Genomic DNA, 126,894 nt, shown 5'->3' with positions numbered 1-126,894 from the left:
TTTTTCCACATCGGAGTCGTCCTGATGAGCGCGCACGCGTGGGTGAAGACATCTCCCAGAAAGCAAGTTTCAAAATTGTTCGTTTGCATGAAAAAAGAAAACTTCCGTTTACTCTGCCTAGGCACAGTGATTGAGAAGTGCCTGAATATAAATTTAGTCATATCTAAATACTTTCAGTATGGAACTGCATGCACTGTTTTAGTAGTAACGCCGAGAGGTTCGATCTAGGACAAGTAAAAAGCCACGAGGTAATCAAACAAAGACAGCTCATGAATAACTCAGGCCCGTCCTATACTTGCACGCCGACCTATGGCTCGAGCAAATGAGCCGACACGGCTGGAAACTGAAAAATCAGGACTGCGTTTTCAAACCTGGAAGCCCTCTCTCAAGGCGTAGTCAGAGCTTTTTCTGTCGTATTGTTTGTCATAAAGGGCGGTGCTCAACCACCCTTTATGTATATTTGTGCGTGTGTTTGTACGCGTGCGTGTATATGTACATATGCAAAATTGAAAATTTTCGGGAAAGTGGCGCTGAACCCACACAACCACTCCTCTCCCGCCCCCTGGCTACGCCAGTGCCTTTCACCAAGATTCGTGGTGTGCAGTCACATTGGCCGGAAGTGGTTTCCGCCGGAAGAAAGTTATTACGTCTGCCCGAGCTCAGTTGCCTGGTGGCCGCCGCTAGCAGGAGAGAAGGGAGATGGTTAAGCGATGACTGATGAGGGTTGGTAAGACTCACTGGCTATGGTCTCCCCGCGCATTACGTCCTGCTGCGCCAAACGGAAGTGCCAGTACTGGTTTAGCTGTTTCAGCTAGGAACCAAAGCTGAGCGTGACATTTCTATTGCTGTTCGGTGGTCAGTTTGTAATAACAGATGAGACAACTTTGAATGTATAATTAGGATGAATGACGGAAGGACGCAAGAAACAAACGGAAAGACGGGGAGGTTAGCCAGTTCTTAGACCGGCTGGCTACACTGTGCGGGTGGAAAAATGCCGAAAGGAGAAGGTGCATGTTCTATACACACGAAGATATTACTTTGTTTGTTGAAAACAAGCGAGAAGATATCAGGCACGAAGCGAACGCAGTACACATAAGAGGTATTGCCTTACGTGTGAAGAACTTAGCTTTTGCCATATAGCTTTAGCGGGAAACGACACACTAACAAAACACAGAGTCAAGGAGGTTTTACCTTCTCAGTGGCGTACTGAAGCTCGTTAGGGTCTGCATTCACTTTATTTGATAACTATTGCAAATTCACTGACTGATAATCACACAAAAATAATAATAAAAAAAGAAACGGGCTCAATATTATCTTGCCACGTCGATAAGCAGTCAACACCGCCATCGCGAAGTCGTGGCCTTGCCTTGGCATTGGCGCAAATACTTATCAATACTTCAATACCATCTTCAGGAACACAGAAATGACTGTGGCATATATTCGTTAACAGAGGTGTACCCCATAACAAGTAAGTAATGGATAGAATATTACGCTTCCATTGTCCGGCATCCTTTTCATTGTCTTTCAAACGGACAGCATGAAGTTCGAAACAAAGGCGAAGTTTTTTATTTTTTTAATATGCTTATTTTTTTTTGCCTTCATCTCCAGCCATTACTTCGTTAAACGTTTCAAGGCAGAACCGCCAATAGTACTTTATTTATTTTATTTAAAGTATTTTATTAAATGAAGAGCGGCCGCAATATTCGAAAGAGTTATAAATATTTTTTTTCCTAAGTAAACATAAAAAAGTTCAAGGTCAGGTCCACGGCGCAAGATGCTGCTTCGGAACGTCGAATTGCAAATTCACGACCACAGCAACAAAACGTTCAGGCTGCACATGCGCACTTAGGGTGCTCGCTTGCGAAATTCTTTTCGACCACGCGCGTGCCCATCTTCTGCTGAGTCATTTCGGTGTTTACGTCTTCCGGCTTCGGCTGCAATCCTTAGCCAAGGAACCACACCCTTTCTGTTCTCTTTTTGTTTTTCTAGCCGAGTTTAAAGATACTTCGTTTCAGGCTAATGCAGACGGACCTGTCGTTAACAAGGCGCTCGTGTTCGTTCTGCAACAATGGCTCGTCCATGTGTTTGAAGACATAGGACAACGCCTCTGTTTCACGTAGCTTCCAACTGCGCACTTCTCCGTGCAAGTTGCGCATTCGCGTGTTGCAGCGCCGACACGCATGTACTTCTTGTTCCGAGTTTTCAATGTCACGGACAAAGTGCTGTTTACACCCGCCGAGAGTACACTTTGTGCGTACACGGCGTAACGCGCCGAGTGGCGGGGCGTGGTTCGAGGCAGCGAGTGATGATCCTCCGAACACCGCTCAACGACCGACGAAATTACCTACTTGCATACACGAACAGCTGGGTATTGACTGCGGCGACTGCGGAATACCGAAATAGGAAGATTTCTGCTCGTTCTCTACGCTTAGTGTCTTGCCGATAGACATCGCACTCAAGGACACTGCAACACTAAAAGAAACTACGGGTGCGGAAATATTCCCAGTTCACAATAACAATCGGACGGTTTGTCATTGAAATGAAGTTAGACGTACATTACATGCACGCAAAAGATGGGAAACAAGCATCATAAGACGATGACTATTATTATATTAGCGTTTATATTATATATTATATTGACTATTATATTAGTATTTCTGAGTATGCACGGATAACACGTGCTTCTATACCTTCTTTTCCGCCACTTGCACAGTGCGACTTTTCAGTTGATAGTCGGTGTTTGCATTGTCTGTTTCATTTATTGGTGTTAACTCAGGCTGTTCAAACAAACGAGTCGATCGCTTTTCTTCTTGGCACTTTCGCAAACGGACCAAAACACCGTCATTAAGGAAATCAAGAAAAAAAAAGAAACACCAGAAATCAAGAAAAAAGAACCACTACAAAATCGGCCAAACTTTTTAAACGCAGAAAGGTTTTGCGATTGAAACACTCCATTTTCAGTTTCCTCATCGTGTCTAAACGTTATTGTTCAGTTAAAACCAAGAAATGCTTCTTTTCTACCAATTGTTTATCTAGTGTATAAGTATTCGAAAATCTGCGACGCACGGTTGCTGCGCGCAAGAACTTGGGGAGACTTGTTTCTTCTTTTTCTAAACAAGTCAACGATTGCACATATAGGCAATAAGATTGCGTCATGTGTCCGAAAGTACTGCTTTTGGCAATGAGTGCGCAATGACCTTTTTATTTCGAACGCTGCAAAAATAAAGCCAGAAAAATACATGTAAGGAGAACAAAAATATTTTACACAAATACAATTACATTGCACTTCAAACCCATCATTGTGTTCTCATGAGCGTTAAATATAAAAAAAGTACCTGAAATAAAATGAAGAGCTAAGTTGTCTGGCAACATAGACCTCGCGGAGGTCAAACATTCATATGCATTGTGGTCATTGCACGGTACGTAGAGAAACCGAGATGCCTGTAAAATGACGGATAGCAATGTCGTCCAGGCACACGTTACTCAGTATCGAAGCTTGGGCGTGTTGGTTAAACATCGGGGGAATACAGCGCAAGACAGGGACAAGTGCATCGCCCTTCCGTGTCCCTGTCTTATCTTGCACTGTATTCCCTCCGATAGGTTACTCACTACGCGCACCTCAGTGGGGGCAGAGGTATTCGATATCTACCACAAGCTTCAACGGCTGCCTCGTAAGGGTCAATGAGTAGTTCTCGAGAACGATACATTTCGCATCTAAGAAGGAACTGAAGCGCAGTGTGGAAAAGTCCCGCTGTCCCTTTCTGCTTTCCTCTCGATTCAATATTTTCCAAAAGAGTTCAGCACATTGAGTGGGTGTGGCAGGACACGGTGTACCGACCCTTGGAAACACGACATGTTAAGACACAACATAACAGTCAAAATACAACGACTAAGGTTCAAAATTTCTTAATAAACCTTGATAAGGACATCAACCATAAGTGAGGTGTATCGCATGATACACAGTCAGAAACAAAAAGCCACAGTCAGCTTGTACGGCGTATACGGCTGGGTTAACACACTTCGAACTTTGTCGTACGTTTAAGTTTGTTATTCTCTCACGCTTTAAAAAAAAACATTAAACGCGGAATGTAATATGATCGAAAGAGATGTACAACGTCTCTTTTCTCACGAAAACTCGGCCAACGCAGCTCCAGGTAAGCGTAGGTCTAGACAAAAGCTACTTAAATCAAAACACTATACACATAGAAACATACTAAGGAGTAGCCATTCTACACTACTCACATGCACAATCCAGGATGAAAGTTTTTAGATAAAGTACACGGCTAGAAAGTTTGTCTTTTGTTGGCTAGACATACGTAGCGTAAACGTAGCTGGACTACTGTGGCGCTCACAATCCAAAGTCCAGTACCAAGCTTGTAGAAAGCAGACTACAAGGTTGGAGCATCACAAAAGAACTTTTTCTTCGTCTCCAGACGCTTCACCTTCGATACGAATGCCTTGAATGTGTTGTAGCTAAGAATTTTACTGAGACTAACAGTGAACACGGCGTTTAAACAGCGCATACCTACGCTAACATGTGTTCTTGACTTTCAGCTGTCGCGGCTTGTGAACATGTGATTCTCCGCCACTTCTACATTAAAATCCCACCTTCTGCTACTTACAGCGAAAATTCTGGTCGACTAATTACAAACGTCACATTATGCTGATTCGCGATGTAGTACTCTAGAAAAAAAATCAGACCTCGACTGAGGTCACCCACTCGAAACACAACACTGAACGGCAACACAGTTTTATCTCTTTCGTTCGCATTTGCCTATCACTGCAGAAAGCACACAACATTCTTGGGGCAAGTAATCTATGTCATCGAAAGTCGCATAACTTGCGCAGTGAAATATGTCGCGCACAATTTCAACGTGATTCGGACAAACATAGTCGACCCTCTCTTAGACCTGCACTGTCATCTTCACAACGCCACTCTCCGCGCAAAGAAACAAACAAGGGAAACATTATAGAACCTGAGTTCATGTCATGCTCGTCGAACTTCAATGAGTGATATGATACATGCCTGCCTAAAACGTTACATACAATGAATGCCATATAGAGCATTTGCTCGAGAGCACAGTGCTCCTCAACCCTACTTACATACACTCTTACTTCTTTTCAATGCGATGACAATGAAGAAATCGTGACTGGCTGTCACACAAAATACATATTAGACGGCGGGGGCCTTGATGCGAGCCTTTTGGTTTTGTTTGGTTTGGTTTGGGCGTATGCACAGAAATAAACGCGGCAAAATGTATAAATGTGAAAAGCCCGAGCATGCATAAGCACGCCCGCACTCTCGTAATCTTCGTTCTTGCTTCACATCTTTGTAAATTTGCATTTGGGTTCGTGTTAACTACAGCCCAAATGTGCCCATTTTGTAAGAACACAGGAATTGAATGTATCCGCGTCACTCTCTTCAGTAAAATATTCAGAGTTGTTCAACGCAATGACGTGAACCAAGGCCCCGCGGGTCAGTAAACGAGAAGAGTCTGCACATACAGTTTTAAGCCCTGCGGCCTAACATACAGTCCTCACGTTATGAACATTACGCTCCCTGCCATAGATGGTGCCTATATATAATGAAAATGATAATTCCCCCATGGAACACAACGCATAGCAAGGATAGAGGTCGTCCTTCCGGACTTGTCCCTCCAGTCCATTGCCTCCGTGGGGACAGGTGTGTTTGCCCGTTCGAAACATGACGACCAAGTCCTCACAAAGTGTCTATAATAGGCACGTGGTGTTCTTCACTCCTTTTGCTTGAGCCTGAGCCTGAGAAGGACGAAGGCGACCGTGCGAAAGACGATCTCGAAGGCGAATAGGGAGAGCACGAGCACGTGGAACTTCTTGTCCGCCGTGCCGGTGAACTGGAGGAACTCTTTGGGGTCCTCGTAGAGGCAGATGAAGTCGTCGCAGCTGAGTGCCGGCCTGTCGTAGCCGTACACCGAGAGCAGCATGCCGTGGTAGGCGTAGTACATGGGCGACAGGTACGTCAGCCATCGTATGTACGGCGACACGAGATGCGACTGCACGAAGAAGCCGCTGAAGAAGAAGAACGGCGACACCACCGGTAGCGCGACGAAAACCGCCGTCTGCAATGAGAAGGATCAAGAGGGGGCATCTCGTGAAAACCTTTTATCTGGAATGTCATGCTGGCCACTGCCATCAGGCTCTATAGACAATTTTATATAAGACAAAAGGGCGCCGCCACCTCGGGCTGCTAAGCGAATGTTTTCCTATTTTTGTATATCACGACGAGAATTCATAACCTCATGAAATGTCGAATGCACCAACCCAACCGTTTTGATGCGTATGCATCTACCGTAGCAATGTTCGATTAGTTGTTGAAGATACGAAACGTCTGGGCTACAGCCCAATATGGCGGCACCGAAACCCATCCGTAAAATAGTCTATAAAGCTACGCTTACACTACAGCCCAACCAATTTTGGTCAACTCGGGTTGGGTCGCGCAAAGTTCTCTTGTAGGCGCCAAAACCCATCCACGAGTTCTTGTCCGCTAGCGGATCGGGCCGAGCAAGCACCGATGTGTGTTTTCTCAAACCGGATGCAAGTGGCGTGTTGAATCACCAGTTTCGCTTTGTGAGCATTTCAAATCTGTCAGAATGTGCCAGCTTGAGTTCTGACTCAACCCGTTCTCGTCAAGTTGATGCAAGGAAGTATGCGCTAGAGGTTCAGAGCTGACACTCATTTAGTGTGAGGGGGATAGAAAAAAGGCTCGTTCATCAAGTACGGATGATGGGGGTTGAAGGCTTCAAATAAATGGGACAATGAGGTTGAGACAAGATAGAAGGAAGGTGTTTGGGGCATTGCCTGAAATGTACGTTTGACGTCTGTTCTGGAATGTTTGTAAAATGTCAGTAGCATAGAATTGTGCACTAGCTTATGCTGGTAGGGGAAGGGTGTCGAGTTTTTACAGTAACATAAGAAACTTGAATTACTCAACCCAGCAGTTGCCCAGCAACTACCTGCTGCGTTATTGAAGTGTTCACTGATAACCAGTAGTGCTATAGGCGGCCATAGAGATGTTGACATCAAAGAATATTTACTTATTTTATGGTATCCTATTTTCCACAGAATGCTCACATAGCAATATAATGGCGAAATCTAATTTTTATAGAGATTCCAGAAGGTGTATATAATTTTTACGGCAAAAGGGATACAACATGGCACAACCCATGTGCTGCGTAGTCACTTGAACGTTGTTCATACGCTTTCTCCGCTGGCTCTGACCCGATTTAGTGTATTTGGGTGCAGCGAAAGTTCAGCTAGATGAAGCTGTAAGCTCTACTAGGTACAAGTAAGTGTTTTGTCTATATACCCCACGTAATTTTTTTTACCTGCATATATATAAACTTCAGAGGAGAAAATGTGTACACTCTTTCTACACACAAAAGCTGTAAAACATATTTGTCAGTATCTTGTCTTGCTTGTAAGTCTGTAAACACAGACTTACAAGCAAGTTACTCACAAAAGTTAAGCATGAAATAAACCATGAAATGCAGGAAGTCGTCAGACTACGAAGTGTCCATGGAAATACCAATGACATCATTGCAAAACAACGATTCTCGGTCACCTGTCTAAATAATCTATTTTGCTATGTATAACTTGTGTTGCGTCCTACCTGCAGTTTTGTGACCGCCGAAACGATGAGTCCCAGAGCTTGGATGGATGAGCAAAGCTGAATGTTGAACAGGGCGAGGCTCGCTATTCTCCACATGTCAAGCGGTTGAGACGTGGGATAGTAGATCAGCGCTATGAGCATAATGACAGGAATGACCTGCAAGGAAAGCGAATCCGTTCGAGGCTGTCAACTCTCCACATATACGATTCACGTAGGATTGCTAAGACCTCGCGTTTTTATTAACTGATCAGCTAAATGTACAGCACTTATCACATTCATTGTGGTAGCCTGTGCTGCACGATTGAAGTGGCCGCTAATGATGAATATTAAAGGGACACTAAAGAGCAAAACGATTTTTCTCGCATTAGTAAACTACTCTTTCACGATACCAAATACACCGTGCTTGCCGCGAGAAGACGCTTAGTAAGCGAGAAAACGCGCAAGAAGAAAATGTGGGTGGCGTCACATATTTGACGTCACATATTTGACATTAAGGCGGACATTAAGGCGCAAAATTTAAAAATGAAACTTTGATCTTCATTTTCTCCTCTATTAATAAACTTATGATTGTGAAATTAACGACGTTAGAGTTCACAGAGTACAATTTATCGATCTAAGCCGATTCATTGTTTCTCTTCAGTGTCCCTTTAAGCTAGCTGTTTGTTCTTTTGATATGATCATTAGTACAGAAGGTGTGTGAGTACCTGTACGGATAGTTGTTAAGGACAGCTGTCGTGCTCATAGTTATCAGGACCATGAAGTGGGATTGAAGAACAGCATTTGCCACCGATGAACGAACGACAAAGGCTTGGGTTGCCCCTTTCACAATTACGTTCTCCGTTGCATTAGTGATCGTTTATTTTTCTTATTGTGTCTACGAACCCTGACAACTCTACCAAGAAACTTGCATGCCACATAACCCCAATATACAATAATATAAAGCAATATAATGGAATGTATGAATTTTTCTGTAAGACCTCATACGCAATATTGTTCTTTTTTTAGAGAGCACAACGGCTCTTTTTTTTTTGTAGTTTTCGTCAGAGAAACGCTGTCAATTGTGTCCCTTCACGTAAACCTCTGTTCATGTCCTGCTAATACATGATGAAGGTTGCTGCGTTAGAAAAAGCTCCGTTAAACACCAATAAACAACTAAAAATATGAAAGAAAAAGGTTTGTGGAGCCCCAGCACCGGTCAGCCTTTGCTAAAGGCTACACTTAAACTCCTGTATTCTGCCAAAAAAATGACCCCAATAAGAAACCTTGCCGGCAGCATATCGAAAGTAGACGAGTGCCAGCACCCTTGTCAAGAGCCATGGCAGGGGCGTAGCCAAGGGGGGGGGGGGGGGGTTGGGGAGGTTCGACCCCCCCCCCCCGAAATTTTTCAATTTTGCTTGCGCATATATACACGCACACATACAAACGCACGCACGAACATACATCAAGTATGGTTGAACCCCCCCCCCCCCCCCCGAAAAAAATTTCTGGCTACGCCCCTGAGCCATGGCAACGATAGCACGCAGGTAAAGAAAATGTATTGAATTTCATGCTCCTAAAAAATTTACGTGAACACAGTAATTTTTTCCCCTTAGGAATAACGATGCATCTGATCATGCTGGTGGGACTCTAAAGTAATACGGGAACTGTAAGAAGCCAAAGAGACCAAAGATGCATGCTTACCAAAAATGGAAGCTCGACAATATAGCGAGCCAAATAGTAGAGCTTGATGCTGTACCACCGGTTTCTGTGCTCCCTCTGGAGTACCGAAATTTCTATGGGAACTGCAAGGGAAACAAAAACGCGTAACAATATGAAATGAAGCTATAGATGCTGTTGGCATGGCACCGCAACAACCAAAAACCACATAGAAAGTAGTTAGTTGAAAGTTCACACCATGCTGCAACCGTAACGAGTGCATTTAGCCCAAGGATCCGCCTCGAAAATTGTGAAACGAGATCTTCACGCTAACGCAGAGTGCCGAAGCACGATTACTGGGTCCTCAAAAAAACGTTTTTCCGATTCGCACATGTGCAAACTCCAGTTGCAGAAACAGAAATCACTGATCAGAGAAGAGTACGAAAAAGGACAGCACCCACCAAAGTGGTCTGGTGGTTTTGGTGCTCGACTGCTGACCCGAAGGTCGCGGTATCGAATCCCGGCTGCGGCGGCCGCAATTTCTATGGAGGCGAAAATGCTTGAAGCCCGTGTACTTCGATTTACGTGCACGTTAAAGAACCCCATGTGGTCGGAATTCCCGGAGCTCTCCACTACGGCGCCCTCATGGTTTTGGGACGTTGAACAGTTATTAATAGGACGACAAAGTATTTCACTCACAGACGATCACCGTGGGCAGGATGGACTGGAACATGACGATGCAGCACATGCCGAAGAACATGTTCGCATTGTTAATGACGGTAGACGCCTTTCTGCCGATGTCGTAGTACAGCATGATCATCATGATGGCGAACGCAAGGTATGCGGCGAACCTCAAAGGAGTGGCCACCTGCGGGGAATGTTATACAACGCACCTTTGAAGACAGCTCTCGTGGGTCTACTTTCCCCACATGTCAACACCTTACGAAAATGATGCAAACCGTTCTTACATATAGCTGTTGAGCTGAAAGAATACGCACGAGCTGTAACAGGACGTACACAGAGCGTTCGTGCGTGCCAGTTGTTACCGTAGATGTAAGCACATATTGACATGTGCAGACGGGTCCACTGTTAAAGGGAACACTTGCGTTCCGGGTATGTCGGGATTTCTCTCTCCTACAACAGCATTGTGGCTTAGATTTCCATAACACTACTGGTCGTTGGTAGTTCTGAATCATTATGACAGACTATTAACATACACGAACAATCCACATGCGCTAGCCGTTAGGGGGCGAACAAAATGAAAGGTGTTCATTCGAGTGTTCCCTTTAACAATGGACCGTACTGTACATGTACATATCAATATATGTTTATTTCTTTTGAAAAAGGCGCGTGCCTGTTTTATTTCTTCAATGAATCACCCTCGCCTGACGAATTCTCGTCGAACCTTGGACTATACATGTAACGGAATACCATAGCAGTGGGGAATGTGGAATGCAAGTGTGTAGGAGTTCGATAAATGTATAACGAATTTTTTACATATATACGCGGCAGGAGCTTACTTTACACCTAGCATGCCATTTTAACGTTCATGAAAATCTCAGCAACATGACCGTTCAACGTGTGCCATTGCTCGACAATTCCAAAGGCAACACAACAGTTTTTACTGACCTTGTTTCTTGCAACGGAGAGCCAACACCGCCTGAGCAGGATTCCTAATTGGTGAAAGCTGGAAGTTGTGAAGGTGTAGAGTTTGTTGACCTCTGCCATGTGCTGAAAAGCGGTATACATACAAGTAATTAGTGGTCATTCGCAGCACTAGAAGAGAAACTTGAGCTAACTGATGGTTCATCGTTGCGAAGGAAAAACAGCGCTAAAAACGGACGAGGACTAAGGAAGACACGACACAGGCGCTGACTCGCAACTGGAGTTTACTGAAAGGCACAAGCACACATATATACAGCAGCCTACTTGGTCACGTGACACTCCATATCGTCTGCGCAGCAGAGCAAACCGGATCTACAAAACCAGCAACTCATGACGAAGTGATACGGGTGCACGAACATACGAGAAAAAGAACAAACCATCTACATGCAAAAAAAAAAAACCTGCATAACAGTCTACCAAAATAATCACTTTAACATGGCAGCGTTGAATCCAAGTATCGGACTGCCTCGTCCGTTTTTAGCGCTTTTTATACACAATACACAATAATTTTTATACACAATAATAATTATACACAACAGCCCACCCATCGCAAATTCACAATGGGACCTCACATTTTGTTGTTATAACAACCGACACTTTACCGACCTTATACGCCGCCTTACACAAACCGATAAATTTAAGATATCGCTAGCCAATACCGCCAATTTAGGCTATTGCAGCACAGTGTAAATACGTCTGATGTTTTGACATATATCAAAAAACGTGCTCGAGAAATTTTTGTTCATTTTGGTTTATATGCCAATCAAATCTTTATCGACAACCACGTTGTTTGCAGCGATGTGGTTTTGGCGATGTCCATAATCTTACGCGTGCCATCCACGTACGATCGTACATAGCGCCGCCGTTGCACGTCAGCGTATAAACGAGGAGGTCATGATTTAAGAATCGCAGTTGAGCGACCACCAAGAGATGGCGCTAGGCATGAAGCGCACCACTACAATGCAGAACGATAACCTTGAACGAAGTAAATGCAAATCTGAAAGAGATTGCCTGGATCTGCAGTCTGCAGCAGGTGCAATAACATGTGATGGCAGCCAACATGAAAGGTAGCGATTTTTCCACGCCCCGCTTTAAAGGGTATCACCATAATGATGATTATTGGGATAATTAAGTTAAAGTGATGATCATAACCAGTTAAGAGATCACATGCGGCAGAAAGGGCCAGTAGACATGGGAAATCGCTTACCCTTTCAGACATGATCTTGCCACCGTATATCGTTCGCCGTGTCCTCTCTACCGACTCTTTCTGTTCCGGAAGCGGCTGCTCAAACTCTTTGGAGAGTTCCTCCGTGTAGTCTCCGTAGTCGCCAGCGGCTACTTCAGCAACTGTTATGGCCAAAAATACAACGACAGTGAAGTGTTAGCGCAATAAAACAGCGTCATCTGGCAGCCACCGGCGCCGTTATGACGTCATCTGCTACGAAGTGCGACAGTACCAATCTTTTTTCATATATATGCACAAGTGGACCTAGTTTACGACGCTATGTCCGCGGTGTAGCATATCTGAGATCTTTACTAAGGGTCTGCCAGCTTTGACACTTTTTCCTTCGACCAGTGCGCATTGATTCCACGCTGGAACGGTGGAGAATCCTGCCTTTGAAAACTGTGGCTGAAAAATGGTGTTCAGGAATCTTTTTTTTAAAGACGATAGTCTTTCTTGGGGAACTTAAACGCAGAAATTTCGGTCGGTCTGTCTGTCTGTCACACGATTCAGCCACCCGGCCACAGTTTAAGCACTTGCTGAACGCCCAGCCATCTTGAACTGGTAGCTGCGTTCATACTTGTGAACATTGTCGATCAAAAAGCAAATATTACGCATATCTGAGACGCAACATCAATACGTAAGTATTAGGTGGTGTGTTCCTTTACTAGAAAATCCATACATACGTAATTCTAAAGACCCTAGTGTTTCTTAGGCTGCGCTGAAAATGCTAGTGTTTTTTAGTTGAACGAGCACCGTGTGAGAACTCTTGTTTCTCTCCCAAGCACTTCCGGTCGAGCACTTACTTCCGGTTTTCCGAATATTCAGAAAAAAAAAGTCTTTTAAAAGGTATAACTGGTACGAAATCCATGGTTCTGGGTTAAGTTTAGAGCTATATGTGATATCGGAGCATAGGTTGACTTAAAATAACGGCCGAATAACTGTCAGCATAATAATTTAAAATTAATTCAATGAGTTCATTGAAAGAGCAGAAGGTTTCCTTGCGAACATCTGGGATCGTTGCGGCACCTGGTGGGGGGCAGTTTCAACCACGCGCGTCTTTCTACGCGGCCTCTGAGATCCGTTTCGGCAGGCCAACGAAACACTAACAGAAGGAATACAACAGGGCACACGAGAGCCGACACGCGAATGCCACTACCAGACAAGAATTAGGGTAGCCTCCATTTTTTTTTTCTTTCGTGAATGCATTTCCCGTTGGGTTCCGATAAAGCTTTCGACCGTACGTGACGGACTGGACAACTTTATCTTAAGTGTATGCACAGAAACAGCGGTCTGACAAGAAAGCTTCCTAAAACCCTTGGTTCAAAAAGCGACTGAGCACCGCTGGGATGATTTTGTTTACGACTGTAAATAATTGAATAAATAAGATCGCTATTAGTTGTCGGGCAAGTGGGAATGGTGGTTAATTTGAGTTCATGCCATGAATGCAGTGCAAGCACCGCATTGCGGGAATATAGGTTTGAAGTTGTAATGCGCGAATAAGACACGGACGAAGAATAGGAACACACACACGGAGCGCCACTTCCAACATAGATTTATTTAGAAAGAGCACAGAACATATTTATACACCACGCGCGCAGTCATCGTGCCTCAATGCGCAGTCGCATTCAAGTAGCGCAACTCTTTTGGCGATAATAAAATGGAGGCAACGCTGACGCATAGATCGCCTGATTCGATTATTTTCTTAGCCTCAATAATTAATCGTACTGACTTATCAGGACTTCGGCCGTCAGAAATGGCAGAGAGGGCCACCTCGCGATACACTGCCGGGATTGTCATTGCGTTCCGGACTTTAGCGCCTGCGCGGTAGTCGGCCGGTAGTCGGCATGCTGAGACGCAACATCACAGTGGTCGGTCCTGACGCTGTGAAGCTGCCCAACGACGCAAGTTCTAATGCTTCCATACACCGGATGCAGTGGCGTAGGCAGTTCTTTCTTTTCTTTTCTTTTTTTTTTTGGGGGGGGGGGGGGGAGAGAGGTTCGCGCGCTTGATGTGACGTAAGGACCGGGCAGGTAAGTGTGGTCGAGTGTCATTTCGTGCTCTTTAGCACATGGTAGAAAAAAATTTCGGGGGGGGGGGGACGGGTCCGGTGTGCCCTCCCCGCCCTCCTTGCTACGCCACTACCGGATGCCGCGCAATATGCAATCGACCTACAAGGAAGCACGAAGACGAGCCAGAGGTGAAGCTCTGCTCGCCAGTGTCCGCTTGGACAAGGATCGGGCCTGCTTCGTAGATGCTGCCTCGTACACTCAAGAAGAAGCCTTCTGCTCAGTGTTCGTCGACTGTGATTCCAAAGTCATCAGCTGCGCTGTCATCCGCTCTTCTAGTTCCAACGTTGCAGAGCACGTTGCCATTGACCTTGCACTGACAGACGGTGTACGTGACACAATTTATTCAGACTGCAAGGCCGCTATCCAGGCCTTTAAGATGGGCGTGGTGGCTCCCCAGGTCCTACAGGTCAATCAAAAAGCCAAAGACCTCAAAAATTACTCATTGGCCTAGTTTCCTGAGCACCTTGGAACCATTGAGGGTTTCTCGCTCAATCCCAACGAGGAGGCGCACTCGGCTGCATTAGGTTTGACTGACCGTGTGCCGAGTAACGCGTCATATCCTGGGCGACCCGAGCCTCTCTGCTCGTACAACGAGATATGCAAGCACCACTATCTCTCAAGAAGAGTGCCGCCTCTACCACACTCCTCTCTATGCAGGGCCCAAGCTGTCACTCTCAGACGACTACAAACAAGCACTTACCCGAGCCCTGCGGCACTACACACAATGTACCCTGAACCATTCCCCAAGCCCGGACTGCGCCCTGTGCGGTGGTTATGCGGACTTCGAGCATGTCCCGTGGGGCTGCGCCTCTGCCGGTCCCCCTTTCACCCATGAGGAAATGAAGAAACTCATTAAGGGCCAGGACCAGACCTCTCAAATCCTAGTCGTTCAGAGGGCCAGTGCGAGGGCCGTCAGGTTTAACCGGACGGTACCCGAGTAGGCCTATAGCCAGGTGACGTTGAATTTACTCGCGGCTATTGTGGACCTAATAAGGTTGTTCCACTCACTCACTCACCGTAATCGGCAGGGTTGTGGTACTGAGGGCAATTCAGGCTGTGACGTGACAGGAACTGAACGAGATCGTCCACTGGGCCATTGTATATGCAACGCCCTTTTGATACCATGTACAGCTGTAAAGAAATTGAGACATCTTCTTCAGCAACAAATATGCATTTCGTAATGTATTTGCCAAAAGTATTCACATGACTGGTCCTGCTAATTAAGGTTGCCGTGGGGAGCTTATCAAAGCGCGTAGTTACTACTAAATTAGCATTTTTACGCTGTTGATTGATACCAGTGATTGATACCAGTGATGCGGCGACCAAACTCAAGGTTGATGACACACGTTAAAGGAGTACTGACACGATTTTGAAGTGCAGCAAAACGGACGTTTTTGGTTGCCTTGGCATGGGTAGTGTTAACGCTCTCCCCACACCGCATCCGGGAAACACGTATAAATATTTAAGTTTGATTTTAAAGTTTTCATCTCCCAGCATCTGCAAGGCAGCTTCACCGCATGGAGAGCCCTATGACGTTTCAAGTCAGCTCACTTGGTTTGCGAAATCTGGGTTCTGCATCCAGCCTAAATCACAGAAATCGCTGTCGGAGGCACTGGACGACAGTTCACTCATCATGAACCACGTTCGACTGACAGCAAAGGACAGCAGGTGCATATTTCGTGGGTTGAAGTCTGTCCGTGACGTCACGGGCAGACTTGACACGTCACTATGAAGCCGCCCTCTCGAAACCGAAACCGAAACTGCTGGTTGAAAGAAGCGGTATTAAAAAATTACACCAACTCCCGCTAAGGGGACCATGAGGCGATGCGAAGCCGGAGCACTTGCACGATCGCGTTCCGTTGGCGTTCATTGGGCATGCTGCCGACCTCGCGTCGTGGAACGCGAAGAGGGACGCTACGCGCGTCGTATCTTCCATCTAGCTTGGCCGTTAATTCTCACCGGGCGAGCGGGGAACGCGGTCGACAGGCGGGCGAGAGGGGGGCAGCGTAGGAAAGGAGAGAGAAAGGGAGGGGACGCGCAAGCGCTCGAGCTCATTGCGGCGTTGCACAGGAGAGAATTTCGGCATGTCGAAGCTTTAAACAGACTGCAGGTCACCATGCAACAAACAACAAGACTTCTCAGGAGAGTGGCCACTAAAAACATAGGAATGAAGGAACCAGACGTATGCAAATTAATTCATGCCTTTGTCATCAGTAGAGTCACCTACTCGTTCCCTTACTACCACCTAAGAAAGGGGGATGTGGAAAGACTCAACTCCCTCATTAGACAAACATATAAGTGTGCTCTGGGCCTTCCCAGGTACGCAAGCACAGAAAAACTACTGCGTTTGGGTATCCACAACACAGTGGAGGAATTAATCGAAGGACACCTAACGGCCCAAGAAGAAAGGCTTTCACGTACCAAGGCAGGCTTGCAGATACTCAGCCGCCTCGGCCGACGCACTAGTTACACACTCAACAATAGGGTTTTCTTACCATTGGCAACTCGTGCACACCTTACGATTAAACCCTTGCCCAAAAATATGCTGGCAGGAATACACGACGAAAGAAGAAAGGCAAGGGCAGAAAAACTCGCACAAACCTTTCAGGATCGCCAAAACGTAGTCTATGTCGACGCTGCTCGACAGGCGAGAGACCGTTACACCATATGCGCGGTGACCGGCCACGGGGAACCTATTACTGCAGCCACCGTAAAAGCAGCCTCAGCCTTAGAGGCCGAAGAAGCCGCCATCGCGCTGGCCACCTCAGTACGCGCAACTAGTTACATCATGAGTGACTCTAAAAGGGCGCTCACGAACTTTATGATGGGCTGTGTTGGGCCGATCGCGGCCAACATCCTTAAAAATAACAAATGCAGCAATAAGATGCAACTTGTATGGGTGCCCGCTCACGCGGGGAATCCGGGGAATGAGGCGGCCCACCGTGTAGCCCGAGGTTTGATCAACCGGGAGGTGGACCCCTCCACCCTGGACTTCCCGCAGGAGGGAATCACCACATATAATGAAATTACAGCATATTATAGAGAGAACCGCAAAACATACGCGGCCCCGCATACAGACCTCACAAGGGCACAGGCTACGATCTGGAGGCAAATTCAAACAGATTCTTTTCCCAGCCCCCATCGGCTGTCAAAAATTTACCCGGAATCAATCCAACCGCACTGCCGACATTGCGGCTGCCTGAAGGCTACCCAAAATCACATTCTTTGGGAATGCGAGGGAAACCCGCCTCCAAAAGCAATACTGCCAGCTTCCTCCCTCGAGGCGTGGGAGTCACTCCTGTCATCAAATGACCAACGTATTCAGACAGAAGTTATCAACTGGGCCGAAAAGGTCGTGGCGAGCTACTTGCCACCACCATTCGAACCACCGGCAAGCTAAATTCAACGACCTCGCTGTGCCGTCAATAAAGTTGTTTCTCTCTCTCTCTCTAGCCCGCGTTTCAGAGGAAGAGTGGAAAGGGGGAGGGGAGAGGTGAAGTGGAGAGAGGTATGGGAGAGGGGGAGGGAGGAGGGTATGTGGAGAGTGGAAGGGGAGAGGGGGAGTGGAGAGGAGGTGTGTGGAGAGGGTATGCGCATGCGCAGTAAGGGCGGTCACGCCGCACACCACCACCACCACCACCACCACCGGATTGAGCTCCGCCTTAAGCCTTAAAGGGGTGGTGCCACCATGTTTGTGGCTTGCGCGTTCTTTGCTGTAAGCGTTTGCTATAGCTCCAGGAAGAACGATGCACGCACCAAGATTCGCGTATTCTCGCTAAATAATTTAATATCGCCTTTTGATGTGGACAACATTCGGTTTCGGTTTCTGGGCGCCGAGGTTGGGCAGTGACGTAGAAGTGTAGGAGGCGTGGTCACGTGACCACACAAGGCTGTGACGCACTTAGCCAGAAAATGATCGAAACTCGGCGAGTGATGTAGCAACCGATGCTTTGCGGGTACTATAGTGAACTAGAATATATATTCTAGTTCACTACAGCCGGTACGTACGTTGCGGAGGTGGCGGAGGTCCGCAGGTCACTCACGTCACCACAGCAGATCTAGTGTGACATCACTACAACTTTCGTTGTCCATCCTACAGATCTACGTCAGTGTTGGCGCGCTGGCGATGGGTTTTGATCGGGAGAATGGGCATTTAGGTACACTTTGGAAGTGAATTAAAATATATTCTAAACGTTTGCTGTGTCCGACCCTTCGTGTGGAGTGTCCTTGCATGCAGAGGAAACCCACAACAGGCTTGTTATAGCCTCGAAATTTTATGGCACCACCCCTTTAAGATACTTCGCATCTAAAATATATGCAATACATCCCAAGGCACCACGACAATCTTTTATTGCGATAGCAATTATATGGACAGTCTCGGCTGGAAAATGTCCGTCCCCGTCGCCGTCATTCACCGTATATGTATAAGTATGTATATATATAGAAAGGCCACAAAGAAAAATAATTAAGAAATTCTTTCCGACGCGCGGAATCGAACGGGCGACCTCTCGCTTTCCAGCCCGCCGCGTTAAGGCCCGAACACACGTACGCGTTGCAGCGCGTCAACGCGTGACTTTTTGACGCGGCGTCGCGCCCTCTCCCTATAGAGAGGGATGGCGCGCAGCTTCGCGTAGCCGTGTGCCCTCTTTCCCCATAGGGAGAGGGCGCGACGCCGCGTCAAAAAGTCACGCGTTGACGCGCTGCAACGCGTACGTGTGTTCGGGCCCTTAGACGCTAGGCCACGACAGCACCGTCCCTCAGCCTGCTAACGGCGAGCTATTTATATACACCACGTAATTCCGCATGCTTTCTTAGTGGCCACATAGATGGCGCGACGTGCGCGCGTGTTGCGCGCTTTAAAGATCGTCGCCCCGCCCCTGCGAACGCCGTTGCTGTTCGCTCTACAGGGCGTCGTCGCTTTCGTGCGCTTATCTCAAGGAAAGAAGGGGCGGCCGGTGGGGTGCTTCGCCAGCTTCGCTTCGCTCGCTGCAGCGGCCGCGTTTGCGAAAGGAGCGCGCTGTTCAAACAGAAATAAGTAACAACTGTGACAATTAGTTCGCGCTCGTCTTGTGTGTACCTGTTCGTTTGTTTCGTGCGTCCTGCTTTATGTTTGAGCAGTGCGCTTCAAGTGTCGAGCTGTGACGCATTAGTTCGCGCTCGTCCTGTGTGCGTTCTTTTCGTGCGTCCTTTGGGCTCGAGCGATGCGCTGGCAATTTCGAGCTGCTTTCCGTTCTTCGCTTTACATTACAATTTATTGCTATCGCAATCATTGCTTCGCCGTTGCGGCGAAACTGTGACTTTTTTTAGGGTTCTCGACACCCGTGCTTTCATTTAGAGCGACAACCCGAAAATTTTTAAAATTCATGTCAGTACTCCTTTAAGATATATCAATCGAACTTTTCTCACAATATTTCTAAGAGTGCTGTGAGAGTTATACGAAATGTTTAAATTCTAATAACAAATGACGTCGCAAATATAATAAAAATAAATTTGAGCTACCGCTACCTGTACAAAAGCTTTCTTTTATGCCACTTCGTTAAGAAAGGAAGGAAGGAAACAGAAAAAGGAGAAGGCAGGGAGGTTAACCAGAAAGAATCAGGGAAATGTTAAGGGTTGGATTTGAGAACTGCCCGAGACTCTCGCGGACGATTAGTAATATAATTAGCATGCCAAACTCTTGCAATGGCGTCTGGTGACTAGGCCGGATCTTATGTCACCAAATCCGGATAGGGTTCAGAGAAAGCGCCAACGATAACGAGTAATGACACGAGAAAAAGTCGCCTCCACTCACCATGTCAAAATGGGAGAAGATCTTCGCACTCGGCGTGTGTATCGAGCAGATCACGGTATGTCCACGTTCCGCCATCTCCTTGAGGATTTGGACGCACAGAAGACTAGACACGTTGTCCAAACCGCTGCGTACGTAAAACACACGTGTTAGCCCTTCGCACCGGCTGGACAAATAACGTGTTCTCACTTCGTCGGTGAGGCGATATTCAGCTGCCTTATCATCCACATTTAGCAATGTTGGCTGCCACCGATGCTATTTAGATTGATGTGTCAAGTGTAGATAGATAAGTAGATATAGAGATGAAGAGGAGGGCAGGGAGGTTAACCAGATATCAGCATCAGGTCTGCTACCCTGCGCTCGGGTGGGGCGATAGGGGATGAATGTGTGACAATATACGATCGACCGAAATCTATGCTATAAATGCTAAAAATTCTATGCGCACTTATCTCGTCTGCCCCTTATAAGCGGGGGGGGGGGGGCTCCATAGGCGGGGGGAGGGGGTGGGGGCTCCCCATAATTCTCTAGGGGGGCCGCAAAGTCTGCCTTCACTGGTGGACAGGTTTCAGTGGTTTCAGTTTCAGTGGACAGGATTCAGGTGGACCTGTCCTGTGATTGTTTAAAGTGCAAGGCTATGACCATACAGGTTTTTTGGCGATGTTGGCGGCCGAAGACCACTGGTGTTGCATCCAAGGAACTGTTTACTTCCCATCATTATCACCGGAAAGCCGGGCACCGAACGCAGGCATTTTTGAGAAGCACGTCTTTGCTTCATTTTTATTTTTGCATCCACGTCAAAGCTTGTGTTCTTTCGTACTCGCGCAGGCCCATGGTAGGCATCGTTTCATTGTCATTGGGCTTTACTTTCAATTTCAGTTGCTAATGGCTCTGTTTTGGCGTTGCCGCCGACTTCATGTCGAGAGTGTGCGTAATGATTTGTTCCTGTAATAACATTATTAAATGTTGCGAATGTGTGTCAACGTGAACTATGACGAAATCAACGGTTTTTTCTATATAAGAAAAGGACAAGTCGCATAGCATTATTTTGCTAACGCACATGGTTGTGAGACTCGTTCATCAGTGGTAGCCACCTCCTCGCGCTCCGTTCTCCTTTCTCCATAATGTGGCAATTTCGTTACCTCGATCGAGCACACTCACGCTTCCGTAGATCACGGATCATGGCCAGCGGCATGACGGAAAGAAGGACCGAAAGGCTTCGGCAACGCGATATTATGAGAAGACAGGCGTGTAAGTGCGTTGTTTACGAGAGGAACTGCCAAACAGAGACACAAGAGCATAGAGAAACACGTGTGTATTCAATTACTCACCTCGTCGGTTCGTCCAGGAAAACCACGGGCGGGTTGTTGACGAGCTCTTGGGCAATGGCCAGCCGCCGGCGCTGGCCACCAGAAAGATCGCTCGTCCGCGTCTTGCGGCATTCGTACAGTCCCCAGCCTTGGATCGAGTGGTTCACCTACAGAGCGAATTACGACGGTGAGCACAAAGAACGAACGCGTAACGATATCTAAACAAAATACGGGTGGTGTCACAACCCAGCGCATGCTGGCATACTCACCGACGAGTACATATAGAATCATGTTCGCTCTGAATGTAGTGCATACACTTTTTTCACGGGGGTCGGAAAGACCCTAAGTGGATGACGAAAAGTGTGAGCGTAAACGGAAGTGGGAGGCAGGTAAGTTCGAGTGGACTTGAGTGTCAGAAGGAGCGAGCGTTAGCTAACGCAACACGAACGCTTACACTTAATTCTTTCTCACCGCTCGCGACCACGATAAAACCGACCAGCACAATGCGTATATCCTGCTGCAGTTCGCTTCTACTACACCGGGCTATTTTTCTTCGTTGGTGCCTTCTTACTACTATAGCAATTATACGGACACTCCAGGAGCGTTTTTGCCGTGGTTCCGGCAGGAACTGCGTACATTGATCAGGAATTGATAGGGCGGGCGCTGTCGCGCGCGCCCTATCTTGACAGGAATCAGCAGACAGCTCATACCTTTGTACGCACTGTACTCTCACCGCTGTTGGCGTTGAAGGGATATACAACACCAAGGTCGTTGCGCTCTCTGGAGCGGCCGCGTTTCCTTACGCCAGCGTTTTGTCTAGTAACGACAGGTCGGATGCTAGTGTAGCTGCTAGCCTTACTGCGTATAATATTCCAATTTGTTGCTATCGCAGTCATTGGTTCTCCCCCTGAGGCAGAACTGTGACTTTAGTTTTTTTATTTCTTTACGAGGCCTTTGACATCTGCTCGACTTGATGCCAAGACGCGTAGCCAAGGAGGTCACATATAATAAATGTCTGGCAAGCGCTCAAGACGCTTGACTGTATGTAGCTTGGTGAGTGGCACATCGCCTATCATCAAACGCCACGACGCTGTACGTTCATGCGTGTTTGAAGGAAAAGTGTTGTTATGATAAGATACCGCGTTGCATAAAATACATCCCGTGTGGGATACGCGACATGGATTGATGCGCAGTCACCTCGATGTTTACGCTGCGCGTTCGCGAAACGGAAGCTAATACTGAGGAACGGCATTTTCCTTGAGTGGCGTAATTTGCGGCTGTCTATTTGATTGTCACCTTGTTGCGAGTTCTCATTTCTTTTTTCTTGTTGATGTCCTTTCTGGGTACTTTAATGCCAGCCGACAATACGTTACTAGCGTGCATACGCTACAACTTTTATAAAATGCGATTGGTCGCGTGTCCATCGTCCAGTAGGATATAACTTTTGTAACTATGCATTATTATTTCGTATTGCTGCCATTTGCGTAATTATGTCTAGTTGTGCTATAACATGCCAGAGTGAATACGGATAATGCATGCTATAGCATTATACGTCTTTCAATGCGCAATGTAATCCATTCACTGTGTCATATTTGTAATTAATGTGTGCCCACTTGCTATGCTCTCAGTCGAGAATTCCGGCATTAAATAAAATAAACAAACGAATCAATGAATGAATAAATAAATAAATAAAAGCTGGAACTTTTATACGCTTAGTACTCTGGAAGCCCTACAGGCGTGCCAAACTCGCCTCTCAAAAAAGCAGCGCGATTTGTAGATAGCTCATAGTCCAGAACTCGACTATACAAGCTCCAGTAGGACGTTCTAGCGGGCTAGTCGGTTCATATCAGTGTGCGCCTGCGGTGTCTTTCTCGTTCATTCCAACTGTCCTCGCTTTTTTCGCGCAGTTTTAACTTCACTCGCAATACGAAAGCTCCTGTGCTCACATAAGATATTGCAAATAAAAATTACGGCCACTTACAAAGTCAAAGAGTCAAATTATAGAATTGGTGAATCCGTACGAGTGACTTCTTCCCATGCAGCGGACATAGTGCCGTTGTTCGGCAAAATATCTCGTAAGCATTTAACTGAACCGTGCTTACAGCATAACGTACTGCGTATTGAGCATGTCACAGAGCGGGAAGTTCTAAATGCCTGAAACAAGGGAACGCACGAACCACTTGTCAGTGAGAAATATACCGCGATTCCAAAACACGTACGTAACTTGCGCGCCGACAGCCGTTACCGCCCCGCCCTGCGTTCTTTCGACACATCGACTCGTTCAGCGAATAGCGACGCCCTAAGAGTTTGAGGTTAGGAGGAAACACGTATACTACACACGTGCGCTATATAATTGTCTCCGTCACACTTTCTAGACGTTCGCTGATGGTGCAGTGGTGTCTGTTGTTTTCGCTACAGAAGGTAGTGACCAAACCAGGAAAACGCCGCCACGTGCTGAAACCATAATTTGAGAGATGACTGTAATCGTGTGTTATAATTACCGACACGTCTGTCGTGACTACCATTACAACAAAAAAAAATGAAAAGAAAGCCTCGCTGACTCAGTTCCCACGGGCGTGCTTACTCCAGCCCCGTGGCTTAACTCGTTTTCTTAAGGCCTGTGTGTACAAGTGTTTTTTTCGCAACAGTGCAGTCAAATAAAATTCGTTTGAACGATGAAACAGCGCTTAGAACAAGCTGAAGACGAGAAGACACAATCACGGCGCTGTTTCATCGTCAAATTCAGTGTGTACCAACCAACTCAATTGAAGACGCTAATTCAAAATTAGTTTGTTCTGTGATGAAGCATAACCTTAAATATTCAATTCAGCGGCGCGTTTCTTTTCTTTACGTGATGCCGTATGCAATTTTCACGTCGACAAGTGGCACCAACTCGTTACAAAATACAGCTCACAGTGTGAAACAGGTGCATATATCTGTGTCACACTGTTAAATTTAAACGTTAAGCTACAAAGACGCACGAAACAATATACAATAAATATAGTGGCACATTACTTGTGAACAAAAGTCAACGGAGTACTGCAGACTGTGGTTAATCTACGATTATTTGACACGTATACAAGGTCAATGAGCACAACAACCTCTTCTTGTCGACGCGGACAACAACCACAAGTGAGTGGCGCTTGGGAAGTAGCGAGGGCACATACTGAGAAATGCCTAAGCCTACAGGCAGATGAAGAGTACAGTCCGCTCTTAAAGGGAACGCTCGAATGAGCACCTTTCATACTGCTAGTCCACCTAACTCCAAGTGGCTGTCTAAAGAGTGTTGGTACACAGCACTACCCTGCGGAAAGGAGTCGTAACTCTGAACCACCAGTAGTCTTACGCAAATCTAAGCCGCTATACTTTTGCAGGAGAGCGACATGCCCTGCACGCAAGTGTTCCCTTTAACAGTGTACCCGCCTGTACATGCTTTTCTTTGAGCGATGATATACGAGAAGTATGATTGGTCGAGTGTCATATGCTTACAGCCGTATACACAAACGTGAACTTTGTCTACACGGGACAAGGAATCAAGCCGTCGTTCTCACCTTCTCCATCTTGCTCACTTTGTCAAGTAAGGGCATGCGCAGCTCGACACTCATGGTCAGCGCTTCCTGAACGGTGAGCGTTGGAGACAGTCGGTCCTGCTGCATCACGTAACAGCTCTGCTTAGTGAACAGCCGCGGAGACCGCACGTAGCCGTTGATTTGTACTTCTCCTTCGTAGCCAGTGTCACTGCGTGATCGAAAAACGTGCCGTGTATTCACGGTGTGAACTCCGTTGCTTGTCGCACCCGGATTCCTAAAAATGAGCTTCTCTAAACTTAAATGCAGAGTCACTAACGTACGCCGAAAACGAAGAATAATTCGGCTGTATTCTCTGAGCAATCTGTAAATGTGCGCGCGTGTTTATATTTCTAATGTTGAAGTAAGTAAGACTGACTCGTTATTTATTCTTTCGTTTTCTTGCATGAGCAACCGTTAACTATATAGCGAGAGAGTGATCGAAAACATTTATAGTGCAAGCTTATCATTATCAGTAGCAGACGTGTCTGGTAGTATGCACGCAAGAAGCACATGTTCGGGCCTAAAAGTTAATTTACGGGTGCACGAAAGTACGGACAGTCGTGTTAGTTCTTTCGGCTCTTTATCGCTGAAATCCTGATAAGCGAGCACCAGTTCTTTGGCAAAGGGCAGCGCTTAAAGAACACCACCCATGTTATAAGCCCGCCGCGGTACACAACGCGCCTATTCACTGAACAATGCCGATCGATGCTGTATTTTGGCGCCAGATATTTTGAAGCGAGTGAAAGTCCACGGGAATATTCAGTACAGGCATATTTCCGGTAAATATCAATATCGTCGCACACATAATTCAGCAATATTTGCAAATTAAGATCTTTAATTATGAGCCGTATGCGATACTTTGTCAGATTTAATACCATCAGTTTGCCTCCTTCATCCGAAACAATATGGCTTTAAGCCTCTTCGGATGAGATTGTTTTTTTGCGGAACCTTATACAAAGTGCGCTGCTAGTTTACCTCAGAACCCGTAAGCAGCACTGTTGCATGGAAGCTAAGGCTGGCAATATTGTAAAAAAAAAATGCAAATGTAGATTTGAGCCCGATGGCCGACTTACTAGAATCCACTGAGTAGGTTGAGCAAGGTAGTTTTGCCTGCCCCGGACGGACCCATGATGGCTGTTAGTGTTCCAGGCCGTGCAGCACCGCTCATGTTGTCCACTAGCGTCTTCGTACCTGCGTCAGTGTTTCGAGTATAGACAGATGTTCTCCAGCAACCGCAACGCGACAAGTCACATTTAAGCAAAGACTCAGCGAGGTATCAATAAAGAGCTGCTTCGCGTTGCCTCCAGTTAAAGAGGATCAAAAAGTGTGCCCAAGTGAGCCATCATGTGTGCATGTGGAATGTTTGCTGGACTACAGGCAGGTCTGATTGCGGCAACAGGAGGGCTCGTTGTTGCTGAAGGACACCAATCGTCACAACGTTTCTTTGGGTATTGTCGGGTTAGTTCACCCATGACAAGAAGAGGTTTGAGGCGCACACTAAGACCAGGACTAAGGAATAGGCAGACAAGGGCCGAGATGCAGGCGCTCATTGCTTTCTCAGCTCCGGCTTTGGTTATACGCTAACCCTCAATCCGCTTTTAGACAGCTTGACCGTAGAAAGACGCTTGTTATCTCGCAAAGCCCACATCCACAAAAGCCCCCATACCCAGCACTCGGTGAATAATTCAATCGCGAAGTTGGCAAGGCCACCAAGAATAATTGAGGAACGCGATGTGTTCATAAATGGCGTTAATTATATTCAGTTATAAACAATAAAAGACGGCATAGGAAAGTCTCAAGCTGGAGAAGTGCGGTTCGGCGCAATAGCGATGGCGTCGATGAAGACAGTGGCAGTGCAAAACGACAACGAAGACAAAGTTGATCGTACAATGACAACGATTTCTTGATTGAGAACGAAGCACATAAGGTCATTGTGTTCCAATCGCGTAACAGATAGTAAGCTATGGTGTCTTGTGTTCTTTGACTGTCTTTGTGCAATGAGATGTGCTGTTCTCTTTCATGCAATTCTCAAGACCGCAGCCATCGTGTTATTGTAAACGGTCAGCAGGTTCTTTTTCTCCAATCCTCGTGGGGTTTCTCCGCTTCAGTGTAATGATAACAGTAATAAATTATTTTAAGATCTGGCCAGATATATTGCTGAAATTAAAGGGGGCGAACATGAAAAAAGTTCATTTTTTTTACTCCATTCTTGTGGTTTCTACGTGCGTGACAGAAGCGTAATGAAACGTCACACACTGTCTAGCCGTATTACTATTCCCTGCGGATCATTCTCAGCAATGACACACAAAGTGAGTAATGTGAAAACAAAGATGGGCCCCTCCAGCTTCTTTTATCGTGTCTGCATTTCATTTCAGCGTAGTAGTATGAGCCTAAGATCACGTCCTATTTTGCCACTCTGGCCGTGGATGTTTTGCTTGGATGCGAACGTTTGATGACTGTGCATCTAGGGGCTCATTTGTTTCATTATAACCACTAATCGGAAGGACGCGTTAGCTGATTAACTTTGCGTATGGGTGTCGTTGCCGCGGAGTAGAACATTGCTTTTACAAGTCAATGAGGTCACCACTGCGACCTGCTGAATCTCATTGGTTGGTGGATACTCACTAAGCGACTGTAATGCGGGTAAACTATTGTCCCCGAGTCGTCAGCCTTGATGCTTTTTCACTTCTTTACAATGCCCTGCCTGAGCACAGAATAAACAAATAGTTCCAAGAAGTGGCATGTAGTGGCAAATCACTTCTAATTTAGCCCACCGGACGCTTAGAAGGACGAGAACTTCTCCGCAACGTCTATGGCGCAATAACCATCTAATGTACCGCTGCTGGACTGGTTCTATCAGATGTTGTTTCTTTCTTTCTTTCTCTCTCTCTCTCTCTTTCTGCAAAGTAATGGCACCGGCACATTAAGGACAGAAACGGTGTGTTGCGAGGCCCACGCGTTTTCCTTGGGTTCGCCTCTTCTCCAAAGGAGTGGAGGCTCAACGTGGGTACAGAGAAATCAACAGCCATACCTTCGTTCAGCAACAACATATTCTAAAAAAATAACGTACATGTACACTGCCGATATTATTCTCCTAAACGCACAGTTGTTTCTATCCTTTTCTCTTGTTGAGTGCAGACACGTAGTTTCGTCTTCGCGAAGCGAAGGACAAGGCGTGAAGGACACGAGGGCAGAGGACACCGACACACCATTGATGATGCGTTTAACGACCATGTTTGTGACGTTTGTTCTCGTTAATTTTTTTATCTTTCCATGCCATCTAACTCGCTTATGTACCTTTCATCCGGCTGTCGAATCGTTTCTTTGATAGCCGCGTCTCTCGTAGGGCGAGGCGCCTCCTTTTCCATCATTGCCTGTCGTTTTCAGAGTCATCAGGGACCTTCCACGCGAGTATCGCGTGAGTGCAAGTGCACCCAGATCACTTTGTTCGAGCTTGACCACGTAAATATGTGCAGCGACGGGCGTATATGCTGGAATGTCTCTAAAATAGTACTTGGCATTGCCAAGAAACCACCTGCGCAAACATCCGTGCTGTTACGGCCCCCCTCTCGTTGTCGGCTGCGTGCGAGGTAGTTGTGCCTTTAGAGAAACAATCTTAATAATCTCGAAGGCAAGCAGGCATCAGAATTGCTGCACTTTCTTGCTTTCCAATAGTCCTTCAAGCAACGAAAGGGTTGTTTCAACCTTCTTCTTTGCAAAAAGTAATATTTTATTGCCGACATCAGATATCTTCGAAAATTGATGCTTCTGTGGTAACGCTCTTAAGGGGGAATAGCATATTCTTCTACATTAAGTTTCATTTATCGCGGTTTTACAGTTTTCGATTGAGTACGTTGACTGTCCTTACGTCTGGTGGTAGTGAACGCAGACCACTTAGTACATATAAACCAACCAGTAAGGACGGGTTAAGAACGTTCTTGTATGTATAGTTGAACAGTGGACGAGCATTGACTTGAATCCTTCGTTGTCAAAAGCGTCAGTACATAGATTCTGAGTGAACCGTCTGCGGACTTATAATGTATGAACTTATCTTATGATGTACAAAGTTATGTCCTGCGAACTGTACATAAACTTGATGCTAAATGTTTCGCGGTTATTGCGCATACACATTCCATATACATTACATAGAAATTCCATGTAATTTCATATGTGAACGCTCGCAGGACTTGCGCTTATCGCAAATGATTGCGAAATATTAGCCTTTTCTTTTTCTTCTTTTTTTTGTCGCTTTCGGAAAGATGTGCGCGCATCTGGGAAACGCGGGCATCTGCCATCTTTGCAAGCCTCATACAAGCACGAAGAACGCACCTGTTTGCACCACACCTTTCATTAGCTAAACGAAGAAAACATGAAAAAACCGGCCCCACTGATGATTTGCACGCGGCTTGTGCGTATACGTACGTATGTAGGTAATGAGTAGCTCCCGTAACACAGTGAGGACGCGAGTGGGAAGACCCGTCTTAAGGCGCGGTTCGCTCGACGTCTGCAAATGCCTCGCTTTGAAGGTCGCGAGGCGTCTGGGCGGGGCGGCTTTCTTCGTGACGTCATTAGGGCATTTGCAGTCACTGGCGTTACGTCAACGAAATAAACGACCGCACTTATCGAGTAGAGGGTGAGAAGCGTTAAGCGTAATTAGGTTAAAATTACGAGTCGATGTTACCTTTCAGACGGGATAAGTTGACTTAATGTTACCGTAAGGCAAAGACCTGGTCAGTGGAACTGCGTTAGAGGCATAGTTTAGCGAAGGAGATGCACAGGATTTCCTTTGACAGGGAGCCCAGCCAAACCGCGTTTTATCTCGTCGTAACACACAGCAATACTTATTAAACATAGTGCGCAGTCAGGTATGATCCTGGCGTCCCTACTTAACCCTCTCCACAATATAAGGGGCTGCAAAACTCACGTAACCTTCTCGCCTATGTTGGTCAAAAAAAAAAGCGCGGATGTTGTCTACGCAGCAATCTTAGTAGGTCGTGTGTGTGATACATAATATTACATATGCTTTGATTAGGATTCCCTGGCGCGATACGCAGTTGTTCGCTAGCAAGAACAGACACTCGTGAGTATTGTGTGTGTGTGTGTGTTTGTTTTTTGATCGAAAATATTGCTACCAGCATTGTTAGTGTCGCCTCCTCCAAGACAGTTGATGCTGTGCGTTTGTTACATATTCACACGCTCAGTGTCTATGCTTCTTCAATCACAAACATAATGGAAACCGAAAGTGTGCATTCACATAGAAATATGCAGGTTGGTAAATTTCAAGCGCTCAGATAAATTAACGAGACAGTAAAAGAAAACACCAAATTAGTTCATATTGATTAAGTGATCCCTCAAAGCTGTGCATCTGTGTTCGCTGATTGCTCACCGAAGCACTTAAGCGCTGGCGGGTCAGTGCGGCATCCCGAAGTACGTTGTTAATCTTAAAACACGTTAATTTCAGCCTCTGGCTTCTCCCCCTTATAAAACGTATTCAATTTGGGCCAACAAGAACCTAACTAGGCCGGAGCGTACGCCTAACCCGAAGTATGAAGCAAGAACTATTACACAAACAAGATGTATTAAAGGGGTGGTGCCACCAAATTCGTGGCTTGCGCGTTCTTTGCTGTAAGCGTTTCCTATAGCTCCAGGAAGCATGATGCACGCACCAAGATTCATGTATTCTCACTAAATAATTTAATATCGCCTTTTGATGTGGACAGCTTTCGGTTTCGGTTTCTGGGCGCCGAGGTTGTGCAGTGACGTAGAAGCGTAGGAGGCGTGATCACATGACCACACAAGGCTGTGACGCACTTAGCCAGGAAGCGATCGAAACTCGGCGAGTGATGTAGCAACCGAATAAGAGGCTGGGTCCGAGCTAGTTGGTACACTGACATTATGAAACCGTTAAGCGCACAAAGACGGGAACAAGAAGACGACACACAGAGCGCTACTTCCAACTGATGTTTATTGCAACACAAAAACGCCATATATGTAGTCTCTTCACTCAGAATTGGCTACTGCGCATGTTTGAGAGCTGAGCTATCAGCTTCTCTCTTATTCCTACACTCTCCTCTCTCCCTTTTTTTCCCTTTTTTTTCGCGCTAACGATAACAGGCTTTGTTAGCGCGAAAAAAAAGGGGAAAAAATGGAGAGAGGAGAGTGTAGGAATAAGAGAGAAGCTGATAGCTCAGCTCTCAAACATGCGCAGTAGCCAATTCTGAGTGAAGAGACTACATATATGGCGTTTTTGTGTTGCAATAAACATCAGTTGGAAGTAGCGCTCTGTGTGTCGTCTTCTTGTTCCCGTCTTTGTGCGCTTAACGGTTTCATAATGTAGCAACCGATGCTTCGCCGGTGCTATAGTGAACTAGAATATATTCTAGTTCACTACAGCCGGTACGTACGTTGCGGAAGTGGCGGAGGTCCGGAGGTGACTCACGTTACTACAGCAGATTTGGTGTGACGTCACTACAACTTTCGTTGCCCATCCTACAGATCTACGTCAGTGTTGGCGCGCTAGCGATCGGTTTCGATCGGGAGAATGGGCATTTAGGTACACTTTGGAAGTCAACCAAAATATATTCTAAACGTTTGCTGCGTCCGACCCTTCGTGTGGAGTGTCCTTGCATACAGAAGAAACCCACAACAGGCTTGTTATAGCCTCGAAATTTGATGGCACCACCCCTTTAAGGAGCATGGCGAAACAGTGCGAACGACGGCACAAGTAGCCCCATGCCTGTGCCACACACGCGCGCGCGCGCACGCGCGCACGCACGCACGCACGCACGCACGCACGCACACACACACACACACACACACACACACACACACACACACACACACACACACACAACATACCTTAAAGATTAACTAGGGTACACCGTGAACGACAAAAACCTTCGGCTGAGGAGCAATAACACTTATTGAATATCGAGCACACCTTCAACTACTTCGCCTAAGTAGGGTTACGTTACAAGACATTCATCCGTCTACCGTAATGTGGACCGCATATCTTTGCAGGCCCTCCTATAGAAGCTAAGTAAACCTACATTATGTAAGAAACAGCTGCCCCATATAAACGTGAACGAAATATATCACACCGCTTCGAGGAAAATGTGATCCGATAGGCTTGTAATGAGGAAAACTGGTAAGTGAACCCCCAACACATTTTGAAGAGTAGCTTTACCGTTTTCTTTCTTAATAGTGTGCACGTCGAATCAGAGAAAGACGGTGACGAGCATGCGCACTGCGTACTGCGAAGCCGAGTGTGCATCTCTCTTAAGGGTTTCGAAACCACAAAGCTCCTTTTTGCGCGAGACGGAGGTAAAGGCAATCTTTCAATTACACCTCTTTTCCTATCAGCTTACTTCGCTGCGTGCGTAAATCCAGGTACCGCGTAGTGGACATTCGAACCCCTCCAGCAGCGCTGCTGCTTGGACGCGCGGAATAAATGACCCGTCGTGGCTTTCTAAACAACTTCAGCACACCGGAACGTGCGTTGGCTGTGAGACACGACTGTTCCGTTGGCACGTGTAATGAATGCCGGAGAGAGCGAAGCCATCGAGCTAATTGTCGCTCCTTGGAGGGAAAGAAGGAACCGCCCCGGGGTTCTTGCTGCAGAGACAAGGACATTCAAGCCATGTATCTCCGCAGGCCAGCCATATGGGCGAGGGGACTTGTTCCAAATCGGGCAGACAGGTGAAGCGTCACGAAGGAGCCCCGCAGCTATACTTCATGATCGCTAATTGAAACGCACGGCTTGCGTGTCGCTGGTCACACAGACATGCTCCGATTGCCCTTTTGTTTTTCTATACCGGAAAGAAGATCGTACAGAGACGCGTGCAAGGTCCTGGCAGACAAAGATGGGGCAACACGACACCAACCCCTCATCATGGGCACCCCCCAAGCTAGAAACCGTTCCCCGTGAAAGAAAAAAGGAAGAGGGTACCAGCAGAAGGTCCAACTAGGGTTTCGCCTTCACGTTCTTAGGTAGTTCTAAGCATCGATCCCCTATAATTTTTCTAAACACAGGAATAGGCATTTTCGAGTTGCACAGCGGAAGGGGCAGCTTAGTGGTCTCCCAAAAGTAGAGAGAGAGAAAAAAAGAATAACCGCACTAGAGTGCTTAGTTGGGCCGGTTGCTACATGTTCATCGAAAACGAGCAACAGCGCGAACCACAGAACAATAGGACAGAGACGGACCAAGCGCTGACTTTCTTTTGTTCCGTACAAGGGAGTATATATACGCGCATGGATCATAAAAGGATGTAAGGGACAGGACAACAGTGACATGGTATTACAAGTTAATGACAAGTTAACAATTCTATGTAATCAACGGAAAAATGAAAAGCCGTCATCCACGTGAAAGATGTGCAAGTTTTTAGATGCGAAGTACCTTAAGGCGGAGCTCAATCCGGTGGTGGTGGTGGTGTGCGCCGTGACCGCCCTTACTGCGCATGCGCATACCCTCTCCACACACCTCCTCTCCACCCCCTCTCCACATACCCTCTATCCTCCCCCTCTCCCATACCCCTCTCCCCTCGCCCTTTCCGCTCTTCCTCTGAAACGCGGGCTAGACATGCCGAAATTCTGCGCAACGCCGCGATGAGCTCGAGCACATGCGCGTCCCCTCCCCTTCTCTCTCCTCTCCTACGCTGCCCCCCTCTCGCCCGACTGTCGACCGCGTTCCCCGCTCGCCCTGTGAGAATTAACGGCCAGGCTAGATGGAAGATACGACGCGCGTAGCGTCCCTCTTCGCGTTCCACGACGCGAGGTCGGTAGCATGCCCAATGAACGCCAACGGAACGCGATCGTGGAAGTGCTCCGGCTTCGCATCGCCTCATGGTCCCCTTTAGCGGGAGATGGTGTAATTTTTAAAGACGATAGTCTTTATTGGGGTACTTAAACGCAGAAATTTTGGTCTATCCTTCTGTCTGTCTTTCTGTTTGTCGGCACGTCCCTCGATTCAGATACTCGGCCAAAGTTGAACCACTTGCCCAAGGGCCAGCCATCGTGAACGGCTGACTAGGTTCATACTTGTGTACATTGTTGATCAAAAAGCAAACATTACGCATATCTGAGGCGCAACATCACTAGGTAAGTATTAGGTGGCGTGTTCCTTTAATAGAAAATACATAGATACGTAATTCTAGAGACCCTAGTTTCTTAAGCTGCGCTGAAAATGCGACTGCGCCGAAACTTGGCTCCCTCCGTGCCCTCTGCACGAGCTGATTGTTGTGTTTTGGTTTCGGTTCAGTATTGCACTGTACGAATGCCATGGGGCGCCGCTCTGGCATTCCTGCTTTACCGTGCTTTACCCAGGCGACGTGAATATAAAAGACTGTGTGGAGAGTACTCGTTGAGTGCGGACGTTTCTTCTGCTTCGGCGCTTCGCGCCAAACCGCGTGTTCGGGCTGGCTGGCGTCCCCGCCGGTCGCGTTGGTCACCGCCGGTCTTCGCCTGCCGCTGCGCCGGTTCTACCAGCCCGCAACACAGCATTCACGTTTCCAGACGTATTGCCAGATGGCGTTCATATCTCACGCAGCGCCTCTTCTATCGTCTTTAGACGACATTTGCAGCGAAGCACGCAGATACGCGGCCAATTTTTTTTGGGAGGAGTGCTATCGAAGGCACACTCCCGCACATATCACATCTTTTGTCGATGCCATTTTTTCTGCTGTATACTCTAGGCACGCGCACATTATTATATATCTGTCCACAACATCACCTTGACATAACAGAAATAATGTACTCAAACAATAGCAGAAATGACGCAGACAGTTAAAGGTAAGAATAAAGCAGAGACCTTACCTTGGCAGCATGTGAAAGACATATTCAACCAAGGAGAGAGGGAAAAAAAGATGGCTGATCCCTCCGTCATAGGAATCGGCATAACACAAACGTGAAACGTGTCGTCATAGAAGTAGATTAATGTGCATCTCCGTACCAACGACTAACGCCCATGATTATGATTTAACCATTCCGATAGCTCAAGTTCTTAACATATACGTGGACACCGCATATGGTGAATCCCGCGCAAAGATGACATCAACAAGCACATAATAAACAGTGATACTCGATATGCACTCATTCAAAGCGTCATGAAACGCGAAGAGAAACGCTACGCGCGTCGTGTCTTCCCTCTATCCTGGCCGTTACTTCTCACATGGCGAGCGGGGAACGCCGTGCGACAGCCACGCGAGCGTCGCAGAGCTATTTCAAATGCGAATGCATTTCTTAGTCGGGCTATGTCAGGCGTCTGTCGGTGTCCGCGCGCCGGCAGGTGCTATCTCTCCGCTCGCACTCCCTCTCCCATAGCAACAGCTGCGGGCGCGCGCGCTTATCCTCGCCCCTAGCAACCGGAGCAGGTGGTGCGGGCGGAGTAGCGGAGAGTGAGTGGAGAGGAGGAGCGCGCTCTCGCGTGTGAGGGCGCTCGCATCGCGGGAGCTCGGCGGAGCTCCCGCGTGTGTGGAGAGATTGTAGGAGAGGGTAGGTGCAGTGCTTCGCCGCTCCTTCTCTCACCGTTCGCTCTCTCTCCTCCCTGCGCCACCGCCTCAATGCAGAGCGTTTGTAACGCGTTTGTAGCGTTTGTGCTGCCTTGGCACAGCCTGAAAACAGCGCGTTCTAAACGTGTTTGTGCTGCATTGAAGGCGGTGGAAACATCCCTGAGGTGATTATGAACGCACGTAGGAAGCGTTCGTTGAAAGAGGCGCCGAAAAGGGAGACACTTGAGCGCGTCGATGTGTCCAGCTTTACGCCATTAAAATTACTACGCCGTGTACTCTCGGCGCAAGAAATGCATTCGCATTTCCTCACGATTCCCTTCGGGGAGGTGGGGGCATTTGTTTTTCGATATGGATGGATGCTAAGAGCGAGGCTTGGGCTAAAACCGCCACCTCACGGTGTGTCAAAGCGTTGACAAAATCAAACTTGGATTGGAAACGCGCCGAATGGGACGGTCAGCAACGGCGCGTTTTTTTGTTTTTTTCCCGAGCCTGGTGGCAGAGTTGTCACCGTTCCTTTATAAAGGGGACGCTCATAGCATCAAACTAGGAGGCTCAATAGTAAGTATACGGCTGGTAGTGTAAGCAATATGTCAACAAAGGGCGTTAAGCGAAAAGTCAGAGAGGCGGAGAGGATTTACTGAACGGCAGCTATGGAGAAAAAACCGGCTTTGAGTAACTACCGAAAGGGCAAAAATGAAATAAGGAGGGAGGCATTTTACGATAATTCAAGGGGAAGCGCTTTAAGGTACGTGCACACTGGCGGGAAGCATGCCGCGGCGGCGTCCCGCCCGTCGGCGCCTCCGCGCGGCAAGCAGCAACACGCTGTCCACATTGCCGGCGCGAGAATGCGAGAATCACGAGACAAGAACGGGCATGTCGAGGAGCGCGCACCCGCCGGCTTGCTGCCGGCTCGCGATTTCTCCCAGAAAGACGGAGAGGAGTTGCGCGGGTGAGGAGAACAATGTCTGGTTGCTATGACGACAGCCCGTGTGAGAAGGAACAGGAGGCAAAGCGGGCGCTGATTGGTGGTTTGCTTGCGCGGCAGCCGGCGGTAGCGGCGAAAATAGGTCCCCGAGCGATCGAGTCGGCGGGAGAAAGATTTTGACGCTCCGCGGGAGAAAGAGAGAAAAGCGGCATCGAGCGAGCGGTGAGCGGCGGGCGGTAGAGTCACTGGAAAATTTCAGAGTACCGCAAAGGTAGGCTGCACGCGGGCAACATTGGGCGGCGGCGGCCATTTCCCTTCCGGACCGTCCGGCGCGTTGGTAGCGTGTGTTGAGAAGTGACCGTTCTTTTCGCCTCGATGCCATGTTACGCTCGGCGTAACTGCAATATGTGTGTGTGTGTTTCTTCAGAAGGATATCAGAAGTGATTTCAAGTCATCGACAGTCATGAATCGACTGCGTGGTAAGCGGTGTAGCTAATGAAACGTCCGGCGAATGTTGCCATGTGCTCGCGAACTCTCTTCGTGGCTTCATCGGTCTCTTTTTGTTTCACGGGCGGGTGTGTTCGCAAGGTCCGGAGCTGTAGACATAGTTGCCTTAGCGTAATGACCGTGCGAGATGCCATTTACTTCGACACTTGGTGAATGTTGACTGTTTGCTCTAGCTTTGCAGTCGGTGTTCAGGTTCACTTCATAGCGCCTTCGAGAACATTATCGAACATCGAGAACATTCAGCATTGCGTCCTTCGACTGATCGCTGACGCACACCTTACTTGCTGTTCAGCTGGTTGTTATCTGTAATAGAAGTGGTGTGTGTACGGTAAGTGGAAGTTGTGCGTGAAGTATTTGTCTCGGTTCGGAACGCCAGCAGCCGAACGCACGGGCGAATCGGCGTGCGGTAGGTAAGGTGCACCTTATTTTGCGAATACGTTGTCATTTCCTAACAGATACGTAGAAAATAGGCCATCAAAAATGATTGACGTCACAACTCAGTTGTTTCATTTCCTATTTTTTTGTCTCCTTAATATTCCCAACGTTGCAGTGCATTTGCAAATATTTTGCTGTGTTCCGGCAAAGTTTTTTTTTTTTTTTGTCGTTGCCAGCGCGTAAACAGCTGGGGTTTGGTTTCTGCTCTGCTTTTAATTTCAACTTATTTTTTTCGTAATGCACTCTTGTTAAAACTTCCTCGGCGCAGTGCTTTATGTTATTTTGATCAGAAATAGCACATCCCGAAAATTTTTAACGCGCATGCTACTACAACACAGTATGTATATAGATCTAGGGCTCGCATGAAATCGATTCCCGCAATGCGTGGTAGGATAAGCCAATTTTTTTTGTTTTTTTTTGTTTTTTTTTTTTGCTGTGGCCATTTCTCACCCACTAAACAGTATTGTAAGTGTACGCTCGGCGCAATGCAGCATAGTCACATTTTTTTTTTGAAAAAGATACGCTTAATAACATTGTCGTATACCAAGTTTATCAACAGAGTTCCACGCTTCAGTTTCGCGCAGTGGCAAATGATCATGCGACAATTGCCTTCAAGGTATACAGTAAACAGTTATTATTTTAATAGGTCTTCGATTTCGCTCTCGTGCGTGACACGCTTATAACTCGAAATGCATGCACAATCTGTTCAACAGATCGAGATATAAACAGACGAGCAAATAGAAAGGTATGTAGTTTTCAATATCGCTGAATATAGCGAACCGAAAAGGTGAAGTATCCTGTTGCATGAGAGCTTTTCCGGCAAAGTTTGTGTAGTTCACTGCAGAAAGGAGTATTCTTCGAGGTGGGCGAATTCGTTCCGCGGCCAACTATGCAGCCACGTACAACGACGCTCTTTGACGTTAATGTTTCCCACATGGAATGGAAAAATATACGAAGTTCCCGGAGTAGCTCACCAGCAACGTTCGGTTACTGGTGAGCTAATCTCTGGCACCTGCATGACGCGTTTAAAAAAGCGACGAAGTACTTCTAGGGACCGTGGTACTGCTAAATGTCCGGCCGCGCTCTGCATTCAACGCGCCTGCACCCAAAGCGCTTGGAAGGGATATGGCGGCGAGAGGTCACGTGATGCGAGTAAGCCAATCGCGTCGGCGGCGGCGCGCGGAAAACAGATGCGATACTCTGAAATTTTTCTAGTGACTCTAGCGGGCGGGAGAGTGCCGCGCCGCCAGTGTGTTCGTACCCTTACTGTTTGAAGCGAGATTCAGTAAAGAAGAAGAACAATGCACGTGCTGCGGGGAAGCTAGGGAAACGGCGGAGCATGTTCTGATTGAATGTGGAGATATCCACCCAGGTGTACGTTTGGGCACGAGCCTACATGACGTCTTGGGTTTTAGAGACAATGGAAAGCTGAACACACCAGCGATTGAAATAAGTAAGAGACGGTTAGAGTATTGGTAGTAGAAAATTAGAGAGAAAGGACAAAAATAAATATTGGAAAAAAATAAGGACATCCTGCCGTAAAAGGCAGAGAACAAACATGGCGATTGAACAAACATCAAGCGATTGAACTCCGCCTTAACATACCTCGCATCTAAAAAATGCCCCCACCCCCTCGAAGGGAAATATGAGGAAATGCGAATGCATTTCTTGCGCCGAGAGTTCGCAGCGTAGTAATCACTTCACTCCATTTATATATACGTGCGAGCGAGTGGACGGGAGAGTGGGGCGCAGGGAGGAGAGAGAGCGAACGGCGAGAGAAGAAGCGGCGAAGCACTGCACGTACCCTCTCCTACACTCTCTCCACACACGCGAGAGCTCCGCCGAGCTCCCGCGATGCGAGCGCCCTCACACGCCAGAGCGCGCTCCTCCTCTCCACTCACTATCTGCTACTCCGCCCGCACCACCTGCTCCGGTTGCTAGGGGCGAGGATAAGCGCGCGCGCCCGCAGCTGTTGCTATGGGAGAGGGAGTGAGAGCGGGGAGATAACACCTGCCGGCGCGCGGACACCGACAGACGCCTGGCATAGCCCGATTAAGAAATGCATTCGCACTTCAAAAAAAAAACAAGAAACCGAAAGGCCGGTTGGGCGCAGACGTTCGTGCGCTTGTCTGTCGAGACGACGCGAGCGCTACCACGTGACTCTGCTCCGTCAATAGGGACACTCAGACCTCATCGCCTGCCCTCGCTTGAAAACTCTGGCGGAACGATAAAATAATGTCAATGCGTTTAGTTTAATTCTGGTGGCTTAGTGGCAGCATTATCAGATTGAGAAGCGGAGTTCAGTCAGCGTTTCTTGTATCTTAAGAGAAACGATACATCCTTTGATGTGTCGGAAAAACAGATATTGACACACGTCCTGCGAGACGTACCGTGATACAGATACACAAAGGGTATCTTCGATACTGCCCAGCACTGGCACTGAGCCGTCCCGAGGATAAAGATGTATGTGTTCAGAAAAAATCACAGCATATCCACGGAGTGAATGATGATGAGTGGGCGAAGCTGCGGAGGTTCATCGGTAAACCGTGAATCTTCCGTGAATTCTGCCCAGTACATCATCACCGACGTGATATCGGGCGCGTTTATACTAAAGGTTCGATGAGTTATGACGACTTGCAGCTCACTTTAATTTTACATGTACGCTGTGAATTTTCATTGTTTAGAAAACCATTGCTTTAGAAAACATCTGGCGTCTTTCGTTAAGCAGCTGGCGTCTTTTCCTTTTGCTTTAGAAACATCTGGCGTTCTTTCCGTTTTGCTTTTACAAAACATCTGGCGTCTTTCGTTGGTTTATTTCATCAATCAACGGCGTTTTGAACAAAATTTTCATTGTTTAATCACGCACAGGAGAAATCTCACCAGGCACTACCTTGGAGGTAAAGAATGGCTGCTAATGGGAATGAGAGACAGAAGAAGTCGGCTTTTAGCTACCGCTGCGAATTTTTTATTGTTCAACAACGCACAGGAAAAATCTCCCACCGGCAACACCTTGGAGGTCAAAGCGTAAGACTGGTTACGGACTACGACTACGACTACGAGGGACGAACGGGTGCCGCCTTAAAGGGCCCCTCACCAGGTGACATAACGAATTTTAGTTAGACATTGGAAGTTGTTGCGAGCCCAATAAGGAGCATTATGCTACAAGAATTTTTCTAATCGGTCCGATGGAAGCCGAGAAAAACAATAATTTGTAGCGGCGCGAAACCATGATGCGAGGAGGCGAGCTGCAAACCCTTGCCGCTCGCCCCGTGTAGCCTTCACAAGCCAAATCCCTTCCCTGCCCTCTTCGGCACGCGAGCGGGAGGATCACATAACGCATACGCATGAACACGTCATGCGCACACAATGTCACGAACGCATGACGTGCCCGAACCAGCCCGAGCCCCCGAGACGCGAGCGGTGTTGTGGCGGCGTTCTTTGCGCTTCGTCTCTGCAAGTTATGCCGAATGCGCCCTCGCCGATCACTTGGCTTTCAACCTAATACTGAACACGAAAGCTGCGACATTTGTACGGACGCGAGACTAGCGGTGTGCCGCATGAACATCTAGTTAGACGCGGGAGGATAAATGAGCCTAATGAGCGCTGGAACGCGGTGGAAAATTCGTTGTAAGGGGTGGCGTCTGCACGATGCGCAAAGCGCGAGAACACGAACGCGTGCAAAACGGAGGTAGATTAGTCTCGAATCTCGCTGCGATTCGCAGTAAAAATTAAAAAAGACAAGGCACACATTCCGTTTGTGTGTTTTATTATTGTTCTCAAGTTTTATTCATCCATTCAAGCAACAAATTACACAAACTACACGTCGTGTCAAATATTTATCGCAGTGTCACTTGCTACTGTTGGCGACGTCAGAGCACAGTCGTCTACGTAGAGGACCGACGTCACAGCACTACCATCTACGCAGGGCCATTCTCTCACGTACGTCATCCCCTCATTCTCTGGGCGCGCGGCCGCGAGAAGAAGGGCAAGCAGCGTTCAGCTTGAAATTTGACCCATTTCTGCGGCGCGTAGCGTTGCAAATTTTGGCAGACGTGATCGTGAACGCCCAGTGTATGCATTGCGCTAGTCAGCTCAAAATTGTCAAACCTGGTGAGGGGCCCTTTAAGGAGCTTCGCCCCTAAAAAGTTAATTTCATCACAGGACGCTACTAACAGTTGGGTACAGTGACATTCAGTGCCATTACTGTCGAACATACGTACGGAGCCAGTTGGACCTAAGCGCCCCTAATCTATGTTATCATAAGGAACCTCCGTGACTGCTCTGGTTAAAATTAGCATTTGTTCTCAAAGCGTGCATAACTTTTTTTCAAAAATCGCCAGGAAGAGCTAACTAAAATAAATTTCTTGTAACTTTCCTCAAGTCCTTCAAGCTAACGAATCAGAATACGAAGCAAATATTTGCTTTGACACACACACGGCAAGAAAAAAAAACGCCAGGCCTGCGCTGAAACCGCAGCACAGTCACAGCGAAAGCTGGAAGAGCGGCGTTTCTAGAGCCCGTTGTAAGCTAGCTCTCTTGGGGCTACAATACAAGTACACTAGAAAGGTACCCACTACGCCATAAATCACAATTTTAGGGGCGAAGCTCCTTAAGGCGGCACCCGTTCGTCCCTCGTAGTCGTAGTCGTAGTGCGTAACCAGTCTTACGCTTTGACCTCCAAAGTTGTGCCGGTGGGAGATTTTTCCTGTGCGTTGTTGAACAATAAAAAATTCGCAGCGGTAGCTAAAAGCCGACTTCTTCTGTCTCTCATTCCCATTAGCAGCCATTCTTTACCTCCAAGGTAGTGCCTGGTGAGATTTCTCCTGTGCGTGATTAAACAATAAAAATTTTGTTCAAAACGCCGTTGATTGATGAAATAAACCAACGAAAGACGCCAGATGTTTTGTAAAAGCAAAACGGAATAACGCCAGATGTTTCTAAAGCAAAACGAAAAGACGCCAGCTGCTTAACGAAAGACGCCAGATGTTTTCTAAAGCAATGGTTTTCTAAACAATGAAAATTCACAGCGTACATGTAAAATTAAAGTGAGCTGCAAGTCGTCATAACTCATCGAACCTTTAGTATAAACGCGCCCGATCTCACGTCGGTGATGATGTACTGGGTAGAGTTCACGGAAGATTCACGGTTTACCGATGAACCTCCGCAGCTTCGCCCACTCATCATCATTCACTCCGTGGATATGCTGTGATTTTTGTGAAGTTGGGAAGCACCTACTAAGCCATTATTCGTCATTCTGCGGAGAAGCGAGGCACCCGCTAAACGTCTGTAAGGCATTAAGTGCACTTTGTTGACGCGACGACTGATGACGATGAAGAATTATGGCTCAGCCCTTTGTAATGGGTTGGAAGCTTTAAACGGCCCACCAGTTATGTAATTTGCATTGGGTGACGCCCGGTCGCTATTTCACTCTCCCGTCATTCTGTATAGCATACGTTGACGTGGGAGAGAGACGAGGGAGGGGGGGTCGAAGAACTTTACTGAGACCCCAAAGAAATAGATCATGCGCTCATGGGCTTCCTTGGCAACCAATGCAAGTGCACTTACGAGGGACCCACTACACTCTAAATCTTTGTAATTTTACTAAGACCCCGATGAAATGGATCATGCGCTTATGGGCTTCCTTGGCAACCAATACAAGTGCACTTGCGAGGAACCCACTACGCTATAAATCATTGTAATTTTTGAGAAGTAGGGCAGCAGGCACTGCGCCATTTTTCATCATTCTACGGAGAGCCGTGGTACCTGCTAAATGCATGTAAGGCATTATGCGCACTTTGTTGATGCTGTGCCTGATGACGATGAAGAATTATGGCAGAGCCCTTTGTAATGGGTTGGAAGCATTCAACAACCTACTCATTTTAACGTATGGTGTAGTAGCGCAAATTCGTCGGGGACAAAGAGGACAAGGAGCAAAAAACACGACACTCGCTACACTCGCAACTAATTTTATTTCAGAAGCAGCACTTCATATATAACCCAAATCCCTAGCGACACAGAAATGAACTACGAACGCTACACGCTACTACACCATACGTTAAAATGATATCTCACCAACTAGCCCAGCTCTCAACCCTACTGAACAACCTACTCGTTGCGCAATTCGCATTGTGTGACGCCTGGTTACAGAATTCGCGTTGTGCGACGCTTGGTGCTTATTTTACTCTTCTACCACGTTATATTGCATATGCTAATATGGTTCCTTCCCGACATGAAGCCTGTATAGGACCTTCTTGCAAAGCAGTATCAAGCACCGGCATGGCTCAGAGGTTGAATACTGGGCTCCCACGCAGAGGGCCCAGGTTCGAGCCTCGTTCCATCCTGGAATATTTCTTTCTTATTTCGTTTTTTTTTCTTATTTCGAGCGATACTGGTTACGGACACCGGCGGCGGCGGACAACTACGGCGCCGAAAACGGCCGGTGAAATGATCTGATAACAGCTTTCGCTGTAATATTGCTTTTATGATAAGTGCTGTTGAATCTTATTTTTTTGTGCTATTGGGACTACAGGACTCACAGAGTCATTCATGCATTCAACGAAGGTAACTCGAACGCGAAAGCCATCTTCTCTTAGGGGCGAAGCACCTTAGTGCCTCCGCATGTCGGCGTGCATCGTCGTCTGCTGTCGTGACGGTCCATTTGCTTGAGCGCAAGAGAAGGGCGCCACCGCCTCAGCGCTCGCCGTGTGGCGAGAGAGAGCGAACGGTGCGCGTTGACTATGGAAACGCTCTTTCTGCGATGAACGCTGAACTACCAGCTCGCGAGGAACAAGAACGCGCCCTCGCCCGCGAGAGACAACGCCGACGCAGGCAGCGTCTGCTAGCGAGTTTCTTGAGTGAAAAAATTGGCCGCGTATCTGCGTGCTTCGCTGCAAATGTCGTCGAAAGACGATAGAGGAGCGCTGCGTTAGAGTTGCTGTACCTTTAGGTAGCTACCTAAAGGTAGCATATGCAGTAACTCTACGCTGCGTGAGGTATGGGCGCCATCTGGCAATACGTCGGGAAACGAGCTTGTGCAGAGGGCACGGAGGAGGAAAGTTCTTTCCTTCCTCCGTGGCAGAGGGCTTTCGTCGGCGCGTTGCATTTTCAACGCAGCCGCATTTTCAGTGCAGCTTAAGAAATTAGGGTCTTTAGAATTAAGTATCTATGTATTTTCTATTAAAGGAACACACCACCTAATACTTAAGTAGTGATGTTGCACCTCAGATATGCGCAATGTTTGCTTTTTGATCGACAATGTACACAAGTATGAACCAAGTCAGCAGTTCAAGATGGCTGGGCCTTTCGGCAAGTGGTTCAACTTCAAGGAAACCTCCTTGTTCAACTTAGGCTGGGTGGCTGAATCGGGTTACAGACAAGGAGGTTTTAAAAAAAAATTCTGGAGTGGAAGCTCTCGAAACGCCGCGCCAGCGAAAGTGAAGCCAGCTTTTGCCTACCAAAGAGCTCGGAAACATGCTTTTTTCTGGAGGTGTCCACTTAGAGATCAAGAGGCTTTGATCTGTTAGTGTAAATGCTACGTTGATTACAAAATGAAAGATCGTTGTTGCCGACAAAAGTAACCCGTCGAGAAGAGTATTGACGATTGATGTCCAATAGAATTTGCCACGACTTTGAGGCTTACTTACGAAAACTGGTAACACAAAGACACACTTGCAGCAATATCTGACCCGTAAAAGTTGCCATACTAAACTTCTCTGGCGTGCGTGGAAAATGCTCACTTTCCGTCGCCGAATGCAGATGGTTTATCGTGCCCCTAGTAAGCCCCTAGTATTGGTGGGCACGGCTTCACTATTGCGCAATAATCGCCACTCCAGCACTTTTTTTAACCTCCTTGGTTACAGACAGACAAACAGACAGACCAAAATTTCTGCGTTTAAGTTCCCCAAGAAAGACTATCGTCTTTCAAACCCGACTGCTCGCGCTGCACAACCATTCACCGAGTTCACCGGCCACCCCGCATATATATGCTCTGGATCTTGACCTGCAATGTAGTGCCGGTGGGAGATTTTTCTTGTGCGTAGCTGAACAATAAAGATTCGCAGCGTGCACGTTGACTAAAAGCGGACTGCGGGTCTCTGTGTGTAATCGTTCTTCTGCCTCTCATTGCCCATTAGCAGTGATTTTGACTTGTGGTGGGAAAAACCGGCGTACACTGCGTGCTTAGCCCCTCCACAGGTTTCACGTTAGTGGAGCTGACACACCCTTCCCTACACGCTTCGCCCCTCCCCAATTTTTTTTTTACATTGAAGATTTCTTGTGGTTTGTCAAGTACCCTCTGTGGGCATGTCTTCAACAAATGACTTTCGGCCTAGTTATGTTTGAAGGCTTCTAGAGTCTGCTTATGCGGGATCTTGAAAGTTACTGTAATTTTTGTTTTTATTCTGAGGTTATTGTATTGATTCCGCCGCCCATGAAAGCTTTTTGCCCCTGGCGTGGTTTCGCACTGCCTCCGGGATCGGGGGCATTTCAAACTTTCTGCACCTCATGCGCCTCCGGGATCGCTCCACATGTGACCAAGTGTGATTGTTCAAGTGTGATATGACCAAGTGTCATGCGATTACGTCATAACGTGACGTCATCGTGGTTCACGATGACATCACATATTTGATGACTTTTGACGTCATGGCATGACGATAATTTTGTTTAATCACTCGTTCTGACGTCGCCGACGCCGACTCTTTGAATTTGACTAGGGATCTAAGACTCTCGCCTGAATAATCAAGAAGAGAAACACAAGACAAGGGGAACATGGTGAGCTGGTTCATACTTCACAGCATTCAAGAAGCCTGTCATGAGTAAGACGATGAAGGTATTGGAGAATATGAATTATGAGGAGCCTTGACACCATGAATCACCCAGATTTGCCTTTGCGTATTGGTGTATAAGCAAAGGCGAATGATTCTCCTACAGCAGAACCATCGAAACAGCTCTCACTTCCATCGGCCTCTCCCTCTCCCTCCATCTTATTACTCCCAAAAGTACATTATAAAGAAACGTATCACCCATCCATCCATCCATCCATCCATCCATCCATCCATCCATCCATCCATCCATCCATCCATCCATCATCCATCCATCTACACATCTTTCTTTCTTTCTTTCTTTCTTTCTTTCTTTCTTTCTTTCTTTCTTTCTTTCTTTCTTTCTTTCTTTCTTTCTTTCTTTCTTTCTTTCTTTCTTTCTTTCTTTCTTTCTTTCTTTCTTTCTTTCTTTCTTTCTTCGAAGAAATGGAATTGGTTCGGTCAGCTCTACCATTGAACTCACATCTGAACGTCTTGGTTTTCCTCTTTACCAAAAAGCAAGCAACTCCAGAGTAATTTACATATGCTAAATGTGTTGAAAATGCGCGAAGGCTGGGGAGGTCGTTGCGCATATCAAAGAAACGTGTAAACTATCGCGAACGGAAGGTTAGAGGCTGTGAATGGTTACTTCTTTACTCACTAAAAAAACCATCAACGCGTCAACAAACTCAGATAGCAGAGACGGGTAATCTCACTTGCAGCGCTCGCAATGCTTCAGTCACCTTACTTGTGCAGTACTTTCCATGGGCATGCGTAAACTGCCAGCAGAAAATGACGTGCTTCCGAAAGGTAGAGCGGTTAAGGACACACACGGATTGCCAACGCACGTGGTATGTTTGAAAATACTGGCCTGCGCATTTTTGTGTGTCTTGCTGCAAGAAACTACGCTTTCGCGTACGCTGGCGCTGAGCGGGCTGAATTCCAAGTTGGAATGGATACGAATAAACGGAAAATGCCGTAAGACGATGCCCTCAGAAAAAACCAATGGTGTCAAACGTGCTTGCCGTTCGATCTGCAGCAAGGCGACGTGACCGAAGTGGTTGTTACTAAAAATACTTTTGCCAGCAAGTGTTTCATCCATTACGCTGTTCTGAGCTGTGGAGCAAGTTCTTGGAGATTCTATGCACGGTGCGTTGCCTTTGGGCAGCATTGACTTTGAGCAGCAACGTTTTATGATAAAAAGATGTGCAGGTATGACATGAAGTTAGAAATTACTGTGTGTTTCACTATGAAAAATCCTTGGAACACAGGGTGTCCCAGGAGTCAGTGTTTCGGCAAGCGGACTTGTTCGTCTTCTTCAAGGCTGCAAGAAGCGAAGACCGCTTGCCAGAACGTTGTCTCAAGCGAGATCCCGTGTTCCAAGGATTTTTCATCCTTTCAAGGTTCTATTTTCCCCCCTCCAGTGTTGGCGGTAACGCGTTACAAGTAACGGCGTTACCGGTAACGCGTTACTTTTTTTCGTAACTTAGTAACGTACTCGTTACAATTTCGAAACTGTAACGAGTAACGTACTTACGTTAACATTTTTCGGTAACGTGTGGTGTCACGTTACTCGTTACTTTTTCATCCTGTAGGCGCCATTTTCCCAGAGCTCGCCCCGACGAATTCTTTTGTCGCAGCGTCGTGTCGGTCTGCCAGGCATTGTCAAAAAAGCCCTGGCGGAATCGCTTGTCGCCGCACAAAACTTGAAGAAAGCCGCCGAATCCTCCATGAGAAACTGTACGGACATGCTTTTCGTGGAAGTGGATTGTAGCAGGCGGATTGCTGGCACCTGCGCCTTTTCGTGCCCGAAAGACAGGCCGCCCGAAGAGAAAGCGCAAGGGCTGGTTTACTCCACAAAATGTGCTGATCGTGACACTTCGTACGTGGGGGAAACAAAGATCTACCCGAGAGGCTGCGACAACATAAAAACGACGTCCAGAAGTTCGAGTGACAGTGGAGTACACTCGCCGAGCACAGCGTGGTGAACGAACACCGCATCGAATTTTACAACTCCCGCGTCGTCGGCTTAGAGGCCAATTACTATTAGCGGCTTTTTGTGGAATCCTGGCCCATCCAGGAGACAGCCGGAAAAGTCAGCTGGTCTACAGGTGCGCTGCCGATCGAGAGTCTGCCTCAACGGAATTCTGCACATCATGGAGCATAGGCGTGACCCCATGGCAGGAAGAAAACCCTGAAAAAGAATGCGAGTGAGACGCGAAACGTCGCATTTTTTCTTGTTACGCACAAAAAAACTAATCTTTTTACTCATTACCTTGGTTGGCGTCCCTCTGTTTCAACCAAAGCCCATTAATACCGCTGTCATACGAACAGCCTTAACCGCGGTTAAGCTAACTACGGTTATGGGCTCACCACGGTTACAGGTAGCTATACGGCAGACATAACGTCGCAGTTAGACTTCTAACTGTGGTTATCGCAAACGAGTGATTCCACAAGAGATCGACACGGATCCGAAAATGGATATTTTAGATCTGATTGGGAATTTAACATTTTGTGCACATAGCACCCAACAGCCCGGAAAGGAACTTGGTTTTTTTATAACTGCATAATTTACGAGGGAGAAAATATCGAACATATTGGGACGAATTTGATTAGCTGTCGTTCTCGAAAGTTCACGGCGATGCAAAACACAAATATTGCCGTTAAGAAGAAGACAGTTTGTGTATGAAATGTGTGCGCAACTGATAGTAAAGTAACATTGCTTGAAACTTGTAGAGCGAAAAAAAACTATTTTTGAAAAATGTCCAGATATGCGATATTTTATTAAAGTTGCTACAACGTTGATAAGGCTTATGAACTTTGTTTTTAAAATAAGTTTTGCTTCTTTCTATCCGCAAGTGCAGCTAAGTTTCGCGAGCGAGGCTGATCTTGAACACCTTCACATAAAGGCTCACAATTCTTGCGGTAATTATACAGGTTAAAGTGAACAAAAAATGTTTATGCACAGATATTTTTTTCCGTGACTAGGCCATTAAAGGATTTTTTTACTACTAAAAAATTTGCGTATCAATTTTGATACTATAAGCACGTCGTTAGAAGTACTGTAAATTTCTTGAGAGTTAAGTGATGATTTCTTTGCGGATAGCGATGAAGATTAAATCTCATATTGTGTATAATCTCACATTGAGAAAAATGGATTCACCATGTGCCAGAATCAGAAGCCATCACACGAAACTCTACAGGCAACTATAAGCCACTATATAATTGCTAAGATCTGGTACATTTGTGGAAATAATCCGACCCATACTACACGCCTGAGCTTTGGGAGCGAGCCTTAGCCAGCCTTACCCTCGAAGACCAGCGCCAGCTGATAGCGAGGGCTGTCGACGCGGCGAAAGCCTATGGTTTAATAGAACGGGGAGACCACCCCGAAGACGACGCTTAAATATTACCGAAGTAAAGATGTTTATTCTCGCCCTCTCTCTCGTTAAATCAGCATTTTGGGTATAATCGTTGTTTGGGTTAGAAGTTGTATGTGAAACATAAATTTGGGGTTTTAAAAATTATTATTGTGGGTTCCTGCAGCAAGGACACGTTGATTAAAATTTATGATTGCGGAGTAACGGCAGAGGTAACGTCCGTTACTTTTTTTCGGTAACGGTAACGGTAACGCGTTACATTTTTTTGTAGGTAACGTAGGGCGGTAACGCGTTCCTTTTTTTATAGTGTAACGAGTAACGTATTTAGTTACTTTTTTTCAGTAACGCCTACAACACTGCCCCCCTCCCCCTTGAACTTCTACCTTATATGTTTCACCACAAGCTTTGGAGAAATGGGAACTGAACGCCTTTTTTTTTTTTTTTGTCTCGAGGCCAGAGTGTTCATTAACTGGCCATCTTCAACACACGTTTTCTCTCTCTCTCTCGAGTATCTGTGAGGTATTCGCCCTAACTTAGATAATACTACTGCACTTCATATCAGCGCCCTACAAGTAAGTTCTCGTGCTGTCTTAAAATAGCAAGGAGCAGGAGCGAATCCACTTTAAGGGTCCGAAGGGAGTGTTTCGTTTTAATGTGGTGATTGGTGATGATGAGTGCACGGATGCTTACATTCCATAGTAGTGAGTATTCTGAAGAGACGTTTCTTTTTAAACAACAAGCACTGGCATTAAAACGCACTGCTTTACTTCTGTGCTAGACCCCACGTGACTGATTTCTCGATGCATGTGGAGACGGCTGTAATGTATGTCAATTGAATGGACAGAAAAGGAACAAAATCGTCTTAGAGGTGAAGCGTGCAGGTAAGTAGCGTGTGCTTCAATAGTAAGTGACCAGTACTTAATATCGCCAACGCATGACGAAATTCAAAAGAGAAGACTTAAGTTCAGCGGGGGAAGCCGAGTCAGACATCCGTATATCACCTTTCCCTGGGGCAGAACTTTTGAGGTTTTCGTGAGTTCTTTTCAAGAACCACTACACTTCCCGTATCTCTCTCAAGAAAGAGAACAAAGGCAGCTTCTTAGAAAGACTGCGCGCGTTTTTCACGCGCGCGAAAAGTTCAGGATGGCGACATCCGGACGGGCCCCTGGGGACGGCAGAGCGTACCTTAAACTTGAACTCGAGGCAAGTTATTTGCAATTTTAATACCCCTTTTTCACAAGCAGAAGGAAACGAGAAATTAACTAAAGTAATCAGCGACTGACATTTCAAGGTGATAACGTGAGATGGGACACTCGTACAGATGCTGCAGGCATAGTTGGGCACGTTCTACAAGGAAGCTCTAAGGATTATCAGCAATTTATACATCAATATCTAAAATATTGTGCCCGTGACGATGCACAGCTTTCCTCGAGTATATCGGCAAGTTATGCCTTGAGGCAACCACTCTCTGTACGACCTTTTAAAATAAGTACCACAGTTTTCCTCGTTTGAAATTATTAGTTTTTTTTTAGTTTTCCTTTAGCGATACCGCCGCGCAACATACGCAACACATCAACAGACGCTCAGTGGACTGTCTAAGCAATAGGCTCGTCGAAGGAAAGGAGTTATAAAGCCTGAATCAATTATTGTCCTAACACTGAGCGCCAATCGTCATAGTGTAGAGCGAAGACACAAATACAAAGAGACAGAGACAAGTCCTCCACCACAATACTTAGTGACGTCTTCAGTCACTGCGTACTAACAAAGAACTCGGGAGTCCTCGCTTCGTTGGGAAAATGGGGGGCAAGCGAAGCTTTCCGTCTGCGTGCCTCACGGTACTACTTTTCTTTCTTTCTTTTTCTTTTGATTGCATTGCACAGTGCTCCTTCCGAATTGTTTCCTTCCTCCATGCCTGGAATTGGACCTTCATTCACGTGCTTAGCAGCGCAACATTTCGTTTGCCACAGGCAACAGCGACGGTCATGCGTTCACATCCAGGCAACAATGAAATGTGGCGACGTGAAATGACAAGTCGTCTCGATAAATATAAGAAACGGCTGATAGTCGAGAAGCCCACTGTCGAGAGAGCATCAATTAGTGGAAAACGGTACATACAAATACGCGCGTTATCGGCACACCTTCGAGAGCCGCATTTCTTTACGCTCGACGGCGCCGAGTTTTTCGCTTACAAGGCCGCCGAAAGCTGCTAGTTATAAAAGATTCGCTCAGCGCCACTACAGATACCGACAGAAGAAGGCTGTTCCCCATCGACACACAGTTAAGGCATAGCGTGAGCAAGCGCTTAGCTGGGCGCCGATGGGCGGCTAGATCGAAAGCTCTCTAACGCAACGGGACGCAAAACAATGTGGCATTGCAAGGCTGTGCACGCAAGATCTCCGGCGCTTGCGTTGCCATCTTGCTACGAAGCATTAGGTTACCTCATGCGCGGGCTTTCTCGCGGGAATCTCGACGTGCCGAGGGCCAAAACAGACGAGATGGCGGCGAGAGACGGCACCGTGGTTTGTACAATGCGTGGTATCATAAGTCGTGCGCATTTTCGCATTCCACTGCTGGTCTCATCATTTGGCTTGTATCAACCAATATCGGCTATTACAGTCTATTTCTTCGCCACCAGATGGGGCGGGGCATGATTAAAGTGGTATATAAGTAGAGATGGGTCCACTGTTAAAGGGAACACTTGGGTACAGGGCATGTCCGAATATCGCTCTCTTGCAACAGCGTAATGGCTTAGATTTGCATAAGCCTGCTGGTGGTTGACAGTTCTGAGTCCTTTCGACAAAATAGTGTCGTGCACGAACAGTGTTTCCACGTCCACTTGAAATTAGGGGGCCAGCAATATTAAATGTCCTCATCCGATTCCCTTTCACAGTGGACCGTACTGTACATGCTGCTAGTTACGGCTAAGTGACGTGAGACACCACCCGATCGAAAGGGTGAGGTCTTTTCCACCCATCCATCCATCCATACAGGCAATGCTTTTGATGCTTATGCGCAATCTACTTTTCACTTGTCGCGTACGGTGAACTAAGCCTGCGGAAGGCAGCGCGAATCATTACAGTACGAAGCGTCTCCCATGCACGTTGCGTATGCATATTCTTGCGTACGCTATGCAAAAGTTTTCCAATAAACGTAAGCGGTTTGATAGTCGCGCGGGTTAATTTCGCCGGAAGGTCTTCGCTAAGCAAATTTGCGGGCAACGCGAAAAAAACCTATTTCTCGGGTCTCAGCAAAACGTGACGCGCATCGAAGAAGATGCATTGCGCGCGCTAAGTAAGCTATACGGACGTCATCGCCTGTACTTTTTTTAAAAGGTCTACACTAATACCTTCGCACGCGATAAGTAACATATACTGCAGTGGTGTACTGCAAGCTTCACCAGTGACGTTGTTATCTTTGTCTTATTTTTTTTCTTTTTTTTTTTTTGGCGTTACAGAGACCTCCTCCGATGCGAAAGAATTAATGACGCGAAACGAGCGAGCGCTTCTCGACAAAAAAAAAATATCAGACAAAGAAGGAAAGCGAATACACCGTCATATGCACGCAGGCAACAGTTTCGAGGAACGTGCCAAGTCGGGTGCACCTGCACCGGAAGAATTGAGCCGCAAATATCGACACCCACCCCTGCATCCTTGACGTCCAAATGACGATAATGCGACGACGACTCGGCCAAAGCGGGTACTCTATGAATATGTATGCTTACGGAAAAGCCCACTACAAAGAGTCGTTGGGCATGTTCACACAAAAAAAATGCTAAAAGGAAAAGAAAAGCAAGAACAGACGGACGATAAGCGATACTCTTGCGCAAGTGAACGCCTCGAGGAGTACCTTCGGAGGGTCAGTCGCGCACACTGTGTAGGAGACGGGTGTACTAACGAAACGACTCTGCACTAAAAGGCTCGGTGTCCATTTCTCTGTTCTTTCGTTTCTTCTTTATATTGCGCTAGAGGTAAGCGAGGAGAGATTTAGACAGAATGACAGGCCTTTCTTCGAGCTGTCGAGCTGTATCCTTCGCTATGGTTTCCTTGTCGCTGACGTCTTAACTGTGTCGCAATCGCGAAGGAATGCCCGACATAAGGCGTCGGTTCCATCGTGACATACGGCACTTCCTCGAAGGCTACGCGTTCGCTGCGCGCACTATTGGGCCACTGCGAATATCAATAGAGTGGAACGCTATTTGGCAACTGAGCGATCATTATAGTCGCACTATTTGGCAACTGAGTAGTATCACTTTCTCCTGCTGCATACGTTTTATCGCTCTCTGTGTATACGTGAGGTGCGGCACGTTGCCCACGGTGACCGATATCGCACGGCACCGACACGTGAGAAATTGGTGCATTAAAGGTCACTAATTAAAACTGTGTTTACATTGCTAAATTTGCGTAGACTGTAATTTAGTCCCACATACGTACAACTACGTAAGAGGAGCCTGTCTGCTAAAATATTTCACTTAGCAGAACAGTTGAATATAATAAGAGTCTAACGCAATGGCACGTGCCGGCGTCACTGTGCAGCCTCGGAGTCACTTGTACGCTAATATCGAACGCGAAAGTAGATCAAAGTTAAGAAGGAACCATGTTTGTACCAGTTGCATAGGCTTCATTAATACACCCGTCGCGGTGGTCAGGCTGTTATGGTGCTCGATCAAATCCCGGCCGCGGCGGCCGCATTTGCGATGGAGGCGAAAATGCTTGAGACCCGTGTGCTTGGATTTAGGTGCGCGTTTAAAGAACCCCAGGTGGTTGTGAAATTTCCGGAACCCTCCAACTACGGCATTCCCCTCGTAATCGTATCGTGGTTTTGGGACGTTAAACCGCAACATTATTATTGTTGAGCTTCTCACCCTTATCAGTATACCAAAATACGTGATAGGAGGACCCAGGCAATGCGGGAAGAGGTTCGGTTCTTAAGTGAGCGATACAGAATCGTGGAACACGCGAAGGCAGCACTGAGGGGTGCATTACGTTAGCGAAATTATGCTTGGACTAGGCAGCGTCTCAGCTCTGTAGGTGTTTACACCTCGTACGACTCAGTTTAGCCGTGCGTAGACCTTCGCAATGGCGCAGAGAAGGCCTGTCTGTACTTTTCTTAATTCATTTAAGTGCGTTTTTTTTTAGTTAGTCAGTGTGTTCTGTTCTCTTTTTATTGCAGCTGGCTCTCACGGTAGTTTCACATTAACAACGAGGCGCGCAAGAGCGCTTTGGTAACGCCTTCCTTTTTCTTCTTGCCCGCTCACCCTGCGGCATGTCTTACGCAACTTGTTTATACAGACACATGGACTAGCCAGCACGTCTAGACAAATGAAGGCGCAGACGGGTTCGTGCTTCGAAGCTTCTAAGCAAGACGCCTGCTGGCACGTGCAGCTAATTTGTAGCGCGGAAATGCACGACTGCTGGCGAGCGACGAACCAAAGTGAAAAAGACCACTGCACCGGTGTTAGCAAACTCGCGTACCGCCTCAGGGGAATAAGAAAAAAAAGCATAGCTGATCCCCCTTTCATAGGAATCGGTATAACACCAAAGTGAAACATGTCTCCACAGGGGTAGTTGAGCGTTTATTGTGCATTGTTTCGCCACAAAGGCGAAGGAATGAATGCTATAGCAACAAATTGTAGTATCACTCGAAGAACGGCAAGCCGCTCGAAACTTGCAGCACGCTCTAAAGCAGAAAGGACGCACGACAAGAACATACACAGGACGAGCGCGTACTAACAACTGTGTGAGCAGCGCGCTCCTTTCGGAAACGCGGCCACTGCAGCGAGTGAAGTGACCTTCGTGCTCTCTGTAACGTCAACGGAAATCTGCGGTGAAAGCACAAGACGTACAAACCGCCCCCATCACGAGATAAGCCCGCGCACGAGACACACCCCCTGTAGAAGCGCGCTCGCATCGTAATGCGAGGGGCGACGACCTTTAAAGCGCGCCCTCCGCGCCCGTCGCGCCATCTCGCTAGTGACCACAAGAACACGCTGCAGCCACCGAGCTCCGAGTACCGTTAACGGTAAATGGTGTATATAAATTGCTCACCGTTAGTAACCTCACGACGTTCGCTCTGTGGCCGAGTGGTCTCGCGCCGCACGCTGCGGAGCGAGGGGTAGTAGGTTCGACTCCCGGCAACGGAATTCTTCTTCTAGTTTTTTTGCCATCTGTTAGTGTATATTTTACGTCATATCAGTGACAGAAATACGTCAGTGGAGCCGTGGTGGACTCCGGCATAAAACACTTTCTTGTTGAAAAAGTAGAAAAGTCCTGCGATCTGTATAGACGGCCGAACGTATACAGATGTGAAATGCGCAGATATGAAACTGTGCAGATATGAAAGTGTAAATGTAAATACCTGCCAACTACTGCGAATGAGTAACAATACAAACTACTTTCAAGTAATACAACTCACCATAAGTCTTTCCTACGGTATTAGACATAAGGCTATATGCCAGCACTACTTTCAATGTTTTCCTAGCTACTGGCGCGGCCGGTGTTCGAGGCCAGGAGTTCTGACGAGTCTGTGAGCAAGAAAGCCAGGACACCTTATGCTTGCTGGGAGGCGCCAGTCGGGGCACCTCTTCTGGCGTTAATTACGTTCTTTTTATTTATGCGTGAAGGGCAGCGCCTACATTTTGTAACACGTTTTCTGTTTAATGATTTCTTGTTTTGTATCAACTCCGTTTCGTATCAGCTCCCGTACCGTCATACCAAGGTTACAGCCGAGTCTACAGCTAACCCGAAACGTCAGTTAAGAATGCACGGAATCGTCCCAAGGTACTGCCCCAAGTTGTACCCACGTGGAGATGCGAAGATTTCCCCTCTCTATTTTTACCCTTATTTACGAGGAAAGACGCCTTGGGTATAATCATCGAAACAGAACGGTACGTCACGGGCAGCGACGCGCGCTAATCGCGCCCACGCATGCGCCGACTCCCATTGTATACGCTTTACCTAGATGGAGGATTCCCGGTCGTTCCGTGGGTGTGTTGGCAATCGTAATCCAGGAAAGACACTCGGATCTTTTTTTCCTCTCGCGTTTTTCATGCTGCACGAAAGGTTATTGACCTTATAGAGCGTGGCGCGCATAATTTATGCGGGGGTTTTACGTCCCGGACGGCGGAACAACAAGCAAACTGCTTTACATTGGCACGCCAGTCCGGTCCGGTAAAACACACACCGAGGTGCGTAACACCAATGCCAATCGCCCCTTTTAGATCGTGCACGGCTTAGACTAAGGTACTCGTTGGATAAATCGGCGGAATATATTTCCAAAAGAAAGAAAGAAAGAAAGAAAGAAAGAAAGAAAGAAAGAAAGAAAGAAAGAAAGAAAGAAAGAAAGAAAGAAAGAAAGAAGGAAAGAAAGAAAGAAAGAAAGAAAGAAAGAAAGGCGTATCGTACGTTGATTGCGTGCCGCTTTAAGTAAGGCCACGTCCTTGCAAAGATAGAATTGGGCAATGGGCCAACACCGCGTAGAGTCTCAGCTTACCGTGGCCCATCGCGTTGAAGGGTTTCGACAGTGATCCGTACGGTGCCCTGTTCGTTTCAATCGTTCGCCAACAACCCATATGTCGTTTCTTGTCCGGGAAATTAATTCCCTTAATTTTTTGCATAGCACCCAACGCGCATGTGTCAGTGTACGGACGCCATATTAAAGAATGGAACAAGCTTCATCATCTGAGCTCAAGAATGCAATTACATTATACAGGGCGTCCCAGCTATCACGCAGCACAATTCAAAAGAAGGAGGACGTCGTAACGCGAAGCGCACCTATTGCATATTGTTTTCAGTATACTGTAGTAGCCACTACTGTTTTTTTTTTTCGTTAATGAGGTGGTGTTGGACCAGAATAAAGCCCGCCTGTCTGACGCAAGAAACCTGTCATTGGGATTATTGCCCCGACTGCTGACCCGAAGGTCGCGGGATCGAATCCGCGTCGCGGCGGCCGCATTTTCGATGGAGGCGAAAATACTTGAGGTCCGTGTGCTTAGATTTAGGTGCACGCTAAAGAACCCCAGGAGGTCGACATTTCTTCCGGAGCCCTCCACTACGGCGTCTCTCGTAATCATATCGTGGTTTTGGGACGTTAAACGCGAGCAATTTATTATTATTATTATTATATTATTATTATTATTATATTATTATTATTATTATTATTATTATTATTATTATTATTATTATTATTGCTGCCCTTAACCACTGTTTCTAACCTCTGTGCTTGCTGCCTGATTAAGTTACTAATAAGTGTACGTCTGGAGTCAATGAAATAAAAGAGCATGAAAACGCTGCGAAGGGATATTAAATGCCTTTTTTTTACGCAGTGCGTCTTACGTTTCTCAGATGTGTGCTTCTAGAAAATTTGCAAGCAGGATTTAAAAAATCAGTATTTAGTCATGCCCAGTGCGCCTCCCATTATATTCGTTTCCATCTTCGAGCATTTTTTTTTTTTAGTGATGCTATGCAATACCAACTCGCCAAGCTTAGAAGGTTCTAAAGAATTTCAAGCATAATATCTAAAGAATGTCAAGTTCACCCCATGTGTATTTCCGACGCCTAATTTGTTGGTTCGATCACAGTTAGTGACACACACGACGACACAGAAATAAGGAAGGTGCAAACAACGTGAACTTCCTGTGTCCGTATATTAGAAACAGGTTACGTCCTTCAAGAAACAACAAAACCTGCGTCTTCCTTGCCGTGTGACGCACATGTTTGTCCTCTGTCTTATTGACAACAGACAGGAACTGTCAAGCTGTTTGCGGATCTTTTCCTCAACTCCGGATTAATAAGTGCTCCCAACACAACAGATACGGGAGGAAAGCCCATTCGATGACGCCCATACATGCACCAATTTGAGGTCCGGGCAGTAGTTGTATTTCTGGTAAGAATCCATCATAAAGGATGGCGTTGAAATTGCCGTTTTTACAAAATTGTTGCAACATGCTTGCGACAGCTGAGTAAGCTCGCAAGGAGAGCCGTCACAAGCACACCAGACAAAGGTGATAGTCTGATACCCTACCCAATCGGCACTGTAAAATCACGTGAGGTGCAGAAACCTTCCCATTCCTCCAATCCCGGAGGCAGCGCGAAACCACGTTGGGCGCGGATAGCCTTCGGGCGGGATCAGTACAATCGGCTGATAAGAAAGAAGAAGATGGCTACTCGCCTTCCAGTCGTCCTAGGCAAATGCGTAAGGGACCGCGTGACTGCTTCACCATCAGCTAATACGTTAAATAGCGCACGGTTGAGATTTGGACTTGCTGGTACATTGGTGGCTGTGTCGTGTGTCTTTACCTTGTGTACTTATTCAGTCGGCCCTGTTTTCTTCGACTTTAAATAGTGGTTAATACGTTTCTAACCACCCTCACCTACCCTGCCGTAATGTAATGTAGACTTTTGGGGTATAAGAGAACCAAAGAATAACAAATGAAAGCCGACGGTTCATGAACCTTGAAATGACTCAGGATCTCGCAGGACGGCGTGATCGGCGACTGCAACTTTGGTTGAGCCGAGCCGCGCGTCGATCCGATGAGCGCAGAGGGAAGGAAGTTTGAGTCACGCGAAGGGCACGGAGAAAACGGCAGGGTGATTTGGCGCGAGGAATTTTTGTGAGTATGTGTTTTTCTCAAGGAGTGGTACTTGTAACTTTGTTTTTTCGTCGTATACAGGCAGGAAAAACCGAACACATCGCGCGTGCGTTGTCACGGACCCCGATGTCTGGCCCATTGGTATGCCTCAACAGTACAGCTGGTTCGAAAAGAAACGGCCCACAAGCGTCATTACCGATACCCCGTGATTTTGTTACACTCATTAAAAATATCGCAATTTTCCCCTTGAGGATTCCACTCATGTACTAGTACACAACACCCGGCACACGCGTGTGCGTGCGAGCGTGCCCCTGGGACTAACTGTTTTCAGGATATCCTGTAAACGAACGTATTCTTTCATGGTTATTTGCGACCTGTAATGATCTCTTTTATGTTCTTATACACCGCTGCACTCTACTCTGTCACTGCTTTCGCTTAGTCCTTGCAGTCTGGGATCTTGTTACCTCTTTCCTTCTCACTTCCCTTCTTCGTATTACCAAGTGCCGCGTTTGCCATCGTCATCATCATCAGCCTGACCACGCCCACGTCAGGTCAACGGACTCTCCCTTGTTTCGCCAATTAACCCGGTCCTGTGATTGTTGCGGCAACGTTATCCTCGCAAACTTCTTAATCTCATCTGCCCGCCTAACTTTCTGCCTCCATCTCGCAAACTCACCTTCTCTTGCCGCGTTTATATACTTTCCTATAGAAAACTCAGGCGCTGTGCCCCTTCCGGAGGCAATGGCCAGCGTGATTCCTTCCTATTTTCCTTCTCTGCGTAATGCCGGTACGCTATGAAATCCAATACAACCAATAATACCACGTTTAAATCAATGATGCTTAAGCCTGCTTAAGGTTCTCATGAGTGATTCCAGGCAGAGTAGTTTCATCAGTCGATTCTACTCACCCTTTCCGTCCTTGACCGTGAAGCTCAGGTTCTTCCATTCTATTTTGATGTTCTCGAAGTTCCGGCTGCCGCTTGCCCTGCTGTCGATGGAGCTTGCTATTGACCGCTGGTCATCCACAGTTACTGCACAAAATCGAAGAGAAAAAGAAACATTTTAGTTATATTTGCCTCTAAGAGCAGAACATCTGTGCTGCATTTCAGTCTTTATTTTGACAGCATTTTTGTAAAGTGCCGTCACCCTAAGACAGTGGCAATGACTGAGAACGTTACAAAATTGCTTGGCAAGAATATTAAGAATGTGTGAAGTATATGCAAGAACTTCCAGGTTAAGATCATCTTTTTAGGATCTATCTTTCAAACCATGCAAAAATAAACACTTCATGTCGTAATTATTTAGCTAGAGATGGAAAGAAAGCGCAAAAAAGACGCGGACAAAAGACAGAAACAAACGTACACACACTGACACAGCGCCAGTGTGTGTACGTTTGTTTCTTTCTTTTGTCCGCGTCTTTTTTGCGCTTTCTCTTTCAAGTATGATGAACCAACAAGCCCGCATCGCCACCCTAATGGAAAGAAAACCTTCAGTTGGATGCAATGAAAATTATTCACCCGTTGTAAAAGTACTTACTCTTATCTCGATTCTGACTCCGACTGTATTCTTCTTTTCAATTCCCGGTACACTAGCGTGTCCTCTGCTTTTCACTGGCTATGTACAAATACGCACAAAACGACGACAAAAAAAATTCATGTATGATATGTTTCCGTCATACCCTCAGCGGTGCTCCAAGGTCAAGAAGAGAGCCGATAGATGAATACACGGAGTGGGATATGTTTCAAACAGGAGAAAGAGCCTCAAACAGACTGGCCGACGTTTCGATAGGGGGACCTATCTTTGTCAAAGGCGCCTTGTGATCCTTGGCGTCCTTTAAAACTAACACGCCAAGGATGACAAGGCGCCTTTGACAAAGATAGGTCCCCCTATCGAAACGTCGGCCAGCCTGTCTGAGGCACTTTCTCCTGTTTGAAACTTATCCCTCAGCGGTACTGAAAGACAGACAGCCCGATGGTTGCCTTGGCCCTATATTCACAAAGTTTTCCATTAAAAGCGCTGCTGTTTATTGGTCGTCCCACTTCACTGATATGTTCGATATCATTATCTAGTGGAATTTGCTCATATGCTTAAAGAGGCTGCAGCAAAAATATACCAAAAAAATGCCGAAATAAAGGAATGTTTAAAATTGTTACTCTACAAATCAACAATTGATTAGTCGTAGTTGATAAGTTGTAATTCATACAATGCCAGTCCTGCCATTATATAGCGATGCTTTGCGCACTAAGCATACCCCAAGTCGTTTGCACTAGCGAAGAGGAAAGTGCAAGTTATCGCGCCCAACGAAACTTGGAAACGCAATGCTGCATGCAGTAAAACATTGTAAAATTTTCCCTATTATGCGCAGATTCTCGCTGTAACGCATTCACTAATGATCAAAAAGAGGTCGTTTTCTTTCTGTTTTCCTACGCCTTCTAAAGGTACTCTCGTATTCAATAATGATGTTCTTGGTCGAGCGTACAAGGCCACGTCATCTTTTCACCGTGTAAGCGAAACGAAGGTGCCGTGTTTTTATTGGACCACATCCAAAGTAGCTACGCGCTTGAAGCAAACAAAGAATTCCCGTACCGCTATCACCAACCGACTTCCACTAGCGGCCGTACTTGAGTCTGAATTTCTGCCACCCTCCCCTGCAAAGCGTCCGCGATGGAGCAGGATTACGACGGATTTTTGAGCACACCAAAGCGACCTCATATTTTATTCAACTTTACTTTCAAGGCTCAGATGTATGCCACAGATTGAGATTCACTACCAATATGTCTGTTTCATTTCTAAGAAAAAGTTAAAATCTACCTATTGTAAACAGCAGATTTTTGCTTCGTAAAATTATTTATAAAAAAACGTTTGAAATAGCTAATTTCAAGACAACAAAATCTTAACAATTGTTGGGGTTCACGTCCCAAGACCCTGATATGATTATGAGAGACGCCGTAGTGGAGGACTCCCAAAAACTTCGACCACCTGGAGTTCTTTAACATGCACCTAAATCTGAGTACAGGGGCCTCTAGCGTTCTCGCCTCCATCGAAAATGCGGCCACCACGACAGGGATTCGATCCCGTGGCCTTCGGGTCAGCAGTCGAGCACCGTAACCACTAGACCACCGTGGCGGGTAACAAAACACTTCAACATCAAGTTTGCATTTCTGTATGAATAATCAAACACGGCCATCCTGTATACTGTCACTGCCGAGTCATCTAACGTGCACAGATATGGAGTATCATGCACCACTGTGACGTATATATATTTTTTAAACACGTCGACGTCGTAACAAGTAAGCAGTAAACTCATATATCTAGTTTGTACCCTTTTATTACATCAAATAGATACAGTTTACATAGACGTCATATCTAAAATGTTCGCAATCGCTGTGGTACAGAGTTCAGGATCTTTAATCTTGATATTATGGTATAGTGAGAAATTGTTTTACTTGGCAATCGCCGAATCGAGTTCAATCACCTTAGTTGCATTTACGCGAGAAATATAAATTATATGCACCGAAAGAAGCATACTATTGAATATTGTCATATATATTGAATCTTCAAAATTTTTAAAGAAAACTGCCAGAATATAACCAAATTCAGAAGTATACTTGTTCTAAAATTGGTCAAAATTCGGCAGTTTTCCTTAAAAATTTTGAAGATTCAATATATATGGCAATATTTATAGCATGCTTCTTTCGGTACATATAATTTATATTCCTCGCATATATGCAACAAAGGTGATTGAGCTCGATCCGGCGATTGCCAAGTAAAACAATTTTATAGACTCACGTGTACACGAATGGCCTCTCTAGTCACAAATTTCCATTGAATTTTCTTCAGACCTATGAGTTAATATATTTTACCTGAAACGCTTGCAAAACGTTGCGGAAGGCATTCGGACCTCCGGCGTAAATATTGAAGTCGCCCCACACTTAACTATCTATGCTGAGAAAAGCATGCTGCATGAACGTATTGAAAAACCGTGTTGCGTGTATAAATGTGGACTGCCTACACGGCACTCTGCTACGTAAAATATATCCCGAAACATATGCAAGCGAATGCAAATTTTCCAAGTTGCCGAACACTCCTGCCATATGTTATTGGAATGTAACAAGAATCCACAGACAACGCCTATCCAATCTCGAACAGAGTACCAGTGGGAGGCACAGCTCAAGCCCAAGTCCCGAATACCAGCCACAGCTTGGCTATCAGCTCAAGGCTACTTAGAATGATGTGGTCGCCCATGTACATACTGGTCAAGAAAATGGAGTTTATTAACTCGAAATAAAGATTGTTGACGGTTGGAGCCTGTGTCTCCCACATCTTTCCGCGACCTCGTCATTTTGTGCGCTAAAAGCTACATCAATGTCTCACCAACACGCCCAAAACGCTACGTTACTGAGCGCTTGAGATTCCCGCTCTCGTGACTGTATAGGTAGGTAGTCACAGCTTCTTAAGTACAAGAGCACTCGGCAGACCAAAACATAGCTTTTTCCTTATACTCCTCGAACTCTTAATGCAATGACTATACCGTGAAAAATACGTGGCCAAGGTTGTATTGCACAGTAGCTTGCTCTGTATTTTTTCTTGCAGGTACAAGCCCAACAACGGTATCAAAAGAAAGTAAACTGAAGGCAGGCGATAGCAAAAAAAGTATTAAAAATTAAAAGACTGCGTATAGATACTTCGCGAGAATTTTAAAGTGTGACTATAACATGTTCGCCAATGGTGCCGGATCTTCAACGATCAGTGCAAGAAAGTATGACCTCACTGTTGAAAGATACGAACCTGTTATAAATAAGTTCTCAGTGTAATGAAATCCATACAAGTTCACCTGTTTAGCCACATCTTTGCTGTTGTCGCCGTCCTCAGCACACGGGACCAAAATTAAAGAAGTCCCGAGGCTTTACGTGCAAAAACTACGTTATGATTAGGAGGCATGCCGCAATGGGAGACTCCGGAATTATTTTGAAAAGCTGGGATTCTTCAAAGTGCACATAAATCTAAGTACACGAATGTTTCTTTTTTTCTTTCTTGCACTTCGTCTCCATCGATATGCCCCCATAGTAGCCTGGAATCGAACCCGCCTCCGCAGGCTTAGCAGAGCCGAACTCGATAACGCGGATTCGCGGGTCGCTTACTTCGCGTTCATTGTACTCAACGACAGTTTAGACCGAAACACAGGAAGGTGAAACGACCGTAATACATTGCATGTTTTCGATGCCTGAGGCAACCACCGACAACACCGGTTATCGGGCAATCGGTTAACGTTTTATCGCAGCAGGTGTCGACCTAGGGAAGGTATACCCGTTTGGATTTAGAACGATGCGATTGAGATCACATTTCAGTGATTGCGAAGGAGATACTTGACATTCCGAAAGCGTCCTGCGGCTAAGGCGGTGACGGTACTCCAAGAGTCTCCCGTTTGCTAGCACATAACAGAGCAGCAAAACACGAGTACAGGAACGTGCTATATTTCGAACGAATGTTCGGGCGGGAACCGAACCCTGGGAAAATCCGCAATGCCTCTACACATGAGGTCGCGCGTCGCAAGATTGTTGCGTAAGCAAGAGTTTCACGAACATAGGAGCAAACATGTTGGATGCGTTGCGTTTGTCAACATAGTGTTGCTTCTGTTTCATGCAGGAAGAATAGGTTTCGCAAACATCGCACATGTCGAAGTTTACCATATAGTCATCAATCGCTTAATTCGTTAGGGGTATAGACAAGGCTAAACAAAAGTACGATATTAGCTGAAATATTTTATTTGACAGGGATCTCATGTTTGCATCAAGCTGTCGGTGAGTCCAACTGCAGATTAATTAGTCCTTATCCCGACATCCATTTAAGCTATAGCTCTTAAGTCAATAAAGCGAATAAGGTGTTCCCGCGATGTTGTCATCCCTAGCTAATTGTTCAGGACTTGTGCATTATTAAACAAAGCATTCATCACTGCATTCATTGGTGGCATCAAGCCAAACTTTAGTTTGATGCCACCAATGAATGCAATAATGAATGTTTTGTTCGCTCGTGCGTGATCAATAGCGTGATCAATCACTCGTGCGTGATCAATAGCGTCAACGCACGTGTGTCAGAGCCCTTATAGCCTTCGCATTGTAGCCATGCATCACGGGGTCCTTCGTCACTTCCGTCAGAGGTAATATTTTGTCCAATGTTCCCGTTCACGGGAACCTTGACGCGGTGTATAGGAAATGGAGCGGCAAGTATGTGAAAGGCCGTGTATACGAACGCAATACTTTACATACACGTGTGTATGGATACGCTGCCGATGGGCGATAAGCGTATGACGCAAGGTTGGCGGGAACTGCTCTGGCGTCCCCGAACGAAGCTTGATTTCAATCGAGTCGGCTTCGCAAAACGGAAGGCCCCGTTTACTTGGCTATGCCGGAAGTACTGCACAGGACAGCCCTATGTTCATGGTCGTAAGTGAAGTGCAAGGGCAACAGTGCAGGAAGAAAAAAGAAACAAAGAAAGGCGCTGAGAAGGGGAACTTCATTAGAAAAAAGGATAAATAATGTTAGAACGGCTTGCATCTAGGTTAGTTGTAGCTATGGCAGTGGCTGCAGCAAACCTTAAAATAATTATAATTTTTGTGTTTTACGTCCCAAAACCAAGAAATGTATGATTACAAGATACGGCGCAGTGGAGCGCTCCGGAAATTTCTACCACCTGGGGTACCCTAAATCTAAGCACACAGGCCTCTAGTATTTTACTTCCATCGAAATGGGGCCTCTGCGGCCGGGATTCGATCCCGCAACCTTCGGGTCAGCAGCCGAACATCATAACCACTAAACCACCAGGCGCTGAAAAAGGGGGAAACTTTACGAGAAACGCGGATAAGTAATGCTCTTCCAGTAAACTCCGGAAATCCAAGCTCTCTTCCTCCTCCTGACTAAGCGTACGGCATCAGCGTGATGTGCTTTGACTTACAGGAAACAGTTGAGATCTCCGTAGATGCCTGCTTATGATATCGAGAGAAACTAAGTCCTCCGGGACTCCCGATCGTAACCAAAGTCGCTAAAAGCAGTCAATAGTTTCTTCTCAAACTCGTGGTCTGAGCGAACGGGGCAACACGCGGTGATTCAGAACGTTTAGTCTGCCGATTCTGACGGAAAATAAGTGGAATCTCACTTCTTTGCCTTTTATCCTCTTAAACGGGCTCGTTTGCCAACGCGCTTGGCGCCGAGCGCGCAGTCAGGCGTGATGCTCCAGCGACATTCGAAGCAAGCCAACTTCGATTTCGAAAGCAGCGAAGCGAGCGTTGGTCGTCACGCATGGTAGGACGCACTGCGATGTCGTTTCTTGCGGCCAAGGGGCGACTAATCGTAAAGTAGGCAGATTTATCCGAGGAACGAATGTTTTGGACGTTACGACGTGAAATACGTGACAAGAGCTGGGGCGCTGCCATAAAACCTTAACCATGTCTTGCCTCCTTGTTCGGCGAATATTGCTGAATTTTGCATGCTGTCTTTCTTGGAAGACGTACACGATATCAAACTGTCTCATCTGTTCATTTTATAGGTTCTTAGAAAACGAATGCACCCAGTGATTCAGAACGATGTCGCTTCTGTACAGCATGCATCTGCATAGTGGTGTACCTATACCGAAATGGGGTTAAATTGAATTGGAAGAAAAGAAGTCGCACGGTGCCTTGCGCATTTGTTTTAGGCGACTGGAAGGCGCAAGCCATCTTCTTTTTCTTGTCAGTCGATTGTATTGGCGCTCCTTCAATTCCTGCTGTTCTACACGCGACCGTGCCGCCGCCGAGTATCGCGACAGTTATGAAAGAGGCATCGGCGGTGGCGAAGGGGCGATACGCAAGGGACACTGAAAATTGTTGTAGTGCGTGTCTGTCAAGGCCCAACCGCTTGCACGCGACTTTCGACGGCGACGAGCGACAGCGACAAAAGGGCTCCGTCGCACTGTCGCGTCGCCACGGGAGCACCCACATGTTCGTGACAGTGTCACGGTTGCTCGATTGAAAACTATTGCGTGCACGCAGGTAAACTGCGAAAAAGAATTACGAAGTAGATGGATTACAACATCCCAAATTTATTATCGTCTTGTGTGAAATAAGGAAGCCATAAAAGCGTTTCGTGGCTCTCTTTTTTCGTAATCTTATGTTTAACCGCGACAGCAGTATCTGCTGTGATCTCGAGGGGGCGCCCGGAAGCGTACGATAACCACGCGCCTACGCTACTACGTCGCACTTTGCAAACTGCGTTATGTTAGGGTTAGTCCACGAGGCGCATCTCGACAATGTTTCCTCTGCTGTCATGGAACGTTTAAGAAAAGCCCCAGCGCCTCACATCGCTGCCTTACAAGAAGGACCACCTCACATGACGGCGATGTTGACATTGCAGCAAGCTACCTACCAATGCAGCAAGCTACCACTGAAACGTCAAAATCAACCGTCCATCAAAATTAACGACAAAATACGGCCGCTGCCTCGCTCACCGCGTGAGATGGGGCTGTAAAGAAGGTAGTCTATAACTTGCATTCCTTGAAGTACTCGCCGGTTAGAAGCATCAAGAGCAAATTGCAACCGAAGCGAGGATCAGCGATGCTACCATGTTGCCGGAAATCGTCAAGCTCACTTCCGGGCGACAAGCGATTTTCTCTAGTTTCCCAGAAAGCTGCGACGCGACAAGCGACGGCGATGGCCCTCCGCGACAACAAATCATGTCGCTCGTCGCTCGAATATCGCGTGTATGCGGTTGGACCTTCAGTGACGTAGCCAGAAATTTTTAGGGGCGAAGCTCCTAAAGGCGGCACCCGTTCGTCCCTCGTAGTTGTCGTAGTCGTAGTGCGTAACCAGTCGTAACGCTAGTACCAGATCTTGACCTCCAAGGTGGTGCCGGTGGGAGATTTTTCCTGTGCGTTGTTCAACAATAAAAAAAATAAACCAACGAAAGACACCAGATGTTTTCTAAATGCAAAACGAAAGGACGGCAGATGTTTCTAAAGCAAAACGAAAAGACGCCAGCTGCTTAACGAAAGACGCCAGATGTTTTCTAAAGCAATGGTTTTCTAAACAATGAAAATTCACAGCGTACATGTAAAATTAAAGTGAGCTGCAAGTCGTCATAACTCATCGAACCTTTAGTATAAACGCGCCCGATCTCACGTCGGTGATGATGTACTGGGCAGAATTCACGAAAGATTCACGGTTTACCGATGAACCTCCGCAGCTTCGCCCATTCATCATCATTCACTCCGTGGATATGCTGTGATTTTTTTTTTCGGGGGATGTGTTCAACCATACTTTATGCTTGTCCGTGAGTGCGTTTTATATGTGTACCTGTATATATACACATGCAAAATTGAAAAAAAAAAGTCAGCCCGCATCTTCCCACGGGGGGAACTCGAATAAATGCCTCGCAGAGTGGTGGGGGTATCGCGTGAATGTGGCGTAATTGGGTATGGTTTGGGAATGCTTAATTGTTACACGATGCGCACACCAAGTACGACTTGAACGGCTTCAGCGTTCACGAAGTTCCGGGTCCGCAGCTCGCTTGAAACGCTTGCGTTCAGCGTCGTATGCTCGTCTCTTCGCAGCCTTGTCTTCTGCGTTGCTTGCTGTTGTTGACGCCGACGACAGTGAGGCTGGGGTAACGTTGCCTTCAACGAGTGGTGGGACGCTGATTGAAGGTACTGTTGCTTCCATCTCATCTACTCGAGTCAAGCAAAGCGTCAAGTCAAGCGAAAGCGAAGTAAACACGCCCTTGACTGAATTCCGAACGCGCGCTCCGCCGCTTATATACACACCGCCCACGTTCGAGGGAGAGGAGGGAGAGGAGAGGCTTGCTGCCGGCACGAGACGAGCCGAGCATGCGCAGTGGGGGTGTGGACGGCGCCGCCGACGCCGCAGGTGCGACTAAGAAATGCTCCGCATTTAAAAATTTTCCGAGGGTGGGGGATGTTGAATCCCCCCCCCCCACCTCTTGGCTACGCCAGTGGCATCCTAGCCATATGAAGCTTCGTTGAATAAATGGGGACGGTTTAGAGTACCAAGTAACATATTGTGGGAGAGCGGCAAGCTGTCTCTTCCGGTGCTACAAAGCCGCGAAAGTAACTTAACGAAGCTCACGTGTGTTTAGAACGAATAGCGAACAATTTGGAGAGCTGCATACAGCTGTTACCAGCATGCCAACGGTCCAGTGCTTAGAGCAAAAGGTGAATGATTTAATGTACCATTTGTACTAGACCATGGGTGAGCAGCGTGCCGTCCCGGAATCAGGACCTTTATGAGCATGTAGACACATGACCAAGAAGACCAAGACACGGCGGTGGCTATTCCGACTGTACGCATGCACGGATAACATGCGAGTTATTTAAAAGCACCCGTGCTCGCCCTGGTTAAAACATGAAAACTTAGTCTTCCTATCCAGCTAACATTGTGCGCAACCATTACATAAAGAAAATCAGGGCTGGCTCCTTCAAGATTCCTTATTATTTTTTAAGTTAAAACCTCTAAACTCAACGTAATTACGCGCTGAAAGTATACCGCGGAAATATTTACTGTACATCCGTGAGCAATGTGAGAGGGAACACTCAAATTACCTTTGAAAGGTCACAGAAGCTTGACGCAGTTGGCAGGCGCAAAATAGTTGATAACACTAAATGCTCAAGCGTAAAGCTATATCTTGCAACTTAATAGATGACATTCATATTGCTACATTACAAGTAATCGTCGATTAAACACGAATTCGGTGTTCCTTGTCATATTGCTCACGAACTGTACACAGATACCGAAAGAGATGTGATGTCGAGTTTGGGGCTTCTTAAACGACGTCCCTCATTGCAGTGACCAGCCCGACTTGTGGCGTTGCTGGCGTCGCACCTTGGTGGTGCACCAAATTAGCGGGACACCACGACAATAAAACCCCTGAACAATGCATAACGTTAAGCGCAATACTGAATCGACGAGGACGGGACTGGGAGTGACACACACACAAGCGCTAACTTTCAACAATGGTTTATTGTGAGCCGGATCACTGCATAAATACATGAAAATTGCGGACATCAGGCATGCGCAAATGTGAAGGATCTAGAAATGACAATTCTTTTCTGGACAATGATAATGAAGGTGCGCTGACACAATCTTGGCCTAACTCGTGTATGGTGGCTGATTCAACTCTCAACCGCGTGGTCTCATCTTGTACGACAGAGCACTCATGAAAAGCAGGCGAACACCCACACGTGCTGCAATGCGCGGTTAACAAACCATCGCCACCCTTCTTTACATTGTTTTTGTGTTCTCTAAGCCTGTCGTTAAGGCAGCGCCCTGTCTGCCCCACGTAGGATTTCCCACACGAAAGGGGGAGCTTGTACACGACCCCTTCTTTGCATTCCACGTGGCGAACTCTGTGATTTTTTACGCAGCCGCGCGCTTTGTGAGCAGTTAGGTTGCTGAGCCTGCACAGCTTTCCCAGCTTGTTTGGAGCCGTAAAAGCGACGCCAATGTTTGCTCGAGCGCCCACTTTTTTTAAGTTGTGGGAAATCTTGTGAAGGTATGGCATGACAGCGAACCTCTTGCGGGAATTCTCACCTGCGGCGGCGTTCTGTTGGCGACTTGAAGGCTTTTTGAGCAGGGATTCTGCCACTGACACCAGAAGGTGGTCAGGGTAGCCTGCTTGTGCGAGGCGAGCCTTTTGGCGATCAAGGCTGGTTGTCATTAAATGGCGGCATGATTTGTTTATAGCGTTGTCAAGGCGTTGTTATAGCGTTGAAGGTGTCAGCGCACCTTCATTATCATTGTCCAGAAAAGAATTGTCATTTCTAGATCCTTCACATTTGCGCATGCCTGATGTCCGCAATTTTCATGTATTTATGCAGTGATCCGGCTCACAATAAACCATTGTTGAAAGTTAGCGCTTGTGTGTGTGTCACTCCCTGTCCCGTCCTCGTCGATTCAGTATTGCGCTTAACGTTATGCATATGTCGCACCAACAAGGCCAAAGATCCACCCCTGAACAATTACACGACAACGCTGACGGCTGCGCCGACGGCATGAATTCACCTCCAGCGTCCGTTTAATTGCTGTCGCAATAATCAACAGTGCTGCAAGAACTCCGACTGACCTCTCGCCTTTTCAGACAAACCGTCACACAAGAAGAGTTCTAATAAGGGCGAATGCACCGCGCTGACTTCGTCACTCGGTCGATGGTGGTTGCCGACGTGGTGACGCCCTTTCCAAACGTTGGCTCAAACATCGTATCTCCTCGTTCTTCTATTATTTTATTCCCCAACTCATTTCCATGCGGCGCTGAGCCGGCCTCCGGAAGCTTATAAGCTGAAGAAGATTGCACCACCTTTCTGTTCGCTACAATAACCAGTCCCCCAGTGCCTCAACTTTCTGGTTCCATTACCATTCCCCCAGCTTGCGTAGCCAAACGGAAACTTGTCTGGTTAACCCTCCAGTCTTCTGTCTTTCTGTTGGCTTCCTTCCTTCCTTCTAGCTGACTGCCGAATGTCGCCCTGGAACCAATCTTTCGGCTATTCGTTTATGCTGACAGTCACGTCCAATGGCTTCCGCACATTTGTTACGTTAAGATAACAATTTCCGCCGTACACGTGACTCAGGTAAAAACCATGAAGCGAGTGTATATGAAATGCTCATGAGCACGCGTTAACTATTTCGTATGCATCGCATAAATGCTGACAAATGGTAATTTTCACACTGGCTTAACGAGGAAGGCGCATGTACCTAAATCCTCTCATTCGGATTTCTTTCAAAGAGGAGGTACCACACTATTAAAGGAGGTGCGGCCTGCGACAGGATATTTGGATAACCAATGCCTGAGGCTTTACCAATCTGAGCACATGTACGAAAGGCGCTCGTTGAACACATTGTGGATTCCGGCTAGGCAGAAATGCAACGCGCACGAAAGGCTACACTTTCGTGGCGATATGGAGGCTTAACTCCGCAATCGCGTCGCCCTTGTGGCCTCAGCCGACACCGAACGGAAAACAGTTGTATTAAGGAGACTGAATAGGAACTCCGATGTGAACACGTTTAGCGCAGCTGTCTTTGCGAGCTCCGAGAATTAGACTCCTTCGTTGGCGTCCAGCGGCGTCGGGGACAACACGAATGATGCAAAAATCATCATCACGTGAGGACATCACCACATGACGTCATCATGACGTAGCTTGGCCATCGTAGCTTGGCCAAAGGTGGGCCGATTACAAAGGCAGTGCAAAACCAGGTGACGTGCCTTTAAAGTTATTTATTAAAAGAAAGTTCTGTGCCAAGTACCTACCGTTTGTGATCTTTTGGGCCCTGTTTTGTATAACGCGACTTTCGGATAATACGCTTTTATTATTGATGCCCGTGAGAATCGTATCAATGAGATTCCACTACATTAGCTTACGCAAGTCACATCCAAACAGTGACGCGTAGCTGCAAGAGGGCGACACACGTGCGGTTCGATGATCTAAAGAGCATCAATAAAAATAAATACCGTCGGCGTCTCGGCGGCGAACGCGTTCGTGAAGCCGAGGCCACCAGTGTGCCAAGTGTGCGCCCGCCGACTGCAAGGGCGAATCCACAAGCAGGCCTTCTCGCTTTCGAAAGTCCACGTGCGGCCGCAGCCGTAACAGGGCGCAACCGGAGATGAAGTGACCGATAAAGGGCGAGCTGACGCCCTCGTTGGTGTTTTTATTTTCTCTCATTCCCATTCTCAGATCGCGCCGGAATTCCACTTTCGAACATTCTCGGTTTTCCAGAAAGCATACGAGTGACTTTGTTGCATCCACACAGACGGTGTATACCTATATACGTCACGCCGCGGACCACGTGCGGCTCAGCTGCCTATCACGCAACCAACGCGCCTCTTTTCCACCCTCACTGGAACTGAAAGCCGAAAAGGGAGAAGGGCAAAAGAAAACGAGATCCGAAGCCGGAAAGATCTTGCAATGCGATGGCAAGAGCAAATTAGCGGCACGTGTATTCGAGGCTTCTATATGGGCAAGGTCTTTATAGCGACAGTCACAAACACGACGAAGCAATTTTTTTTGTTTTTTTTTTCTTTTTGCTAGAACGCGCGGTCGTTATGACTGCAGAGCTACGCAAGCTGCACTGCCTCCATAAAGGTCAGCATTCCAATCAGAATGTCTGATTAATTACGTGCGTGGTGCTTTGCAAATTATGTTAAGTGTATTGAAACGACATTGCACGATGGAGCTTTGTTTTTGCAGACCCACGTCACCTTCATAACGACATCCTCCGCTGAGTTTAGCTCAGTGAACGTTTTGCGCCGCTTCGCCACATGACCTTGTTGAAATATAGAGATAGAAATATGGGCCAGTTAACAATCATAACTGTACATGTTTGCTTCGCAGCTCTCCTAGCATGTTGCTCTTTGTAGGCGAACGCGATCATAAATGAAATGGTACATACATGGACCTACGACACTGACACGTGTAAGACAACATACATAATAAATATACGTCAGTGAGAAAAGTGGCTTGCGGAAAAGTTGAAAACGGCTTCGCAGTACGGAACGCACCAGCGGCAGTAGTCATGCAAGTATTGTTTCTTCAATTAAATGTCGGAAATAATGAAGTTTGGATGCAAGTGCTCGCCAAGATATCCTAGAATTATAGGTTCAACTTTTTATCAGAACCACCGCTACCGTCAATACAATAACAGCAACAACCGCAGCAAAAGGGAGAGTTGGGCTAGTTGGTTTGCGTTCATATTGAAACAGCGCAAAAGACATACGACACAGAAAGACTTCACAACACGAGTGCTGAACTGACAACTGCGGTTGTCAGACAGCGCTCTTGTTGTCAAGTCTTTTCTGTGTCCTACGTCTTTTGCGCTGTTTCAATATTAACAGCAACAACAAATGAAAATGACAGTATGAAGCTCTGCCAGACGTCTATACAAAAACGGCTGAACATAACAGTCTCCCACCACCCCGGAATTCAGCCGGTTTCCGGCCGTACACCTGTTTCCAATGTAGCAAGCTGCCACGCCGCTCCCTCACGTCCTAAGTTTCACTGGTGCAGATGTACCTGAAGATGTGCAGATGTCACCCGAATGTTTCAAATGCCAGCGATCATCGCGTGAATACATATCGATCACGATTGACAAAAACCCACAAAACGCACTGGTTTGGAACGGCGACACATCTCAGACGATGCTGTGCTTCCCAGGATATTAATGAGGCACGGTTTCTCCCAAGTCACTCAGACGTTCAGATTGTTTCACGTATATCTTGTCGAGAAGTTTTTTTTTTTTTCACGCGTTCCTTCCTTCTTTTTTTCTTTTTTTATGTTGGCGTGAATCGAAAAAACAGAAAAACCCGCATCAATATCTGTGAACTTTCAATGTCCCCACCGCATCTTTATACATACGTCGAGTATTCTCGTTATTTAGGAACGCCTAGAGAAAAGAAAGAAGAAAAAAAGGTACTCCCTTTGCTTGGACGCACACTCCATCTAAAAGATACGATGTATCTGACGAGAGAGTCGTAAGAAGGAAAGAATCGAAATCTGGAGGAGCGGCCAAACACACGTGAAAAAAAGTAATAATAAGGGAAAAAACGCCAAGCTGTAAAGCCGTTCAAGGGATGCACAATCAACAACGTTATACCTTTCCGAACACATGCACTCACTGAGCCAGGCCTGAGCGGAATGCCCGGCGGGTTGAGCGATATATCTTTCGAGGAATCGAACCCGAAGCACGTCAGCGACCGCGACCGAAGGACGCCGCCCTCAGTCGGGTGTCAGGCGAGTGCGACGATCAATCGCTCCCTTCGATATCCTGTCGCGAGATTACTAAGCTTTCGCGGTTGCGGCCTCTTGCGAATACAGATTCGGTGTTTAGAGTGTATATGTGACGGTGGATACAAACTGTCTCTGCCACTGCGTGCCTATACCCCCTAAGAAACAACGCATAGGCCTTCTGGCGTATTGCCTTGAAACACAAACCCCGTGGCCCGTTTCTTTCGCATCAGTGTGGCGTGTGAGTAATGATAAAAGAAACGAATAAGATAGATGAAATGCGCTGGCCGCCTTATATGCTGCGCTTGAAACGAACAAATTAAACTTTCGAATTTTCGAGAAGTCAGGCTCGTGTACCATATTTGTCGATGACAATCTCTTCTTTTATCAGGGCGTCTACGCATTAGTCATAGACTAAGCGTGAGACACAAGCTATGCACGTTCCATGCGTTAGTCAGGTGGCAGTGGTACCACGCATCGAGGAAAGCATGGAGGCATGCCTCTGCAGCCCGGGATCGAGCCAGTGACATCGAGACGAGCAGCGCGACGCCATATAGCTATAGGTCGAGGCAATCTTTACGAAATATTTGCCACTTTACCTTATCTACAGCCTAGCATTCCATACCGTAGAATTGATTAAGATTGTTATGTGGGCACTAAAGACATACCGCCGCATTCAATTACTAGCTTTCTTTGTATCCTCTAACATAATATTAGGCAGCGTATCTTTTGCAAATAGAGATCGAGAGAGAGAGGAAGATCTACAGAGAGAGAGAGAGAGAGACATAGTGAGAGAGAAAAAGGCAGGAAGGTTAACTAAGCACGCACTCGTTGGCTTCCGGTTGGCAGATTGTGCGAGTCTACCAGCTTGATTGCCATCCTTGTAAAAAAAAAAAAATCTACATTTCCATCGCCATGAAATATGCACCAGTGTTTGAATTAGTTTCGAAGGTAATGTGGAATAAATTAAATGTAGAATGTAAGGTTGCATAAAAAAAGAAAAAAAAAACGAGTGAGCCTTATATTAAGCTGCACCGGACAAAAATCATTCCTTCTTTTTATACATTGTACAACTTTCCAAGAACGAGACTCAATTGCATTGCGCTCGTGCCGCCAAGGCTAAGGGCCGTTTTACACCGCGTTTGTCGCAGTCTCACTGAAGAGCAGGTCTTCCTTGCCAACTGCGGACTACAGGTTAACGAAATGATGCAACAGTAACGAGAACAGTGCACCGATTGACGTCACCACAGACACGGGAGGCAACGATGGATCATTATTCAAGAGATGATAGCAGTCCGGTTGAAACGCTGTCTGGTCATGCGTGTTCCTTTAAATGGGCGTTACTTCACTAACGAAGAAGCGATTGGCTTATAGCAACGCGCTCAATCACATTGGTTTTCCATAAAGTACGTACGAAAAAAGGGGATTGGATAAAGGGCTCGTTTCTTTGTCAGACCCGGCCTAATTAAGCCAAGGAAGGCATAGCGGACATTATTCTTAGTTTTTAAGCGTGGTGTATTAATTATGTCACAAATGGAACGGGATTAATGTCGACGAAATAGCATGCTGCTACTTATACAAATATTGGCTTCTTTTTTTTGCGGGGGGGGGGGGGGGTTAAGCTCGTTTAAATGCCAAGTGTTGTGCCTCCAGCATGCGTCATTCTCGCACACGATACAAACGATGTCGTGTAGAGCTCATACTACAGACTTTGCCGTGCCCCGCCACGGTGGTCTAGTGGTTATGGCGCTCGACTGCTTACCCGAAGGTCGCGGGATCGAATCCCGGCCGCGGCGGCTGCATTTTCGATGGAGGCGGAAATGTTTGAGGCCCGTGTACTTAGATTTAGGTGCACGTTAAAGAACCCCAGGTGGTCAAAACTTCCGGAGCCCTCCACTACGGCATCTCTCATAATCATATCGTGGTTTTGGGACGTTAAACCCCAGATATTATTATAGACTTTTCCGCACGTATACATGACATTTCGACTGCCAGTGATGGTGGTTTAGCGAGGCATCTTCAACAACTTACTATCGGGTAAAGACCCGATAGTAAGTTGCTGAAGAGGCGGTGACCAACGGCCGTCGGCGTAACGAAACGAACACACAGAAAGAATCCAGATCTAAACTTGTAACCGTCGTCTCTGTAAAACACGCCACAACCTCAACAACGCGACGTGGTATAGAGCTGATAATAATAATATCTGGGGTATTGCGTGCCCAAACTACGATATAATTACGAGGCACGCCGCATTGGAGGGGCCTCCGAAAATTTCTACCATTATAGTGTTCTTTACCGTGCGCTGACATCACACAGAATGCGGGCCTATAGAATTTCGCCTCAATCGAAATGCGACCGCCGCGGCCGGCATCGAACCCGCGACTTTCGGGTCAGCAGCCGAGAACCGTATCCACTGTATACCATCGCGGCGGACAGGGCTGATAGTGAGGCACAAAATTCCAAGGGGATGTGTAATACTACATGTGTTGGCCCGAACACACGGCGTAACGAGAATAGACCAGGTAAATCGCTGCGTCCACTCGATATGCATAAACGCCCTCGCGACATGACGCGCGAGCGAGCGCCGAGGGCCTTTAGAAAGCCACTCACGTATACGACGCTACCACGAGGCCAGACAGGTGACACCACCGTGTGCACGGTATTGACTACGAGGCAATGAAAAGAAATATGCTCGGGTAACGAAAATGCGACGCGATTTCACAGAAGCCTGCTCCGCAGGTGCCAACGAGAGCTCGAGAAGCATGATCCCGTGTAATTATGCACGCGATAATTCCATCGGCAGCTAGACGATCTCGAATATGCTAAGAGTGATGACGAAATGCTTCGATTATGGCTGACGTAGTGCTGTATCCTTTAAGAACGAAGGACCTATAATAAGACTTTGGAAGAAGTAGAAAAAGAAGAAACAGAAGCCGCAATAGGCGCGTACTTACGTCGCACAAGCACGGACCGAGTATCCAGTGAGTGCGACGCGCGTCATCCAACATTCCTCTCACAGACAACAGGTGAAATACAGTTGGTAAGTATGTACTCCACGACTGACGCGTGCCTCGCATTGTAAGGTATCGCCCACGTAAGAAACTTGGGCTGCTCGTACGCACGTGCAGAATGTTAACAATACGCTGGTTTTTACGTCTCCGAACAGCGAACGGGGTAAAATTAGAACAGCCACTCATCAACGCGGTTTAGGCAGTAAGTCGCTTCTGTAGAAAAATGCAAATTATATTTCCGTACTTTGAAATCTGGGCACGATTACCTTGGTATTCATCAATAGAAATATGTGATCTGATCACTAGAAACGATAAGCTTGCAGTATAGTGTGTCTAGTCTTCTATGACGAACTGTTGATGCGTTGCTTGGTCCCCGTCGATTGTGTAGGCGAGCGTAAATAAACTTCCGGTAATTAAGACACCCGTATCAACATTCACTGACTCTATTGCGAAAGCAGAAATGGTTACATGCAAATAAAGCGAAGTCGATTTTCACACGACGACCTGGTAATTTCCGGCGTATGACAGTGTCTTCTACATGGGAAACATGATTATATATCAAGCATTTATTGCGACAATTCAGCAGCGCGCAGCTGCACTGTCGTGCCAGCATGAAGCCGCTGTTCGTGGTAGTACAGTCATGCAGCTGTAATCATTGCAATCCCGACTTCCTTTTCATTGTACGTTCAAACATTAAAAGCCCGAAAACAACATTGGATATTCTATCTATCTATCTATCTATCTATCTATCTATCTATCTATCTATCTATCTATCTATCTATCTATCTATCTATCTATCTATCTATCTATCTATCTATCTATCTATCTATCTATCTATCTATCTATCTATCTATCTATCTATCTATCTATCTATCTCTATTATGGAAAGAAAGAAAGAAAGAAAGAAAGAAAGAAGGAAGGAAAGAAAGAAAGAAAGAAAGAAAGAAAGAAAGAAAGAAAGAAAGAAAGAAAGAAAGAAAGAAAGAAAGAAAGAAAGAAAGAAAGAAAGAAAGCAGGCGTCAGTTTTGGTGTGCTTCCACGGAGCATGCAGAACATGCCCTTCCGTGACTTGAAAAACGGAAGAGGGAAGGGACTGGGGTTGCTGAGAAGTGTTAGAAACATCCTGGGGCTTTTCATGCAATAAACGCGATATGATAATGAGACGCGCCGTGGTGGGGGACTACGGGTTAATTTTGACCACCAGGGGTTTTTCACGTACATCTAAATCTAAGAATCTGGGTGTCTAGCATTTCGCCTCCATATAAATGCGCCCGCCGTGTCTGGGAATCGGAATTGCGTCTTCGAGGTGAGCGACACAACCCTTCAGCCGCTATAAGCTACAACGGCAGATACTTTTAATAGTCGATAAATAAATAAATAAATAAATAAATAAATGAATAAATAAATAAATAAATAACTTTGGGCCTGACTGCGCCTTGAGAAGTCAGTGTGAATGCAAATATTGCTGTCAAAGTATGCCTCTGTTGACCCGAATATCAACAACGTCTGTCGCACAAGGACAACAAGTGCCTCGGACGATCCGACACAACACCATGGCTTGAAGGCATGCGTTTATTATGATAATTGCAGAAACCTGCCTCCCGCTACTGCAGCATACGCGCAAGAAGTGCAAGAAAAGCATCGCGAGACGATCCGTCTCAACTTGGTGCCATTACAGCGCTCGCACTTGACAGCGTCGACGACATTCACCGAGCGAACATCAAGAGGTACGCTAGACTTCTACCACGCTTATCTGCAATACGCGCACGTTTTTTCATTCGCTTCGCTTTTACGGACTCGCCGAACCGATGCCTGCAATTAGAGCGACGCGTGGTTTTGTTTCTTCCTTTAGGCATTTTACTTTTTTTTTCACCCGGACACGGGCATACAGCGATCGCGACCCGGCGTCCTTATTTGGATACGCGACTTACTTTTTTCCGTATCTGTGCCCTATTGGCAAGCAGCAGACCATGAACACTGAGCTAATGGTAAATTAAACATTGATGTTGCCTAAATAATTTCCTTTATGTCAGCTCTGGTTGGATTATTTTGCAACACGAGACCACTTTGGTGAAGACAGTACCGTGTTTAACGAGACGTTGGACACTTCTGCAGAAATTTCGATATATATATATATATATATATATTACCTTTTTAGGAATTCTCGTTGCCCGCAGATAACTATCGCATGTAATTTGAGTAAGCAGTTGAATTCAGTTAACGAAGCGATGTAGCATCTGCACAATAATTAGATTTAATTAGATATACATTTACGATATAATTACACTTAACTGCTGTAAAATACAACCTAATTTATAGTTCCACTTTCACTTGCTTTAAATTTGGTCTCCAGATCCTTGGCATCAAATTATGTAAATTTCACGCATTTATAGACAGACGATCATAAGGTTCCGACCGGCACGTGGAAAATACGTCGCATACGCCATCGCCAAAGTTGCGTTCGGTCAAGGCGACACGGGCGCAGCCTTATTCGTTTGCAAATCCTCAACCGACAAACATGGGCAGCTGGCCAAGGCCATACGCTGCTACGGTTTTGAGGGACGCTGTTAAGACACAGCGCGACACGCTCCCTCTGGTCACGCGCCACTCCTGCTGTCACAACGCCAGCATTTCTACGGCGGTCGCAGTTCTATTGCCCTTCGATGACAAAAAAAAAAAAAATAAAACTGCAGCATTGAGCTTGGCGATGTCGTTCAAATACTGCAGATGCCAGCGTAAAATGATGTATAGCCGCTGCGAATACCAATGCTGCTGCATTGGAATGGGCAACAGCACGCGCATTAAAGCGCTGCGAAATGAGGGCGACGAACGGCCGTCGTTCTGTGTTACGTTGCCGCAACCTGTCACCATTGAATTCATTATACCGCTTAGCTGGGCGTACAAGTTGATGTCGCGACGTTGGTCGACTTAGCGAGCGAAATAAAGTCGTTCTGACGACGAACGGTTTATGTGCTCTGAATTTCCCCCGCTTAATTACGCTACACTGAAAATGGATCCAAGTTGACCTTGTTGCAAACGCGAACACGTAAAATGTGCGTATGACAGCGAGTTGATCACGCAGTGGTGATACGACATCACCTGAGAGGTCTCAAAGAGTAGTCAGGTGTAGGTGCTACACTCTTAATAAAGTACTGGCTAAATGCTGGCTATACCCAGGAAACCAGGCGAAAAATGCGCGGTTTCCTGGTTATATCTAGCACTTTAAGCGGGACCCGATTAACATTGAGGAAACACCCCTTTCCTCATACTTTATGTCATATTACAAGCGATAAGACAGTGAGTGATACAGTCCTCATCATAGTAGTATGTCAGTGTGTCATATGCCTAAGCATGTGTTCATAGGTTGAGTGACTGACGATCGAACCAAACTTGCTACACCTCATTCTTCATTAATGATCGATGTCATATAAAGGCTGTTCTAGCGGCTTCGAGAAAAAAAAAACAGACATTCGGCTAAACGTGTAGTGATGCTCTAAAGGAAACTTATTAAGAGTGTCGATTCCAGGCCGCCATTGGACCGCGGTATTATCTATGCAAACAAATCGTCGTATTCATCTGTTCACTCGCTGTAAGTACAACCGCTCAAGCTTGCACCCCCTCGAACTCAGATTCAGTGATAACGGGCATAGGCGTGCGCATGGTTCTCCATAATGGGGGGAGGAGGTGTGTGTGTGTGGGGGGGGGGGTGTTCCCCTTAATGGTCCCCTTCAACGGAGGCCCTTAAGATCAGAACGCAGTGCAAAGGCAAGATATCATATTGGAAAGGGGGGGGGGACGCCTCCCCCTCCGGCTTTTCTGTGCGCCCACTTACGCCAACCCGTATAAGCTGCCTCATGAGCAAGCTCGTCGGCCTCAGCCAAACGCCACCCTCTAGAGTTCGTTCATATCGGAGAAAGAATAGCGGAAACTTGCAGAACGCTGAAACGGAGATACTCACACGAGAGAGTTTAGCTCAGTTCGTAGTGAAACTGGCCTAATTCGGCCGTGGTCCCGGTGTACATTCTCAGTTTATGAAAGATAAAGCAGCGCAGAGAAGACAGAACACACTGAAAGACGCACATATACAGCGATTAATCTGCGCGTATTTCTATATGTTCTGGCTTTTTTTTTTTTTTTGCTCTGTTTTATCTTTCCCAAGTACGAGCCAACTCACCCAATCAATCGTTTTGGCTGCATTCTCAAGCCAGGGGAAATTTCGTTTCACGTGAAACGCTTTCTTTCCGAAGACCCAGAAAGATACGTTTGCAACTTAATGCCAAATTCAACTGGACTGCCCGATTTCCAAGTTAAGAATCGCATGTAGCGGGTTGACTTCTACAGAATTTATTTGGTTATCTCCGGGCCTATGGCCTCTATTTTTCTTCAAGAAACGACAAACAAGACAACCAACGGTAGAGGATGTGCTTCGCCAACCACTTTCGTATCAGGAGCCATCGGCTCGGTTTAGAGGAAAAGCGATGCAAGGTTCCTCTGAGTAACGAAACAGTCGGGAGCACCTTCTGTCGTGATTCGCCGGCTCTCCGTTTTTCTTCTAGAGTTCGATTTTATTGGGTTTTTCTTTTTTCTCGACTCCTTTTCTGGCTTTGTTTCGCTGGATGCAGCCTTGCGTCAAGTGCACCATAGCGCTCGATTGTTTCCTCCTGCCTTTAAGTGCCTCGTCCGCCTCGATTTTCTTTTTCCTCTCTGTCTACAAAACTTGATCACATGCATTTCTTTAACGACGCAAACTGAAACATTTATCAAACATCAGCATGCATATATCTTGCTTCAAATACTATACTTGAGCCACATCTTCGCATACTTAGCAAGACGTGATAAACAGCTGCTTAAGGAGCTTGAGTTCAAAAGCGCCACGTTTCTTAGACATATGGTTTTAATCAGGGTTCTGATATTATGGGGCTGCTACCAAATCATGAAAGGTGTGCACGGACAACTCTCGATCTCTCTCAGCGATCTTTCGAAAATAATGAAAGAGGCGAGGGGGGGGGGGACATCCTCCTGGATGGGTGCGTCTGTAAATCCCTGCTTAGAAGTCATTTGTGAATAATCTTTGTAAGTAATGTGGCTCCATCCTTCTTTCTTTAGAACGCTTAAGGTTATGCGAAATTTCAAGGGTCGGTACTCCTGTGACTAGCGGATAAATGACAAGCTCACCAGAAAAGCAGAAATGTCGTCCAGATCATTCTGGCTACGCAGAAACTAACGTCTTTGAAGCCGTACGTTTCTCGTCAGAGCGCGCGCGAGGAGCACCTAAAGGAGCGAAGAACAGCACCGGAAAACTACGCGCAGCGCACTTCGGCCGCACCATCCGCGCAGCTTTACTGCATTGCCTCTAAGGCGCGCGATGCACACGCTCTCATGAAGGCGCTCAAGTGCGTTGACATACGATAGTAGCAAATAGGAGCGGCAAGTCGCCGCTGCATACGTTGAATGTGAACCAGAAATACGTCACATGTGGTTAACGTTATACCACCCCTCCACTTTGCAACTCTATCTTGCCGTGTCACAAGTGACGAAAACACGGAACACATTAGACAAGACATTTTCTGTGCATCCATGCTTTTTGCCCGCGCTACAGTGGAGAACGAATGATTCCATTCAAGCGAACCCGTAAAACCACCGTCAACGACTTCATTCGCCAAACTCACTCCCATTCTCTGATCTTAGCTTACAGAATGTGGCAACAAAAAAAAAAAGCGCTATAAGACAACTGTACTTGAACCTGCTACAAGACAGTAAAAACTAACAGAAAATCAGTAAGGACCTCAAGACGTAACTCACATCTGGGCGCCTCCAAGAAGTTCTTCCCATTGTCGGGCAACAAGTTGAGGGGCTTGTCGAAGCCGTTGTTGCAGTAGACAGCGTCCAGCTTGCCATTCTCCAGAGGCTGGATGGTGAGGAGCACGGGCTCCTTATCCATGACTGCTCTCTTTAAAAGACTGCTTCCTGTCTCGACGAGTCACTCGAAGAGAGGAAGCACCGTTCAGGCAAGGGCGACCGATGCCCGCTTACCCCCAAACGATGATCGACGCCTGGCCAGCCAAACACGTCACTTCACTGCCCGACACGGGCGAACGCTGTTACCAGCGGATACTCTCACCGCTGCTTGACCACACGAAGAACAGAACTACGACGACAAACTCAAACAATGCAAGCGTATCGTCGCGCTAAGTACATGCACGGAGATAACACAATAACCTAGGTAGTGGCGCAAGCTTTTCGCGCGGACAGCGGGAAGCGCGGGAGCACAAGGGGTGAGCTGACGGCGAATGCGGTGGACGGTGCGCGAAGCTGTGCGCTCTCGGCTGACTCGGTGTGTAAGCAACGGAGTGAGAGAGGGGCTGGTGGCGCCCGCGATGCAGCTACCACCGCCGCAGTCCCGCGTCTGATTACTCGGATGACACTTTCTTTCCTTGCCTAGGAAAGATACTCACCCCTGAGGGAGGGGGTCGATGGGGTTCGGCCGTCGATAGGAGTGGTGGGGGGGGGGGGGGGGGGGACGCCGATGCTATGACGTTGATGCTATCCTCAGGAAACTGGTTTCCTCTCACAGGTGAGAGCAGCCGGCGAGTGACGACCGTTCGCAACAACCAAAGAGAAGGAAACAAAATGCGCGCCTTTTGAGAGAAAGAAAGAAAGAAAGAAAGAAAGAAAGAAAGAAAGAAAGAAAGAAAGAAAGAAAGAAAGAAAGAAAGAAAGAAAGAAAGAAAGAAGGTGCGCTGATGGCCGGCGTCTTACGTCTCTTATGTGCTCGCTAGGATGGACACGTCTGTACCCCCCCCCCCTTCTTTCTTACACGCCTTTACCACCCCTCCTGGCGCGTGCTGTACACGCTGCCCCCCGAGGCGACGTCGAGGCGATCGCGCGTGGCGTCAGGCCGCGTCGACCTTGGTGGATCGGAGGCTCACTCGCTCGCGCGCGCGGTCACAAGGTTAACGTCGAAGCCAGGGGGGTGCGATTAGCGAGAGCGGCCGTTGCCGATTTCTGCGCCGTTGCTATACTATACCTTCCACGTGCGCCTTCGTACTATCTTTGCGAGAAGGCTAACGGAGGCGCCGGTGCCGTTTTCGGTTTTCTTGTCATTTTTTTTTTTTCAATGCACTGCGCCGGTAAGAATGCGAACCCCCTTGGCGTATAGCGTCGGCAACCGCGTCGCCGTGGCCGTGAAGCCGCGGAGGAAGTGCTCGTTCTGGATAAGACCGGCTACTCGTTGAAAGAAACGCGTAACTACGTCGAAAAAAAATGGCCTTAGTATCGGCCTCCCCGAAGTACGTCAGCGACGATCTTTTTTTTCTTTTTCACCGAAGTTTTATGAGCCGATTGCGCTACGTGACGGTGACGAAGCCTTCATGAAGCAAGAGAGTTATCTTTTCTCCCTCAACGCCACATAAAGACATTGTAAAAGGAAAAACCACCCGATGGTAGCACAATGCTACAAGATAGTCGATGCGGATTTCTCAGGAAGGAAGCTTCTTAGTTGAAGAATTCTTCCTGGTTTGCAGGGATTGAACCCGAGACCAACGCCTTTCCGGGTCGGTCGCTTTACCAGTTAAGCCAACCAGGATGCTATCAATCGACAGCACCAGGCCGAATTAGTGAGCAACTCAAAGCACAATGATACTGAATACTGCAAATTGGTTTTATTGCATTCCGCAAGGTGGAAAAGGGTTATGAAAGGGAAAATTGGCAAAGACCTCTTTGTGACACAAAGCTACAAACCAGGGGAATTTTTTGGTCAACTCATAAGCTCAGTTTCCGAGAAATCCGTCTGGATTTTCTTGTTGCTTCGTTCTATGGACAAGCAAGTGTCAATTTCCCCCCGTTTGATAAACCTTCCACCACCTTGCGGGATTCATCATTTTCTCACTTCAAATCATTTTCTACTTTGATTTATGGACCCAGCGTATGAAGCGCGCCACGGAATCTTACACCGAACAAAGCGCCGTTAACTCGTTAGAGCATGCCGCGTTACTACGCATCTGTTCATTAAAGACTGGCAGAAACTTATCTAAGCATAATGGCCAAGATCACGCCGATGCAACAAAAGCTTGTGAGAAACAAGGCTATACAAGCATTGCCTACTTTAGCGCAAGCTGACCGCCTTTAATTCAACTACGTAGTGTAGTAAAGCAACGCAAGGTGAGCGGAGTCATGATTCAATGGCGAAGCTCCTAGATTTGCTGTCCTTCAGGCTCAACGTCATTACAATCAGGTAAGGAAAAGTGAAAGCACCTTAAATCCGCACTGAAAGACCTTTCACAGAGATGCGCACACAGCGCAGGATCATTTTCTTTCCTGGTACAGAGTTAGACGCAACATCGACGTGTCATTAATGATTTGATATTTTATTGCACCTTAAGTGCCTCTTTCGTTACGCGGTGCGCTGCACTAAAGGAAAGCAAACAGGGACAAGTTTTGACGTCAACACACAGCCGTGGCTCGCGCAGCGGCATTCTTTGCCTGTGTGTCTGCATTGCTCGAGCCTGTGGAGGTCGTTTGGAGAACGTATATGGCAGCGCCGTACATAGAATTCCTTAGCAATGCGAGGTGAAAAGCCTCAGAAGCCAATGCGGCGGAGGAGCATGCCTCGATGCGCATTAGGAGCTCATAAGTACGCCTGTCACGTAGCCGTCCTGTGTTTCGTCAAAACAGAGTGCGCAACGCGATGGAGACATGCTGCAAACGAGGAGGAGGAAAAAGAAGGTATTTGAATGGCAACGAACTCCCCCTCTATTGACCAATTCATCACTCTAGTCGTAATATCAGTTTATTTCACACTTCGTCGAAGATCCAGCGCAGAACAACCTCGCTAAGAGTTTTATGTATTTATTTTTTGACGTCATAGCGGTATTAAGATAAAAATCGACGACTGCCCTATGTACAACTGGAATGGCAAGGAACCCTCCTTCATTCACGAATCAATCACTCTAGTCGTAATATCAGTTTATCTGACACTTCGTCGAAGATACATCGCAGAACAACCTCTGTAACGTTTTATTACCTTTTTTTTACATCATAACGCTATTAAGATAAGAATATACGACTGAGCTATGCACAATCGTATGTGTTTACGATATGCATCTATAGCTGCATAACTTGTCAGCTGCAGCTGTATGAATTATTCATTCGGGAAAAAAATAGCAACGCGAGGACTACCAGGTAACCCCGAGCTATGCGTAAAAGGTCTAAATGAAATGTCACATTGTCGACACGCAAGACAACCATTGATTAAAAGCTCTCCTGATTTCTACAAACAATATCCGCAGCAACAACAACAAAAAGAACGTTCATCATTCATGCTTCGTAGAAAAAGTCCACGATCCAATGCGTAAATATACGTTCGGTGTTCATAATTAGGAGCGAGAAAGCTCGCAAGTTGATTCTGAAGTTCCACGCGATGACATGAAATCGTCCTACAAGCAATGGTCTTCTCTCGTGGCATGAATTGACCCATTCACATTGAGACCGGCCGATTGCGATGCCCCTAAAACGCCGGTCCGCGCATTCGTCCCGCAGATTCGAAGCCTTCTTGAAGAGGAATCGTGGCGTTCATGGAGAGGACGGTGTTTAGCCCACCCGGAAGCTTAAATAATCTGGAAGTGTGCGACATTTCATTAGTCGATAAAATGTGATAGCATGCCAAGCTTCCTGTGATTAGTCGGTATAGTAACTTCTCAATAAAAGTCGTCAGCTCAATAATTAATCCGGGGTGAGTCTGCGTCGGTTTTTATTTATGTACATCACTTGGGTCATATTGAGTTGTGCGAACAGCAGAATATGGTCCTGCAGGTTTATATATTTATTTGTTTTGATCCTTAAGATTTGTTTGCTTGCTTGCTTGCTTGCTTGCTTGCTTGCTTGCTTGCTTGCTTGCTTGCTTGTAAGCTTAAGTAAGCTTGAGACATCCGCAGTTGCACTACAGTTGTCACTGCTATCTCTAATCATACCGAAATACGTGTATTGAACAACTTTTCAAGTTAGCAATTTCGTCGCACGCATATACATCACTAAATATCAGCTTGATAATTAAATTAACAAGCATGACGTCTCGCCCATACAGGCAAATGCGAACAGTCAATAGACGGCGACTGCAAAAATCCCTTTGGGGTTTCTATAATTGCTATCTCTTTTATACGTCTTTAGCCTGATATCGCAAGTCTCTACCAGCTTATATAGTTAGCCACCTTAATCCTCCGAAACGCCTTATTCAGCACTCCCTTGACCCCCGGTTTTCCCGAGCTGTCATCACTTCCGCAACCTGTAAGCTGGCATTATTCCGATGCAGCAAATACGTTACTAACACCGACAATCGCTTATGTAGAGAAGATATATTATCGCAACTTACAGCGCAGTTTCGGGGCGTTCGCGAACTCGATGTCCTCGGTGATTTTTCGGCATCCATAATGTACGTAGGGAATCCCAACAGGGTCGTGTCTGTCCCCGGGACGAAGCCGCCGATGATTTCCTCGGCTATCGGTGAACCTCGCTCGTTCGCAATGGTCATGAAGCTCTCGTAATATATCGGCTCTTCGATCACGCTCGACTTGGTCGCTTCGCAGTCGACGGCCGGAGGCAGGCAGCTCGTATCTGTCCCAGCACACTGTTGTTGGTTGGGGCTTCCCACCCGCCCGTCGAACGTGGCGTCACCCTTGACAACCTTCGCTGCCTCTTGCTGCGGTTGCGAGGACTGGACTTCGGGCGCGTGCCGTACATTGCTGTCGTGACATTCCTCAACAGTGCCAACCGGATCGCCTTTCCTTTCAGGCGTGTTCTGGTCGCGCGGAGTCGCTACAGTTGGAGCTTCATCTTTGGTTTCCTTGGCAGCGTTCGACCTGTGCTCGGAACTGCGACCAGGTTTCTTGGAGTGTTTCGAACGTCTGGCCTTCTCGTGATGCTTCGATGGTTTGGCGCTTCCTTCGTTGGGCTGGGTGGTTTTCTTCTCACCGCTAGACGCATAGGACGTTCCAGGAACGTTGCTGGGCGCACCGTGGCTGTCATCCGTCGGCTGTGCATGCTCTTTGCCGCCTAGTTGGTCCGAGCCTACTTTCTCGCCATGATGTTGCCTCGCTGCGTCTATCGCGGAGGTTAAACGCGGGGAAGAGGACACCTCTTCGGTAGAAAGGCAACTGACTGGTTTGTCTTGGCTTATTCCACTCTCGGTCGGCCTCTGTGGGCAAGCGCTAGTCGGAGTTAGCCACCCTTCTGGCCCTTTTGAAGCGGCACGCTGCGGTTCAGCTCCTTCGGCCTGGTAGTAAGCTGGAGATGGCGACTCCAATCCCGGGATAAGCAGGCCGCTGGGCAGCGCCTGTTCGGCTGTGGGCGAGACGGCGCTATCGGCTCCTTGCTGAGCTTTTTTGTCGCGCTCTTTATGCTTCGCCCTTTTCTGCTTGCTCTTCTTTGGCTTGGGGGACTTCGCTCCTGCTGGCGGCGACTCCATGACTCCTGTTCTTCTTGTTCTTGTTCTTGTTCACCTGCAACTTTGGCTCACACCCACTGTGGGGGATTGGCCAAGACTTGAGTGGTTTTATAAATGTTATAATTCTTTAGAGGGGAGGTTACACAGTCCTTCTTCTTCTTCTTCTTCTTGGTGATCTCCGGGTGTGTTCTAATGCTAAACGTAGATCAAGAAGGGAGCCGACAGATGTATACACGGAGTGGTATAGGTTTCAAACAGGAGAAAGTGCCTCAGAACAGGCTGGCCGACGTTTTGATAGGTGGACCTATCTTTGTTAAAGGCGCCTTGTCATCCTTGGCATGTTAGTTTTAGAGAGTTAGTGTTGACGTCATGTCCAGCGGTGGCGCTGCAAGCGCCACCGCGGGACATGACGTCAACACTAACACTGTACACTGGACACTGTTACACTGGACACTGGACACTGTAACACTGTACACTGTAACACTGGACATGACGTCAACACTAACCCTTTAAAACTAACACGCCAAGGATGACAAGGCGCCTTTGACAAAGATACGTCCACCTATCGAAACGTCGGACAGCCTGTTCTCAGGCACTTTCTCCTGTTTGAAACCTAATGCTAAACGTAGGACGTTAAATAGATAGCTAAACGGACGGTGTTCATCTCAAGTGTGATTTCAGTTCTCACGAAGCCGGCAGAATATACAGCTTCGTGAAGGCAGCATCCATGTAAAAAACGATTCAGGCTAGATTGCTGTCCAAACAAGATGGCGGCTGAGCAGAAGGCTTAAGAACTCCTCGGGTAAGTTGCCTGCTTAGAGGAAAACGTCGCCGTGGTTTCTTATGTGCCTATTGCAGGCTTCTTTGGGTTTTTCACAGGTTAGAACACGAAATAAAGTTCACAACACAGCGATTTTATGGACTTCTCTTGCCAACGCCAGGTGGCGTCACCTAGCGCATACGTCTACACACGTCCTCGCACTACTCGGTCGAGACTGGCTCGAAGCTGTCTTTATGCCTGTCAACATAGACGGTCTACGATGTCGGCCAGAACTGCAACACTTCCTTGGTTGCTGACTTCCTTCCTCTCCTATTCCTCAAACCAAGACATTCCATCGACATTTCCTTCTATCACGTATTAAACGAAAATTCACACCAGAAATATGCGCTCTTGGTTACATTCTCGTGAAGCCTAATGCATTAATGCTTAAAACGTAAGACCAATGTCAATTGCAGAAGAACTCAATAAATAATAAGTGAAAATAAGCTGCACAAGGCACAAAGAACAGAGAAGACAAGCAATATTAGCAACTGGTCTTTGTCTGTTCTTTGTTGCTTTTTGCAGTTTAATCGCGCCTATTTATTTATTTACTTATTTATTTATTTGTAGCTTCTTTGCAGTTAACATATCTTTAACGTGCACCTAAAGCTAAGTACACGGGCCTCAAACATTTTCGCCTCCATCGAAAATGCAGCCGCCGCAGTCGGGATTCGATCCCGCGACCGTCGGGTCAGCAGTCGAGCGCCATAACCACTAGACCACCGTGGCGGGGCCGCAGTTAACATATCACACCAGTTATACCAATAATTACTCCTAAAGGCATATGTTGTTCATTGCGGCTGGTCGCAAGAAACGGGTAGGTGTAGATCAGGAAGGGGCTGTCGGAGAGGAAAAATGCTATATAAAAGAAATACTTAGACTTCGCACGATTTCAAAACTCGGAAGCAGTCTTCCTTCAGAAGCCGCATGCGCAAACAACAGGTTTGCCGAAGCTACAGCGGCGTTCAGTTTCGCAAACGCACGCGGATGCTGCGCTCCAAAGCACGGTGCTGATAGAAAAAAAATTAAAAAAGAAAGAAAGGAAACGAACAACTAATGTATATGGAGTCCTACTTTTCAAGGCACGAAACGACCCTCGTTTAAACACGAGACAATACTCCAAACAGGGTACTGATAGAGAAAAAAAACGAAAGAAAAGAAGCAAATAAGTACAGAGGCAGTTCACGCGCACGATGATGTGGCCCTACTCTACAAGTCATGAATTGAAGCCTTGTTTAAACATGAAGACGACTCCGGTAGTACGAAAACCTCCGTGTCGATATATTTGCCCCAGACAAAGAGCAATACCGACGAAGGCGCCAACGAGACCTTGGCCAATAAGATTCCCGCCAGACTGGTCTACGCCCGAAACTTACATAATTCTTTTGCAGTTTCTCGAAAAAAAAAAAGCGAAGTCGTCATTTCATTCGCATTCGCACACCCGCCATCGTTCTGCTATAAACTTCAAGCACGTAATATCATATGAACAGAAGTTCAGCGCAAGATGGAGGCTTGAAGAGATTAATATTCTTTAACACGGAGTGTCGCTGGTGCCGACGTTTAGACTCTTCGTCAAGAGTGGTCTCGTTTTCTGCGAAGAAGACACACGACTACTTGTCGAAACGTTGTCTCCATGCAGCGATGCCCCGTGTTCTAGAATATTCGTCTCTACAATATTACAAGGCATTTGACAGTCATCTCCCTTTACGCTGAACTCACGTAGACTTGTGTGCTTTTAATCGGGTTTTACAACACTACTTCGGCCGACGACATTGCGCGCAATAGCCGATGCCGGTATCCAGTGCCCGAGATAACCATATCGTGTGCGCGAGAATTACAAGTCGCCTCCGCTTTTCACCGATTGTGAATATTATTTTGATATGTATCTCAATTGGACGGGAGAGGCGAAAAATCGCAACCTGATATGTATGCTACGATAAGGTGCTATTGCGTACGTTTCAGTCTATAGCATTCCGACTGCCTCTTTCCGGTATTTATTTTTTCTTTATTCAAGCCTATTCAGTGACATTTCACTGTGTGCATGAACCTTAAACTGGCACAGCGCATCAAGGGAAGTGAAGAGACAGCCAAGCCTGCCAAAAGCGCTAATTTGCAGCTTGCCGCATGCGCTTGGCGCTTCGTGCACAATCTTAATTGGTGTTTGACGCCCGTGTGTTCCCTCCTTCTCTTTTAGTGGACCAGTGTGTGCAGTGGAGTTTGCCCAATCTCTGTGGCACATACGTTTTTCTCGCGGACGAAGAACATTTCCTACGGACACGCCTTAGTCCTATGTGGCGTTTCTTTTTTTTTTTTCTAAAAGAGCCAAGTGCACTTGAAGTGAAACTGAGAAAAACGCAGTTTTTTTTTTTTTTGCTGCTGACAGAGTGGTCGGCCCAGCTGTGACAATTTTTCGCCAGTGTGCTCCTGTCACCAAAAATACTTCAAAACGATATTGCGGCTAAAATCTACATAGCTCACTATCGTCGGTATTCATGAGTAAAACTTGGATTTGGCTCTTATATATTGAAACATTTTATTTGGGCTTGAATTGGCAACGCAGTAGTAGTCTATAGGCGATAGAGCAATATTTTACGACAAAATTTACGCCATCTTGCGCTTTCGTCGGTGCCGTCCTCTTTTTCATGGGCGTAATGGCGATGACTAGATTTGAAGAGCGAGTGGTGCTTCCTGGAAACAGGCGCACTGTCCTGGACTACCGGCAGATCTTTCTTGTTCCTGGCGTCTATTGAAGGCCTCCAAAAATTCTTGAGCTCTTCGTCTTCTTCTATTTAGCTTCATAGCTGGTTATAAGCCGCGCCGCTTAAGATAACTTCTTCTTCAGAGTGCCCAATCACTTCGTTTTCGTCGCCTTCCATTTCAAATATGCTGTCTTGGAGCGAAAGAAGGAGATGGTGCTGTAGGGGAAAACTAGAAAAGAAATACTCACAGACACGCAGGAGTAGGAAAGTCGGAATCTCTTTCCATTCAAGTTTTGCCCTATGATATCATGTCCTTCAGTAAGTGACAACTCGCCCAAGAAGAAGTAGTTTTGGAGCGAAAACACAATAACAAAGCAACTAGGTTACAAATGAAACAGATTGCTGGCGGCCACGTTGATTGTTTTGGTCACGATTGTTGACGCAATGCTGGTTTAATGGATCTGGCTCAGTTTGATTCAAACAGGTGCAGTATTTGGCTCATTTTCGATTTGAAACTGAATTTTTGAGTCCACGTTACAATCGGTAATTGCCCCCATTTTGATTACAAACGTTTTAAACGTGAAATACTCTTAGGTGTGCTTACCTTTCCCATGAAATTCAGCCCAGTTTCTACTTCTTGATTTGGCTCTTTTAGAAAAAAAAAACGCCACATATAGCTTCCCTGCAAGCAAATGTAAGGTCTCGATATTCGTTCCCTCATCTAACAATCCAATATTATTCCCAATGATAACGACTAGTAATAATAATAATAAGTCCAAGCTTATATAAGGATTCTTTTTTATAGGTGCCATGACACAAAGGTAACCCCCTACGCGTCACTGAACGAGCTGGCAAAATTGGAGCGCAGTAGACGCGGCATGACAGCTGTAATTTCAATTCCTGTTTAACGTCGTTATTTCACAGTACAGCAATGTGGTAAATGAGTACTGACGAGGTGAACTGACACCACCGAAAACTACACCTTCGCTTAACAGATGCCGACTTCAAATGTCATGTCATTGTACTATAGACTAAAATAGGGAGTGACCCCATCAAATGCTAACCAGCTCATGTATACATTGGCTAACCTTGTTCTCTCCTTCTTTTACATAACGACATTTGGTTGTTTTAGTGAAGACAACGAATTAGATAATCTTAATGTTGTAATAGTTCACGACATCAAGAACGTCACGAGAAATTTTATTTTGTTCACGTGCAAATCGGATCGCGTTGCATTTACAACACCTGACTTAAACACCGCTGTGTAGCTTTCTTCGATACATACACGTTGTACATTCGCATTAACTTACTACGACTTTCCAGAATAACAATAGCTCTCATGAGAAATATCGAGACACGTGATCGAATTTGTGGCCGTGGCGTTAACGAACAGGCAGAAAAGAGCAAGTGCGCATGACACGACATTTTTTTCTATATTGTAGCGTCTGTACCGCATTTACGTGTATCACATTGTGTCGCAGTGACTAACCGGATTCATAGCCTTGCCCGCGCCGCATTCAAACGCCTGCGCAAACTCCGGCATGTTGAGTAAGGGTACGTTGCAGCGAAGGCGAGGAGGCGAGTATCGTCCGGGGTTCTGCTTCTCCTCGCTGGCGCACCACTTGAAGCAGCTGCTCACGAAGAACAGCTGCTCATCGCTGAATTTAGAGAGTCCCGGGGGCACCGCTGAGCGCTCCTGGGCGCTCTCCCGGTACGCCTTGTAGGCCTTGATCATGCCGCCGCTATCGGCGAAGTTCTCAGAGAGCGCGTGCTCTCCGAAGTTGGCGCCTCCTGACCAAGGGATCTCGTTGTAGAGGCGGCGCAGGCACCTCAACTTGCCCGTGAACATCTCTTGGGAGGCAGGTGTCCACCAGTTGTGCCGGAGGCCGTCGCGACCATACAGCCCCAGGTCCGGGTCGAAGGCGTGCGTCATCTCGTGGCCCACGACGTGGCCCAGGCTGCCGTAGTTGTAGGACGCCGGGTAGCCCGCCACGTAAAACGGCGGGTACAGTATGGCGGCCGGGATGACCATCACGTGGTACACGGGCAAGTAGAACGCGTTGACGAGCGTCAGCGGCACGCTGACCTCGTCAGAGGACGACGGCATCGAGGACTCGTTGACCCGAAGGAACCTCTTGGCGTGGCGCAGCGCCGCCGAGCGAAACGCGAGCGCCATGTCCAGGTACGAACCGCTCAGTTTGGGTACGTAAGGGTAGAGGCGTCGCAGGGAGCCTTCTTCGGAGTCGTGCTCCAGGTTCCCCACGATAGCGCGCAGGGTGGCCAGCTTTTCGAGCGCGCCACTCTTGGTGTCGTCGTCCATCCAGGTCAGCGAGGCCATGCTCTTGTTGGCCACGGTACGAATGTTGTCCAATACGCTTCTCGCGTGCCGCGCTGAGTCCGAGGGAAGCCAGCGCCGGTTGAAGACGTGCGCGAAGGCGAATGGCATCGCCGTGTCGGCGTCCATGTAGCAGCGACCCATCATGTAGCCCAGCGTGTTCGCGTCGGCGCCGGGCCCGTCGGCGAACTGGGCGCGCGACAGCGGATACGAAGTGACGCTCGCGAGATGCCGCGTCACGTGCCAGGTGACGTAGGCGAGCAGATTCTTGGTGTCCTCCAGGTTGCCGACGAGTACCCCCAGGAGGCGCAGTAGCCGCTTGTTCATGACGAAAATCTCGTCATTAGGTCCTAGTTCCACAGGCAAATGCTTGTTCAGGACCTACATGCAAGAAAGGTGCGCTGGTCCATTTTGAGTTACACCTTTGTCAGTTTATGCGAGATGCCGCCAACAGCGGCATCTGTAATTATGCAGTTCAACGTAGACTGCTTGGGAAAAAATTATTCCAGAAAAGAAGAGCACGCAAGTCATAAATCGCTTTCTCAAATTATAATACGAGAGTTGTTATTGCTGTATTGCCCGATTCTTTGCATATCTCAGCCGCCACACAATCGTATGCTTATCCCTGTGGCACACACCATGCCACAGGACAGGCGTGTAGGAGTGGTCAGAAGTGCCCAGGCCGCGCTGGCATAGGATTTAATGGGATAGCGGCCTGCCAACTTTACACCCCCTCCCCACACCATCATGTACGTCTCTAAGTTCTAAATAAAGTTGCCGGCCCTTAGACAAGCGCGATTCTTGCTCGAGCGTCACTTACTAGCAGCCACTCAGAAGTGGACAGGTAAGGCCCCGTGATGTAATCCAGCTGCTCCATGACCACGTACACTAGGTCGGTGTCGGGTCGTGGATCCACCAGAGAGGGCACCATTGTCATGAGCACGTGGTTGTCCAGTTGGAGTACCTGCGCGTCAGTTTCGCGTGAGAGGCTGAGACGAAAGGGATGTATAGATTGCTGAATAAGTTAACGATAGGCAGCACACGCAACCAGAGCAGTCCTCAAGAGGCACGAAGTATCCTTCTCTGCCTTGGCCTTCATCCTCGCGCCTGGTAAAGGTCGGATACGCAGAAGTCTGGTTGTATCTAAAGCCAGATTCGTTTACGAAACAAGCCTAGGTGTATGGATTGCTCGTACCAAAAGTTGTGTTGCTATCGCCTTTGTTGCAGTTTATGGCAACTGTCGCTGCCATTTCGTAACTTGAAGAGAAAGCGAATTGCACCGAGCCTGCGTCACAGGAAGGCCTCATCAAGGTCAATAAAGAACGCTAAAACATGTTCAGTGTAAGGCAATGATGATGCAAAATAAGTTCGTGTCGTTTTGTTATTGTCATTGGCGAGGAGGAAAAGATATCTCTTCAGAAGAACGCGAGGTGTAACTGGCGTATTCTGCCGTCGGCAAAGGAGATGATGGTCAGGTGTCTGGTACTGCATGTTAACACTCGTTTTCCAGAATACTATCTCTCTGGTCATACCACTCTAGCCAGGCCACAAAAGAGTTCCATCGCAAAGCTTCACAAACATTTCTCGCCAATACATCCTCCAAAGTTCGGGTGAAGTTTAAAAACACCACAAAGCATTCAGGGCCAGCAGCAAACACGCGTAACCTATAACGGTTTCCTACTACCAGAGTGTGACTCTTTGCGGTATTGAGGGCAGTTAGCATTGCTTTTTAGTTGAAACTAGGAAGACGTCCATGTAGTTTTCCCGAAAACAGAGCTTCAATTGAAAAACCGGCCGCTCAAGCCAGTGGAGCCCTGGAATAGGGGCCCCACCCACCCGCTCCCTAAACACTTTTTTCTTTTCTTTTTTCCCTCAATAAACGTTTTGATATATATCTCTATATAATGTAAAGAAGACAGCGGCGCTCGGGCACGGGCGCGAGATCGGCTGGGGCGAAGAAAGACAACGACGAAGCTAGCAGAATAGAACAGCCGGCCCAGTGAACAGGCGTTGTGTCTATTTCCCTGTCTCGTTCCTCTACAATGGCGCAGTCGTCAAACACGGAGCCTTAAGGCAGAAACCGCCTGTGCTCGTCTGTCTTCGGCTTTGCGGAGCCGCCAGTCAAGGAACGCCGTCCACGCTTCCTAGGGCATGGAAACCGCAAGCCTGCCGCCGCAGGAAGCACAGTTCGGCGGGGACGGCGTCCAAGCCTCCTCGACACCCGCTTACCTGCCGGCGCTACAAGCACTGTTCGGGGAAGGCGTCCAGGCCTCCTCGGCGACTCGACGGTATTCTACCGGTGATGCCATTCATCGTGTTGACCACGCTTCCCTTATTGAGGACATCGCTATGCTGATTGCTGCGACGAAAACATATTCCGCGGCCGCAGCCAATGGTTCTCCAGGCGGCTCACCCGACTATGCTACGAGAAGCATCTGCGCAACCAGGCGCTTGTCCGAACAGCTTCACAGCTTGGCGCCTTCAAATTGTGGGTTCTCAACCGCCGCCGTGAGTACCGGGTGCCCCGTATTCTCCACGGCCATCGCCCCTGGCTCGTCGGGCTCCTCGCTCAACCTTCCCACGGACGTCATGCGGGCGACATCAGAGAATGGGCCCCCAGTTGCGCCTTTGCTGCAGGTGCACGTGCAGATGCCAGCTCCTGTCGTGCCTGACACGCCACCAGAACTGGGAGAGCCTATGTCAACCATAAACACGCTCACAGACTCATCGGAGCCGCTTCCACAGATTCGACAGCAGTCGTTCGCATTCGATCACCTTCCACCCAGCGAGAAGGGTCTCCCGGGCAAGCCTAAGGAAGGTGCCGACTTGCTAATTCCACTGCCCGTTGATGTACCATCAACTATTCGTAAGAAGGCTGCGATGGAGTCCACAGCCAGGTCACCCGGTGTGCCGCCCGGACACCGCCAGCAGTGCCGGACGATGATGAAGAAGAGGAAAATGAGCGATGAGCATCCTAATACTAACGTGGAGGTTGTATCTGCGGAAAAGGACTTCTCCGTTTTCCCAAAGCCACTGCCACTGAAACTTCGTTTTGCTGACGAAGGTTGTGACCGTCCTCCCGGAGTTGACAATGATGCGAATGTGACCGACGTCCTCAAAGAAGCGGAAAAGGGGGGTCGAGAAGCTACGCCACCCACTGTGCCTCCTCGGATGCTCTTCCGGCAACCTTCTTCGAGCATGCCGCGTCCGCCGCTTACTCTGCGACACAGCCTCAGTCGACTGCCGGATGTATGGCTGGCACCTGCCCACAAAAAGTCGCTTCGTGGCCGAGGCCAACTTCTGCGATGCAACCAGTCTCGCCCTCCACATACCCTTTCGGCAGATCCCCAAACCGAATCGCAGTGTGGCCGAGACCTGCGGCCACAACGAGGCAGCCAAAGTCGACCGCCGGAGTCTTCGGCAATTCTGCAAGACACGTCGTGGCGTGCAAAAGAGCGACCACCCAGGCGCAGCCAGTACCGCCCGCCAGAGACGTTTTCACTTCAGCGTCTAGGGCCTGTGGGCCTGCGACTACCAGCGCTGCACAGCCAATGTCGTCCACACGAAACCGTTTCTGCAGCTCGCCATGTAATTTCGCAGCGTGGCCGAGTGTAAGGAAGACAGCGGCGCTCGGGCACGAGCGAGATCGGCTGGGGCGAAGAAAGACAACGACGAAGCTAGCAGAATAGAACAGCCGGCCTAGTAAACAAGCGTTGTGTCTATTTCCCTGTCTCGTTCCTCTACAATAAATAGATATAGTGTAAATAATTCCTCTGAGTCTTCTTGCTACTTTCAAATGGCTGCTAACATTGCTTTTCGCGACATCTCTCCCCTTCCTTAGATTTTCTGCATGTTGACACAAACACCGTTACAAACTCGTTTTTTTTTTTTGTTGCTGTTGTTGCCGTGTTTCGAATATACGTTGAGCGAATAAGAGTACTGTATACTGCACTATGGAATAGCTGTATGCCGCTGTAACACATACCACATTGTGTGTTATGTATATACTATCCTTTGCGGTAGTATCCTAGTCTCTCTCTCTCTCTCTCTCTCTCTCTCTGTTTCTTTCCTCTACCTTATAAAGCTTCTTGCTGTTATCCGTTCATGATGTTACAGTCATGACCTCTTTCACGAGTTTTTAATATAGGCAATCAATTACTACTGCAGCATAACTCACTCGCATATATAGAAAATGAAGTATTTTTCGTTATCCGATAAAACGGGCCTGCATCCGCACTTGCCTCTTCTACGACGTGCTTCGATGCGCTCGTGCCGTTCAGTATGAGCGAAACGCGCTCGAAGTACGCAAGAAGGACGCCTCTCTCCTGGAGCGCGTTGCGTGCCATGAACCACTCGAGCATGTACGGGTTGCCAGAGAAGTGCAGAGTGCGGAACCCCGGACGCTTGAAGTAGCGGTCCACGCTCATCTGGAAGAACACCGGGACGCCCCAGTCCAGGGACAACGACACCATGACGTCGAGAGTCTCCAGCTTGGACCTGTACGCCACCACGCGCGGGTTTCCATAAGTGCACGAATAGTAAGTAAGCCCTGCAGCGTGTTGCGCTCTGTAACACTTCAACGCGAAAACCTACTTCACACTTGGTAATTCATTAAGTTATAGAACTGGAGACCAGAGTTCTTGCAAGACATAACGTACCGCAGTCTCAAAGACACGCATTAAATTACCTCGGCGTTCTAAGTCGACTGCATTATTCCTTCCTTTCGTCACTTCACTTCGTGTTGCCCATCCTCCGAGATCGGCCTACCTTTCAACAAGCAACCATGTCAACTGATGACGTCACAAATTTTCAAAATCTCTGACGTCATGATGAAGTCACACGATGACGCGTCAGCATGAATTTATTACTGATGCAGGTAACGCGGGTTTTTGTACCACTTCATCCACCTGCCACGGGCGAATGCCCATGCCTGCTCATGGGGCCACTAGGCAACCGACTTAAGGCTTTCGCCTTTTAAAAGACGCTTCCTGCGTGCGATGAGTTTTCAGCGTTTCGTTTGGTAATTGTGTTACGTTGGTTCCAAAGCTCCCACGCCTAATCTGGTGCACTATGTTATCCTCGATGCAGCTGCGCACGAGACAGAGTAGACGATGCCGTAGTGAACATGCGGCGTAAAGACACGTGCATTTGCACAACCACACTCTTGGTTGTAACACGCATGTAGCTCGTGTTTAGAGCGCAAGCGGAATTGCGAAACGAAATGCATTGCAGGTCTGCATCGGCGTGACACACTATATACGCTGCCGAAAACGCGCACCTCTTCGTCGTTGCCTGTTAACAGCGAAAAACAAACAGTTATATTTAGCTCCCCCAAGAAGTTCAATTCAAACATCTCTCGAAGGGAAAAGAAACAAAAAAAAAATCCCCGCAGAATCTGCTTTGGGAATTGTCTATAAAAAGTGATGCGTAAGCGCACAGTTTTACCGTGCGAAACTGCGTTCCTCGGAAGTTTGTTTTCGGGTGGCATCGGCACGGTGTGCTTTTTCTTTATTTTTTTAATAGCGTTCGTCAAAACGAAAGGCATGTCCCACGATATTGAAACGCGTGTTTGTCGTTAATTTTCGCGAAGTCGAAAATTTCCGCCAACCCTTTGTGTATGTTCCTGCGCGTGTTTGTAAGTGTGCCTGTATACACATGCAATATTTAAAAATAACGGGGAGGGGGGCGAACCTCTCCCCCTTTCTACGCCACCTATGTATGTGTATGCAATATATTTCAGGTGGTCACCTCGGCGGCGGCGACGGCCAGCTGAGGTTGAAGCGGCCAAGAAAGGCGTGCAGCTCGTCGATCCTGTGCTGCTCGTTGAAGGCCACCTGGCCGCAACGTTGGAAGAGGCGCGCCACCTGGTGCGAAGGTTGCGCACCCTCGCCTTCATCCAGCACGAGGCTAATGATCGCCGCGGTGGCGACACGCTGCTGCAGATTCTGAATCGAAAGAAAAAGAAGCGTTCAGAAAGCTGGCATTAACTTCGAGTAACAGAGCGGATTCCAAGAGAAGGTAAGCGTGCGATGGGGAGGCAGAAAGCTGGGTGTGCAGATGAGATTGAGACGTTTTCGGGGATAGCGTGGCCGCAGAAAGCACAGGACCAGGTTAATTGGAGAAACATTGGAGAAGTGTTTGCCTTGCATTGGGCGTAGTCTGGCAGATGATGATGAATAACTACGTTACTTGAGAGATGTCTATGTGGTGCTGCAACTTCCGTGGCACGCTCAGTCAAGCTTCACTGGTTTAAGACATTGCAGTAAATAATAAAATTTGAGATTTTACGTAACAAAAAACCAGGATGCAATTATGACGCACGCCGTTGTGGGGGGCGCGGGATGACTGGATAAGTTCATTCCGAGTGCCTGTAGTTGTTCAACGTGCATCTGATAGCACAGGGACGGTTTTTTATTTCTTTTTTTAGCCTCCATTCAAATGTGACTGCCGTGGTTGGGAGTCCAACCCGGGCGCTCATACTTAGCAGTGGAACGCCATAGCCACTACGACAATGCGGCAAGTTAGAGTATTCTAGTGCGCTACAGAATGTCGATTAGTACATTGCTTTGCCTGGATTTCGTTTTTCTGCAAATTAGTGAGTCTCGGTAAGAAGTATACCGCTATTAGTGAAACAACAGACACGTACTATGCGTGTGCGCCGAATAGTGCTGCCCTTTGAGATTCAGGCTATAAAAATAAAGGCAGATGCAGTGGTAGTAAATGAAGTCACAAGAATGTCTCAAGTCACAAGAGCGATTATCAGACAAACTTGAGGATAAACAATACTGGAGGATCATAGCACGAGAGTTGCGTCTAGTAACTTCAGTTATAAAGCCTACAGTACGTAAGATGTATACCAAAGCGCCACGAAATATTGTTACATCTATATCTGTTACCAAGCTGACATCACCACCAGATGCGTGTCAACATATTCTAGGAGACTGCACCTATGTGATGGAAACCTGTATGCGTTTTCTACTTGTAGTCCCCGTCATTAGAGAGGCAGGTTGCCTCCCTTGCGTTTCACTTTCTCCACACCAGTGTTTGTACAAAGTGCGGTCACTAGACTGGCCAGGTACGTGGAAGAATCTACGTTTGGGCAAGTGAGAATTGATTGTACGTACATGTTGAAATGTCGTAGAACGAATCACAACCTGAAGCTGTCAACGCAATTTGTTAATATTACTGCTTTCTTTCAAATTCTTCCTCCAACAATATCAACGTTGATAATCAAGTATTTATGGTAGCGAACGTACAAGTGGTGGAAGTTCAGGATAAAGCTTTCTTTGTCCTGAAATTTACACGATAGTCGTTAATTTCGGGATAAAGAATGACCTTGTGCCGTTGGCATTGTTGTCGTGGTTACGTCAAAAAAAGTTGCTTGACCAGGGAAGAGAGGAGGGGGTCTTATGAGTGGACTAGAGGGAAAGGGAGTCACCTGATGAAGCTTACGTAAGGCGAGCAGTTCAACGAGTGGACTGTAAGGAGGGGTCACGTGATAAAGCTTACATAAGGCGGGCGATTCAAACGGTGGATTGAGAGGGAAGCTGTTGCCCCTGAAATGCAGGAGGTAGATTAGGACTTAGGAGTGACAGGAACAGACTTAGCAGAAATAAAGAAGAGTCTAGAGTAGCCCACGCCGACCAGAGCTGTCGACTTGTACTAAAGACCTGACAGCTTACATAATGAAACAACCAGCAAACGACTTAGCAGTAACTGAAAGAAGTGTCTTGAAGTGACCGAGTAAAAAGGGGGAACAGCGTCGTGTTCGACGGCTTTCACGGCGTAGAACTGGCCAGACGTTGTTTTTTTTTTTTTGATAGGGGTATCCACTTTTTATAGAAGCGCTTCGTTTTTAGCTTCCTAGAACCACGCGAGTGTGTCGCAGACGTTGTATCGCACAAACCTGGAAATGGCTGGCGACTCCGGGATTTTCCTCTGCCAACCTCCACAGACGAATCCGTAGAAGTCGTCGCAAGGGTCTCCGCGGGCGTCGGCCACTGAGCGCTCGAGCGCCGCGGTGGGCTCCAGGCAGCCCGGGTCAGTGCAGCTGAGCGCGTACGCTCGCACAAATGCCGGCGCTCCGTAGCCTACGGCAACCATGAGCAGACTCACGGCGGTCACGAACAGGCCGTAGCGGTACCACAGGAGCTTCGCTAAGCCTACTGCTCCGAGTTCGCTGCTGTCCGACGGTTCCTTGACATCGGCCTTCTCGTCAGACGACGACCCTGACGACAGCGTGGAGCCGAAAGTATCACCGGTGGCTCTGGGTGACTCGTCTCCTTGCGGCCGAGAATCTTGCGAAACCTTGGTATTGCCCACCGCCATGTCGGCTACGAAGTTGAGGTCTTTGAGGAACGCGACGGAGGGCGAAGGACAGATTTCTTCTTCGGGCTCGTGCGACGGTGACGTTGATGGTGATGGCGGTCGCACCCTTTGTAATTTGTTGCTGCTAACCAAGCGGCTAGCCCAGAAATGATGATGATTGATGACGATAGAGATGAACGACATCTATAGGGCATTCCCATTAAGGGGGATGGGCCACGAGTCTGGAGGGAGAAGGCAGCTTGCAATAGCTTCTTAATCTTAGAGGAGCAAGGCCGACATTTTGACTAGTGCTCACAGTTGCACGAGATATTCAAGGAGCGCAAACTACACGCACCAGTTAGACAGCATACAGAGGCAACAGGAAATCAAGAGCGAGATGAAAGAACGGAGGAACCGAAAAAGAAGAGCGAGCAGTCAAACTGACCGGAAAGTATCGAAAGGGTATTAACACAAGATTTAGTAATAAATTACTAATAATCCGAAATAGGAAATATTACTAAAATAAGTTCTATCGAAATAAATATGAACAAAGGTACGAAAAGGGCGAAATTGACAACAAAAGTGCAGATGGTGATTATGTCGATGATAATGAGCAAACGTTTAACGCCCTCGGGGGCAGTGTGCACTTCGTCATTACCATCGACATCAGGGATCGCCAGTGATCCTCAGAGGTTGGTTGGTTGATGATCCTCAGCTACTTGGCGCAACCCACCGTGGGGGATCGGCCATGAAACGGGTGGTACCTTATTTTAGAAATAAAATTGTTTTAAAATCCGAATATGTTTAGGAATGGATGGTATAAAAATAAATTCACTGGTCCAATCCAAATTTTCAAAAAAAAAAAAAAGAAACCAATAGGTTGAAACAGTGAAATTGTACATAAACTTAACATTCTATTCTTTTTGTTTCCCGTAAAAAATCGCACAGGGCTTCGCAAACGTTCCTGTGGCTAAAGCCCATTTCAGTTGCACCAAAGGAAAGAACCACCGGAAGGGATAAACTTAAGCCCATTCTTCGGAGAGGTTGTTCTAGAAATCGTTTTCATTGATTTGTGAACAATCTGCTTGTTAAAAAGAAATGATGCAGAGATTCACTCTCGTTGCAGTGGAGGCAGAAGGGTGACTGTACCAGACCCGACCTGTGTAGGTAAAAGTTCAGAGGGGGAACTCGGCATCGTATCCCCAGAGGTGTTCAGTGATCACTGAGAAATGATGATGATTGTGACGGTGATCCCAGATATTTTTCATATGATGGGGGAATAGGCCAAAGATGAGGAGGTTGGAATAAGCGCTTTTGAAAGTAATCTGGAAGCAACTGAACAGTGTACTGAAAGGATGACCTGATAAAGAAAAACATTGCGCATGAGTGGAGGATTAGACCAGTTGTACTCATTGAGAACCAGATGAGTTTTAGGAGATACAGAAGATTCATTTAACACTTCAAGCCATTGGGAATTGGGAATAAAAAATAGCAGTGACAGCAAAAAGAAAAACAACCACGGGCCTTAAGGCGTAACAGAGTGGGTGGGCGAATTACAAAGTGTTAATCAGTAGACATAAACGAGGTATAAACATGCAATAAAAAAATATGAAAGCGAACCCACGGAACTGTACGTTCCTACATGTACTAGCAAGAGAAAACGAGATTAATCACTAGTTGAGAATAGGTAAACCAGAATCAATGCCCTCGTCTGTGGTCTCCCAAAATCTAAACACTGCGTGATCAAAATGTAGTTCGCCCTCGCGCAGCAATTATCTTCTGGTCTCCTAGTTAGGTCAGATGGTAGACCGACCTCCCAAAGAGGTGTTGACCCCCGGCTTCGAAACGCGGACTAGGACGAATTTTTCGACAATTGGGCAATGGGTGAACGACAATATTTTTTTTTCCTTTCCAGAGTCAAACTTCAGCAGAACAACTATCCCATCTTGATAACAAAAAAATGCATTAGCAGTACCTGTCGGAACTTTGCTGCAATTATTAATGCTCAAAGTACGATTTATTAAACGCGAAGATGTAAAGATCCCCTTTGAAAAATCCCAATGCACTAAGCCCGCTGGAGCTTTTGAAGGAACTCCACTTGCTATCTGCGCAGACTGCGAAGCCAAAGCTAATGAAAGCGAGTTGATGGCTGCGTTTCACGTGGGAAAGTGCAATGGCTCTGAGTAGTACGTATATGGCAGTATGGTTTCGGTGAAACTAAGCAAAGCACAATTTCGCCCTTGTACACAGATATTTCTGTATACAGAAACAACTGGTGCTAAAAAGCACAGCCAAGCTGCCTTTGTTTCTCACATTTTTTTTCTCATATATACTCGTACAATAGCCTCATAAGGGAACGATAGACTTTATCATAGAGCGCGAAACCATCGACAGTCGAGAATTATTTTTACGTGTTTTGCTGTGGCGTGGACGTTACCGCCTCTTCTCCTCTTCGTGGCTTTCTATATGCGAGTAGTCGCACCAGCCTATGACATCCTTTTTAGTCCTTTCCTTCCGTAAAATATCAGTATGTGCGCCAAATGGTTAATGCGCATATTTCTGCTGACTCTTGTCCACTGAAAGACTATGAACATTGTGAACCGGAAACGTGGTCGTAAAAGTATAGTGTTTTCACTGTCTACCGTAATTCGTCGCGTCTCACATTTGCATTGGTGACAAGCATAGATAAATAATAATTGTTGGGGTTTAACGTCCAAAAACGACGATATGATTACGAGGGACGCCGTATAGGAGGGCTCCGGAAATTTCGACCACCTGACGGTCATTAACGTGCACCTAAATATAAGTACACGGGCCTGAAGCATTTTCGCCTCCATCGAAAATGCGGCCTCCACGTGGCTAGCATAGAGTTTCATGCAGTTACCTAGAGAGAAAACTAGCGCTGCAACGCTGTTTTATGCATGGTATACTGGGATGTTTCAGAATCGATGATAGTAATATCTGGGGTTTAACGTCCCAAAACCACGATATGATTATGAGAGACGCCGTAGTGGAGGGCTCCAGAAATTTCGACCACCTGGGTTTCTTTAACGTGCACCTAAATCTAAGTACACGGGCCTCAGACATTTCCGCCTCCATCGAAAATGCAGCCGCCGCCGCCGAAACTGTGTCATATTCGGATCGGCATCATTCACGAAGAGCCCGACGGGCACTTTGGAGACGTGTCAGACTTCAAAGCGTTCCTTGGGTCAAAATGGTTAGTTTCGTACTGAAGCAGCACGTAGCAATTTATAGTTCCTTCTTATCATTACACAGATAGAAGTATTGTTTTACATTGAGAACTTCTGCTGTGACTGACTCTTTTATGAAACGTAAAAGGTAGCGAGCGGCCGCTAAAGTTGGAAGACAGAGGACTCTCCGATCGCCCCTAAGCTCAGCGTTCCCTCAGCAACAGTGGCAACATTCTGCCGTCTGTTTCTTTCTTTCGAAGTTTCATTATGTCGTACAGGTGAGCGAACCATTATTCTAGAATATAATACGAGTGAGTGAGATCCGATTACGAAGGTTTGGTTTTAGAGAAGCTTTATTTGTGCGGTCGTGTTCACTTTTTAGCCCAAGCCTCGCAGGCACACATACCATTATTCCCTTGACGGCACAGCACCCCTTAAGAAATTCGCATAGATGGTGGCGCCAGATTTTCCTCCAGATATTATTTTCTATGAATCGATAAACCATTTATTGCAGAAATCGTATCGTATACTGGAATTAGTGCTAGAGGGGGTTGGGCGGTTGCCTATTCCGGGACTCTGTTGGACTGTTACTATTTTGAGAAACTCTATGCTGACAACAATTATTCGATAGATCGCTACTGGGAAAGTCTTTTTCGTATATTATATTACATTTTGTCACCTTACAACGATAAATAAATAGATGCGCGTCTGTGCGTGCGCGTCAAGGTTTTGCTGAGATCCTTGTTTGAAGTGCGATGAGTTACAGAATACGAGGCAAATAGCGTACGTAAACTTACGTACGCGAGCTGTTTACGTCATTAGATTTCTGTAGGGGCGCGTACAAGTGCGTGCGAGCTGTCCACGGAAGGTTGCTTGAAGGTCTAGGTGCCAGGACCCAACGCAACAGCTGGAAGCACGACAGTTCAGATCCTCATGAGAAATAATTGTGAACTCACTACAGGCACTCGTCGAGAAACAGGAACTATTAGAAAAGTCAAGGGGTTCCTCACTAAAGCTATTCCCTTCTGTCAGCTGCAACGAGGCCTTTCAAAAAAGAGGTGAGTTCTCGCAGTACAGTCAAACAAGAATAAAACAACACCGCGGAGATGTACAACTTCAGAGAACGTTTTCAAAAAGGAGGAGAAAGTAGAGGGGATACATTGTTTTCCGAGAATAGAGAGAGAGAGAACTTTAATGAAAGAAAGAGAGGTCGGCTCCAGCGCTCTGTTTCTGACCTGCTATTCCGCGGCGCAGTTGAAATGGTTTGGGAGAACGAACTACTATATGGGGTACGCTGAATGTGTGGGCTTGTCACCATAAGCCAATCGTCTGATGTTCTTCAAATCGAGTTCGAGGAAGCCCGATCACATGGCTTTACACAGTTACTAGTAGCAACGGAATTTTTTTTTGTATCTGGTTCAATAAATATTCGAGCGGTTCGACGGGATTCTACATTGCGTAAGGCACAACAGGAGGTATAATGTTGTTCCTTAATAAACCATATCATTCGTTAGCGGCTGGTTATTTCAGTATTAAATAGTCATTTCAATGACGATAAACAGTTAGGTATAAGTTTTTCGCTTAGTCGTATCAGCATGCAAGCCAAGTAAAGGAACATGACCTACACAACTGCATCGCAGCCCCCCCAGGCTGGTTGTGACGGTCATGATATACGATCCCACTACAAAAAATTGGCCGCGTATCTGCGTGCTTCGCTGCAAATGTCGTGTAAAGACGATAGAAGAGGCGCTGGTGAGATATGGACGCCATCTGGCAATACGCGGGAAACATGGTGCTGTGTTGCGTGCTGGTAGTCCCGGCGCAGCAGCAGGCGAAGACCGGCGGTGACCAACGCGACCGGCGGGGACGCCAGCCAGCCCGAAAACGCGGTTTGGCGCCGAGCGCTGAAGCAGAGAAACGTCCGCACTCAACGAGTACTCTCCACACACTCTTTATTTACACGTCGCCTGGGTAAAACAGGAACGCCAGAGCGGCGCCCACAACCGGCAGCCTGAAGGCCGCCCACAACGCGTGCTTTTTCATTTTTTTAAATAGTTTTTTTTTCACCTCCTTGGCCTTCTCAAAATTAAGATTTTTCAACACCAACCCATGGCATTCGTACAGTGCAATACAGAACCGAAACCGAAACACAACAATGAGCTCGTGCGAAGGGCACGGAGGAAGGCAAATTTCAGCGTAGTCGCATTTTCAGCTTTGTGCAACAGCGCTCACTAGACGACGACGAAGTAAAAGAAGGCACAGGACAGGCAGTGCCTGTCCTGTGCCTTCTTTACTTCGTCGTCGTCTAGTGAGCGCTGTTTCAACAAAGATGAAACGCATACCAACTCTCGCTCAAGCTTCCATTCTTATGCATTTTCAGCACAGCTTAAGAAACTAGGGTCCTTAAAATTACGTATGTAAGCATTTTCTATTAAAGGAACACGCCACCTAATACTTACCTAGTGATGTTGCACCTCAGATATGCATGATATTTACTTTTTGATCAACAACGTTCACAAGTATGAACAGCCGTACCAGTTCAAGACGGCTGGCCCTTGGGCAAGTGGTTCAACTGTGGCCGAGTGGCTGAATCGAGGGACGTGCCGACAAACTGAAAGACAGACCAAAATTTCTGCGTTTAAGTTCCCCAAGAAAGACTATCGTCTTTAATAATAGCCAGCAGTATAGTTGACGAAAAAAATCACAGCATATCCACGGAGTGAATGATGATGAGTGGGCGAAGCTGCGGAGGTTCATCGGTAAACCGTGAATCTTCCGTGAATTCTGCCCAGTACATCATCACCGACGTGAGATCGGGCGCGTTTATACTAAAGGTTCGATGAGTTATGACGACTTGCAGCTCACTTTAATTTTACATGTACGCTGTGAATTTTCATTGTTTAGAAAACCATTGCTTTAGAAAACATCTGGCGTCTTTCGTTAAGCAGCTGGCGTCTTTTCGTTTTGCTTTAGAAACATCTGGCGTTCTTTCGTTTTGCTTTTACAAAACACCTGGCGTCTTTCGTTGGTTTATTTCATCAATCAACGGCGTTTTGAACAAAATTTTTATTGTTTAATCACGCACAGGAGAAATCTCACCAGGTACTACCTTGGAGGTAAACAATGGCTGCTAATGGGAATGAGAGACAGAAGAAGTGGGCTTTTAGCTAACACTTACACTTCTACTTCTACTAACGTTTCCTACTGGAACATGCCAATGGCTGCTAATGGGGAATGAGAGACAGAAGAATTCGGCTTTTAGTTAACGCGCACGCTGCGAATTTTTTATTGTTCAACAACGCACAGGAAAAATCTCCCAGCGGCACCACCTTGGAGGTCAAAGCGTAAGACTGGTTACGCACTACGACTACTACGACTACGACTACGACTACGAGGGACGAACGGGTGCCGCCTTAAGGAGCTTCGCCCCTAAAACCTGCTCTGAAAAGATGTTCCTTGTTACTTAAAAGGTCGCATCTTAACAATTTACAATAAAACCTCGGGAATACGAATCTCGCGGGGTTACCGTAATATTCGTATCATCCGAAATTCCTATCACCAGAAAACATGGAAAATTAATATGCGACAAAAGAAAGTTGGCATACGTTTGGATTCAGTGTTTTTCAAGGCCGCAGCGACGTCATGAACAGCTCTGAATGATTGCCAGTAAAGTTTTTAGACGTCAACGGTCATACTTGTACTCTTAAATATATCAGTGGTTGTGCCCCGTAACCGCTAGTAGCCCCTTCCTAATCTTACTACGCTTTTCTGCATGACAGGAGAGTACTGCGGCGAAAGTGATTTAAGAAGCGCTTTGGCACACGATAGATGCCAAGCTCCTTCACCAAGACCGTCCGCTTCGTCTCTTGGGGTCTTCGTCCACCTTTCATGGGACTTCATGACGGACCCGCAGCCCAAGTTTCAGTCTTGTTTCATAGAACGTCTGATTGCGAAACATGGCTTGCATCGACGTGGCAGGCCCGTGTTAACACAGTACAAAGACGCTGCTGCCTCGAGTACAGGAGCATGGGTCAACGCGTCGGAAAAAAAAGCGCGACGTCAACGTCATCTGTAATCTAAACGCGAAGGCGCCTAAAGGCCTCCAAGATTCGTGCGCACTATCTCGGAGGCAAGTACGCACTGTTGATGGTCGCGCAGCGCGCATACCCGTGCGTGACTGCCGCGTCTTCCGCGACAGCGCGGGCGCCACCTCTTCGTACCTTTACGCTAGCGTACGTTCGTATCAAACGTCGCGGGGTGCAAATCGGATCGCAACAACCGTATTCCAATACATTGCAGGCTAATAGGCCTAGGCCGGGACCACAAAAGAATACGTATCACCCCGAAATTCGTACGAGCCGTATCACCGAGGTTTTACTGTATTCCTCACATTTTGCCACTTCGCTGCAACCACGTTTCGGTGACACATGACACTACATGGCCAGGTTATCACATCGCCGTACGAACACATTTTATTTTAGCATGAATGGAACAGTTGTCTGTTAATGTAACAACAAGTGAACTGCTTCGTTTAAATGGCCTCGGCTCAGTATTGCCCAATCAAGGTGGACGATTGGGCGAGTTGGTGATTCATGATCGACGTATGTATACTGCGCGGTAGTAAACACGGACGACAAGAAGATACAAGGACAAGCGCAGACTATCAACTGAAGGTTTATTTTTCACAAACCACATATATATGACTGAAACAGAAAAAGAAAACACAAAAACCTACAAAGAATGATGATTTAGCTCTTAACAATCAACACATGGCACCTTACAAGCTCTCTCAGCTAGCCAAAATGACAAGTGTAAACAATAAGCCCAAACAATCTTGCACTGTCAGGCATAAAATCCAGTTTGTCAGATGTGACACGAAGGTAGTTTATAGAATTCCGCTATCTTATGGTGCGTGTTACATCGGGCAGACTGGGAGATGCCTAAATGAGCGCCTGCGCGAGCACTCACGCAATGTACGCAATGGCAATGAAGGTTTTTTGGCTCAGCACGTCAGTAAGTGTGGCGAGCATGCGCAGTTCGAAAGCACGGTCGTAATGTACAGGCACAAAGACGATCATACACGTGTGATCGTCGAAGCGGAAAAAAATGGCACGGGAACCAGAAAACTGCGTAAGCAAACCGTCGTTAGCTCTTCTACATAAAGAGCTACGGTATCTGGCAAGTGGCGCACATGGACCATGAATCTGCTTTTATCAAACGTTCAAGTTTTGTTGATTGTTAAGACCTAATTCATCATTTTTTGTAGGTTTTTGTGTTTTCTTTTTCTGTTTCAGTCATATATATGTGGTTTGTGAAAAATAGACCTTCAGTTGATAGTCTGCGCTTGTCCTTGTATCTTCTTGTCGTCCGTGTTTACTACCGCGCAGTATACATACGTCGATCATGAATCACCAACTCGCCCAATCGTCTACCTTGATTAGTTACATTTCTAGTTCTTCGGTCAGTGTTTCGTCCCTAACCCTTCATCCGTCTATACTCATCACCCTCGTCGCACTGGCTACCTGCCGTGACCGTGCTTTCGCGTTCCACATTCGACAGAAGCAGCTGCCTTCAGACGTGAAAGGATTATTCGGTGGCTTCAACCCCTCCAGCAGCCATGGTCTCCGGATTTGTAAGATTCTCAGATCAGAGTGGAATAGACAGGCCCGCCTGTATAGAGAAGCCCTGCAACTTCAGCTTCAACAGGAGGTCAGTCCTAGTATCAAAAGACGAAGAATGAAGGAGTTCACAGCATGCATCGAGCATACCACAGACACTCTGTGGGCAGGTGAACTCAGGAGGCTACGCTCTGAAATCGCGGCGAAGCAGCGCTTCAAAGGTGTTGTGCACACGTGTGGTGACGTAGTTCTTCCAGACTTCGTGCGGCGGACGTTGAGCTTAGGCCCCAAGTATGCCGTAGACAAGAAGTACACCGCACCGGATCTTCTGGCCATAGTGAGACGTGTTTCAAGCCTTGCTCCACAAGAGGACTGTAACAGGTGCGTGTCTGAAGGAGTAGATGTGCTGCAGCAAGTTAAGCCGTCCGCAATTAGTCTACCTTTAAACAAGACAATTTCCTATCTCCGAGACAACAAACTGTGCGTGGTGCCTTCGGACAAGGAGGGAGGCTTCGCAGTCCTAAACAAAGACCTGTACCTGAAGAAAGCGGTAAGTGCGGTCACATCCGTCTTCCAAAAGTGCAGTGGTATTGACCTGGTTAAAGTCAAATCTAAGGCGAAAAAACTGTGCACTCAGCTTAACCTGTCTGAAGTAGCAAGAAAGGTAGAAAAAAGTGAGAAGTTGGCCCTAGAGATGTTTTTTTCGGCAAAGACACACAAAGTCGATGTGCTATTTTGTGTCATTGTTACAGACAAGGGCTCTTGGCAAAACGCCTTAGGGTTGTTTTTGCAGAAAAAGTTGAAACTTTTAGCGATTAATGATCCCTTTCTAGTCAGGAATTCAAGGCAGGTAACTGAATTCTTCAAAGAGTATTCTCACTACACTTTGAGTGCTTTTTCCATAGATATCAAAGATTTATATTATTCTCTCCCTCGTGACGCTTTGTATTCATGTATAGAAGAATGTGTTGATCTAATGGGCCACGTAACGTTCCAGAATGCAGCTGGTGTCAGTGTTAGCAGTTTTCTTGACCTGCTAGCTACCTATCTGACCTCTACCTATGTAGAATGGAACGGTGATATTTATCAAAATAGTGGTGTTTCAATAGGATCTTCGATTGCACCGATTCTGAGCGATTTGTTGCTTGCGGTTTGACAGGAACTTGAAAGAGCGGCTGAGTTGTCAAGAAGTCGTGAGAATTTTCAGGTTCGTCGACGACTACCTGGTGGTTTTTAAGTGTGAGTCTGCTAGAGTAACTGGGTTGTCATCTGATGTCATTAAAGCTTTTAGTGACTGCTTGAGTCACTCGTACTGACCCATGAACTCCCAGTGAACAACTCGATTCGCTTCCTAGACATGAGACTTATGTTCAGCGTGAATCACACATGCTGGATGTATGAGCCTCGCGCTATGAAACCGCTTTTGCCTTTTAAATCAGCGCATAGCAAGTTGGTTAAGAGAGGCATAGTGAACTCCTGCTTCACTAAAGCCCTGTAGCGATCATGTTTCCATATGATGGAAACAAGCTTCCAAAATCAAGTTGAGCGTCTAAAAGAAGCTGGCTACCCGGATTCGCTTCTCATTTCTGTGGCAGAAACAATAAAAAAGAAGAAAAAGCCCAGAAGTAGAGAGAGCACTGATCACAGAGACAAAAGCAAACGAGACAAAGTCGCGGTAATCCCTTACAAGCACCAGCTATCTCACAAGATGAAAAAGCTCGGTCAGCGCATGGGCGTAAAGGTCGTTTTTTCGGCACCTTACAAGCTCTCTCAGCTAGCCAAAATGACATGTGTAAACAATAAGCCCAAACACTCTTGCACTGTCAGGCATAAAACCCAGTTTGTCAGATGTGACACGAGGGTAGTTTATATAATTCCGCTATCTTATGGTGCGTGTTACATCGGGTAGACTGGGAGATGCCTAAATGAGCGCCTGCGCGAACACGCACGCAATGTACGCAATGGCAATGAAGGTTTTTTGGCTCAGCACGTCAGTAAGTGTGGCGAGCATGCGCAGTTCGAAAGCACGGTCGTAATGTACAGGCACAAAGACGATCATACACGTGTGATCGTCGAAGCGGAAAAAATGGCACGGGAACCAGAAAACTGCGTAAGCAAACCGTCGTTAGCTCTTCTACATAAAGAGCTACGGTATCTGGCAAGTGGCGCACATGGACCATGAATCTGCTTTTATCAAACGTTCAAGTTTTGTTGATTGTTAAGACCTAATTCATCATTTTTTGTAGGTTTTTGTGTTTTCTTTTTCTGTTTCAGTCATATATATGTGGTTTGTGAAAAATAAACCTTCAGTTGATAGTCTGCGCTTGTCCTTGTATCTTCTTGTCGTCCGTGTTTACTACCGCGCAGTATACATACGTCGATCAGTATTGCCAAGCCACACGTCCAAGAACCAGCCTTACCCGACCGCGTCTGCCTGCATATTGTCGAGCAGGTTGGGAGAATGGACTCGGATCAAGCTGTCGGCTTGACAGTTCTCAACTCGACGTTGGCTCGGATTCACCAGTTAGCGTTTGCATGAACCAAACGACCGGTTATCGTCGACACGGCAAGACGATTTGGCCCAACATTATCGGGTGTCGGGTTCATGTAAATGCAACTAACGACGCGTAAATTAAGAACACCATTGAAGCTTTCCTTTAGCCTAGGCGTAAACAATCAGAACGCCTTCGGACACTCCGCGTCGACCAAAGTGAAAAGCAAAGAATGGCTCATGCGCTACTACCTATCGTTAGCCCTACTTTGACAACAGTAAGGCGGCCAATGGCTGAGAGAGCACCCGTCAGCAGTGAATCTCATCGAATATTTCCTTGACGTATTTTCGAATAACCTTCGTGGCCTTTAAAGGCCAACTCCGGCGATTTTTCGAGGTCGATGGATCTCAATGAAATTCGCTGGGTACGTTCCTTTGCACGTTTCCGTCATTTATGCCAAATTACAGGCTTGAGACATGCGCAGATTGTCTGCAAATGAATTTTAAAGATTGTCTGCAAACGCCCTCCTGGCTTCCCACAATTATTGGCAACATTGCGTCTGTGACGTCAGTATTGGGAAGGCAGCGGAAGTGACGCAGCCGAGGGCACCGCTAACTTCGGCGCTTCGGCCGCTACAGCGAGCGTCTGCTGTGCACATGGCGACAGACAGCGTTGGTTTGGCCGGCGCTTCGCTGGTCGTCCCGGCTGTCACAGTTTTCATACTCGGCGCCGGCGTGACCGGCATGCCTTGCACGACTTCCGGTTCGTTCGTAACAACATCTACGTCATACGTAGGCAGCACACTCGGTTGGGTTTCGGTTTCGGTGTTGCGCTTTTTTGCTTATTTAAAATTATTCTCAAATTTCCCGAGTATTTCTGCTATCGGGCCCGTAACAGGAGCGTCTCAGGAACATAAAAGCACCATTACTTTGACATGGCCAAAAAATCGCCGGAGTTGGGCTTACTCATTGACTTTTATCACTCAGCCATTCGTTGATCACTTGTCGAATGTTCGTATGGTCACTGCCAAGAAACGTAACGTGGTAACTAGGACGCATCATGTTACAACTGAAGTCTAAGTGACAGAGAGTGCTACTAATTAGCACTAAGTGAAACAATCTTGAAGCAATTGCAAACCAATATCGCGTATTTCCCGGCCGGCCGGTCCACCACTGGCTTATTAAGTCACCTGTGGTAGACACACCAACCAACCTAGGATGCCAGCCTACCCACCTAGCCTAACCAAACCTATCCCAACCTAACCCACCCTTAACTACAGCCCAGCCCAATCGAAGAACCATTTAATCAACCAAGCAACCATTCAACCAACAAACTGACCACTTGACCTCCAACGTTGAGTGGTCGGAGCTAAACACAATTTGGTTGACAACCAATTTGTTTTTGCCTTTAGGCTTTCATGCCAACGAGACTTTGCAGATATGGATCCAATCAAACTCGCCCAGCCAGCCTTTCGACTTGCTGAAATGTTCCTCAGAATACACTTTGCACAAGCTGCTGTTGTCCATGCCAAATAAGCAGCATATCCACTCCGCAGTTCAACTGGACTTCTTGTTGCAGATTATTTCCGTATGAGCACAAGAGTGATAGTTAACTTTTTTAACACGAAAGTGTTTTATGCCTGGGTCCACAAAGTACATCCGTCACGAATATGACGTTGCTAAAGTGGACGCCAACGGGCGAGAAAGAAAAAAACCAAGAAAAAGATCCCCCGCTGGGAATCGAACCCACGATCTTGCGGCCGCGACGGCAAGCGCCTGACGCCCTACCGACTAAGTCAACTCGGCAGAAGCTGGACACGGCGCGAACGAGCCTTATATCTTTCGCACATTCTCTTTCGCACGGTGCTCTCTGTTGGTGGTGTAGGTAGGCGGAGCGGGGCGGTGCCGCCGTCTGTGAGAGGTGAAAAGAGGTAATGCGTCACGATCGACACTTACTAGCGCTTACTCCGAGATTGCGTGCGATATCGGAGGTCATGGTTACAGCGTCTCGATACCAGTGAGGTACACTGGCCGCGCTGGCGTCACCGAGGCACCCTTGACGCAGTTACTTTGGTTACGTTCTTTCTTTGCCTTTCGCTTCGTGTTAACATGCGTCCGATTGCGGTGCGGTGGAAAGAGTGAACCATCTGTTCTGTGAGTGTCCTGCACTTGATGACGCACGGAAGCGGCTCGTCACGGAGTATCGCCTCGTCGGACTGCCCTGTGCGACCCTGCAGGACTTCCTGTATCCCACCGGCCATGAGGATCGCCGCCGTGCTGCCCTTACAGCCCTAGTCTCCTTCCTGGAGGACGCGAACCTGATCGTGCGTCTTTTCTAGCCGCTCGACACGGTGAACTAACGCTTCTCCAGCCTCTTCGCGAGTTACCACCTTTCTCTTATATTTTTTACTATTTCCTTTTTTTTTGCCTTTTCTCTATTCTTTTTTTCTTCCTTTATACTACCCCCACGCTCTCTCCTTCATTCCCATCCCCCGCGAGTGTTTCGGTTAAGGTGTCCTCACTGAGAGACAGTTTCGTGCACTCCTCCCCTCTTTCCTCCCCTCTTTCCTACCGTCTTCCTCGTTCTTTTAATGAAATAAAGAATCACTCACATCGGAGTAGTGTAGCTTCCACATGTACCAACGGGATTTCTCCGCCGCCGACTGGTTCGATTGCGAGAGCACCGACTAACAAAACTGCTGCAATACGCGTTGCAGAAAGGACGCGATTTCCACGGGCGAATGTCGTGCCTTGGTGGAGCGAGACTAGCGCCTGCGAGACAGAGCACAGCGGGACGCACGCGTTTGCGGCTCAGGCTACGAACCTCTACCTCCCGTGTTGCTGAAGCGTAGTGTGTGGTAGTGTATGCATGAGCGCAGGCGTCGGTCACCCATTGCTAGAAAGCGCACACCGTGCTGTTTCTCTCCTTAATTGACGACGCTTTGAAGAAGTGCATACCGGGTACCAATGTTGATTTTGAGCTTGTTGATATCATCCTTACGCGGGATTCACAATTTCCTGTGTCCAAATATATGTTCACAACGTCAGCTACCACAACGGTTTAATCATGATCATTGGCGTTAGTCGTCGCGATAGAGACATGCCGTCAGCATGGGTACATCCACGTCAAACCGGTGCTGTAGCTGCCAAACACGAATAGACATTGTACAAGCTCTCATATATCACTACACAATAAGCACTACTTCTGTGAAGACACGTTTCACTTTCGTGTTATACCGATTCCTATGACGGAGGGATCAGCCATGTTTTTTTTTAATTTACAGTCCATACTGGGTGAGAGAGATCTGACACTTTTGAAGAAGCTGGGAAGAGTATACGGGTGAGTTATAACAGTAATAACATTTATAATTAATGAGCGCACTAGGCAGACAATATTTAACGGCTGTAGACACGAGGTGATAGGCATACCAATTGCGCGCTTTCCTACCTTCAGCACTTTTGAAGGAAGCACTCCAGCCCTTGTTGTTGGTGACCCTGATCTTATGAAGGAGATACTCATCAAAAGCTTTACCTATACTTCGACAAGATCGGTGAGCGATATTTCCATTTCCGTGCCATTTTTAAAGCTTCTTTTTAGGGGCGAAGCTCCTTAAGGCGGCACCCGTTCGTCCCTCGTAGTAGTTGTAGTAGTCGTAGTGCGTAACCAGTCTTACGGTTTGACCTCCAAGGTGGTGCCGGTGGGAGATTTTTCCTGTGCGTTGTTGAACAATAAAAAATTCGCAGCGTGCGCGTTAACTAAAAGCCGAATTCTTCTGTCTCTCATTCCCCATTAGCAGCCATTGGCATGTTCCAGTAGGAAACGTTAGTAGAAGTAGAAGTGTAAGTGTTAGCTAAAAGCCGACTTCTTCTGTCTCTCATTCCCATTAGCAGCCATTGTTTCCCTCCAAGGTAGTGCCTGGTGAGATTTCTCCTGTGCGTGATTAAACAATAAAAATTTTGTTCAAAACGCCGTTGATTGATGAAATAAACCAACGAAAGACGCCAGATGTTTTGTAAAAGCAAAACGAAAGAACGCCAGATGTTTCTAAAGCAAAACGAAAAGACGCCAGCTGCTTAACGAAAGACGCCAGATGTTTTCTAAAGCAATGGTTTTCTAAACAATGAAAATTCACAGCGTACATGTAAAATTAAAGTGAGCTGCAAGTCGTCATAACTCATCGAACCTTTAGTATAAACGCGCCCGATCTCACGTCGGTGATGATGTACTGGGCAGAATTCACGGAAGATTCACGGTTTACCGATGAACCTCCGCAGCTTCGCCCACTCATCATCATTCACTCCGTGGATATGCTGTGATTTTTTCTTTTTTGATTGAAACAAATACCTTCTAAACTTCGCAGATAGTGACGCGTGCAGGGTGATTGTTTATTGTCGTTTTTTCTTGTATTTGTGTTTGTTTGATGTTTACGCTTTGTCAGAAAAAAGAGTAATTATCCAGCAATAAGCGAAATTCGGCTTATTTCAGACAGACTAGAGAGATGTGCACCGAGTACACGAGGATAGCACGAGTTTTCAAGGCTTTCGCAGTTTCCTGTAATATAAACATAAGCACCACGTTCACCACGTTCTAACCAACACGTTCTCATGACCAAAAGAAAACAATAAAATCGAGTTCTTCATCGTCTTGTTCGTCAGGTTGGCAAATACTTCGATCCACTGCTGGACAATATGCTTAGTCTTTGCCCAGCGGAACTCTGGAGCAAGATTCGTCCACTGCTTCTGCCAGCTTTCTCGACCGGAAACTTGCGCAAGGTAGGAGCACATACCAGGGATATCACTCACGATTTGGATGGGCGTTCGGGTCGATATGAATGCCGGTAAACTCGCCCGCAGTAGATTGCATAGTACAAAGCACCTCTCGCGCTTGCGTCCATTGGTTTAATACGCTCTGATTTGTGACCATTGCAGTTTGCGTAACATTGCTTATAACGTATGTATAAGCACAGCCGCTCGGTAAAAGTTATGCTGATGGAAATTAAAGTTAGCGCAGCTTGCACTGAGTCGCGCAAGGCTGCAGGTCACAGCAGAAGTGGTGGGCACCTAGCTGGTCCTGGCTTGGCTAGGCGTTTACCCTCTCATCTGTCTCTTTCGCACCTCTTGCTATAACTATACTATATATGGCTACACTTGTTCTCTCTCTCTTTTTTTGCTATCTTTTTTAGTCTGTCTCTCTCTCTCTATTTCTGTCTCTGTCTTTCTATATTTTTCCCTCTTTTTTCTACCTCTCTTTATCTCCATTTTCAGCCACCACGGGAATGATGGGTAGTAAATGGATTTGCCTAGTCTTCGTGCTTGCGGCATCGAACGCACTTGTGGCTTTGTTTATTGCTGTGTTTTGGATTTTGTTTCTGATAGAAAAATGGATCGTTGTCAACTTCGTGAGCTGAATTGAATCGGTAAGCCTAAAAAGTTGAAGGTGGTGAAGTGGAGCTGCTGAACTTTTGCTGAACGTCGTCTTGCGACAAAGTGGCTGCAGGCCGCACGGAGCCGAAATACCGAAGCTTAGACAAATCCATGTAATACCCATCTTTCCTATGCTGGCTGAAACGTCATGTGTTGCAGATTAGATAGACACTAGAGCCAGATTTGCCTCTAGCGTATCATTAAGGAACTCTGTGGCTCTAACAGCTCATCTGTAAAAAATACCCCGTGACATGAGCGCTTGCCTGACGTAACTGGAGTACTCCCTGCGTTCCACCTGCAAACGACAATAGCGTTCGGCCCCGTGTGCTGCGACTTAAAAGGCGGCAAGAGCGACGACAGTGTTACTGGTGGCTGTGCGATGACGAACCTGTTGCTAGCGGCTGCACAAGCGATAAGCGCTGCGTCTAACACTTTTTCAACAAGGTCAGAAAACGCTGCCGATCTGCAGTCGAGGCTCCTGAGAACACGCGAGCCAAACATTATAGCGCAGCACGCAGCCTGGGATTTACAATAAATTCGCAAAGTCAGCTAAAAAGCGCTTCCTCTTCTCTCGACGAAAAAATGATGCTTACGGCGTCACAGGCAGGTTCCACGCCATTGGCTGATTTGAACATGGCGCGCTCGGTAGTTAGTGGGGCCGCCGCAAGTGACCGCCACTCGCGCGCGCGCGCGCGCACGCGATCGCATTGAAAGTACGCCACGCATTCGAAGAAAAAAAATGTGCTCAAGTTCAGGAGGCTCGCGTGACGTACCTTCTTCCCCTTTCCACCCCCTCCCCCTGCTTATCTTCCAGCGCTTTCGTAGGGGGCGAGAGAAGAGAGAAAGCAATAACAGCATGAGACAAATCTTTGTAACTCCGCTCGTACTGGACGGATTCTAATTTTTTTTTTTTTTTTTTTTTTTTTGCGGTGTTCGATTCGTGAGGCAATAGGTTCCTTTAGTGAAACCGTTCCATGGCTACTTGTAAAAGTGTTGCTTAAAAAAACTATAGAAATGGCATGTCGGTCGAGGAGGATCTCATGTCGGACCCCCTTGATCCGACATGGGATCCAGGCAGGTAAGTGTGGTCGAGTGTCATTTTGTGGGCTGTATCCCATAGGAGAAAAAAATTGGGGGGGGGGGGGGGGCACCGCTGGCTACGCCACAGGAGCGCAGGCTTTCGTCTGTGCGCTCCTCAGCACTCGCTAGAGGGAATTTTGGATATCCAGTCCAACTCAATGAACACTCGCAACGACTGCTGCACAAAAAGCCACGCTGTGAAAGACTGCTGCATCATGCATCAAACACGCTGCACTACAGTCTACAGGGCAGCACGCGTTTCGATCCTCACATCACGTTGCCCCAGTGACGCTCATTCGATCCCGTGTAGCAACGGCGATAAACGTTTTTTAAGTGCGAAGCATTTCTTTGCGACCCACAGACATTTCGACCATTTCTCTCTATCTACACATCTAGACGACTACGCCTGACTGGCAGGTCATGACATGAATAACATGACATTCTTGTCCGTGCGTCATGAAACCCTTTCCCACAGTCACGTGCAGCGCATACCCGCATGCCAAGGCCCATTCGCAGTCTATAAAAACTTAAAAACAGCGAACGCAGACATTGAAAACTTTATAGGACACTGTAAACAAGAGAAGGACATGCCATTTGTTATAGATGCCATTTTAATGCAGCATACAAACGCTGACGAACGTGCTGCAACGACCCTTAGCCAGCCTCCACCTGTTAGAGATCCTAACTAACTGTATTAGCGCAGCAGTTGTGTTGACGGTCGCCTAACAACAATTGTACCGGTGGTGCTTGTTTAACGTCAATTGTGATGGCAGTGTTGGCTATCCGCTTTATAAAAAATGTAATAAACATTACGTGTGTACTCCTATGACTCAGCAAGCGGAAGTCTGGCGTTGCTCGTCCCTGTGGGAATACGCCAACGAACGCTGCTTACACTTCGTTTCAATAAAAGTGACGTCTGTGCTGTAACGCAAGTGCCAACGTTACGTCGAACAATAAGCTGACCTTTAGGCGGCAATGCAGTCGTGCAGTTGACTTGCCTGTTAAGCCCACGATATGCACACATCTACTATTCACACGAAGACGTCGATCCACCTTGTAATACTCGGCTTGACGCCGAAAAATGTGGCATAAGCAGATATTCGCCGACTTCGCATTAAATCAATGCCGACAGTGGGTGGGATCTTTCGGAATGTTTATGGCGATAACAGTTACGTGGACACTCCAGGCGCAGTTTGCCGTCGCTGTGAGGTTCCATATAAAGTCCATATGTAATAATAATTGTCGGGATTTTACGTCCGAAAACCACGGTATCATTATGAGGGCCTCCGTAGTGGAGGGCCTGGAAAGTTCGGCCACCTGGGTTTCTTTAATGTGCACCTAAATCTAAGTGCACGGGCCCAAACAGTTTGAGGCCGGTGCGCATTTAGAAGCCCGCAGAAACTTCGTACTTTGACTAGCTGGGCGTGGTTGCCCGCGGTCACGAGCGCCGTATCATTACAGTGATCAGCAGATGGCTTATACCTTTGTACGCGTTGCGTTCTCTTCGCAAAGTTTGCGTTGAAGCCATAGACAGCACGAAGGCCGATTCGCTCGCTGCAGCGGCCGCGTCTCCTTACGTCAGCATTTCGTTGCGTTTTGCCAGGTCGCATGCTAAAGAGTGAGCTGCTAGTTTTACTTCGTCTAACATTCCAATTTGTTGCTAATGGCTTCGAGATCGAACAGAGTCAGCACCTAGCGGCGAGCGGACGAAACCTCGAAGTGTGGATGCCGGTGGCCCGTCGCCGCTCTAGCAGCAGTGCGTGTTGTGTTTGTTCGAGAATTCACGATGGAAGTTGACGGGGATGATCTGGTCGACGTTGAGTAAACTCATTCTTTCCTTTTTTTTCTTTTGAGTAGCGATGCAAAAATAATGTTTAATGCGACCGCACAACATACGCTTGTTCGTTTTCAAGGTGTTGTGTGATTAAAATTTGTAATTCCGTGTCACAGTACCCTTTCCTCTGAGCACAGTTCTGACACCCCATGTTCGAGACTGCCACGTTTATCGTTGCTGATGAGAGTTGTTGCGGCGGGCCGCATCAGTGAATTCAGTGTCGTCTTTTCTGCGTGCTGCTCTGACGATGCCGTGCAGGTTATCGCATTCGTGCGCCAGCCCTCCAGTCTTAGCAAAGACCAAAAAAAAAAGTCTACGTCAAGTTGACTGACGAGAAAACAATCCCAAGAATCAGAAAACAAACCGCACAACATACGCTTGTCGCTTTCAACGTGTTGCGTGACTAACATTTGTAATTCCGTGTTACAGTACCCTTACCTCTGAGCACAATTCTGACACATGTTGGGGACTGTGCCACGTTTATCACTGATAGCGACAGAGTTGTTGCGGCGGGCGATAAACTCGCTCACACCTGTTCATTCACTGCTTACATGGTCCGTCCGTTTCTGGCTCACGAAACATGTTTTACTCTGTACGAGATCATACACAAAGTGGACAAGTTTCTATGCTCATTTCTACTTCGGAACGCTGAGGACGCTTCTCGTAGTTGATTAAGCGCGACGGAAAACGCGCAAACTACAGTAAGGATCGGTGACGCTCGCCTAAAAGAACTCGCAGCTAGCGCGAACAAACCTTGCATTCACTGCGAAGGTGGCGCACGAACGATGAAGAACGGATTGCACACTTGGAGACTCGATTCATTTACTTTCGGAAGCACGCAAAAGCACAAGCAAATCATGACTGGCAGCCCTGACCAAGCCGCCACGATCGTTCGCGGACTGCAACGGTGTTCACCGTGGTTTGTCAGAGCCTTCAACGGCCGTCGTTTCCACTCAACTCGGCCTGGCCATTAGTCAGCAATAAGAAGCGACAACGTAACATCCACAATTCAAAAATCAATCATCACCGAACAACCTGCACCTGGGACACAATAAAGTATGTTGAGGTGCACGTAAAACGAGCTAATGTGAAATTCTATTGTCATTATGGCTGACGAAATCGCTTGGGCATCACGTGTGCAACAATCTGAAACGTCATTTGGTATACTGCATCGAGACTTGAGCGGAATCAACCTTCCGTTGGTTCCACAAGCCAGGATGCAACGCCAGATAACTTCTTTATACATAAGAAGGAGGCCAAAAAATAAGTTAACACGTGGTCAGAGTTGAATATTCTGAGAAATCACTTGCTCATCCTCTTTAGTAAATGAGTAAATTCTTGGGTTTTACGTGACGAAACCACGATATGATCCCGAGGCACGCTGTAGTACACGGGTGTTCCTGCATTTCGCCCGCATCGAAATGCGGCCGTCGTGACCGGGAAAGAACCCACGTCCTCCAGCTTAGCAGCGCGACACCATACTTGCTGAGCTACTACGGCGGGTCCTCATATTTCTTCTATGAGCCATTACTGGTATGAGCCAATGGTTCGCAGCTCGAAGCCCCTACGTTGCGATTGCACGCCACTTAACGATATCCCGAAAAAAAAAACATGGCTGATCCCTCTGTCATAGGAATCGGTATAACTCGAAAGTGAAACGAGTCTTCACAGACGTAGTTGAGCGTTTGTTGCGCATTCTTCCCAACGGCGAAGGAATGAATGCTATAGCAACAAATTGTAATGTCACGCGAACAACGGCAAGCAGCTCGAAACTTGCAACGCGCTGCTCAAGCAGAAAGGAGGCACGGAACGAACATACACAGGATGAGCGCGAACTGTCACAGTTGTAACTTATTTTTGCGCGAGCAGCGCGCTCCTTTCGCAAAAGCGGTCGCTGCAGTGAGTGAAGTGACCTTCGTGCTCTCAACGCAAACTTGCGGTGAGAGCACAAGACGTACAAACCACCGCCATCACGAGGTAAGCGCGCGCACGAGCGACCACCCTCTGCAGAGGCGCGCACTCATTGCGACGCGTGGGGTGGCGATCTTTAAAGCGCGCTCTTGGAGCCCTTCGCGCCATCTCGCTAGCGATAACGAAAACACGCTGATGTACCACCGATATCTGAGTACTGCCACCAGCAAATGGTGTATATAAATAGCTCGCCGTTAGCATGTCGAAGAACGTGCCGTGTGTGCCCTAATCGTTTCGCGCCGCGCGCTGCGGAGCGAGGGGTCTTAAGTTCGACTCCCGGTGACGAAACTTTTTCTTCTGGTTTTTTTCTTTGCCATCTGTTAGTCTTCATATTTTACAGCGTCATATCCGTGACGGAAATGTGACCTTTTTGCGATAAGTCCTACTGTAAGAGTCCTGCGCAGACAATCCTGGCGGCCCGTTCCATCCTAGAACGGCGTGCTAAACGGTACCGCGTATACTGTGTGACAAGCGACATCGTGCATGGTCAGGGCCAGTAAGAGTCACACGGATGGCAAGTGCTACAATGGGTCACAGTAATGTCGCTCAACAACGGAGCCAGAACGCTCAATATAGTCGATGCTCTATTGCCCTTGTCTTTTGAATTGTATACCGGTCCTACCACAATTGTGATGAGTGAAAAAGCATACGTTCTTGATGAAACTTGACAAAACCAGTAAGCGGTGCTACCATGTATGATGCGTAAACATGCTTCATGTTCTCGTTCATTCACTGTCGACACACATATAACTGCATTGAACTTCTCCGGATTACTACTAGACCACCACGGCGGGTCACATCTACGACCAGGAAAACACTAGCCGAATCACAAACCGTCTATATTGTCAAACGCGAATTTGACGAAATTATAGCCGCAAAGTAATACGCGGACACGCGTCCCCACGGTCCGAAAATGTCGTGCGCGGGCGTTGCTCATACGGTCCTGTCGATGTCCGCAAGAGTTCGGCCCTCCGTCTCCGGCGTGAGGTAGACGGCGACACCGCACAGCACCACCAGTACCAACGCAATCAGGATCGACATGTAGTCTTGGAGCGCGAACGCCAGCAAGTCCTCGTCGTAGTGGAGCACGATGAAGGCGAGTAGCCAGCGCACGGCCCACACCACGGGGGCACCAATGTAATGCATGTACCCGGCGCCCGGACACATCTCGGCCGTAAGCAGTGGCGGCACGTGGCACAGGCCGACCGAGTAGCTCAGCACGAGGAGGTTCACCGAGTACACGGCCACCCAACTGGTCGCGGCAGGCGCTCCCCCTAGATCCCATTGGCTGCGTTCAGTTGAAAAACATGTGCGCTTAAAGGAACACTTAAGTGAAAAGCGATTTTTCTCGTATTAGTAAATAACTCATTTCGCTTGAAAACGAGGAACACAGCCTTCAACAGACACGTACACAAGAAGAGAAGAAAGACGATCTCACGTGTCTGTTGGTGGCTGAGTTCCTCGTTTTCAAGCTATGTACCAACAGGCCCAACACCAGACTCTTCTATTCATTTCGCGATGCCAAAAACACCACGCTTGCAGCGAGGAGACGCTTGGCGAGCGAGACAACGCGCAAAAAGAAAATGCATGCGGCGATTCCGCCTCAGTGTTCCCGCACAAATCACCGTGACGTCAGATTTTGACGTCACGTGACGTCGGCGTCTACTACGGCCTATGTAGTTCCTAATCGGTAAAAAGGAAGCATATTGTCTTCTGAGGGAGCCAGAGACTTAACATACCAAGTTTGGGGAAATTTCATTGAGCCAATGTGACCAAAACACGAAAAGACACCTTGAAATTTGTGACGCCACCATCAGACATTTTGGCGGGAAAATTATGAGTGAATGTTTTGACACTGATTTTTCTCATCTATTAATAAGCC

The 126,894-nt window shown here is 47.1% G+C and overlaps 2 protein-coding genes across 2 annotated transcripts; both read right to left on the bottom strand.

Moving 5' to 3' along the window:
* Positions 1-5,519: 5,519 nt before the first annotated feature.
* LOC119394039 (ATP-binding cassette sub-family G member 1) lies at positions 5,520-83,932 on the bottom strand. The gene is made up of 13 exons (XM_037661253.2): positions 83,608-83,932; positions 59,950-60,072; positions 25,980-26,097; positions 24,889-25,075; positions 21,359-21,504; positions 20,034-20,157; positions 15,259-15,373; positions 12,156-12,295; positions 10,913-11,014; positions 9,983-10,151; positions 9,329-9,429; positions 7,649-7,804; positions 5,520-6,098 (listed from the first exon to the last, which is right to left on the bottom strand). The coding sequence occupies exons 1-13, from the start codon at positions 83,744-83,746 to the stop codon at positions 5,754-5,756; spliced, it is 1,965 nt and encodes a 654-aa protein (XP_037517181.1). The 5' UTR covers positions 83,747-83,932; the 3' UTR covers positions 5,520-5,753.
* A 10,167-nt stretch (positions 83,933-94,099) lies between these two features.
* On the bottom strand, positions 94,100-96,056 carry LOC119394872 (endothelin-converting enzyme 1). The gene is made up of 2 exons (XM_037662173.2): positions 95,917-96,056; positions 94,100-95,477 (listed from the first exon to the last, which is right to left on the bottom strand). The coding sequence occupies exons 1-2, from the start codon at positions 96,031-96,033 to the stop codon at positions 94,227-94,229; spliced, it is 1,368 nt and encodes a 455-aa protein (XP_037518101.2). The 5' UTR covers positions 96,034-96,056; the 3' UTR covers positions 94,100-94,226.
* Positions 96,057-126,894: the final 30,838 nt, after the last annotated feature.

The sequence above is a fragment of the Rhipicephalus sanguineus genome, chromosome 5 (genome assembly GCF_013339695.2).
Source record: "Rhipicephalus sanguineus isolate Rsan-2018 chromosome 5, BIME_Rsan_1.4, whole genome shotgun sequence".
In the NCBI taxonomy this organism is placed as follows: domain Eukaryota; kingdom Metazoa; phylum Arthropoda; class Arachnida; order Ixodida; family Ixodidae; genus Rhipicephalus; species Rhipicephalus sanguineus.
Note: the sequence above shows the minus strand (reverse complement) of the source record. Positions and strands in the feature narration are given on the sequence as shown.

Bases quoted from the DNA above. Each gene is read 5' to 3' on its own strand.
- LOC119394039 (XM_037661253.2), bottom strand. From the start codon at position 83,746: ATGGATAAGGAGCCCGTGCTCCTCACCATCCAGCCTCTGGAGAATGGC. The intron at 20,158-21,358 runs GTGAGTAATTGA...TTACGTACGCAG, and splicing joins TTCCTGGACGAACCGACGAG to CGGTTTGGACAACGTGTCTA. The intron at 15,374-20,033 runs GTGAGTGGAGGC...ATTTCTTTACAG, and splicing joins TCTTCTCCCATTTTGACATG to CTGTACATGGTATCAAAAGG.
- LOC119394872 (XM_037662173.2), bottom strand. From the start codon at position 96,033: ATGACAATGGTGCCCTCTCTGGTGGATCCACGACCCGACACCGACCTA. The intron at 95,478-95,916 runs GTAAGTGACGCT...TCTTGCATGTAG, and splicing joins CCACTTCTGAGTGGCTGCTA to GTCCTGAACAAGCATTTGCC.